Source organism: Hordeum vulgare, chromosome 3H (assembly GCF_904849725.1).
Source record: "Hordeum vulgare subsp. vulgare chromosome 3H, MorexV3_pseudomolecules_assembly, whole genome shotgun sequence".
Classification (NCBI taxonomy): domain Eukaryota; kingdom Viridiplantae; phylum Streptophyta; class Magnoliopsida; order Poales; family Poaceae; genus Hordeum; species Hordeum vulgare.
In genome coordinates this window covers 534,134,329-534,278,507 of record NC_058520.1, presented here as the reverse complement: position 1 = coordinate 534,278,507, position 144,179 = coordinate 534,134,329, and the positions used below count along the sequence as shown (strand labels likewise).

The following is a 144,179-nucleotide window of genomic DNA, read 5'->3' as shown; positions in this document are numbered from 1 at the left end:
CAAGCCCCCACCCCGCGGACAGGGGGTAGGCCGCGGCCCACAGGCTTGTGGGCCCCTTGAGCGCCCCCTGACCTAGGGGTTGCGCCTATAAATTCCCTAAAAATCCCAAAAAAATCTAGAGATCATTGAAATCACTTTTCCGCCGCCACAAGCTTCTGTCTCCGCAAGATCCATCTGCGGCACGTTCTGGTGCCCTACCGGAGGGGGGATTCGGACACGGAGGGCTTCTTGATCAACACCATGACCTCTACGATGATGTGTGAGTAGTTCACCATAGACCTACGGGTCCATAGCTAGTAGCTAGATGGCTTCTTCTCTCTCTCTTGGATCTTCAATACAAAGTCTCCATGATCTTCATGGAGATCTATCCGATGTAATCTTCTTTTGCGGTGTGTTTGTTGAGATCCGATGAATTGTGGATTTATGATCAGATTATCTATGAATCTTATCTGAGTTTCTTCTGATCTCTCTTATGCATGATTTCATATCCTTGTAATTCTCTTCGAGTTGTGGGTTTTGTCTGGCCAACTAGATATATGATTCTTGCAATGGGAGAAGTGCTTGGTTTTGGGTTCATACGGTGCGGTGACCTCACCCAATGACAGAAGGGGTAGCGAGGCAAGCATCGTGTTGTTCCCATCAAGGGTAAGAAGATGGGGTTTTCATCATTGGTTTGAGATTATCCCTCTACATCATGTCATCTTGCTTAAGGCGTTACTCTGTTCGTCATGAACTCAATACACTAGATGCACGCTGGATAGCGGTCGATGTGTGGAGTAATAGTAGTAGATGCAGAAAGTGTCGGTCTACTTGTCTCGGACGTGATGCCTATATGTATGATCATTGACTTAGATATCGTCATGACTTTGCGTGGTTCTATCAATTGCTCGACAGTAATTTGTTCACCCACCGTGATATTTGCTATTATGAGAGAAGCCTCTAGTGAACACTATGGCCCCCACGGTCTACTCCACACCATATTTTCAGCCTTAGACTTTTTACTTCGTTGCACTTTCCACCTTCAGATCTCACTTTGCAAACAATCTTGAAGGGATTGACAACCCCTTTGAACCGTTGGGTGCAAGCTTGTTTGTGTTTGCGCAGGTACTCTGGACTTGACGAGGCCCTCCTTCTGGATCTATACCTTGGTTCTCAAACTAAGGGAAATACTTACTGCTCCTGTGCTGCATCACCCTTTCCTCTTCAAGGGAAAACCGACGCAAACCAGAGAAGTAACAAGAAGAATTCCTAGCGCCAAGGAAGGATATTTGTTGCCGTAGCTGAAGAATTATTGGCGCCGTTGCCGGGGACGAAGATCAAGTCAAGGACTCATCCAAGTAGGTGTCGCAAACTCATCTCTTGCATTTACTTTGTTTGCCAGTTGCCTCTCATTTTCCTCTCCCCCACTTCACCAATTTGCCTTTTCCGTTTGCCTTTTTCAATCGCCCTTTCTTTCGCCCTATTTCTCGCCTGCTATTTGTTTGCTTGTGTGCTTGCTTGCGTGCTAAAACCCTAATGGCCCCACCAAGGGATTTTGATGCTCACTATGCAAAGTTAGAAGAAATTGAAACTAGTGTTAAAGGCGTCATGTCTACACAGTTTGAATACAACAGTTACTTTCGTAGAGAGCTGAAGGAGCAAAATTCTTTTCTGGCTTTTATGAGTAGATAAGTTGATGATATGGCCAAAGAATTCCTTGCGCTAAATTCTCAGTTTGCTCGTCTTGAAAAGTTGGTAGGCCAGATTTCTCATAAACAAGCTACTTTAGTCAATAAAATGGCTGCTAAACCTGAAACTCGTGATGAGAATCACGAAGATCTTAAAGTTCTTGGTGTGACTCCCATTGAATCTTTGTTTTCTTGTGTTAAACCTAATGATTATGGGGCTGGATATGAATCCACTTTGGTTGAAAAGTGCCCCAACGATTCAGAGTCCATCTATCTTGATGCTAAAAGCATTGAAAGTGGAGTAGAAGATGTTAAAACTTTGAGTAGTAATGAAATTACTACCGTGGATTTCAAGGAATTCAATTATGATAGTTTCTCCTTGATTGAATGCATTTCTTTGATGCAATCCATGTTAAACTCTCCACACGCTTATAGCCAAAACAAGGCATTTACCGATCATATCGTCGAAGCTATGATAAAATCTCTTGAAGAGAAACTTGAATTGGAAGTTTCTATACCTTGAAAGCTTCATGATGAGTGGGAACCTACCATCAAAATCAAAATCAAAAACTATGAGTGCAATGCTTTGTGTGATTTGGGTTCTAGTGTTTCTGCGATTCCAAAGTCTTTATGTGATGTTCTGGGTTTTAATGAGATTGAAGAGTGTTCTCTTAATTTGCATCTTGCTGATTCTACTGTCAAGAAACCCATGGGAAGGATCAATGATGTTCTTATTGTTGCAAATAGGAACTATGTACCCGTGGATTTCATTGTGCTTGACATTGATTGCAATCCTACTTGCCCTATTATTCTTGGTAGACCTTTCCTAAGGACTATCGGTGCTATCATCGATATGAAGGAAGGAAATATTAGATTTCAATTTCCTTTAAGGAAGGGCATGTAACACTTTCCTAGAAAGAAAATAAGATTGCCTTATGAATCCATGATGAGGGCCACTTAAGGTTTGAGCACCAAAGACGACGATATGTGATTCTATCGCTTCTATGCCTAGCTAAGGGCCTTAAACAATAGCGCTTGTTGGGAGGTAACCCAATGAATTTATCTTTTTTCTTTCTATTTTGTTGCGTCCACACCATCACAATTCTGTTGTGATTGTGCTTTTTTTTCCTTTTTGTGTTTGAGACAAGCAAAACCTTTATGACTAGTCTTGGTAATGGTTGTTTGATCTTGCTGGAAAAAGACAGAAATTTTTAGCTCACGAGATGATTTTTCATTTTTATTCACAAAGAGCTTTTGAGTTGATTCTTTTTTCTGCTGGTTGATATGATTTTTTCCCAGTCCTTCATAATTTTTCAGATTTGTTAAGGTACCAGAAATATACGAAGTATACAGATTGCTATAGACTGGTCTGTTTTTGACAGATTCTGTTTTTGTTGAGTTGGTTGCTTGTTTTGATGAAACAATGTTTAGTATCGGGGGGTACTAGCCATGGAAAAGTGAGAATACAGTAGCCCAACACTAATATAGATGGAATTCAAGTTTTCTACAGTACCAAAAGAAGTGGTAGTTTGTTTTCTTGTACTAACATTATCACGGGTTTTTGTTTAAGTTTTGTGTTGTGAAGTTTTCAAGTTTTGGGTGATGTTCTCATGGACAATGAGATAAGGAGCGGAAAGAGCTCAAACTTGGGGATGCCCAAGGCATCCCAAGCCAAATTCAAGGACACCAAAAAGCCTAAGCTTGGGGATGCCCCGGGAAGGCATTGATACGTCTCCATCGTATCTACTTTTCCAAACTCTTTTGCCCTTGTTTTGGACTCTAATTTGCAGGAGTTGAATGGAACTAACCTGGACTGGCGCTGTTTTTAGCAGAATTGCCTTGGTGTTGTTTTTGTGCAGAAATGAAAGTTCTCAGAACGTCCTGAAAATTTACGAAGAATATTTCTGGAAAATATGAAAAATACATGCGCAAAGATCCACCGGAGGGGATGGGCCAGTGGGCCACAAGCCCTGTAGCCGTCACCCCCTGGTGGCAGCTAGCAAGCTTGTGGGGCCGATGTGGCTATGCCGCCCCCAAACTCAGCTCTATGAATTCACTTTCGTCCCAGAAAAAAAAATCAAGAGAGAAGATTTCGTTGCGTTTACGATACGGAGGCGCCTCCACATCCTGTTCTTCATCTCGAGGGCAGATCTGGAGTCCGTTTTGGGCTCCGGAGAGGGGAAATCGTCGCCATTGTCATCATCAACCTTCTTCACTCTCCAATTCTATGAAGCTCTTCATCGTTCGTGACTAATCTATTCGTAGGCTCGCTGGGCGGTGATGAGTAGGATGAGATCTATCATGTAATCGAGTTAGTTTTGATGGGGATTGATCCCTAGTATCCACTATGTTCTGAGATTGATGTTGCTACTACTTTGCCATGCTTAATGCATGTCACTAGGGCCCGAGTGCCATGATTTCAGATCTGAAATTATTATGTTGTCACCAATATATGTGTGTTTTAGATCCGATCTTGCAAGTTGTAGTTACCTACTATGTGTTATGACCCGACAACCCCGGAGTGACAATAATCGGAACCACTCCCGGTGATGACCATAGTTTGAGGAGTTCATGTGTTCACCAAGTGCTAATGCGTTGGTCCGGTTCTTTATTAAAAGGAGAACCTTAATATCCCGTAGTTTCCTTTTGGACCCCGCTGCCACGGGTGGGATGGACAATAGATGTCATGCAATTTATTTTCCCTAAGCACGTATGACGACACACGGAATGCATGCCTACATCACATTGACGAACGGGAGCTAGTCACATATCTCTCCGTGTTATAACTGTTGCATGATGAATATCATCCAAACAAATCACCGACCCATTGCCTACGAGTTTGTCCCACTGCTGTTGTTACTTGTTTTGCTCTGCTGTTGTTACAACTGTTGCTGCTGTTACTTGCTCTGATGTTACTTGCTATTGTTGCTACTTGCTACTGTTTCTACTTGCTATTGATGTCACTACTGATGTTCCTTGCCACTGCTGCTACTAGTTACACTGCTGCTACCTGCTACAATTTTGATTCGCTCGGCGTTGACGGGAAAAGACAATTTCCGTCAACGGGCAACTTCTAGCGCCATTGATACGACAGTTAGGAATAGTCTGCCTTCAACAGATTGTTTCTGACACCATTGCTATCATACTACTTTGCTATTGATACTTTGCTTGCAGATATTAATCTTTCAGGTGTGGTTGAATCTGACACATTCAGCTACTAATACTTGGGAGTATCCTCTCACTTCCTATTGGCGAATTAACAAATTTGGGTTGAATACTCTACCCTCGAAAACTGCCACGATCCCACGCGCTGGTGGGTTATTGCAAGACAATTTCTAATTGTTGAGCAATCCAGAATAGCAGTCGTCTAGCCATTGCCAGAGATTTCCATCAAGCATCCCCTCTTTCGTCTTCAATCCATCGGTAACATTACTTGGAGCTATATTTTTATTCACCACATGATATGTGTTTTGCTTGGAGCGTCTTGTATCGTAGGAGTCTTTTCTTTTTGTTGTGTCACAATCATCCTTGCTGCACACCTTTTTGAGAGAGAGAGACATGCACTCATCGTGATTTTGCTAGAATGCTCATAGTGCTTCACTTATATCTTTCGAGCTAGATACTTTTGCTCTAGTGCTTCACTTATATCTTTTAGAGCACGGCGGTGCGTGATTTGGTAGTTGGCTTATGCTATGAAAGTAGTCCCAAATGTGATAGGTACCCAAAGAGGATGCAAAAACCTCCATCTTCATCTGCACTGAGTAGAAAGAGAAGTTTTGATTCCTCTCAAATAGTTTTGAGACATGGATTTGGTAATATTAAGAGTTATGTTAGTAGGGTGTTGTGAATCTAGAAATAATTGTGTTGAAGTTAGTGATTCCCGTAGCATGCACGTATGGTGAACCGCTATGTTAGGAAGTCAGAGCATAATTGATCTATTGATTGTCATCCTTTGTGTTGAGGTCGGAATCGCGCGATGGTTTACACCTACCAACCCTTCCCCTCGAAGTATGCGTTTACCACTTTGTTTCAATTACTAATAAAAACTTCCGCAACAAGTATGTGAGTTCTTCGTGACTAATGTGAGTCCATGGTATAGATGCACTTCCACCTTCCACCATTGCTAGCCTCTTTAGTGCCGCGCAATTCTCGCCGGTACACAAACCCACCATATGCCTTCCTCAAAACAGCCACCATACCTACCTACTATGGCATTTCCATAGCCATTCCGAGATATATTGCCATGCAACTCCCACCGTTTCGTCTCATGACTTGTGCCGTCACTCTCATATTGCCATTGCATGATCGTAAGATAGCTAGCGAGATGTTTCAACATCATATGCCATGCTAGATCGTTGCACATCCCGGTACACTGCCAGAGGCATTTCCTATGGAGTTATCATCATTGTGATCTTTGAGCTCTGAGTAAATAAAAGTGTGATGATCATCATTATTAGAGCATTGTCCCATGTGAGGAAATAAAAAAAAGAGGCCAAAGGGCCCAAAAAAAAGAGAGGCCCAAGAGCCCAAATGAAAAAAAGAGAGAAAAGAGAGAAGGGACAATGCTACTATCTTTTTTCCACACTTGTGCTTCATGATAACACCATGTTCTTCATGATTGAGAGCTTCTTGCTTCGTCACCACCATATGCTACTGGGAATCTTCATTATATAACTTGGCTTGTATATTCCAATGATGGGCTTCCTCAAAATCGCCCTAGGTCTTCGTGAGCAAGCAAGTTGGATGCACACCCACTAGTTTTCCTTCTGAGCTTTCACATACTTATAGCTCTAGTGCATCTCTTGTATGGAAATCCCAACTCATTCACAATGATATCTATTAATAGGCATCTCCATAGCCCTTTGATATGCCGAGTCAATGTGACCATCTCCTCTTTTTTGTCTCACAACCACCACCACACTCTATTCCATTTATAGTGCTATATCCATGGCTTGCGCTCATGTATTGCGTGATAGTTATAAAAAGTTTGAGAAAGTAAGGGTGCGAAAACAATTACTTGGCCAATACCAGGGTTGTGCATGATTTACATTAGCTGTGTGAGGATGATGGAGCATAGCTAGACTATATGATTTTGTAGGGATAACTTTCTTTGGCCTTGTTATTTTGACAGTTCATCGTTACCTTGCTAGTTTGCTTGAAGTATTATTGTTTTCACGTTAATAGCAAACTATTGTTTTGAATCTTATAGATCTGGACATTCATGTCACGTGAAAGAAGTTGCAAAGGACAACTATGCTAGGTAGCATTCCACATCAAAAATTCATTCTTTATCACTTCCCTACTCGAGGACGAGCACGAGTTAAGCTTGGGGATGCTTGATACGTCTCCAATGCATCTATAATTTTTGATGGTTTCATGCTATTATGTTGTCAAACTTTGGATGTTTTGCATGCCTTTTATATATTTTTTGGGACTAACTTATTAACTCAGTGCCAAGTGCCAGTTCCTGTTTTTTCCATGTTTTTGACCCCTTTCAGAGGAGATTTTGAAACGGAGTCCAAACGGAAGAAAATCCCCGAAAAGATTTTTTCCGGAACGGAAGAAGATCAGGAAGCTTGGGAGCCAAGGCAGGGGAGCCTCAGAGGCCCCACAACCCCCACCCCGTGTCCATGGGGTAGGCCACGGCCCACAGGCTTGTGGGCCCCTTGAGCGCCCCCTAACCTAGGGGTTGCGCCTATAAATTCCCTAAAAATCCCAAAAAAATCAGGAGATCATCGAAATCACTTTTCCGCCGCCGCAAGCTTCTGTCTCCGCAAGATCCATCTGGGGCACGTTCTGGTGCCCTGCCGGAGGGGGGATTCGGACACGGAGGGCTTCTTCATCAACACCATGACCTCTCCGATGATGCGTGAGTAGTTCACCATAGACCTACGGGTCCATAGCTAGTAGCTAGATGGCTTCTTCTCTCTCTTGGATCTTCAATACAAAGTTCTCCATGATCTTCATGGAGATCTATCCGATGTAATCTTCTTTCGCGGTGTGTTTGTCGAGATCCGATGAATTGTGGTTTCATGATCAGATTATCTATGAATCTTATTTGAGTTTCTTCTGATCTCTCTTATGCATGATTTCATATCGTTGTAATTCTCTTCGAGTTGTGGGTTTTGTCTGGTCAACTAGATCTATGATTCTTGCAATGGGAGAAGTGCTTGGTTTTGGGTTCATACCGTGCGGTGACCTCACCCAGTGACAGAAGGGGTAGCGAGGCACGCATCGTGTTGTTTCCATCAAGGGTAAAAAGATGGGGTTTTCATCATTGGTTTGAGATTATCCCTCTACTGTTGGGTAACGTAGCATAAATTCAAAAAAATTCCTACGCATATTCAGATCTTCCTATGGAGAGACCAGCAACAAGAGAGGGGTGAGTGCATCTTCATACCTTTGAAGATCGCTAAGCGGAAGCGTTACTAGAACGCGGTTGATGGAGTTCGTACTCGCGGCGGTTCAGATCGCGGTGTGATTCCGATCTAGTGCCGAACTACGGCACCTCCGCGTTCAATACACGTGCAGCCCGGTGACGTCTCCCGCACATTGATCCAGTAAGGAGGAGGGAGAGGTTGGGGAAGGACTCCAGCAGCATGACGGCATGGTGTCGATGGAGAGACGAGGTCTCCCGACAGGGCTTCGCCAAGCACCGACACAGAGGAGGAGAAAGAAGGGCAGGGCTGTGCCGAGGGAGAGGAAAAAGTGTGTCCCCCAATGGCCAAAAGTGCCCACTATATATAGGGGGAGGGGAGAGGGGGTGCCACCCCTAGGGTTCCCACCCTAGGTGGTGCGGAGCCCCCCTGATGGGAGGTGCGGCGGCTAGGGCAGGGAGGAGGGGTGGCGCACCCCTCTGGTGGGCCTTAGGCCCACCTGCGCTAGGGTTCCCCCCCTCTCCCCTCTTCCTGCGCCATGGGCTGAGTGGGGGCGCACAAGCCCACCTAGGGGCTGGCTCCCACCCCCCACTTGGCCCATCTAGCCTACCGGGGTCGTTGCCCCCTTTCGGTGGACCCCCGGGTCCACCTCCGGTGGTCCCGGTGGTCCCGGTACGTTACCTCTAATGCCCAAAACACTTCCGGTGTCCGAAACCATCCGTCCTATATATCAATCTTTACCTCCGGACCATTCCGGAGCTCCTCATGATGTCCGTGATCTCATCCGGGACTCTGAACAACTTTCAATAACCTCGTATAATAATTCCCTATAACCCTAGCGTCATCGAACCTTAAGTGTATAGACCCTATGGGTTCGGGAGACATGTAGACATGACCGAGACACCTCTCTGGCCAATAACCATCAGCGGGCTCTGGATACCCATGGTGGCTCCCACATTCTACACGATGATCTCATCGGATGAACCACGATGTCAAGGATTAAATCAATCCCCTATACATTTCCCTTTGTCTGTCGGTATAGAACTGGCCCGAGATTCGATCGTCGGTATACCTATACCTTGTTCAATCTCGTTACCGGTAAGTCTCTTTACTCGTTCCGTAGCACGTCATCGTGTGACTAACTCCTTAGTCACATTGAGCTCATGATGATGTTCTACCGAGTGGGCCGAGAGATACCTCTCCGTCACACGGAGTGACAAATCCCGATCTCGATTCGTACCAAACCAACAGACACTTTCGGAGGTACCCGTAGTGCACCTTTATAGTCACCCAATTATGTTGTGACATTTGATACACCCAAAGCACTCCTACGGTATCCGGGAGTTGCATAATCTCACGGTCGAAGGAAAAGATACTTGACATTGGAAAATCTTTAGCATACGAACAATACGATCTAGTGCTACGCTTAGGATTGGGTCTTGTCCATCACATCAGTCTCCCAATGATGTGATCCCGTTATTAATGGCATCTAATGCCCATGATCAGGAAACCATGATCATCTATTGACTAATGTGCTAGCCAACTAGTGGCTTGCTAGGGACACATTGTGATCTATTTATTCACACATGTATTACTGTTTCCTGTTAATACAATAATAGCATGAACAATAGACGATTATCATGAACAAGGAAATATGATAATAACCATTTTATTATTGCCTCTAGGGCATATTTCCAACAGTCTCCCACTTGCACTAGAGTCAATAATTTAGTTGCATTGTGATGTATCGAACACCGATAGCATTATGGTGTTGATCATGTTTTCCTCGTGGAAGAGGTTTAGTCAACGGGTCTGCAATATTCAGATCCGTGTGGACTTTACAAATATCTATCACTCCACTCTAGACATGGTCCTGGATGGAGTTGTAGCGGCATTTGATGTGCTTCGTCTTCCGGTGAAACCTGGGCTCCTTGGCTATGGCAATGGCTCAGTGTTATCACAGAAGAGTGTCATTGGACCTGACGCGCTTGGAACCACTCCAAGGTCGGTGATGAGCTCTTTCATCCAAATTCCTTCATGAGCCTCTTTTGAAGTAGCTATGTACTCCGCTTCACATGTAGATGCTGCCACGACTTCTTGCTTGCTGCTACACTAGCTCACTGCCCCACCATTCAAAACATATACGTATCTGGTCTGTGACTTAGAGTCATCCGGATCTGTGTCGAAGCTGGCGTCGGCGTAACCCTTTACGACGAGCTCTTCGTCACCTCCATAAATGAGAAACATTTCCTTAGTACTTTTCAGGTACTTAAGGATATTCTTGACCGCTGTCCAGTGCTCCATACCGGGATCACTTTGGTACCTCCCTACCAAATTTATGGCAAGGTTTATTTCAGGTCTGGTACACAGCATGTCATACATTAGAGAGCCTACGGCTGAAGCGTAGGGGACATAACTCATATTCTCTCTATCTGCTGCAGTGGTCGGCGACTGAGTCTTACTCAATCTCATACCTTGCAAAACTGGCAAGAACCCTTTCTTTGAGTTTTCCATATTGAACTTCTTCAATATCTTGTCAAGGTATGTACTTTGCGAAAGACCTATGAGGCGTCTCGATCTATCTCTATAGATCCTGATGCCTAATACGTATGCAGCTTCTCCAAGGTCCTTCATTGAAAAACTCTTGTTCAAATAGGCCTTTATGCTCTCCAACATTTCTGTATTGTTCCCCATCAATAATATGTCATCCACATACAGTATGAGGAAAGTTACAGAGCTACCACTCACTTTCTTGTACAGACAGGCTTCTCCGTAAACCTGTATGAACCCAAACGCTTTAATCACCTCATTAAAGCAAATGTTCCAACTCCGAGATGCTTGCACCAACCAATAGATGGAGCATTGGAGCTTGCACACTTTATTAGCACCCTTAGGGTCAACAAAACCTTCGGGTTGCATCATATACAACTCTTCCTTAAGGTTCCCGTTAAGGAACGTTGTTTTGACGTCCATTTGCCAAATTTCATAATCATAAAAGGCGGCAATCGCTAACATGATTCGGACTGATTTCAGCTTCGCTACGGGAGAGAAAGTCTCTTCGTAGTCAACTCCTTGAATTTGTCGAAAACCCTTTGCGACAAGTCGAGCTTTATAAACGGTTACATTACCGTCTGCATCGGTCTTCTTCTTGAAGATCCATTTATTTTCTATTGCTCGCCGGTCATCGGGCAAGTCCACCAAAGTCCATACTTTGTTCTCATACATGGATCCTATCTCGGATTTCATAGCTTCAAGCCATTTGTTGGAAACCGGGCCCGCCATCGCTTCTTCATAGTTCAAAGGTTCACCGTTGTCTAACAACATGATTTCCATCACAGGGTTGCCGTACCACTCTGGTGCGGAGCGTGCCCTCGTGGACCTTCGCGGTTCAGTAGTAACTTGATCCGAAGCTTCATGATCATTATCATTAACTTCCTCTTCAGTTGGTGCAGGCGCCACAGGAACAACTTCCCGCGCTGCGCTACTATCATGTTCGAGAGGGGGTGTAATTACCTCCTCAAGTTCTACCTTCCTCCCACTTACTTCTTTCGAGAGAAACTCTTTCTCTAGAAAGGATCCGTTCTTGGCAACAAAGGTTTTACCTTCGGATCTAAGGGAGAAGGCATACCCAATAGTTTCCTTAGGGTATCCTATGAATATGCATTTCTCCGCTTTGGATTCGAGCTTTTCTGGTTGAAGTTTCTTCACATAATCATCGCAGCCCCAAACTTTAAGAAACGACAACTTAGGTTTCTTGCGAAACCATAGTTCATACGGTGTCATCTCAACAGATTTAGATGGTGCCCTATTTAAAGTGAATGCTGCAGTTTCTAATGCGTATCCCCAAAATGATAGCGGTAAGTCGGTGAGAGACATCATAGATCGTACCATATCTAATAAAGTGCGATTACGGCGTTCAGACACTCCATTGCGTTGCGGTGTGCCAGGCGGCGTCAGTTGTGAAACCATTCCACACTTCCTTAGGTGTGTGCCAAACTCGTGACTCAAATATTCTCCTCCACGATCAGATCGTAGACACTTAATTTTTAGGTCACGTTGATTCTCGACCTCACTCTGAAATTCCTTGAACTTTTCAAATGTCTCATATTTGTGCTTCATCAAGTAGATATACCCATACCTACTCAAATCATCGGTGAGAGTGAGAACATAACAATAGCCACCGCGAGCTTCAACGTTCATTGGACCACACACATCAGTATGTATTATTTCCAATAAGTCAGTTTCTCTCTTCATTATTCCTGAGAATGGAGTCTTAGTCATCTTGCCCATGAGGCACGGTTCGCATGTCTCAAATGATTCAAAGTCAAGAGACTCTAATAGTCCATCGGTATGGAGCTTCTTCATGCGCTTAACGCCGATATGACCAAGGCGGCAGTGCCACAAGTATGTGGGACTATCATTATCAACTTTACATCTTTTGGTACTCACACTATGAATATGCGTAACATCACAATCGAGATTCATCAAGAATAAACCATTCACCAGCGGAGCATGACCATAAAACACATCACTCATATAAATAGAACAACCATTATTCTCTGATCTTAAATGAGTAGCCGTCTCGCATTAAGCAAGACCCTGATACAATGTTCATGCTTAAAGCTGGTACTAAAAAACAATTATTAAGGTTTAAAACTAATCCCGACGGTGCATGTAGAGGTAACGTCTCGACGGCGATCACATCGACCTTGGGGCCATTCCCGACGCGCATCGTCACCTCGTCCTTTGCGAGTCTCCGCTTATTCCGCAGTTCCTGCTTTGAGTTGCAAATGTGAGCAACAACACCAGTATCAAATACCCATGAGCTACTACGAGCGTTGGTAAGGTACACATCAATAACATGTATATCACATATACCTTTAACGTTGCCGGCCTTGTTGTCCGCTAAGTATTTGGGGCAGTTCCGCTTCCAGTGAACCTTTCCCTTGCAATAGAAGCACTCAGTCTCAGGCTTGGGTCCATTCTTTTTCTTATTCCCGGTATGTGGCTTACCGGGCGCGGCAACGGTTTTGCCGTCTTTCTTGAAGTTCTTCTTACCCTTGCCCTTCTTGAAACTAGTGGTCTTGTTGACCATCAACACTTGATGTTGTTTCTTGATTTCTACTTCTGCAGACTTGAGCATCGAGTACAACTCGGGAATGGTCTTCTCCATCCCTTGCATGTTGTAGTTAAGCACAAAGCCTTTGTAGCTTGGTGGGAGAGACTGGAGGATTCTGTCAATTATAGCATCATCCGGAAGTTCGACTCCAAGTGAAGTCAGACGAGCGTGTAACCCAGACATTTTGAGTATGTGCTCGCTGACAAAACTGTTCTCCTCCATCTTACAGCTAAAGGACTTGTCAAATACTTCATATCTCTCGACACGGGCATGAGCTTGAAAAACTAGCTTCAGCTCTTGGAACATCTCATATGCACCGTGTTGCTCAAAACGCCTTTGGAGCCCCGTTTCTAAACTGTATAACATGCCACACCTAACCAGAGAGTAGTCATCACTCCGCGTTTGCCAGACGTTCAGAATGTCCTGGGCTGCTGCGGGAGCGGGAGGGTCACCTAGCGGCGCATCAAGGACATAAGCCTTTTTGGCTGCTTCAAGGATGAGCTTCAAGTTGCGAACCCAGTCCGCATAGTTGCTACCATCATCTTCCAGCTTGTTTTTCTCTAGGAATGCGTTGAAATTGAGGTTGACGTTGTCCATTTACAATATTTACAAAGACAACTTTTATACTAAGTTCATGACAACTAAGTTCATTTAATCAAATTAAGTATGAACTCCCATTTAAATCAACATCCCTCTATTCATCTAAGTGATACATGATCCATGTTGACTAACCCGTGTCCGATCATCACGTGAGACAGACTAGTCACCATGGTGAGCAACTTCATGCTGATCGTATTCAACCATACGACTCATGTTCAACCTTTCGGTCTCTTGTTTTCGAGGTCATGTCTGTACATGCTAAGCTCGTCGAGTCAACCTAGGTGTTTCGCGTGTGTAAATCTGGCTTACACCAGTTGTATGCGAACGTTAGAATCTATCACACCCGATCATCACGTGGTGCTTCGAGACAACGATCCTTCGCAACGGTGCACACTTAGGGGAATAAGTTCTCGAAATTTTAAGAGGGATCATCTTATTATGCTACCGTCGTTCTAAGCAATAAGATGAAAAACATGATAAACATCACAATGCAATCATATAGTGACATGATATGGCCATTATCATCTTTGCTCTTTCGATCTCCATCTTCAGGCATCGCATGATCATCATCGTCACCGGCATGACACCATGATCTCCATCATCGTGTCTCCGTGAAGTCGTCACGCCAACTACTACTATCACTACTACTATAGCTAACCGTTAGCAATGAAGTAAAAGTAGTAAGCATATTGCGTTGCATCTCATACAATAAATTAAGACAACTCATATGGCTCATGTCGGTTGTCATACTCATCGACATGCAAGTCGTGAAACCTATTACAATAACATGATCATCTCATACATCATAGATGCAACATCACAACTTTGGCCATATCACATCACATGTCAAACCCTGCAAAAACAAGTTAGACGTCCTCTAATTGTTGTTGCAAGTTTTACGTGGCTGATTTGGGTTTCTAGCAAGAACGCCTTCTTACCTACGTGACAGCCACAACGATGATATTCCAAAGCTATTTACCCTTCATAAGGACCCTTTTCATCAAATCCAATCCGACTAGAGTAGGAGAGACAGACACCCGCTAGCCACCTTTATGCACGGTGTGCATGTCTGTCGGTGGAACCAGTCTCACGTAAGCGTATGTGTAATGTCGGTCCGGGCCGCTTCATCCCACAATACCGCCGGAAAAGAATAAGACTAGTAGCGGCAAGAAATTGACAAATCATCGCCCACAACCTTTTGTGTTCCACTCGTGCATAGAATCTACGCATAGAAAACCTGGCTCGGATGCCACTGTTGGGTAACGTAGCATAAATTCAAAAACTTTCCTACGCATATTCAGATCTTCCTATGAAGAGAACAGCAACGAGATATGGGTGAGGGCATCTTCATACCTTTGAAGATCGCTGAGCGGAAGCATTACTAGAACGCGGTTGATGGAGTCGTACTCATGGCGATTCAAATCGCGGTGTGATTCCGACCTAGTGCCGAACTACGGCACCTCCGCGTTCAACACACGTGCAGCCCGGTGACGTCTCCCGCACCTTGATCCAGCAAGGAGGAGGGAGAGGTTGGGGAAGAACTCCAGCAGCACGACGGCGTGGTGTCGATGGAGAGACGAGGTCTCCCGGCAGGGCTTCGCCAAGCACCGGCAGAGAGGAGGAGAAAGAAGGGCAAGGCTGCGCCAAGGGAGAGGGAAAAGTGTGTCCCCGAATGGCCAAATGTGCCCACTATATATAGGGGGACGGGAGAGGGGGTGCCACCCCTAGGGTTCCCACCCTAGGTGGTGCGGCATCCCCCCAGATGGGAGGTGCAGTGGCCAGGGCAGGGAGGAGGGGTGGCGCACCCCTCTAGTGGGCCTTAGGCCCACCTGCGCTTGGGTCCCCCCCCCTCTCCCCTCTTCCTGCGCCATGGGCTGAGTGGGGGGCGCACCAGCCCACCTAGGGGCTGGTTCCCACCCCCACTTGGCCCATCTAGCCTCCCGGGGTCGTTGCCCCCTTTCGGTGGACCCCCGGGGCCACCTCCGGTGGTCCCGGTGGTCCCGGTACGTTACCGGTGATGCCTGAAACACTTCCAGTGTCCGAAACCATCCGTCCTATATATCAATCTTTACCTTCAGACCATTCCGGAGCTCCTCGTGACGTCCAGGATCTCATCCGGGACTCCGAAAAACTTTTGATAACCTCGTATAACAATTCCCTATAACCCTAGCGTCATCGAACCTTAAGTGTATAGACCCTATGGGTTCGGGAGACAGGTAGACATGACCCAGACACCTCTCTGGCCAATAACCATCAGCAGGGTCTGGATACCCATGGTGGCTCCCACTTGCTCCACGATGATCTCATCGGAAGAACCACGATGTCAAGGATTCAATAAATCCCGTATACAATTCCCTTTGTCTGTCGGTTTAGAACTTGCCCGAGATTCGATCGTCGGTATACCTATACCTTGTTCAACCTCGTTACCGGTAAGTCTCTTTACTCGTTCCGTAGCACGTCATCGTGTGACTAACTCCTTAGTCACATTGAGCTCATGATGATGTTCTACCGAGTGGGCCTAGAGATACCTCTCCGTCACATGGAGTGACAAATCCCGATCTCGATTCGTACCAACCCAACAGACACTTTTGGAGGTACCCGTAGTGCACCTTTATAGTCACCCAGTTACGTTGTGACGTTTGATACACCCAAAGCACTCCTGCGGTATCCGGGAGTTGCACAATCACACGGTCGAAGGAAAAGATACTTGACAATGGAAAAGCTTTAGCATACGAACAATACGATCTAGTGCTACGCTTAGGATTGGGTCTTGTCCATCACATCATTCTCCCAATGATGTGATCCCGTTATCAATGACATCTAATGCCCATGATCAGGAAACCATGGTCATCTATTGACTAATGAGCTAGCCAAGTAGAGGCTTGCTAGGGACACATTGTTATCTATTTATTCACACGTGTATTACTGTTTCCTGTTAATACAATTATAGCATGAACAATAGATGATTATCATGAACAAGGAAAATATGATAATAACCATTTTATTATTGCCTCTAGGGCATATTTCCAACATCTACATTATGTCATCTTGCTTAAGGCATTACTCCGTTCGTCATGAACTCAATACACTGGATGCATGCCGGATAGCGGTCGATGTGTGGAGTAATAGGAGTAGATGCAGAAAGTATATGTCTACTTTTCTCGGACGTGATGCCTATAAGTATGATCATTGCCTTAGATATCGTCATGATTTTGCGCGGTTCTATCAATTGCTCGACAGTAATTTGTTCACCCACCGTGATATTTGCTATTATGAGAGAAGCCTCTAGTGAACACTATGGCCCCCAGGGTCTACTCCACACCATATTTTCAGCCTTAGACTTTTTACTTTGTTGCACTTTCTGCCTTCAGATCTCAGTTTGCAAACAATCTTGAAGGGATTTACAACCCCTTTCAAGCGTTGGGTGCAAGCTTGTTTGTGTTTGCGCAGGTACTCTGGACTTGACGAGGCCCTCCTTCTGGATCGATACCTTGGTTCTCAAACTGAGGAAAATACTTACTGCTCCTGTGCTGCATCACCCTTTCCTCTTCAAGGGAAAAACCGACGCAAACCAGAGAAGTAACAAGAAGAATTCCTAGCGCCAAGGAAGGACTTTTGTTGCCACAGCAATCACCAGATTGCGTTTCAGCATCAGAAACAGAGGCATCATTTGGAGTCTCAGGTGTAGCAGCAACAAGGTTGCTAGCGTGCAAATTCCTATCATCTTTCTTCATCTTTCCAGGATGACTAGGTGCATCAGTGCTAATTTCTTGAGAATCTTGTTCAATTCTCTTCGAATGACCCTCACGATACAAAGGTTCCTGGGTCATTCTACCGCCTCTAGTAACGACTCTTATAGAATTGTCATTCAACTCATTGAGCAAGTCATTTTGAGCTTTAAGTACTTGTTCTACCTGGGTAGTAACCATAGAGGCATGTTTACTCAAGAGCTTAAGATCATTGACATTTCTGTCCACACAAGCACTAAAATGACTAAGCATACGAGCATTCTGTTCCAATTGTCTGCTAACATAATCATTGAAACTTTGTTGTTTGACAACAAAGTTATCAAATTCATCCAGGCATAAGCTAGCAGGTTTATCAAAAGGAATATCACTCTCATCAAACCTACGCGGAGAATTTACTTCTACTACCTGTATCGGGTTATCAAGACCATGGATCTCTTCGATAGGTGGTAGATTTTTGACATCTTCAGATTTAATGCCTTTCGTTTTCATAGATTTCTTAGCTTCTTGCATATCTTCAGGACTGAGGAATAGAATACCTCTTTTCTTCGGAGTTGGCTTAGGAGGTGGTTCGGGAATAGTCCAAGCATTCTCATTGCACAAGATATTATTCAATAGGATCTCAGCTTGTTCTACAGTTTGTTCCCTAAAAACACAACCAGCACAACTATCTAGGTGGTCTTTAGAAGCATCGGTAAGTCCATTATAGTAGATATCAAGTATTTCATTCTTCTCAAGAGGGTGATCAGGCAAAGCATTCAACAGCTTGACGAGCCTCCCCCAAGCTTGTGGGAGACTCTCTTCTCCAGCTTGAGCAAAGTTGTATATTTCCTACAAGGCAGCTTGCTTCTTATGGGCAGGGAAATATTTTTCAGAGAACTAGTAGACCATATCCTGGGGGCTACGCACACAACCAAGAGCAAGGGAAGTGAACCAGGTCTTAGCATCATCCTTTAGCGAGAAAGGAAACAGCTTAAGGATATAGTAGTGGCAGATCTTTTCCTCACTCATGAATAGGGTGGCTATATCGTGCAGTTTGGTAAGATGGGCTACAACCGTTTCAGACTCATAACCATGAAAAGGATTTGATTCGACCAGAGTGATTAACTCAGGGTCGACAGAGAATTCATAATCCTTATCGGTCACAAAGATAGGCGAAGTAGCAAACTTCCGGTCGTATTTCATCCTAGCGTTCAAAGATTTTTCTTTCCACTTGAGCAGTAATTTCTCAACATCATAGCTATCCTTACACACAAGAAAATCCTCAGCTATATCTCCCTCCATAACATAATCTCAGTCTTATCAGGCAATTCATGTCTAAGAGAGATAGTTCTAACAGGCAAAATAGCAGGTTCTACTTCACTAGTATCAACAGTTTCAGAAGTATCATCACATCTAGCAGCAACTCTAGCAATTTCTGCATCAAGGAATGCACCTAGTGGCAAAGCACTATCAAGCATAGCATCATCAGGCAAAGCAGTATCAAGCATAGCATCATCATAAGCATCATGGGCAGCAGAAGTAGCATCATCAAGCACAGGCGACATATCAAGATTTCTAGCAGGAGGTGGTGTCGCAAACTTACTCATAACTGAAGATGAATCAAGTGCAGAGCTAGATGGTAGTTCCTTACCTGTCCTCGTAGTTGAGGGCAAGACTTTAGTTCTTTGATCTATCGGATTCCTCATAGTGACCAGTAGACATAAATCCCAAGTGACTCAGAGAATATAATTGTGCCTCCCCGGCAATGGCGCCAGAAAAATGTCTTGATAACCCACAAGTATAGGGGATCGCAACAGTTTTTGAGGGTAGAGTATTCAACCCAAATTTATTGATTCGACTCAAGGGGAAGCCAAAGAATATTCTCAAGTATTAGCAGTTGAGTTGTCAATTCAACCAGACCTGAAAGATTTAGTATCTGCAGCAAAGTATCAGTAGCAAGGTAGTATGATAGCAGCAGTAGCAATAGTAACCAGTAGCAGCAAAGTGACAGCAATAGCAGCAAAGTAACAGTAGCAGGAGTGACAGCAGTAGCGGCAAAGTAACATAGCAAGGACCAGTAGGGAAGACTCGTAGGCATTGGATCGGTGATGGATGATTATGCCGGATGCTATTCATCATGTAACAGTTATAACACAGAGAGATAAGTAACTAGCTCCAGTTCTTCAATCTAATGTAGGCATGTATTCCGTATGTAGTCATACGTGCTTAGGGAAAAGAACTTGCATGACATCTATTGTCCATCCCTCCCATGGCAGCGGGGTCCTAATGGAAACTACGGGATATTAAGCTTCTCCTTTTAATAAAAAACCGGATCAACGCATTAACACTTGGTGAATACATGAACTCCTCATACTATGGTCATCTCCGGGAGTGGTTCCGGCTATTGTCACTCCGGGGTTGCCGGGTCATAACACATAGTAGGTGACTACAACTTGCAAGATAGGATCTAAAACACACATATATTGGCGACAACATAATAGGTTCAGATCTGAAATCATGGCACTCGGGCCCTAGTGACAAGCGCATGGCAAAGTAGTAGCAACATCAATCTCAGAACATAGTGGATACTAGGGATCAATCCCCGTCAAAACTAACTCGATTACATGATAGATCTCATCCCCTAGTGACAAGCATTAAGCGAGCCTATGAATAGGATGAGTAGGATAATCTATTCATCCTACTCACGGTGATCTATTCACGGTGATGAGTAGGATGAGATCTATCATGTAATCGAGTTAGTTTTGATGGGGATTGATCCCTAGTATCCATTATGTTATGAGATTTGATGTTGCTACTACTTTGCCATGCTTAATGCTTGTCACTAGGGCCCGAGTGCCATGATTTCAGATCTGAAATTATTATGTTGTCACCAATATATGTGTGTTTTAGATCCGATCTTGCAAGTTGTAGTTACCTACTATGTGTTATGATCCGGCAACCCCGGAGTGACAATAACCGGAACCACTCCCGGTGATGACCATAGTTTGAGGAGTTCATGTGTTCACCAAGTGCTAATGCGTTGGTCCCGTTCTTTATTAAAAGGAGAACCTTAATATCCCGTAGTTTCCTTTTGGATCCCGCTGCCACGGGAGGGATGGACAATAGGTGTCATGCAAGTTCTTTTCCCTAAGCACGTATGACAACACACGGAATGCATGCCTACATCACATTGACGAACGGGAGCTAGCCCCATATCTCTCCGTGTTATAGCTGTTGCATGATGAATATCATCCAAACAAATCACCGACCCAATGCCTACGAGTTTGTCCTACTGTTGCTACTGCTGTTACTTGTCTTGCTCTGCTGCTACTACTGTTGCTACTGCCGTTACTTGTCTTGCTCTGCTGCTACTACTGTTGCTACTGCCGTTACTTGTCTTGCTCTGCTGCTGCTACAACTATTGCTACTGTTGCTACTTGCTTTGCTCTGCTGCTACTATTGGTACTACTGTCGCTTGCTACTGTTGCTACTTGCTACTGTTGTCACTACTGTTGTTCCTTGCCACTGCTATTGCTCGTTACACTGCCGATACCCGCTACTTCGCTGTTACTACTTCGTTCTTGCTATTGTGCTTGCAAATACTAATCTTTCAGGTGTGGTTGAATCTGACAAATTTAGCTGCTAATACTTGAGAGTATACTCTCACCTCCGTACTGGCGTACCTACAAATTGGGTCGAATACTCTACCCTCGAAAACTGCTGCGAACCCACGCGATGGTGGGCCATCAACAACATTCTTCCAGTTTCATTGCCGGGGAGTGCTATCAGCATTCTTCTGGTGTCGTTGCAGGAGAAGGATAGTTGTTATAAGGATTCGTCTAGCTAACACTAGAGATTGCAGGTTTAGCACTTTTCTGGAGCCATTGCCACAGAAGCACAGCTGACGTGAGCATTTTTCTGGCGCCGTTGCCGGTGAGGTATTGCTATATTCTCTGAGTTACTTGGGATTTATATCTGCTGATCACTATGAAGAATCTAAAGGATCCGAAGACCAAAGTCTTGCCCTCAACTACGAGGGGAGGTAAGGAATTGCCATCTAGCTGCGCACTTGATTCGCCTTCAGTTATGAGTAAGTTTGCAACATCACCTCCTGCTAGAAATCTTGATATGTCGCCTGTGCTTGATGATGCTTGTGATACTACTGCTAGAGATGCTATGCTTGATACTATGCCTGATGTTCCTATGCTTGATACTATGCCTGATGATGCTATGCTCGATACTATGGTTGATACTGCTAGAGATGCTATGCTTGATACTGCTAGAGATGCTATGCCTGATACTGCTAGAGATTCTATGCTTGATACTGCTTTGCCTGATGATGCTAGAGATGCTATGCTTGATACTACTAGAGATACTCCTTTGCCTGATGTTCCACTAGGAGTGTTCCTTGATGCTCATATTGCTAGAGTTACTGCCAATGCTCGTGATGCTCCTGATATTGCCGATGCTATTGAGATAGAACCTGCTTTTGCTCATGTTAGATCTAGCTCTCCTAGATATGAATTGCGTGATATAACTGAGGGTTACGTTATGGAGGGAGATATAGCTGAGGATTTTCTTGCGTGTAAGGTTGCCTATGATGTTGAGAAATTAATTCTCAAGCGGAAGGAAAAATCTCGGGAAGTTAGGATGAAAAATGATCCGAAGTTTGCCACTTCGCCTACCTTTGTCACCGATAAGGATTATGAATTCTCTGTCGACCCTGAGATAATCTCTCTAGTCGAATTTGATCCTTTTCACGGTTATGAGTCTGAGATGGTCATAACCCATCTTGCCAAACTATCCGAAATAGCCAACCTTTTCACTAATGAGGAGAAGATCCGCCACTACTATATCCTTAAGTTGTTTCCTTTCTCTCTAAAGGATGATGCTAAAGCCTGGTTCACCTCTCTTGCTCCTGGATGTGTGCATAGTCCCCAGGAGATGGTCTATTACTTCTGTGAGAAATATTTCCCTGCCCATAAGAAGCAAGCTGCCATGCAGGAAATATACAACTTTGCCCAACTCCAAGAAGAGAGTCTTCCACAAGCTTGGGGAGGCTCGTCGAGCTACAGAATGCTTTGCCTGATCACCCTCTCAAGAAGAACGAGATACTTGATATCCTCTATAACGGACTTACCGATGCCTCTAGAGACTACCTAGATAGTTGTGCCGGTTTTGTTTTTAGGGAACGAACTGTAGAACAAGCTGAGACCCTACTGAATAACCTCTTGATCAACGATAATGCTTGGACTATTCCCGAACCACCTCCTAAGCCAACCCTAAGAAAAGAGGTATTCTATTCCTCAGTCCCGAAGGTATGCAAGAAGCCAAGAAATATATGCAAGAGAAAGGCATTAGATCTGAAGATGTCAAAAATCTACCACCTATCGAAGAGATCCACGGTCTCGACAACCCGATACAGGTAGTAGAAGTGAATTCTCTGTGTAGGTTTGATGAGAGTGATATTCCTTTTGATAAACCTGCTAGCCTATGCTTTGATGAATTTGACAACTTCGTTGCCAAACAACAGAGTTTCAATGATTATGTTAGCAGACATTTGGAACAAAGTGCTCGTATGCTTAGCCATTTAAGTGCTTGTGTAGATAGAAATGTCAATGCTCTGAAGCTTCTGAGTAAACATGCCTCTAGGATTACTACTCAGGTAGAACAAGTACTTAAAGTTCAGAATGACCTGCTCAATGAATTAAATGACAATTCTGTCAGAGTCATTACTAGAGGAGGCAAAATGACTCAGGAACCTTTGTATCCTGAAGGTCATCCTAAGAGAATTGATCAAGATTCTCAAGGAATCAATGCTGATACACCTAGTCATCCTAAGGAGAAGAAGAAGGATGATAGAAACCTGCACGCCAATTCACCAAATACTGTCACACCTGAAGAACCTAATGATATTTCTACGTCTGATGCGGAAACACAATCAGGTAATGAACATGAACCTGGTGACAATATGGATAGTGATGTTCATAATAATGCTCAACCTAGCCATGATGAGGATGTGGAGATTGAACCTACGATTAATCCTGATAACCCACAACCTAAGAAGTACGACAAGAATGACTTCATTGCTAGGAAGCATGGTAAAGAAAGAGAGCCATGGGTTCAGAGACCTATGCCCTTTCCTCCTAAGCCATCCAAAAAAGGATGATGAGGATTTGGAGCGCTTCGTTGAGATGATAAGACCCGTCTTTCTGCAGATGCGGTTAACTGATATGCTCAAGATGTCTCTGTATGCCAAGTACATGAAAGATATCGTGACTAATAAACGGAAGAAACCAGATTTTGAGATCTCCACCATGCTTGCCAACTACACTTTTAAAGGTGGAACTCCTAAGAAACTTAGTGATCCCGGAGTGCCCACTATACCTTGTTTCATTAAAGGAAACTACGTAAGAACTGCCTTATGTGATCTTGGAGCCGGTGTTAGTGTTATGCCGCTCTCTCTTGATCGTAGACTTGAATTGGATAAGTTCACACCCACTGAAATTTCTCTGCAAATGGCCGACAAATCAACTGCTTTTCCTATCGGCGTTTGCAAGGATGTGCCTGTTGTGGTTGCTAATACCACGATCATAACAGACTTTGTTATCTTGGATATCCCCGAGGACGATGCCATGGCTATCATCCTCGGAAGACCCTTTTTAAACACTGCAGGGGTTGTTATAGATTGCAACAAAGGCAATGTCACTTTCCACGTCAACGGTAATGAACACACCGTGCACTTTCCGAAGAAACGATATCCAGTACATTGCATCAATGCTATTGAAAAGACTTCATCGATTCTTATCGGGAGCTTTGAATGCCCTATTCCTCGTGTCAAGATGAAGTATGATTTGCTTGTTGGGGAGATACATATCCCCATTGAGCTGACTTAGTGGCTATTCGAAAATTCTCCGTTCTCTCTTGCGATTCGATAAGGTTTTGTCATAAGGACTTGATCAACCCCATTGACGGATTTCTTTCGATGACCATGAAATGGATGAATCAGAGAGTTACATACCACTGTTTTGAGTTTTCCTTTTCTGTTGCTTAGAAGAAAAATGATAGAATTAGTTTAGTTTTTCCTGTTTTCTGTTTTAGCATCCCGGAGATTAATACCTCGAAAATAAAAGTTCTCCGATGCTCCTGAAAATTTAGTATGATTTTTTCTGGAATTTTTGAAAATTTCTGGGCCTGAGAGCTGGTCAGGGGGCCTGACCAGTGGGCCACAAGCCCCCCCCCACCGCGACCTACCCCCTGGTGGCAGGGTGCAAGCTTGTGGGGCCCACAGGCACCCGCTCCACTCATTCCAGCTCCCAGCCTCTTCTTCCACCTCCAGAAAAATTGTTTCGCAGCTCAAACCCGTGTTCTTGCTCATTTGCCTGTGATTTTCGATCTCCTTGCTCAAAGCACCATTCTCCGAACTGTTTTGGGGAAATTGCTCCTTGGTAAGTGACTCCTCCATTGGTCCAATTAGTTTTTGCTCTAGTGATTTATCCTTCGCGAATTCTTGCTACCGTGGTGACCCTGTTCTTGAGCTAGAAAAGTTGATTTTAGCTGGTCCCAAGTAGTTTTAGCGCGTGATACGGTCTCTAGGCACTAGTAGGAGTAGATGCTACAAGGTGTGGTGAGTCTTTATTCACTTTTCTCTTGAACTTCAAAAATTTCGGCATAAGGAAATTATGTTCAGGAGGAAGTATCTGTTGGAATTATGCCCTAGAGGCAATAATAAATATAGTAATTATTATAATTCCTGTATCAAGATAATCGTTTATTATCCATGCTATAATTGTATTGAATGAAGACTCATTTACATGTGTGGATACATAGACAAAACACTGTCCCTAGCAAGCCTCTAGTTGGCTAGCCAGTTGATCAAAGATAGTCAGTGTCTTCTGATTATAAACAAGGTGTTGTTGCTTGATAACTGGATCACGTCATTAGGAGAATCACGTGATGGACTAGACCCAAACTAATAGACGTAGCATGTTGATCGTGTCATTTTGTTGCAACTGTTTTCTGCGTGTCAAGTATTTGTTCCTATGACCATGAGACCATATAACTCACTGACACCAGAGGAATACTTTGTGTGTATCAAACGTCGCAACGTAACTGGGTGACTATAAATATGCTCTACAGGTATCTCCGAAGGTGTTAGTTGAGTTAGTATGGATCAAGATTGGGATTTGTCACTCCGTGTGACGGAGAGGTATCTCGGGGCCCACTCGGTAATACAACATCACACACAAGCCTTGCAAGCAATGTGACTTAGTGTAAGTTGCGGGATCTTGTATTACGGAACGAGTAAAGAGACTTGCCGGTAAACGAGATTGAAATAGGTATGCGGATACTGACGATCGAATCTCGAGCAAGTAACATACCGAAGGACAAAGGGAATGACATACGGGATTATATGAATCCTTCGCACTGAGGTTCAAACGATAAGATCTTCGTAGAATATGTAGGATCCAATATGGGCATCCAGGTCCCGCTGTTGGATATTGACCAAGGAGTCTCTCGGGTCATGTCTACATAGTTCTCGAACCCGCAGGGTCTGCACACTTAAGGTTCGACGTTGTTTTATGCGTATTTGAGTTATATGGTTGGTTACCGAATGTTGTTCGGAGTCCCGGATGAAATCACGGACGTCACGAGGGTTTCCAGAATGGTCCGGAATCGAAGATTGATATATAGGATGACCTCATTTGATTACCGGAAGGTTTTCGGAGTTACCGGGAATGTACCGGGAATGACGAATGGGTTCCGGGAGTTCACCGGGGGGGCAACCCACCCCGGGGAAGCCCATAGGCCTTGAGGGTGGCACACCAGCCCTTAGTGGGCTGGTGGGACAGCCCAAAAGGGCCCTATGCGCCTAGAAAAGAAAATCAAAGAGAAAAGAAAAAAAAGGAGGTGGGAAGGGAAGGAAGGACTCCCACCCACCAAACCAAGTCCAACTCGGTTTGGGGGGAGCCTTCCCCCTTGGACTCGGCCGACCCCCTTGGGGCTCCTTGAGCCCCAAGGCAAGGTCCCCTCCCTCACACCTATATATACGGAGGTTTTAGGGCTGATTTGAGACGACTTTTCCACGACAGCCCGACCACATACCTCCACGGTTTTTCCTCTAGATCGCGTTTCTACGGAGCTCGGGCGGAGCCCTGCTGAGACAAGGTCATCACCAACCTCCGGAGCACCGTCACGCTGCCGGAGAACTCTTCTACCTCTCCGTCTCTCTTGCTGGATCAAGAAGGCCGAGATCATCGTCGAGCTGTACGTGTGCTGAACGCGGAGGTGCCGTCCGTTCGGTACTAGATCGTGGGACTGATCGCGGGATTGTTCGCGGGGCGAATCGAGGGACGTGAGGACGTTCCACTACATCAACCGCGTTCACTAACGCTTCTGCTGTATGATCTACAAGGGTACGTAGATCACTCATCCCCTCTCGTAGATGGACATCACCATGATAGGTCTTTGTGCGCGTAGGAAAATCTTTGTTTCCCATGCGACGTTCCCCAACAGTGGCATCATCAGCTAGGTTCATGCGTAGATATCTTCTCGAGTAGAACACAAAAGTTTTTGTGGGCGGTGATGTGCGTTTTGCTGCCCTCCTTAGTCTTTTCTTGATTCCGCCGTATTGTTGGATTGAAGCGGCTTGGACCGACATTACTCGTACGCTTACGAGAGACTGGTTTCATCGCTACGAGTAACCCCGTTGCTCAAAGATTACTGGCAAGTGTCGGTTTCTCCAACTCTAGTTGAATCGGATTTGACCGAGTAGGTCCTTGGATGAGGTTAAATAGCAACTCATATATCTCCGTTGTGGTGTTTGCGTAAATAAGATGCGATCCTACTAGATATCCATGGTCACCACGTAAAACATGCAACAACAAAATTAGAGGACGTCTAACTTGTTTTTGCAGGGTATGCTTGTGATGTGATATGGCCAACGATGTGATGTGATATATTGGATGTATGAGATGATCATGTTGTAATAGAAAATATCGACTTGCACGTCGATGGTACGGCAACCGGCAGGAGCCATAGGGTTGTCTTTATACTAACGTTTGTGCTTGCAGATGCGTTTACTATTTTGCTAGGATGTAGCTTTAGTAGTAATAGCATGAGTAGCATGACAACCCCGATGGCAACACGTTGATGGAGATCATGGTGTGGCGCCGGTGACAAGAAGATCGTGCCGGTGCTTTGGTGATGGAGATCAAGAAGCACGTGATGATGGCCATATCATGTCACTTATGAATTGCATGTGATGTTAATCCTTTTATGCACCTTATTTTGCTTAGAACGACGGTAGCATTATGAGCTGATCTCTCACTAAAGTTTCAAGACGAAATTGTGTTCTCCCCGACTGTGCACCGTTGCTACAGTTTGTCGTTTCGAGACACCACGTGATGATCGGGTGTGATAGACTCAACGTTCACATACAACGGGTGCAAAACAGTTGCGCACGCGGAACACTCGGGTTAAGCTTGACGAGCCTAGCATGTGCAGACATGGCCTCGGAACACATGAGACCGAAAGGTCGATCATGAATCATATAGATGATATGATTAGCATAGGGATGCTTACCACTGAAACTACACTCAACTCACGTGATGATCGGACTTGAGCTAGTATAAGTGGATCATGAACCAATCAAATGACTAGAGAGATGTACTTTTTGAGTGGGAGTTTAGCGAATAATTTGATTAAGTTAAACTCTAATTATCTTGAACATAGTCTAAGTCCACTTTGAATATATTTGTGTTGTAGATCATGGCTCACGCTACAGTCATCCTGAATTTTAATACGTTCCTAGAGAAAGCTAAGTTGAAAGATGATGGAAGCAACTTTGTAGACTAGGCTCGTAATCTTAAGCTAATCTTACAAGCTGGGAAGAAGGATTACGTCCTTAATGCTGCGCTAGGAGATGAACCACCCGCTACGGCTGATTAGGATGTTAAGAACGCTTGGTTAGCACGTAAGGAGGACTAATCAATAGTTCAATGTGCAGTCTTGTATGGCTTAGAACCGGGACTTCAACGTCGCTTTGAGCGTCATGGAGCATTTGAGATGTTCCAGGAGTTGAAGTTTATCTTTCAGAAGTATGCCCGGATCGAGAGGTATGAGACCTCCGATAAATTCTATGCTTGCAAGATGGAGGAAAACTCGTCTGTCAGTGAACATGTGCTCAAAATGTCTGGGTACTCAAACCGTATAGCTGAGCTCGGGATTGAACTCCCGCAAGAGGCTATCACTGACAGAATCCTTCAATCACTGCCGCCAAGCTATAAAGGCTTTGTGTTGAACTACAACATGCAAGGGATGAACAAGTCTCCCGGCGAGTTGTTTGCGATGCTGAAAGTCGCAGAGTCTGAACTCCGTAAAGAGCATCAAGTGTTGATGGTGAATAAGACCACTAGTTTCAAGAGAAACGGCAAAGGCAAGAAGGGTAATTCGAAGAAGAGCGGCAAGCCTGTTTCCAATCCGACGAAGAAACCAAAAGCTGGACCTAAGCCTGAAACGGAGTGTTACTATTGCAAGGGTATGGGTCACTGGAAGCGCAATTGCCCCAAGTATCTGGCAGATAAGAAGGCGGCCAAAGAAAAATCAGGTATATTCTATATACATGTTATTGATGTGTACTTAACCGGCTCTCGTAGTAGTGCATGGGTATTCGATACCGGTTCTGTTGCTCATATTTGCAACTCGAAACAGGAACTGCGGAATAGACGAAGGCTGGCGAAAGATGAAGTGACGATGCGCGTAGGAAATGGTTCCAAGGTTGATGCAATCGCCGTCAGCACAGTTTCACTTCAGTTACCATCAGGATTAGTGATGACCTTAAATCATTGTTATTTAGCGCCTGCGTTGAGCATGAACATTATATCTGGATGTTGTTTATTGCGAGACGGTTACTCTTTTAAGTCAGAGAATAATGGTTGTTCTATTTCTATGAGTAACATCTTTTATGGTCATGCACCTAATGTGAGAGGATTGTTCATATTGAATCTTGATAGCGATACGCATATACATAACATTGAGACCAAAAGAGTTAGAGTTAACAATGATAGCGCCATATTTTTGTGGCACTGCCGCTTAGGTCATATTGGTGCAAAGCGCAGGAAGAAACTCCATGCTGATGGACTTTTGGAGTCACTTGACTTTGATTCACTTGACATGTGCGAACCATGCCTCATGGGCAAGATGACTAAGACTCCGTTCTCCGGAACAATGGAGCGTGCAAGTGACTTGTTGGAAATCATACATACCGATGTGTGTGGTCCGATGAGCGTGGAGGCACGCGGCGGATATCGTTATTTTCTCACCTTCACTGAGGATTTGAGTAGATATGGTTATGTCTACTTGATGAAGCACAAGTCTGAAATATTTGAAAAGTTCAAGCAATTTCAGAGTGAAGTGGAAAATCATCGTAACAAGAAGATCACGTTCCTACGGTCTGATCGTGGGGGTGAATATGTGAGTTTCGAGTTTGGTACTCACTTAAGACAATGTGGAATTGTTTCACAGTTAACACCGCCTAGAACACCACAGCGTAATGGTGTGTCCGAACGTCGTAATCGTACTCTATTAGAGATGGTGCGATCTATGATGTCTCTTACTGATTTTCCGTTATCGTTTTGGGGTTATGCATTAGAAACAGCTGCATTCACTTTAAATAGGGCACCATCAAAATCCGTTGAGACGACACCATACGAACTGTGGTATGGCAAAAGGCCAAAGTTGTCGTTTCTTAAAGTTTGGGGATGTGATGCTTATGTCAAAAAGCTTCAGCCTGAAAAGCTGGAACCCAAAGCGGAAAAGTGCGTCTTCATAGGTTACCCAAAAGAGACAGTTGGGTACACCTTCTATCTCAAATCCGAGGGCAAAGTGTTTGTTCCTAAAAAAACGGAGCTTTTCTCGAGAAGGAGTTTCTCTTGAGAGAATTGAGTGGGAGGAAGATAGAACTTGACGAGGTTGTCGAACCTCTCATCCCTCTGGATGGTGGCGCAGGGCAAGGGGAAACCTCTGTCGTTGCGACGCCGGTTGAGGAGGAAGTTAATGATGATGATCATGAAACTCCAGTTCAAGTTTCTGTCGAACCACGCAGGTCGACGAGACCACGTGCTGCTCCAGAGTGGTACGGTAATCCCGTCTTATCAATCATGTTGTTAGACAACAATGAACCTGCAAATTATGAAGAAGCAATGGTGGGTCCAGATTCCAACAAATGGCTAGAAGCCATGAAATCCGAGATAGGATCCATGTATGAGAACAAAGTGTGGACTTTGGAGGTACTACCTGAGGGCCGCAAGGCTATTCAGAACAAATGGATCTTTAAGAGGAAGACGGACGCTGACGGCAATGTGACCGTTTATAAAGCTCGACTTGTGGCAAAGGGTTTTTCACAAGTTCAAGGAGTTGACTACGATGAGACTTTCTCACCCGTAGCGATGCTTAAGTCCATCAGAATCATGTTAGCAATAGCTGCATTTTTCTATTATGAAATCTGGCAGATGGATGTCAAAACGGCGTTCCTTAACGGTTTCCTTAAGGAAGAGTTGTATATGATACAACCCGAAGGTTTTGTCGATCCTAAAAATGCTAACAAGGTGTGCAAGCTCCAGCGATCCATTTATGGACTGGTGCAAGCATCTCGGAGTTGGAACAAACGCTTTGATGAGGTGATCAAGGCATTTGGGTTTATACAAGTGGTTGGAGAATCTTGTATTTACAAGAAAGTGAGTGGGAGCTCTGTGGCGTTTCTAATATTATATGTGGATGACATATTGTTGATTGGAAACAACGTGGAGTTTTTAGAGAGCATAAAGGATTACTTGAATAAGAGTTTCTCTATGAAGGACCTAGGAGAAGCTGCTTACATTCTAGGCATTAAGATTTATAGGGATAGATCAAAACGCCTGATAGGACTTTCACAAAGCACATACCTTGATAAAGTTTTGAAGAGGTTCAAAATGGAACAGTCCAAGAAAGGGTTCTTGCCGGTTTTACAAGGTACGAGATTGAGTAAGACTCAGTGCCCAGCAACTGATGAAGATAGAGAGCATATGCGCTCCGTCCCCTATGCTTCAGCCATAGGTTCTATCATGTATGCAATGCTGTGCACTAGACCGGATGTTAGCCTGGCCATAAGTATGGCAGGTAGGTTCCAGAGTAATCCAGGAGTGGATCACTGGACAGCGGTCAAGAATATCCTAAAGTACCTGAAAAGGACTAAGGAGATGTTTCTCGTGTATGGAGGTGACGAAGAGCTCGCCGTAAAAGGTTACGTCGATGCAAGCTTTGACACAGATCCGGACGACTCTAAGTCGCAAACCGGATACGTATTTATTCTTAATGGGGGTGCGGTAAGCTGGTGCAGTTCCAAGCAAAGCGTCGTAGCAGATTCTACATGTGAAGCGGAGTACATGGCTGCCTCGGAGGCGGCTAAGGAGGGTGTCTGGATGAAGCAGTTCATGACGGATCTTGGAGTAGTGCCAAGCGCACTGAATCCAATAACCTTGTTCTGTGACAAGACGGGTGCCATTGCCTTAGCAAAGGAACCACAGTTTCACAAGAAGACCAGACACATCAAACGACGCTTCAACCTCATCCGCGACTACGTAGAGGGAGAGGACGTAAATATATGCAAAGTGCACACGGATCTGAATGTAGCAGACCCGCTGACTAAACCTCTTCCACGGCCAAAGCATGATCAACACCAGAACTGTATGGGTGTTAGATTTATTACAATGTAATTCACATGATGATGTGAGGGCTAGATTATTGACTCTAGTGCAAGTGGGAGACTGTTGGAATTATGCCCTAGAGGCAATAATAAATATAGTTATTATTATAATTCCTGTATTAAGATAATCGTTTATTATCCATGCTATAATTGTATTGAATGAAGACTCATTTACATGTGTGGATACATAGACAAAATACTGTCCCTAGCAAGCCTCTAGTTGGCTAGCCAGTTGATCAAAGATAGTCAGTGTCTTCTGATTATAAACAAGGTGTTGTTGCTTGATAACTGGATCACGTCATTAGGGGAATCACGTGATGGACTAGACCCAAACTAATAGACATAGCATGTTGATCGTGTCATTTTGTTGCTACTGTTTTCTGCGTGTCAAGTATTTGTTCCTATGACCATGAGACCATATAACTCACTGACACTGGAGGAATACATTGTGTGTATCAAACATCGCAACGTAAATGGGTGACTATAAAGATACTCTACAGGTATCTCCGAAGGTGTTAGTTGAGATAGTATGGATCAAGATTGGGATTTGTCACTCCGTGTGACGGAGAGGTATCTCGGGGCCCACTCGGTAATACAACATCACACACAAGCCTTGCAAGCAATGTGACTTAGTGTAAGTTGCGGGATCTTGTATTACGGAACGAGTAAAGAGACTTGCCGGTAAACGAGATTGAAATAGGTATGCGGATTCTGACGATCGAATCTCGGGCAAGTAACATACCGAAGGACAAAGGGAATGACATACGGGATTATATGAATCCTTGGCACTGAGGTTCAAACGATAAGATCTTCGTGGAATATGTACGATCCAATATGGGCATCCAGGTCCCGCTGTTGGATATTGACCGAGGAGTCTCTCGGGTCATGTCTACATAGTTCTCGAACCCGCAGGGTCTGCACACTTAAGGTTCGACGTTGTTGTTGGTGAACGTCGCATGGGAAACAAAAATTTTCCTACGCGCACGAAGACCTATCATGGTGATGTCCATCTACGAGAGGGGATGAGTGATCTACGTACCCTTGTAGATCGTACAGCAGAAGCGTTAGTGAACGCGGTTGATGTAGTGGAACGTCCTCACGTCCCTCGATCCGCCCCGCGAACAATCCCGCGATCAGTCCCACGATCTAGTACCGAACGGACGGCACCTCCGCGTTCAGCACACGTACAGCTCGACGATGATCTCGGCCTTCTTGATCCAGCAAGAGAGACGGAGAGGTAGAAGAGTTCTCCGGCAGCGTGACGGCACTCCGGAGGTTGGTGATGACCTTGTCTCAGCAGGGCTCCGCCCGAGATCTGCAGAAACGCGATCTAGAGGAAAAACCGTGGAGGTATGTGGTCGGGCTGCCGTGGGAAAGTCATCTCAAATCAGCCCCAATACCTCCGTACATATAGGTGGGAGGGAGGGGACCTTGCCTTGGGGCTCAAGGAGCCCCAAGGGGGTCGGCCGAGTCCAAGGGGGGAAGGCTCCCCCCCCAAACCGAGTTGGACTTGGTTTGGTGGGTGGGAGTCCTTCCCTTCCTTCCCACCTCCCTTTTTTTTTCTTTCTCTTTGATTTTTATCTCTATGGCGCATAGGGCCCTTTTGGGCTGTCCCACCAGCCCACTAAGGGCTGGTGCGCCACCCTTATGGCCTATGGCCTTCCCCGGGGTGGGTTGCCCCCCCCCCCCCGGTGAACTCCCGGAACCCATTCGTCATTCCCGGTACATTCCCGGTAACGCCGAAAACCTTCCGGTAATCAAATGAGGTCATCCTATATATCAATCTTCGTTTCCGGACTATTCCGAAAACCCTCGTGACGTCCGTGATCTCATCCGGGACTCCGAACAACATTTGGTAACCAACCATATAACTCAAATACGCATAAAACAACGTCGAACCTTAAGTGTGCAGACCCTGCGGGTTCGAGAACTATGTAGACATGACCCGAGAGACTCCTCGGTCAATATCCAATAGCGGGACCTGGATGCCCATATTGGATCCTACATATTCTACGAAGATCTTATCGTTTGAACCTCAATGCCAAGGATTCATATAATCCCGTATGTCATTCCCTTTGTCCTTCGGTATGTTACTTGCCCGAGATTCGATCGTCAGTATCCGTATACCTATTTCAATCTCGTTTACCGGCAAGTCTCTTTACTCGTTCCGTAATACAAGATCCCGCAACTTACACTAAGTTACATTGCTTGCAAGGCTTGTGTGTGATGTTGTATTACCGAGTGGGCCCCGAGATACCTCTCCGTCACACGGAGTGACAAATCCCAGTCTTGATCCATACTAACTCAACTAACACCTTCGGAGATACCTGTAGAGCATCTTTATAGTCACCCAGTTACGTTGCAACGTTTGATACACACAAAGCATTCCTTCGGTGTCAGTGAGTTATATGATCTCATGGTCATAGGAATAAATACTTGACATGCAGAAAACAGTAGCAACAAAATGACACGATCAACATGCTACGTCTATTAGTTTGGGTCTAGTCCATCACGTGATTCTCCTAATGACGTGATCCAGTTATCAAGCAACAACACCTTGTTCATAATCAGAAGACAATGACTATCTTTGATCAACTAGCTAGCCAACTAGAGGCTTGCTAGGGACGGTGTTTTGTCTATGTATCCACACATGTAAATGAGTCTTCATTCAATACAATTATAGCATGGATAATAAACGATTATCTTGATACAGGAATAATAATAATAACTATATATTTATTATTGCCTCTAGGGCATAATTCCAACAGTCTTCCACTTGCACTAGAGTCAATAATCTAGCCCTCACATCACCATGTGATTTACATTGTAATAAATCTAATACCCATACAGTTCTGGTGTTGATCATGCTTTGGCCGTGGAAGAGGTTTAGTCAGCGGGTCTGCTATATTCAGATCCGTGTGCACTTTGCATATGTTTACGTCCTCTCCCTCGACGTAGTCGCGGATGAGGTTGAAGCGTCGTTTGTTGTGTCTGGTCTTCTTGTGAAACCGTGGTTCCTTTGCTAAGGCAATGGCGCCCGTGTTATCACAAAACAAGGTTATTGGATTCAGTGCGCTTGGCACCACTCCAAGATCCATCATGAACTACTTCATCCAGACACCCTCCTTAGCCACCTCCGAGGCAGCCATGTACTCCGCTTCACATGTAGAATCTGCTACGACGCTTTGCTTGGAACTGCACCAGCTTACCGCACCCCCATTAAGAATAAATACGTATCCGGTTTGCGACTTAGAGTCGTCTGGATCTGTGTCAAAGCTTGCATCGACGTAACCTTTTACGGCGAGCTCTTCGTCACCTCCATACACGAGAAACATCTCCTTAGTCCTTTTCAGGTACTTCAGGATATTCTTGACCGCTGTCCAGTGATCCACTCCTGGATTACTCTGGAACCTACCTGCCATACTTATGGCTAGGCTAACATCCGGTCTAGTGCACAGCATCGCATACATGATAGAACCTATGGCTGAAGCATAGGGGACGGAGCGCATATGCTCTCTATCTTCATCAGTTGCTGGGCACTGAGTCTTAATCAATCTCGTACCTTGTAGAACTGGCAAGAACACTTTCTTGGATTGTTCCATTTTGAACCTCTTCAAAACTTTATCAAGGTATGTGCTTTGTGAAAGTCCTATCAGGCGTTTTGATCTATCCCTATATATCTTAATGCCTAGAATGTAAACAGCTTCTCCTAGGTCCTTCATCGAGAAACTTTTATTCAAGTAACCTTTTATGCTTTCCAAAAACTCTACGTTGTTTCCAATCAGTAATATGTCATCCACATATAATATTAGAAACGCCACAGTGCTCCCACTCACTTTCTTGTAAATACAAGATTCTCCAACCACTTGTATAAACCCAAATGCTTTGATCACCTCATCAAAGCGTTTGTTCCAACTCCGAGATGCTTGCACCAGTCCATAAATGGATTGCTGGAGCTTGCACACCTTGTTAGCATTCTTAGGATCGACAAAACCTTCGGGTTGTATCATATACAACTCTTCCTTAAGGAACCCGTTAAGGAATGCCGTTTTGACATCCATTTGCCAGATTTCATAATCGAAAAATGCAGCTATTGCTAACATGATTCTGACGGACTTAAGCATTGCTACGGGTGAGAAATTCTCATCGTAGTCAACTCCTTGAACTTGTGAAAAACCCTTTGCCACAAGTCGAGCTTTATAAACGGTCACATTGCCGTCAGCGTCCGTCTTCCTCTTAAAGATTCATTTGTTCTGAATGGCCTTGCGGCCCTCAGGTAGTACCTCCAAAGTCCACACTTTGTTCTCACACATGGATCCTATCTCGGATTTCATGGCCTCTAGCCATTTGTTGGAATCTGGGCCCACCATTGCTTCTTCATAATTTGCAGGTTCATTGTTGTCCAACAACATGATTGATAAGACGGGATTACCATACCAATCTGGAGCAGCACGTGGTCTCGTCGACCTGCGTGGTTCGACAGAAACTTGAACTGGAGTTTCATGATCATCATCATTAACTTCCTCCTCAACCGGCGTCGCAATGACAGAGGTGCCCTGCGCCACCATCCAGAGGGATGAGAGGTTCGACAACCTCGTCAAGTTCTATCTTCCTCCCACTCAATTCTCTCGAGAGAAACTCCTTCTCGAGAAAAGCTCCGTTTTTAGCAACAAACACTTTGCCCTCGGATTTGAGATAGAAGGTGTACCCAACTGTCTCTTTTGGGTAACCTATGAAGACGCACTTTTCCGCTTTGGGTTCCAGCTTTTCAGGCTGAAGCTTTTTGACATAAGCATCACATCCCCAAACTTTAAGAAACGACAACTTTGGCCTTTTGCCGTACCACAGTTCGTATGGTGTCGTCTCAACGGATTTTGATGGTGCCCTATTTAAAGTGAATGCAGCTGTTTGTAATGCATAATCCCAAAACGATAACGGCAAATCAGTAAGAGACATCATAGATCGCACCATCTCTAATAGAGTACGATTACGACGTTCGGACACACCATTACGCTGTGGTGTTCCAGGCGGTGTTAACTGTGAAACAATTCCACATTGTCTTAAGTGAGTACCAAACTCGAAACTTAGATATTCACCCCCACGATTAGACCGTAGGAACTTGATCTTCTTGTTACGATGATTTTCCACTTCACTCTGAAATTGCTTGAACTTTTCAAATGTTTCAGACTTGTGCTTCATCAAGTAGACATAACCATATCTACTTAAATCGTCAGTGAAGGTGAGAAAATAACGATATCCACCGCGTGCCTCCACGCTCATCGGACCACACACATCGGTATGTATGATTTCCAACAAGTCACTTGCACGCTCCATTGTTCCGGAGAACGGAGTCTTAGTCATCTTGCCCATGAGGCATGGTTCGCACGTGTCAAGTGAATCAAAGTCAAGTGACTCCAAAAGTCCATCAGTATGGAGTTTCTTCATGCGCTTTACACCAATATGACCTAAGCGGCAGTGCCACAAAAATATGGCGCTATCATTGTTAACTCCAACTCTTTTGGTCTCAATTTTATGTATATGTGTATCGCTATCAAGATTCAATATGAACAATCCTTTCACATTCGGTGCATGACCATAAAAGATGTTACTCATAGAAATAGAACAACCATTATTCTCTGACTTAAAAGAGTAACCGTCTCGCAATAAACAAGATCCAGATATAATGTTCATGCTCAACGCAGGCACTAAATAACAATGATTTAAGTTCATCACTAATCCTGACGGTAACTGAAGTAACACTGTGCCGACGGCGATTGCATCAACCTTGGAACCATTTCCTACGCGCATCGTCACTTCATCTTTTGCCAGCCATCGTCTATTCCGCAGTTCCTGTTTCGAGTTGCAAATATGAGCAACAGAACCGGTATCGAATACCCAGGCACTACTACGAGAGCCGGTTAAGTACACATCTATAACATGTATATCAAATATACCTGATTTTTCTTTGGCCGCCTTCTTATCTGCCACATACTTGGGGCAATTACGCTTCCAGTGACCCATACCCTTGCAATAGTAACACTCCGTTTCAGGCTTAGGTCCAGCTTTGGGTTTCTTCGTCGGATTGGCAACAGGCTTGCCGCTCTTCTTCGAATTGCCCTTCTTGCCTTTGCCGTTTCTCTTGAAACTAGTGGTCTTATTCACCATCAACACTTGATGCTCTTTACGGAGTTCAGACTCTGCGACTTTCAGCATCGCAAACAACTCGCCGGGAGACTTGTTCATCCCTTGCATGTTGTAGTTCAACACAAAGCTTTTATAGCTTGGCGGCAGTGATTGAAGGATTCTGTCAGTGATAGCTTCTTGCGGGAGTTCAATCCCCAGCTCAGCTAGACGGTTTGAGTACCCAGACATTTTGAGCACATGTTCACTCACACATGAGTTTTCCTCCATCTTGCAAGCATAGAATTTATCGGAGGTCTCATACCTCTCGATCCGGGCGTTCTTCTGAAAGATAAACTTCAACTCCTGGAACATCTCAAATGCTCCATGATGCTCAAAGCGACGTTGAAGTCCCGGTTCTAAGCCATACAAGACTGCACATTGAACTATTGAGTAGTCCTCCTTACGTGCTAACCAAGCGTTCTTAACATCCTGATTAGCCGTAGCGGGTGGTTCATCTCCTAACGCAGCATTAAGGACATAATCCTTCTTCCCAGCTTGTAAGATTAGCTTAAGATTACGAGCCCAGTCTACAAAGTTGCTTCCATCATCTTTCAACTTAGCTTTCTCTAGGAACGTATTAAAATTCAGGATGACTGTCGCGTGAGCCATGATCTACAACACAAATATATTCAAAGTGGACTTAGACTATGTTCAAGATAATTAGAGTTTAACTTAATCAAATTATTCGCTAAACTCCCACTCAAAAAGTACATCTCTGTAGTCATTTGAGTGGTTCATGATCCACTTACACTAGCTCAAGTCCGATCATCACGTGAGTTGAGTATAGTTTCAGTGGTAAGCATCCCTATGCTAATCATATCATCTATATGATTCATGATCGACCTTTCGGTCTCATGTGTTCCGAGGCCATATCTGCTCATGCTAGGCTCGTCAAGCTTAACCCGAGTGTTCCGCGTGCGCAACTGTTTTGCACCCGTTGTATGTGAACGTTGAGTCTATCACACCCGATCATCACGTGGTGTCTCGAAACGACGAACTGTAGCAACGGTGCACAGTCGGGGAGAACACAATTTCGTCTTGAAATTTTAGTGAGAGATCACCTCATAATGCTACCGTCGTTCTAAGCAAAATAAGGTGCATAAAAGTATTAACATCACATGCAATTCATAAGTGACATGATATGGCCATCATCACGTGCTTCTTGATCTCTATCACCAAAGCACCGGCACGATCTTCTTGTCACCGGCGCCACACCATGATCTCCATCAACGTGTTGCCATCGGGGTTGTCGTGCTACTCATGCTATTACTACTAAAGCTACATCCTAGCAAAATAGTAAACGCATCTGCAAGCACAAACGTTAGTATAAAGACAACCCTATGGCTCCTGCCGGGTGCCGTACCATCGACGTGCAAGTCGATATTTTCTATTACAACATGATCATCTCATACATCCAATATATCACATCACATCGTTGGCCATATCACATCACAAGCATACCCTGCAAAAACAAGTTAGACGTCCTCTAATTTTGTTGTTGCATGTTTTACGTGGTGACCATGGGTATCTAGTAGGATCGCATCTTACTTACGCAAACACCACAACGGAGATATATGAGTTGCTATTTAACCTCATCCAAGGACCTCCTCGGTCAAATCAGATTCAACTAAAGTTGGAGAAACCGACACTTGCCAGTCATCTTTGAGCAACGGGGCTACTCGTAACGATGAAACCAGTCTCTCGTAAGCGTACGAGTAATGTCGGTCCAAGCCGCTTCAATCCAACAATACCGCGGAATCAAGAAAAGACTGGAGGGCAGCAAAACGCACATCACCACCCACAAAAAACTTTTGTGTTCTACTCGAGAAGACATCTACGCATGAACCTAGCTCATGATCCCACTGTTGGTGAACGTCGCATGGGAAACAAAAATTTTCCTACGCGCACGAAGACCTATCATGGTGATGTCCATCTACGAGAGGGGATGAGTGATCTACGTACCCTTGTAGATCGTACAGCAGAAGCGTTAGTGAACGCGGTTGATGTAGTGGAACGTCCTCACGTCCCTCGATCCGCCCCGCGAACAATCCCGCGATCAGTCCCACGATCTAGTACCGAACGGACGGCACCTCCGCGTTCAGCACACGTACAGCTCGACGATGATCTCGGCCTTCTTGATCCAGCAAGAGAGACGGAGAGGTAGAAGAGTTCTCCGGCAGCGTGACGGCTCTCCGGAGGTTGGTGATGACCTTGTCTCAGCAGGGCTCCGCCCGAGCTCCGCAGAAACGCGATCTAGAGGAAAAACCGTGGAGGTATGTGGTCGGGCTGCCGTGGGAAAGTCATCTCAAATCAGCCCCAATACCTCCGTATATATAGGTGGGAGGGAGGGGACCTTGCCTTGGGGCTCAAGGAGCCCCAAGGGGGTCGGCCGAGTCCAAGGGGGGAAGGCTCCCCCCCCAAACCGAGTTGGACTTGGTTTGGTGGGTGGGAGTCCTTCCCTTCCTTCCCACCTCCCTTTTTTTCTTTCTCTTTGATTTTTATCTCTATGTCGCATAGGGCCCTTTTGGGCTGTCCCACCAGCCCACTAAGGTCTGGTGCGCCACCCTTATGGCCTATGGGCTTCCCCGGGGTGGGTTGCCCCCCCCCCCCGGTGAACTCCCGGAACCCATTCGTCATTCCCGGTACATTCCCGGTAACTCCGAAAACCTTCCGGTAATCAAATGAGGTCATCCTATATATCAATCTTCGTTTCCGGACTATTCCGGAAACCCTCGTGACATCCGTGATCTCATCCGGGACTCCGAACAACATTCGGTAACCAACCATATAACTCAAATACGCATAAAACAACGTCGAACCTTAAGTGTGCAGACCATGCGGGTTCGAGAACTATGTAGACATGATCCGAGAGACTCCTCGGTCAATATCCAATAGCAGGACCTGGATGCCCATATTGGATCCTACATATTCTACGAAGATCTTATCATTTGAACCTCAGTGCCAAGGATTCATATAATCCCGTATGTCATTCCCTTTGTCCTTCGGTATGTTACTTGCCCGAGATTCGATCGTCAGTATCCGTATACCTATTTCAATCTCGTTTACCGGCAAGTCTCTTTACTCGTTCCGTAATACAAGATCCCGCAACTTACACTAAGTTAAATTGCTTGCAAGGCTTGTGTGTGATGTTGTATTACCGAGTGGGCCCCGAGATACCTCTCCGTCACACGGAGTGACAAATCCCAGTCTTGATCCATACTAACTCAACTAACACCTTCGGAGATACCTGTAGAGCATCTTTATAGTCACCCAGTTACGTTGCGACGTTTGATACACACAAAGCATTCCTCCGGTGTCAGTGAGTTATATGATCTCATGGTCATAGTAATAAATACTTGACACGCAGAATTACCGGAGGGTTTTCGGAGTTACCGGGAAGGTACCGGGAATGACGAATGGGTTCCGGGAGTTCACCGGGGGGGGCGACCCACCCCGGGGAAGCCCATAGGCCTTGAGGGTGGCACACCAGCCCTTAGTGGGCTGGTGGGACAGCCCAAAAGGGCCCTATGCGCCTAGAAAAGAAAATCAAAGAGAAAAGAAAAAAAAGGAGGTGGGAAGGGAAGGAAGGACTCCCACCCACCAAACCAAGTCCAACTCGGTTTGGGGGGGGAGCCTTCCCCCTTGGGCTCGGCCGACCCCCTTGGGGCTCCTTGAGCCCCAAGGCAAGGTCCCCTCCCTCCCACCTATATATACGGAGGTTTTAGGGCTGATTTGAGACGACTTTTCCACGGCAGCCCGACCACATACCTCCACGGTTTTTCCTCTAGATCGCGTTTCTCCGGAGCTCGGGCGGAGCCCTGCTGAGACAAGGTCATCACCAACCTCCGGAGCGCCGTCACGCTGCCGGAGATCTCTTCTACCTCTGCATCTCTCTTGCTGGATCAAGAAGGCCGAGATCATCGTCGAGTTGTACGTGTGCTGAACGCGAAGGTGCCGTCCGTTCGGTACTAGATCGTGGGACTGATCGCGCGATTGTTCGTGGGGCGGATCGAGGGACGTGAGGACGTTCCACTACATCAACTGCGTTCACTAACGCTTCTGCTGTACGATCTACAAGGGTACCTAGATCACTCATCCCCTCTCGTAGATGGACATCACCATGATAGGTCTTCGTGCGCGTAGGAAAATTTTTGTTTCCCATGCGACGTTCCCCAACAGTGGCATCATGAGCTAGGTTCATGCGTAGATGTCTTCTCGAGTAGAACACAAAAGTTTTTGTGGGCGGTGATGTGCGTTTTTCTGCCCTCCTTAGTCTTTTCTTGATTCCGCGGTATTGTTGGATTGAAGCGGCTTGGACCGACATTACTCGTACGCTTACGAGAGACTGGTTTCATCGCTACGAGTAACCACGTTGCTCAAAGATGACTGGCAAGTGTCGGTTTATCCAACTTTAGTTGAATCGGATTTGACCGAGCAGGTCCTTGGATGAGGTTAAATAGCAACTCATATATCTCCGTTGTGGTGTTTGCGTAAGTAAGATGCGATCCTACTAGATACCCATGGTCACCACGTAAAACATGCAACAGCAAAATTGGAGGACGTCTAACTTGTTTTTGCAGGGTATGCTTGTGATGTGATATGGCCAACGATGTGATGTGATATATTGGATGTATGAGATGATCATGTTGTAATAGAAAATATCGACTTGCACATCGATGGTACGGCAACCGGAAGGAGCCATAGGGTTGTCTTTATACTAACGTTTGTGCTTGCAGATGCGTTTACTATTTTGCTAGGATGTAGCTTTAGTAGTAATAGCATGAGTAGCACGACAACCCCGATGGCAACACGTTGATGGAGATCATGGTGTGGCGCCGGTGACAAGAAGATCGTGCTGGTGCTTTGGTGATGGAGATCAAGAAGCACGTGATGATGGCCATATCATGTCACTTATGAATTGCATGTGATGTTAATCCTTTTATGCACCTTATTTTGCTTAGAACGACGGTAACATTATGAGGTGATCTCTCACTAAAATTTCAAGACGAAATTGTGTTCTCCCCGACTGTGCACCGTTGCTACAGTTCGTCGTTTCGAGACACCACGTGATGATTGGGTGTGATAGACTCAACGTTCACATACAACGGGTGCAAAACAGTTGCGCACGCGGAACACTCGGGTTAAGCTTGACGAGCCTAGCATGTGCAGACATGGCCTCGGAACACATGAGACCGAAAGGTCGATCATGAATCATATAGATGATATGATTAGCATAGGGATGCTTACCACTGAAACTACACTCAACTCACGTGATGATCGGACTTGAGCTAGTCTAAGTGGATCATGAACCAATCAAATGACTAGAGAGATGTACTTTTTGAGTGGGAGTTTAGCGAATAATTTGATTAAGTTAAACTCTAATTATCTTGAACATAGTCTAAGTCCACTTTGAATATATTTGTGTTGTAGATCATGGCTCACGCTACAGTCATCCTGAATTTTAATACGTTCCTAGAGAAAGCTAAGTTGAAAGATGATGGAAGCAACTTTGTAGACTGGGCTCGTAATCTTAAGCTAATCTTACAAGCTGGGAAGAAGGATTACGTCCTTAATGCTGCGCTAGGAGATGAACCACCCGCTACGGTTGATCAGGATGTTAAGAACGCTTGGTTAGCACGTAAGGAGGACTACTCAATAGTTCAATGTGCAGTCTTGTATGGCTTAGAACCGGGACTTCAACGTCGCTTTGAGCGTCATGGAGCATTTGAGATGTTCCAGGAGTTGAAGTTTATCTTTCAGAAGAACGCCCGGATCGAGAGGTATGAGACCTCCGATAAATTCTATGCTTGCAAGATGGAGGAAAACTCGTCTGTCAGTGAACATGTGCTCAAAATGTCTGGGTACTCAAACCGTATAGCTGAGCTGGGGATTGAACTCCCGCAAGAGGCTATCACTGACAGAATCCTTCAATCACTGCCGCCAAGCTATAAAGGCTTTGTGTTGAACTACAACATGCAAGGGATGAACAAGTCTCCCGGCGAGTTGTTTGCGATGCTGAAAGTCGCAGAGTCTGAACTCCGTAAAGAGCATCAAGTGTTGATGGTGAATAAGACCACTAGTTTCAAGAGAAACGGCAAAGGCAAGAAGGGTAATTCGAAGAAGAGCGGCAAGCCTGTTTCCAATCTGACGAAGAAACCAAAAGCTGGACCTAAGCCTGAAACGGAGTGTTACTATTGCAAGGGTATGGGTCACTGGAAGCGCAATTCCCCCAAGTATCTGGCAGATAAGAAGGCGGCCAAAGAAAAATCAGGTATATTTGATATACATGTTATTGATGTGTACTTAACCAGCTCTCGTAGTAGTGCCTGGGTATTCGATACCGGTTTTGTTGCTCATATTTGCAACTCGAAACAGGAACTGCGGAATAGACGAAGGCTGGCGAAAGATGAAGTGACGATGCGCGTAGGAAATGGTTCCAAGGTTGATGCAATCGCCGTCGGCACAGTTTCACTTCAGTTACCATCAGGATTAGTGATGAACTTAAATCATTGTTATTTAGCGCCTGCGTTGAGCATGAACATTATATCTGGATGTTGTTTATTGCGAGACGGTTACTCTTTTAAGTCAGAGAGTAATGGTTGTTCTATTTCTATGAGTAACATCTTTTATGGTCATGCACCTAATGTGAGAGGATTGTTCATATTGAATCTTGATAGCGATACGCATATACATAACATTGAGACCAAAAGAGTTAGAGTTAACAATGATAGCGCCATATTTTTGTGGCACTGCCGCTTAGGTTATATTGGTGCAAAGCGCATGAAGAAACTCCATGCTGATGGACTTTTGGAGTCACTTGACTTTGATTCACTTGACACGTGCGAACCATGCCTCATGGGCAAGATGACTACGACTCCGTTCTCCGGAACAATGGAGCGTGCAAGTGACTTGTTGGAAATCATACATACCGATGTGTGTGGTCCGATGAGCGTGGAGGCACGCGGCGGATATCGTTATTTTCTCACCTTCACTGAGGATTTGAGTAGATATGGTTATGTCTACTTGATGAAGCACAAGTCTGAAACATTTGAAAAGTTCAAGCAATTTCAGAGTGAAGTGGAAAATCATCGTAACAAGAAGATCAAGTTCCTACGGTCTGATCGTGGGGGTGAATATCTGAGTTTCGAGTTTGGTACTCACTTAAGACAATGTGGAATTATTTCACAGTTAACACCGCCTGGAACACCACAGCGTAATGGTGTGTCCGAACGTCGTAATCGTACTCTATTAGAGATGGTGCGATCTATGATGTCTCTTACTGATTTGCCGTTATCGTTTTGGGGTTATGCATTAGAAACAGCTGCGTTCACTTTAAATCGGGCACCATCAAAATCTGTTGAGATGACACCATACGAACTGTGGTATGGCAAAAGGCCAAAGTTGTCGTTTCTTAAAGTTTGGGGATGTGATGCTTATGTCAAAAAGCTTCAGCCTGAAAAGCTGGAACCCAAAGCGGAAAAGTGCGTCTTCATAGGTTACCCAAAAGAGACAGTTGGGTACACCTTCTATCTCAAATCCGAGGGCAAAGTGTTTGTTGCTAAAAAACGGAGCTTTTCTCGAGAAGGAGTTTCTCTCGAGAGAATTGAGTGGGAGGAAGATAGAACTTGACGAGGTTGTCGAACCTCTCATCCCTCTGGATGGTGGCGCAGGGCAAGGGGAAACCTCTGTCGTTGCGACGCCGGTTGAGGAGGAAGTTAATGATGATGATCATGAAACTCCAGTTCAAGTTTCTGTCGAACCACGCAGGTCGACGAGACCACGTGCTGCTCCAGAGTGGTACGGTAATCCCGTCTTATCAATCATGTTGTTAGACAACAATGAACCTGCAAATTATGAAGAAGCAATGGTGGGCCCAGATTCCAACAAATGGCTAGAAGCCATGAAGTCCGAGATAGGATCCATGTATGAGAACAAAGTGTGGACTTTGGAGGTACTACCTGAGGGCCGCAAGGCTATTCAGAACAAATGGATCTTTAAGAGGAAGACGGACGCTGACGGCAATGTGACCGTTTATAAAGCTCGACTTGTGGCAAAGGGTTTTTCACAAGTTCAAGGAGTTGACTACGATGAGACTTTCTCACCCGTAGCGATGCTTAAGTCCATCAGAATCATGTTAGCAATAGCTGCATTTTTCTATTATGAAATCTGGCAGATGGATGTCAAAACGGCGTTCCTTAACGGTTTCCTTAAGGAAGAGTTGTATATGATACAACCCGAAGGTTTTGTCGATCCTAAAAATGCTAACAAGGTGTGCAAGCTCCAGCGATCCATTTATGGACTGGTGCAAGCATCTCGGAGTTGGAACAAACGCTTTGATGAGGTGATCAAGGCATTTGGGTTTATACAAGTGGTTGGAGAATCTTGTATTTACAAGAAAGTGAGTGGGAGCTCTGTGGCGTTTCTAATATTATATGTGGATGACATATTGTTGATTGGAAACAACGTGGAGTTTTTAGAGAGCATAAAGGATTACTTGAATAAGAGTTTCTCTATGAAGGACCTAGGAGAAGCTGCTTACATTCTAGGCATTAAGATTTATAGGGATAGATCAAAACGCCTGATAGGACTTTCACAAAGCACATACCTTGATAAAGTTTTGAAGAGGTTCAAAATGGAACAGTCCAAGAAAGGGTTCTTGCCGGTTTTACAAGGTACGAGATTGAGTAAGACTCAGTGCCCAGCAACTGATGAAGATAGAGAGCATATGCGCTCCGTCCCCTATGCTTCAGCCATAGGTTCTATCATGTATGCAATGCTGTGCACTAGACCGGATGTTAGCCTGGCCATAAGTATGGCAGGTAGGTTCCAGAGTAATCCAGGAGTGGATCACTGGACAGCGGTCAAGAATATCCTAAAGTACCTGAAAAGGACTAAGGAGATGTTTCTCGTGTATGGAGGTGACGAAGAGCTCGCCGTAAAAGGTTACGTCGATGCAAGCTTTGACACAGATCCGGACGACTCTAAGTCGCAAACCGGATACGTATTTATTCTTAATGGGGGTGCGGTAAGCTGGTGCAGTTCCAAGCAAAGCGTCGTAGCAGATTCTACATGTGAAGCGGAGTACATGGCTGCCTCGGAGGCGGCTAAGGAGGGTGTCTGGATGAAGCAGTTCATGACGGATCTTGGAGTAGTGCCAAGCGCACTGAATCCAATAACCTTGTTCTGTGACAAGACGGGTGCCATTGCCTTAGCAAAGGAACCACAGTTTCACAAGAAGACCAGACACATCAAACGACGCTTCAACCTCATCCGCGACTACGTAGAGGGAGAGGACGTAAATATATGCAAAGTGCACACGGATCTGAATGTAGCAGACCCGCTGACTAAACCTCTTCCACGGCCAAAGCATGATCAACACCAGAACTGTATGGGTGTTAGATTTATTACAATGTAATTCACATGATGATGTGAGGGCTAGATTATTGACTCTAGTGCAAGTGGGAGACTGTTGGAATTATGCCCTAGAGGCAATAATAAATATAGTTATTATTATAATTCCTGTATTAAGATAATCGTTTATTATCCATGCTATAATTGTATTGAATGAAGACTCATTTACATGTGTGGATACATAGACAAAATACTGTCCCTAGCAAGCCTCTAGTTGGCTAGCCAGTTGATCAAAGATAGTCAGTGTCTTCTGATTATAAACAAGGTGTTGTTGCTTGATAACTGGATCACGTCATTAGGGGAATCACGTGATGGACTAGACCCAAACTAATAGACGTAGCATGGTTATCGTGTCATTTTGTTGCTACTGTTTTCTGCGTGTCAAGTATTTGTTCCTATGACCATGAGACCATATAACTCACTGACACCGGAGGAATACTTTGTGTGTATCAAACGTCGCAACGTAACTGGGTGACTATAAAGATGCTCTATAGGTATCTCCGAAGGTGTTACTTGAGTTAGTATGGATCAAGATTGGGATTTGTCACTCCATTTGACGGAGAGGTATCTCGGGGCCCACTCGGTAATACAACATCACACACAAGCCTTGCAAGCAATGTGACTTAGTGTAAGTTCCGGGATCTTCTATTACGGAACGAGTAAAGAGACTTGACGGTAAACGAGATAGAAATAGGTATGCGCATACTGACGATCGAATCTCGGGCAAGTAACATACCGAAGGACAAAGGGAATGACATACGGGATTATATGAATCCTTGGCACTGAGGTTCAAACGATAAGATCTTCGTAGAATATGTAGGATCCAATATGGGCATCCAGGTCCCGCTGTTGGATATTGACCGAGGAGTCTCTCGGGTCATGTCTACATAGTTCTCGAACCCGCAGGGTCTGCACACTTAAGGTTCGACGTTGTTTTATGCGTATTTGAGTTATATGGTTGGTTACCGAATGTTGTTCGGAGTCCCGGATGAGATCACGGACGTCATGAGGGTTTCCGGAATGGCCCGGAAACGAAGATTGATATATAGGATGACCTCATTTGATTACCGGAAGGTTTTCGGAGTTACCGGGAATGTACCGGGAATGACGAATGGGTTCCAGGAGTTCACCGGGGGGGCAACCCACCCCGGGGAAGCCCATAGGCCTTGAGGGTGGCACACCAGCCCTTAGTGGGCTGGTGGGACAGCCCAAAAGGGCCCTATGCGCCTAGAAAAGAAAATCAAAGAGAAAAGAAAAAAAAAGGAGGTGGGAAGGGAAGGAAGGACTCCCACCCACCAAACCAAGTCCAACTCGGTTTGGGGGGGAGCCTTCCCCCTTGGACTCGGCCGACCCCCTTGGGGCTCCTTGAGCCCCAAGGCAAGGTCCCCTCCCTCCCACCTATATATACGGAGGTTTTAGGGCTGATATGAGACGACTTTTCCACGGCAGCCCGACCACATACCTCCACGGTTTTTCCTCTAGATCGTGTTTCTACGGAGCTCGGGCGGAGCCCTGATGAGACAAGGTCATCACCAACCTCCGGAGTGCCGTCATGCTGCCGGAGAACTCTTCTACCTCTCTGTCTCTCTTGCTGGATCAAGAAGGCCGAGATCATCGTCGAGCTGTACGTGTGCTGAACGCGGAGGTGCCGTCCGTTCGGTACTAGATCGTGGGACTGATCGCGGGATTGTTCGCGGGGCGGATCGAGGGACGTGAGGACGTTCCACTACATCAACCGCGTTCACTAACGCTTCTGCTGTACGATCTACAGGGGTACGTAGTTCACTCATCCCCTCTCGTAGATGGGCATCACCATGATAGGTATTCGTGCGCGTAGGAAAATTTTTGTTTCCCATGCGACGTTCCCCAACAGTTTCATGGTGGTTCCTCAAGTAAGAAGGGTCCTCGTCTCTCCTTTCGGGAACCCGAACCTTTTCAACTAAGGGACGAACCGGTGCAACCATGTGAATGGCCTTCCGATGAGTTCATGATCGAAGCACGCTTCAAGGATGAGTTTGATGCACTTGTCCGCAATGCCGGGTTAGGAGAATTCCTCTCAGATAAATGTGAACAGTATGCTATGCTCACTGCCTCTTTCGTGCGTAGATTTAAATTTTTAGCTGGCCATGAGTCATCCATACTGTTTGATCTGTATGATAAATCCTATACCGTGGGTCTGGAGGATTTCAATAGGATTTGCAACAAACCCGATGGAGGTAGTGTTATTGATCCTCCTAAGTCTTCGGTCAGAGACTTTGTCTCCAGTATAAATGTTGGAGAAACCAGAGATATCACGCAAGCCACCATAGGAAGCATCCATTTCCCTGCCTTGCACTACCTTGCCCTCTTCATAGGTAGGTGCATTAACGGCAAGGGTGCACATTTTCACCTATGCGCTTCCGACCTTAGTATCCTGAAGAGCGCAGTAACAGGTGACAAGAGCTTCAATATGGGAGCTATTATAGCAAGGAGGCTGAATAAAAATGCCAGTGAGGGGGATTTCTTTGGCGGAGTTTATGCTACACGCTTAGCAAATTTTCTGGGAGTATCCATCCGTCCAGAAGACCCTCCTCTCCGTACAGCCTACCTTGATCGTGTCGCTCTAACATGCTACCAGTTCCTTGAGAGAGATCATGGATCCCTTCTATACCGCTTGATATTTAACCGGCAGCGTGTTTTCCATATTACCCTTCCTGCTCCTGCTTTCTTTGACTTTCAGGTTAAACGAAGATACTACATAACCATAGGAGAGGCAGAGGAGTATGAGAGGGAGGCGACGGCTGCTCGACTTCGCGAGACAGCTATTCAGGCAGTGGCTGCAACACTCCCGTATAACACTCATTATGACTTTGGGTTTCGCCAGGATCATCCATGGGAGTAGACCAAGCTAGGCCAAAAGCCTAAGCTTGGGAGAGTACGTGTTCTCACCGACTTTACATTCATGCTTATGCTTTCACTTTGTTAGCCGGTGTTTACACTTTGCCACTGTATTATCCATGCTAGTTTCTTTTTGTTTTCTTGTTTTCTTGTTTTGTGTCCTTTTGAGAAAACCCAAAAATATTTTTCTTTCTTCTTTTGCTTATTGGGAGCTTTCCCATGTAAATAGTTTTCTTTTTCTTTGTATCAAGGTAGAAGATACTGATTACAATGTTTAGTGGTTCTTGCATGCTTACCTGTTTAGCATTCCAAGAGCCATATTATTTTGTCTTCTCCTTTGTGTTTGCCTGAAGATTCAGCTTAGCCCAACGCGCTTATCATCGTTTTCATCGTTCGATCGTGCAAATGAAAGGCAACAATGATGATATATGATGAAGTGACTGAGACTGAAAAGCTGGTATGAACTCTATCTATTTTGTTTTTGTAAATATGACTAGCTTGTCGACCCAGATTTAGCTTTGTTGTGAGAGAACCATGTTTGCAATGACAACTTAGATATCATAGTTTCTGATGCCATGCTTATTTAGCTGAGAGCTTATAATGGTTTGTCTTGATTGCCAACATAGATTTTGAGATAACTATGATGTAGTATGATAGGATGGTATTCTCCTTTGAATGTTTCAAGTGGCTTGACTTGGCGCATGTTCATGCATGTAGTTGAAACAAAATCAACATAGCCTCTATGATGTTCGTGTTCATGGTGATTTATATCATGTTCATGCTTGCATTCAAAGTTAGTCAAACTCATTGCATCTTGATGACTGTTGTCGCTCTCTAGTTGGTCGCTTCCCAGTCTTTTGCTAGCCTTCACTTGTACTAAGCGGGAATGCTGCTTGTGCATCCACTTCCATAAACCCAAAAGTTTTTCCATGAGAGTCCACCATACCTACCTATTTGCGGTATCTACCTGCCGTTCCAAGTAAATTTGCATGTGTCATTCTCTAAACCTTCAAGAAATTAATCTGTTTTGCATGCCCGAACCGCTCATGTGGTGACAGAGGGCTATTGATATCTTCCATGCTAGGAGTGTTATCCTCGACATGTGTTTATTCACAGTCATTCACGAGAAAGGGGTCGGTATTTGGGATGCCCAGTTCCATGCTTAAATCGAAAACATAACTGTAAAACAAGACTCCCCCGGGATTGATGTTAGTATGGACGGTACCCAAGGATTCGGCTAGCCGTGGAGTGTGATTGATTGGTGGTGGAGGAGTTAAAACTTTACTTTTCTATTTGGGAACCGCCTATAGCATGAGTAGCATGGAAGATATTGAAAACTCTTGGTCATTGCGTTGACAATGAAAGCATGCCATCCAAAACTATTATCTCTGTTTTCAAAGCTTGAGCTCTGACACCTCTGCAAATCAATGCTTCCCTCTGCGAAGGGCCTGTCTATTTATTTTCCTGTCGAGTCATCCTCCTCTTTTATAAGCACCAATTAGAGAGCACCTCTGACATTTTTATGCTTTGCTTTTGATTGATATTGAGTATGACTATGACTCGATCTTCGTTGCTATGAATTACAATGTTTAGTCAGCCCTTGATCTTTGAGACCTTTGTGTCATTTGCTTATGTGGTTAACTTGTGATCTTGCTCAAATTCTCGTTAGGAGTTAGACATAGTTGCAACAACAAGATCAAACAGAGTTTGTCAAAGTTTTTCTTTCTATCTCAGTTTGTCAACTGAGTTGCTCGAGGACAAGCAAGGTTTTAAGCTTGGGGGAGTTGATACGTCTCCAACGTATCTACTTTTCCAAACTCTTTTGCCCTTGTTTTGGACTATAATTTGCATGATTTGAATGGAACTAACCTGGACTGACGCTGTTTTCAGCAGAATTGCCTTGGTGTTATTTTTGTGCAAAAATCAAAGTTCTCCAAGCGTCCTGAAAATTTACAGGCAGCAGTTTTGGAAAATATCAAAAATACCTGTGCCAAGTTCCACCTCAGGGGGTGGGCCAGTGGGCCATAAGCCCCTGCTCCGCCACCACCCCCCTAGTGGCGGTGGGCAGGCTTGTGGGGCCCACAGGCACCTGCCGCCCCCAACTCCAGCTCTATAAGTTGTCTTTCGTCCCAGAAAAAATAAAAAGAGAAGTTTTCATCGCGTTTTCGATACGGAGGCACCGCCACCACCTGTTCTTCATCTGGAGGGCAGATCTGGAGTCCGTCTTGGGCTCCAGAGAGGGGAAATCGTCGCCATCGTCATCATCAACCTTCTTCCCTCTCCAATTCCATGAAGCTCTTCGTCGTTCGTGAGTAATCTATTCGTAGGATCGCTGGACGGTGATGAGTAGGATGAGATCTATCATGTAATCGAGTTAGTTTTGATGGAGATTGATCCCTAGTATCCACTATGTTCTGAGATTTGATGTTGCTACTACTTTGCCATGCTTAATGCTTGTCACTAGGGCCCGAGTGCCATGATTTCAGATCTGAAATTATTATGTTGTCACCAATATATGTGTGTTTTAGATCCAATCTTGCAAGTTGTAGTTACCTACTATGTGTTATGATCCGGCAACCCCGGAGTGACAATAACCGGAACCACTCCCGATGATGACCATAGTTTGAGGAGTTCATGTGTTTACCAAGTGCTAATGCGTTGGTCTGGTTCTTTATTAAAAGGAGAACCTTAATATCCTGTAGTTTCCTTTTGGACCCCGCTGCCACGGGAGGGATGGACAATAGATGTCATGCAAGTTCTTTTCCCTAAGCACGTATGACGACACACGGAATGCATGCCTACATCACATTGACGAACGAGAGCTAGCCACGTATCTCTCCGTGTTATAGCTGTTGCATGATGAATATCATTCAAACAAATCACCGACCCAATGCCTACGAGTTTGTCCTACTGTTGCTACTGCCGTTACTTGTCTTGCTCTGCTGCTACTACTGTTGCTACTGTCGTTACTTGTCTTGCTCTGTTGCTACTAATGTTGCTACTGTTGTTACTTGTCTTGCTCTGCTGCTGCTACTACTGTTGCTACTGTTGTTACTTGCTTTGCTCTGCTCCTACTGTTGGTACTACTGTCGCTTGCTACTGTTGCTACTTGCTACTACTGTCACTACTGTTGTTCCTTGCCACTGTTATTGCTCGTTACACTGCCGATACCCGCTACTTCGTTGTTACTATTGTGCTTGCAGATACTAATCTTTCAGGTGTGGTTGAATCTGAAAAATTCAGCAGCTAATACTTGAGAGTATACTCTCACCTCCTGACTGGCGTACCTACAAATTGGGTCGAATACTCTACCCTCGAAAACTGCTGCGAACCCACGCGCTAGTGGGCCATCAACAACATTCTTCCAGTTTCATTGCCGGGGAGTGCTATCAGCATTCTTTTGGTGCCGTTGCAGGAGAAGGTTAGTTGTTATAAGCATTCGTCTAGCTAACACTAGAGATTGCAGGATCAGCACTTTTCTGGAGCCATTGCCAGAGAAGCACAGCTGACGTCACCCCTCCATGAATGTGTCAACGGGAGGATTGAAACTCTGCGTGTACAAGTTCTACCAGTGATTACCATCACCATGGCCTCCAAATCTCGAAGTTGATGCATGGAACTGATTCCCACTTGGTCGTTAATCGAATTGACGGTTGTCAAAATTTGCGAGTCCTCTACGACCACCTATGTAGCCGCCTCGTCCGGCGTTAGGTCCATCTGACCCCTCGCCGTATCGAGGTAATTCCGGCCTCCCCTAATTCTCCACACTGGTCGAGCTGGGTCGAGCAGGTGGCGGCATGTCGGCTCCTCCCCCAGCCATAGCCACACACCGGGGATGCTCCTGCACCAGCGGCATGGCGATCACACGCTCCTTGCGAACTCTCGAAGGAAAGCCCAGACGAGCGATCGGTGGCCGAACCCAAGCGAGCGAAACAGGCTCGTTGTTCCCTCGCACCGATGTGTGATCGATCAGATTGCTAACAACATGAATATGTCTCTCTCCATATGCACATCGAGTAGCAGTCCAATCAGGAGTGGAACTACCTACTTGGGCCTCCTTCTCGGCCACATACCCAACATGGGTGGAGCCCAACTTCGCGATCGTGGTTTCTGGACCATCATGGCATAACAACTCGTTCAAACGCGCTGAGTGAAACACACAGATCGAGCTCTTCCCTACAGCCGCCAGCAGTGGCAATTGCGCCGCCATGCAAGATTTCTTATTCTTTCGTGAAACCACTTTCATCCATGTAGCCGTCTATACAAAATATGATAGAGTGAGTTGTGGAAAAATTACCTTGGGGATAGGTCCCTTGCACGGCTTGATCCGCGTCATCGTCCACCATGGAGGGATCCCGAGTGATCCCATCTAACAGCTCGCGCATGCCCACCGCTATCTGTTAGCGTCCAACTCAGCCTAGACAACGCTCATGCACGTTTTGGAAGTTTATGCGCACATGGGCTAGAATTCAGCAAAGAGCCCATTCCATCACAAAAGTCCGACTGAAGGGAGGAAGGAATCTCTCCCTTATAAGTTGGTCATGGCCTCCTCCTGTAGGCGAGGTGGGACTAAACGGAGCCAACCTTCACAAGTGGACAACAACCCTAACATCCCATCCCCGTGAGAAGCCCCTCGAGAAGGCATGGCGATGCTGGCTCTAATACCAGATAATACTTTTGGGATGGAGTGGGTTCTCCGCTGAATGTTGGCCCATGTTCTAAACGTCCAGAACATGGGTGAGCGTGGGCTAGGCTGAGTTGGGCGCTACCACTATCCAACTTCGTCGAAGAAATGATGCGAGATGATGTTGCTGGGGACTCCTGCAAGTCCTCGTGCTTCGGTTCATCCTCGTCATCGTCCTTGACGAGGACCCAAAACCTATCTCCCACTCGATGATCAATCTTTGATCTCAAAGTTAAGTCGACGAGCTCGATTGGATCATGTGCCTTCAGTTATGCTTGCAAAATGGGACATCTGATGCAAACTTCATAAATATCGATAATAAAATACGAACATTCGATCACTCGCTCGTCTTCATGTAAGAAACGGCTAGCAAGAATGTTATCCTCCATAACCCTCACTGTCATCCAACTTGATCTTTGTTTAAGGTTGATGATCCCATTCCATTGATCTCCATCTTCCCCGTTGGAGAAAAGAACCAGCCAACGGAGCAGCCCGACCACATCATTTGAAAGTGGTGCCGGTCGTCCCGAGATTGATGACGTCGGCGCATCTCTCAATGTGGTTCCCAGGTCATTGCCGCCTTCCGACGAAGGCTGCAACACGAGTGACTTCCGTGACAGAGGCGTCGAAACCGGATCGCCCGGATCTCCGAAGTCGCCCACCCAAGTCTTGTTGCTCTGTTTTCTCTGTTTTGGCCATGATATTGACGTATCCCACATTTTTTTCACTTTATTTAGAAAGGAATGCATGTCATGTCAGATGTGTGCTTTTGGTGCGATTTGATTTAGTTAACTATCGTCATGATGTTCTCCTCGCATCAAGATAATTTTTTATGAATGGTTCCACCATACAACAAGCTTGATCCTTAGTAAATTTTTAAAAATCATTGTTCATCACCTGTCATTTTTAAAAGTTTAACTTGGGTCATTAGGCTACACAACCGCAATGCCCAATCGTTGAGTCAAGTCTCACTATTTCATTACATATTTGCTTACATTAATTCTTACCGAGACACACTTTCGTGCTATGCATACTTCTCAATTTAATATTTAAACACAAAACACGTCAAGTAACACAATTATTCACCTGTTCTCGTGGTTTTGTCCTCCTTTATTTTTTGCCAACTCAAGGAATTGCCTTTAAGAGTCTCCATATCCATGTAAGCCACTATTCAAATTAACTCTTAATGGAATGAAAGCATTCTTCATAAGATTGAGTTGGCAATCACACCAAGAAACTAACTAAAGGGGCATGTTTGATTCTTCATTGTTATTTACCGGCGCAGCAAACAAACCTACCCATCTATTCCCTCCGTCACATAATATAGCGTTTTGGACACTTTTTTATATTATAAGGCGGAGGGAGTAGTATGTAGTATAAGCAAAGTACCTGATGGACATGACTAGGACACATTTTGTCACACTCAGCTAAGTTCCTGATTTCGTATCAATTGAATCAAATCGTGAACAAAACAGGCCAAGAATTTTTTATCCAATCAGTAAAGCTCGTCGTCGTCACCTTCCTCATAAAAAACAGGATGAGAATTTTACGTCTGGCTTTGGGAGACAATAAATAATATAAAATCTACAAAATAACCATTGAGTTCATATTGTTAATCGACCATGAGCAATTTTCATAAGTGTGCCCATTCATTGAATTGTGGTTCAAATTTAACAAAATTGAGGATATGTTCTGAAATCTGAACCGAACCTAACACTCACTACTAGAATTTTTGACTATGCCTACGATCATAGGCCGTCGGTATAGGGCCTCTTACCGCCGGCATAGGTGTATGCCTACGGCTGCCGTCGGTATATCCCCGTCGGCGTAGAATACGTCGGCCGTCGACATATGTATCTAAGCCTACGGCTTACGTACAACCATCGACGTAGTTTGGCCCTCGACGTATTTTTCCACGAGACGGTCTCAAAGGCGCCGCGGAGTGACACATGGCACATCTATGCCTACGGCTAGGCCATCGGCACAGATGGTAAATCTATGCCGACAGCTTTGTCGTAGGCATAGATGCACCACATGTCAGCTACCCGGGCCATCTGGCCATACTATACGCCGACGGTCTAGCCGTCGGCATAGGACGTGCATCTATGCCGACGGCCAGGTTGTCGGCATAGACGAGCCACGTGGCAGCAGCTTGGTTACCTGGTCCTATCTATGCCGACGGCATAACCACCCTCTGTATTTTTTGTATACCTATTTTCTCCATTTCATTCAAAGTCAACACAATAATATGACAGATATATCACACAAATATGACAGCAAATTAAACACACAAATATGACATATCACACTAAGATCATCATCAAGTCCAACATCATCCTCATCTCACAAATATCACATAAAGTTCAATATCACACAAATATGACAACAGATATCACCATTATCTCAAGAACATCATCTAATGAACACATGTACAAACTTAAAGAACATCATCAAGAACTCGACGAAGCAGGAGTCGAGTCACCAGTCCCCTACATGTTTGAAAAGAGATTGTAAGGATAAATATAATATGATAGTGTTGAATGAACGAGAGCTAGTTTGTCAATAGTTAGACAAATGTACTAATCGGAGCCTGACTGCCTAGTGCCACCCAGTCATCGAACATGGGCACGTGTGGGGGTTCTCCAGTAGGTGGTGGTGGGGCTCCCATTTGTGGTCGCTCCGTGCGGTTAGTCCAAGACGCCATCATAGCCTCGATGTTAGTTAACCAAGCAAACTAGAAGGTGAGAAGGAATGAAAGTGCAAATTTTATCTTGGTTTTAAGAGGGCAAAACTAACCGCCATCATCTCACGATTGTAATTATCGTTTGCCTTCACTAGGCGCAAGTACTCCCGCACCTCGAGATTCCTAAGCTCGACAAAGGCCTTGTATGCCTACAAAATTTAGGTTGTTTGTAAGTGGGAAATGCTGAAAATAAACTGAGAAAAGTGAGAAAGAAAGATGATAAGGAGGAAATACTTACTTCATGCTGGCGGGATAAGGGAGGCTGCGAATGCCCCGTACTAGTGCACGGGCTCGGGTTGGTAGCCCGGAGCCGTGTGTAAGAGACTAAAGGAGCGATCAAGCCGTCGGCATAGCTGTTGGTCGGTGCGCCCTGGATCAGTGACGTGGCGTTGCGTATCTATGCCGACGGCCAAACGTCTAGCCATCGGCATATATTCGACGGCGTCAGCCCTCGTCTCGGGGGCGGCCGCCGGCCCCACATCTATGCCGACGGCCTTTGTATGCCGACGATGGGTGTAGGCGTACTATTCTTTAGGCCGACGACCTTTACTGTGTCGACGGAAGCCGTCGGCGTAGATGCAGATATGCTTACAACTTTTCTGTACCGAGGGCTTTTAGCAAGCCATCGGCATAGCTCCAACTATGCCGACGACCCCGACAAAAAGCCGTCGGCATAGAAAAAGCCGTTGGCATAGTAGGTTATTCTGGTAGTGTTAGTACAATCCATAACTAGGAATCCTTAAAGGGAGCAAACTTGGTAATAATATCTTTGAGAATAGAGGCATCATGCAGTTAAACTGTCCAGAACATCCCATCGCATTCACCTGATCTGCTGCCTGAAAGAGTAAAAAAAAGAGCAAGATGCTTCAAGTCTTGACTAAAAAGGAACAGATCGACATAGGATAGTGCGTCCGAAAATAGGGAAGCAGTCATCTAGAACACACGATGCATGCAAGTAAAATGTCCTACTCAAACAAGATGAAGGTACTACATCAAATTGTTAACAAGAATGGTGGCAAAGAAAGTAAGGCTTCAACTTAGAACATAGGTTTTAGGAACTAACCGTTTTTGTGGCTTTTAGGAAGCAAGCTTGGCAGTGAGCTCCTTTAAAAGATAGGGGCATGTTCTAATTATATCGCCGAAGACGTCAGCCGCCGTTATCTCTTTCAAATTAGACGGTATCTCGAGGAATTCAAGGCATACATCCTTCAATCCGCCACAATTGTGCCACTCAGCTAGAATAAAAATAGTCCTCACGTCTATGAGTTTGCATAACTTTTCTTCACATAATACCTTCAGCTTTTGGAGATCGTAACTATCTGCCGCTGCAATCAAGTGTTGCAGCCACAATGCTTCTTGGGCTTCTCTTCCCTCCGCCATGTCTACCTACATCTCGGGTAGCGAGTCGGTGTAAATAAAACTAAGCAAGGCTCTAAGGCTGTCCGTAATGGTAGTACTATATGTAGTATCATGCATGTTAACTAGTCAATTTTGATGAGGTGACATAAAATTAAATGAAAAAAAAGAGAGTTGAGTATCATATCATGATACTGTATCATATTAAATGATGTGCTACTATGTGTCTTGCATGACAATAAATAAACCATCATATGATACTATGCAATACGGATATGGTATCATACACTAGTATCATATGTATAATACTAGTATATGATATTACCCATTACAACCAGCATAAATACTTTCGCTTCGGTGTCTTCTATTTGTATGACACTAGCTATCGTGCCTTCCTTCGTGGGGCGAAAGAGCTTTGCCTTGAAGACCGAAGACCGAGCCTCAAGCACGCACCGGTGTGCAACGAGCATCTCGCCGCCAACGTTAAATGTCACGTCAGTGCCCTCCTTGGACATGAGGAGGTTGATGATCTGCTGTTTTATGCTAGGAGGCGGTACCACAACAAGGTCACAACTTTGATCTAGGCGTGCGGACTGAACCACGCAGCTCCAGCAGCCTCCCGCTCCTCCCCACTCCCTCCCCCTCCCAACCCTTCCTCCCCTTCCCTTCCTCGCCGCCGCGTGAGGCAGCCGTCGGGCAAGCCCGGGGCGCTAAGGATCATGGCGGTGGGGCCTTGGTTGCCCTGTCTCTGCGTGGGGAACTCTGGATCTGGAGCGGCTGCTTCATGAACGAGGCACGGCAAGCTAGCAGCCGTGCTGGCGGTGGATCTGGCGTCCGGGCCGCGCGGACGGCGGGATCCAGTGGTCATTGTGGGCTGGCGGCGTCTTCTGCGGTGGTCGGTGCGTGCGATCTGGCGCATCCCCTCCTCCCATGTTCGGCGTGCAGGCTAGCCTGGTCGGACCGCGCTTCATTCGGTCATCGGTTCTGTACAGGAGGCGCTGCTTGTGACGGGGATCTAGTTCAGACGAAATCCCTGGCGGACCATGGCCGGCCGCGTCGACAGCGACGCATGAGGGCGTTGTTCCCCTCCTTTAAGGCGTCGGTATGGACTGATCCCCTCACTTCCCCTTCCCCTAGGTCTTCCGGGCAAAAGCCCTAACTTTGTTGGGCGGCGGCGGCGCTCACGGCGTTGTTCCCTTCTTGAAAGCGCTGGTTTGGGAACCTTGCGGCTGGGTGGCGCTTGTCGGTGGTGGGCAACGGCGGTGGTGCGGCCCTATCCTAGCATGGATCTATGTCCGCTGCTTGAGATGGACTTGCGTAGGTGGAGGTCGTCGTTTGGCGTCAGGGTGGCGTCGATGGCGGAGCCACCTGCCAAGGCTGGCACCTCAATCTGCTCTGAAGATGAACCGGTGAAAGATGGTGACGGCGACACATGTGAGTGCGTCAGACCAGCTTGTGCCCCTGACCCGGTATGTGGCTCGGTCAGGGCCTCCGGCTTTAGATGTTGGTCCAGCTTGCACCCTTCATCATATGGATAGGAGTAGCGGCAAATGTTGCGAAGATGGCGGATTCATGCATAGTGTTGTATTATTTTGTAAGGTCACCGGAAATAATCAATAAAATGGTTGCATGCATCTCCCAGATGCAGAGACCGGGGGTCATTCTTCTTCTTTTTTAAAACAAGGTCACAACGGATGGTGAAACAATCATCGTTTAGATGCTTGGATTTCTCAAGGGCGTCCCTTCTCATGAAATTCTTGTCGACCCAACATGGATTGCCGCTAGAGAAGTTGCATGGCTCTTTTGCACGAATATACGCTGAATCCTGTTTCTCATGCTGATCGAGGAAACTAAATCCAACCTGCAACTTCAGATCATTCGTGACATTTTTATCAACAAGGGAAAGGATGAGCGACACAGAGTCCTCGGCGCAGTCCGACTGGGCGCCTCTGGGGCAGTGAAAGATGCGCCAAAGGCCCTGTTTGGATACTCTAACTCGGTTAGAGGTTAGAGTTAGATTCTAACTCTAGACTAACCCTGAACTAACTCTAACCAAAGAGGTGTTTGGATGGAAGGGTTAGATTGTCAATAAATGCACTTTTTCCAATCATTTGGCTCCTTTATCTAGGATTTTGTATGATGGAGGGAGAGAAAAAAGTAACTTTTTCTGGGCCCCACCTAACTCTAACCCAAAAAAGCACCTCTTGGGTGGGTTAGATTTTTTGGGTGGGTTAGATGCATCTAACCCACTCTAATCCACCATGTTTGGATTTTTGAGGGTTAGATGAGTTCAATCTAACCAACTCTAACTCTAACCCTAGGATCCAAACAAGGTCAAAGATGTCCTCCTACCATGAATGGGACAGAGAGGATCACTGTGCCAGCAGGTGCAGTGTCTTTGGTGTGCGAGTAGCCGTTGACCACAAGCAGGTGGTACCCGCTGGCCGTGGCGACGTTGATGGCGTGGCCGGTGGCCTGGCCCTGGCCGACTATAGACACGCCTGTAAATGACATGGCAGATGGCCAAGATTTAATAACTGATCTGATATGGACTATGTGTCGCGCACGCTCGAGGATTGAATTCCACTGAGAGCATGGTTAATAGTATAGCCAACTGTTGGCTATAAGCAGTCTTATAACTCATCTTATAGCTAGCTTGTACAATAGTTAGCTATAAAACAGTACTACTTTTATCATATATGGTTCACCTTTCATTCTCACAAAGCACCTAGGAGCACGTGCAAGAGCTGGCTCTTCACGAAGAGCCCGCTTCCCTTCTCTCTCATCGAACTCAGCAAAAATATAGTATTTTAATCCTTACAGCCTGCTGATTGTACCTTATTGTACTTGCTCTGAGCCTCGCGCCCAATCTTTCACGGAAACCGGTGGTAACAGATGCAATTTCCAAACAAATAGCCCCATTAACTAATCCTTCTGACGATCGGGCAACGAATAGCAGTCTCAGCTCAGCAGAAGTGCAAGCAGGAAACAACCAAAGATCACAGCAATTTCTGAGAGGGTGCTTGGATACGTTTTAGTCCCATGACTAAAAGTAGTGAGACTAAAACTTGCTAGCCTCATCCATGCTTGGATCCAAATATTAAAAAGACTAAAATCAAGTTAATGAGCATTTATTATCCTGCAAACCCTCCAATCCAGAACTAGTCTGAGGAGTTAAATGAGGAGAGAGAGGACTAACACACATTTTAGTAGGGGTACCCCTGACTAAAAGATTTTAGCCTCAAGACTAGTTTTAGCCTCTCTTTAGTCAGGGGTGCTTGGAACTTTAGCCTCTTAAAGAGACTAGTTTTAGTCAGACTAGCTTTAGTCCCTTGGATCCAAGCACCCTCTGATTACGCCGGCAGCAGGAGGAACTTAGGGGCAAGCAATCAGCGGAATTCAGTGCTAAGTTTACCGGATGTATGCAGATTCAACCTAGGAAGTGGGAACAGAGGAACCCTGCTGGATGAACAGCGTTGCTCCAATCGTAGCGGCCAGCGCGTGGAAAACTGGAAACAGACTCCACGAGTTTTTTTTGAAACACGGTCCCTGAGGTACCGATCTCATTAAAAAAGGTCGAAGAGAGTTGCCCGGTTAATAATCGAAAAATCGGGCTAAAACCGTCACAATGCGCCCGTCACATCAGGACACACAAGGCGACCTGGCAACCTTCACAAGAACGCACACACGCCACCTAAGGGAAGAACTCCGTCGAGGTTGTAATCCGGTGTCATCGTCATCACGCCTCCGCGAGGGCGACTCCGACTTCACCATCGACGACCACCGATGTAGCCTCCACCTCAGACAAGCGTAGAGGCCTGCTTCGGACAACGTCAAACAGTCCACCACACGCGCCGGCGACCAGGCAACTTCGACTCAGCCGACGAGCATTGAAGGAAGAAAGCACTGGACCTGCGTCGAGCCAGCGCCAGAACCAACCACCCATCTTCACGTCATCGTCGCCGCAAGGATCCCCCTCAAACAGCTCCGACTTCAGAAGACAAGAGAGGCACGGCGACCCCTCAAACACGCCGGACGAGACCGACTACCAGGACCCAACAACAAATCCTTCTCCGCTTGAAGGGGCCATCGTTGCCACACAAGAAACCGCGCAGATCATCCACATTGTCGGACGATCCCCAGCCGACCGCAATGTCGCGAGCGTCTAGCCCCTGGAGAGTGCAATCGAAATCCAAAGCTCTTCAAGACGACGCCCCCAAGGAGGAAGCGACGATGCCGACGCCGTCGTCCGGCCCAACCGGGCCTAAGGTTTTCACCCGAAGAACTGGATCCGAGGGTGTGTAGGGAGAGAACTCCTCAACGGTGCCTCCAAGAAGGTGAGACGACGTCCACAGACGCCGACACCGTCGGCCGGCAAGCTCTTGCCCGGCAAGCTTTCGCCCGAAGCACCTCCCAACACCACAACCCCACGCACAACACCTCCGCTAGCCCACACGCCTCCCACAAAACCACCGCGCCAGCGGCACTGGAGAGCCACCAAGCACCTCCTCCACGCAGCACCGCAGCAGCCCCCAGCGACACGAGATCTCAGTCCCGCCAAATCCGCCGCACTCTCCAGCCACTGCAATCATCACCCCAGGCTGCCGCTTCCTCCACCGCATCATGCCGCCACGGCAGGCCCCGCATCATCACTGCCTGGAGCAGCGGAGCAACGCCCCCCGCTCTTGAGACGGCAACCGAGGGGTCCCGCCGCCGCCGCACCGCCAGGGCTTTGCCCGGCGACGCCTCCGACGGCGGCGAGCGGAGAGAGAGGCGTGGAGGGACCGGCTCGAGCCCGCAGGGGCGCCCCGGTGCGGCCCGGCGCGGCCGCACGGGAGCGGGGCACGAAGAGGGGAGGCCCCGACTCGAAATCCGCCGCGAGGAGAGAGCCGGTGAAGACGGCGCCGGGCTTCGGGATGGATGGAGAGAGGACGCTGGTGGGGTTCCGGATCTGCGTTTGGCTGGCCGGAAGTGGACGGAGGAGGGAAATCAGCCGCCGGCAGCGGCGGTCCTGCGCTAGCGCGAGCCGCGAGCCGCGCGCTGAGCACTCGCGTACGCGGCTTTCACTCCACGAGTTTTCAACTAGCGACGTGAGAATTGGCGGCCGTAATATCTTGGTCATTCCCCGCATCTGGCAATGGGAGAGCCTCCACGTCTTAGTCGACCAGCACAATAATATTTTTTGATTTTACATATCCGCATGGATCAATTTTAGAACTCTCCATGCGGCTTTCCCTTTCTATTTGTTTTTTCGTTCTTCCTTTTTTTCTTGTTTTTTTCAATACACGTTGTACATATTTTTCGTATATATGTGGTACATTGTTTTGATACAAGTTGAAGATTTTTCCAATACATCTTTTTGAACATTTTCTGAAAAAGAAAAGTTAAATATCTGTGAAATAGATGTTTAACTTTTTTCAATGGTGGGATTTTTTAGATTACATGAACAATTTTAAATTGTATAAATATTTTTAATATGTTTTTTCATTTTTTTTAAATTAACCATTTTCAAATAACTGTTGAATAGTTTTTGATTGGTAGGATGCATTGTTTTAATTTTCTTGATTTTTTTCACTTTGTATGAATATTTTCCAAAAAGGTCTCAAGCATATTTTTTTTAAATGTTAACATTTTTTTTAAATGACGTGAACATTTTTAAATGGTATTATTTGTGTTTACATTGTTTAAGTTTTGTAAAACACATGTACAATTTTTAAAATGTCACAACTTTTTTGAATGAAAAAACCATTTTTTTTATACTTCACGAACATTTTATAAATGTGTGATGAATGCTTTATCCAGTTTATTATGTATTTATTTGGAAATATATTTATTTACACTATTTTGGATATATAAATAATAGTAAAGAAGACAATATAAACAAACGGACAAACATTTTATGTGTAGAATCAAACGGCCACATGAAATCAGTAATAAATGAGGTGAAATGTCGGTCCCACGCAACTGCATGCATCCACGATGCGAATGCAAGTGGCCTTACACGTCGGTCCCACGCGTTAGTACCGGTGATGCGAACGTGTGCGGCCTTATATGTCGGTCACACGCGTCAGCACCGACAATGCAAACACATGCAGACATGCGCTCTTACATGTCAATCCCACGCGTAAGCATCTGTGTAGTGACGGTCAAAGGCTTTGACCCGATAACAAGGCACCGTTTGTCCTCTCGTGAGGCCCTGCACGAATGAGTGGAGGAGGGGGAAAAGGAGCATCGTGAGTTGGATGGGACAAAACTGAGTTGAACTAAGAAAGAAAGGTCACGAAAATAAAAATTCCTATTTTTTTGGTCTAATGTTGCTGCCGTGGAGTGTCCCAACAAGTGGGTGTGAGTTCAAGTGTGGATTGCAGAATGCGGGCAAAGTTTTTACCTTATAAGGCACCAACTCGGAAGTCTACAAAATTCTTTGTTCATATTTGTAGGAAGCAGAATGATGATATTGGAAATCAACTTGGACGCACATCTTTATGCCTAAGTGTAACGTTACACTATCGTGACCCTGCCAAAAGAAAACGTTACACTATCGTGAAATATATCTCTTATTTATCCCAAAAAAGAATCGTGATGTCATTACTTATTCCTGTTTATTACCAACCTAACAAAATAGCCGCTGATGTCCAATATAACTATATAAGCATGAAAGATCCATGTCATAATAACATCAATGAAAGACGAAGGGGAAGCGGAGGTTTGCTTGTAAGAGCATCTTTAATAGCCGCACGATATAAGCTTTACGTTGAAAAATACAATTTTTTGCGCGTATGCAGCCGCTCCGGACGCTTCAACGAAGGCGTAAAAAACACGCGCGCGGCATAAGTGCTTCAGCACGCGGGACGAAACGGCATCGCGCGTCGCTTACTTCGTGTACCCGCTCCCGCATGCTGCATATTCGAGCCCCTGCGTCACTACTTCCACCTACCGCTAATCCAGTCGCTAGCGTCGCCATCCGCGTCACCCAATTTGCTTCGGCGACCCGAGGGCGCTTCCCCGGCCTATCCCCGCGCTGTCGCGGCTTCCTTCGTCTCCCTTTAGTCGCCGCCATCCCTCGCGCGCTCCATTCCTCCGACGAACAGCACTCGGCCGCCCACTTCCGCTCGGCGCCCACAAGGTGTTCGACAAAATGCATGATGATTTGCATGTTTGATGTTGTACGTTTGATCTTGTAGTGTTGAACTATTTGTTGTATTGGAAGATAAACTATTTGTGTGAGTTGTAATAAAATTAAATTATTTATTGTTGATTATTTTTATGTGTTTGATCTTCTTGATTTTGTTTGAAATGTCATATGTTGTTTGTGCTGGGTGTGTGCGTCGTTTTTTTGCAGCGCCTGATGGAGCGGGTCGCGCGCGCTATACTTTACAGCGGCCGCTCGAGCCAGCGCTCAGTTGTGCACAAAAACCGACTATTTCCATGATGTAAAGTTTTTTTACGTGTCGCGTGTTGCGTGCTTGTTGGAGATGCTCTAAGTATAGTATATGCAGCGCACTTGATCAACGATGCTAGGACGCGCACTGTTGAGTAAATAGGCAACTTTCCGAGTAGATTAATCCATGAAATAATTACTAACATGGCATTGACTAGATTCATGACATACTGATCACGGAGTATACTAGCAAGTACTACGCATATAGCAGAAACATCTACGCATATAGACAGTACTACTAGTGCAGACAGAAACAGGAGAGAGATAAACATATCATACCCTCCGATCGGCCAATTGGCCGTAGCAGCAACGGTGGCGGCGGCTGTATCCTCTGCCGCCTTCTTCTCGGCTTCGGCCTTCTCGCGGACGAGACGGTCAGCTTCGCTTGGTGAAGACATGGCGATGACGAGGGCGACGCGGACGTAGACGAAGCAGACGGATGGAGGCGAGCAGTCGCGTGATCGCTCCCCAAAAACCTAATCGCCCCTCTCCCGTACAGGAACCGGAGAGGCGGGGTTTCGGAGGCCTGCTCTCCCGTCGACCGTGTACGCGGTAAACGGGACGGACGGAGGTTTGAGCTCGGCTCGGCTCATTCCCGCAACCCGCGGCGCGTCGCGTCGTGACGAGGCGTGGCGTGGCGGGCGGCGGAGGAGGAGTGCGCGTGGGCACCTTCTCTTCTCACTCTCCAATAGCATGTGGAAGAGAGACCCTTATAAAGGGGTCCAACTTCTCCTCCACTAGCGGGGTGGGACTAAACTTCCCACCACCTTGTCATGCCACCACCTACATGGGCCCTTGGAGATTTTTCTGAAATTCTCTAATGGGCCTAAGGCCCATCTCTAATTTCAACAATCCCCCACCAGATCTCAAGGGCACATCGTGTTCCCTCGTTCCAATCACTGTTTTAATATACCAGCATTTCAGTGAAGACCTGTTAAGGTTGAGCTTCACCTAGAGCAAGTAGCTACACCCCTTTACAACTGAACAATGGACTATGCCTTGAATTGTCAGTTTGGCGTAAAGGAGTTTCACCACAAGTCTTACTAGTACTAGACTGCCGAAGGTGACCCCTCGGGTGGAGCATATTAGTCACACTCCTGGCCTATTCATGAGTTTACTAGAGATCACCCAAATCTCATAGACTATGACCAGCAATCAAGCTCATATAGGTGTGTTCCTCCAAAGATCGCTCTGTAGGACAGCATCTTGCTTACATATAAGCCTTAGAACACACTAAGACAGTAGTCATCCTACCATACAGTATCCGAGAGTATTGCATCTCCAACGGAGTGGGTTAGTAAAGTTACTCTCCTCAGTTCACCACTGGCTTGTTTTCCCAGGTCCTACTTCACGGGATCTCCGATCATATAGGTTGGGTTACTACCATGGCAACTCATGTGGGTCTCATACCCATCTCCCTCGATGCACTATCTATCACAACATGTGATAGCCCTTTAGTAAAGGGATCTGCCAGATTCTTAGCCGTTTGGATGTAATCCAACGCTATCACTCCGGAGTTTCTCAAACGTCTGACAGACTTCAATCTCATTCTTATATGTTTGTTGGACTTCATATTGTCCTTTGAACTCTTCACTTTAACAATAACTATTTGATTATCGCAGTTCATAAGGATAGCCGGAACCGACTTCTCAACCACAGGTAAGTCCATCAAAAGATCTCGAAAAAATTCTGCTTCGACACCAAATGTGTCTAATGCTGTTAGTTCTGCTTCCATTGTCAATCTCGTTAAGATCGTTTGCTTGCAAGACTTCCAGGAAACAGCACCACCCCCAAGAGTAAACATATACCCAGTAGTGGCATTCATCTCATCAGTATCAGAGATCCAATTCGCATCACTATACCCTTCAAGTATCGATGGGTATCCCGTATAGTGAAGCCCGTGGTTGACAGTACCTTTCAAGTAGCGCATAATTCTTTCAACAGCACGCCAATGAACATCGCCCGGGTTTGCAACAAACCGGCTAAGTTTGCTCACAGCAAACGTGATGTCAGGCCTCGTTGCGCTAGCTAGGTACATAAGCGAACCGATAATTTGAGAGAATCTCAATTGATCTATAGCTGCGCCTTTAAACTTTCTAATAAGCACACTAGGATCATATGGTGTTTGAGAAATTTTGCAGTCTGAATATCCAAAGCGACTCAAAATCTTCTCAACATACTGGGATTGCAGAAGTGTAATCCCACCCTCATCATCTCTCAACAGCTTGATGTTCAAGATAACATCAGCCACCCCAACGTCCTTCATCTCAAAGTTTTGAGACAGAAAAGACTTAACCTCCTCAATTACTTTGAGGTTGGTTCCAAATATCAGTATGTCATCAACATACAAGCACAATATAACTCCTTCGCCCCCACCATGGCAATAGTATACACATTTGTCAGCTTCATTAACAACGAAGCCAACAGATGTCAGAGTTTTATTAAACTTCTCATGCCATTGCTTAGGTGCTTGTCTCAGACCATATAAAGATTTCAGCAACTTACACACCTTTCCTTCCTGACCTTCTATCACAAAGCCATCTGGTTGTTGCATATAGATTTCCTCATTTAGCTCTCCATTCAGGAAAGCCGTCTTAACGTCCATTTGATGAACGAGAAGACCATGAGAGGCCGCCAATGAGAGTAGTACTCGAATGGTGGTCAGTCTAGCCACAGGTGAATAAGTATCGAAGAAATCTTCTTCTTCTTTCTAGGCATAGCCCTTGGCCACAAGCCTAGTCTTGTACTTTTCAATCGTACCATCGGGCCTAAGCTTCTTTTTGAACACCCACTTGCATCCCAATGGTTTGCAATCATAGGGACGATTAGTGATTTCCCATGTCCCGTTAGCCATGATGGAATCCATCTCGCTACGGACCGCAACTTTCCAGTAATCAGCATCTGGAGAAGCATACGCTTCTGAAATAGAAGTGGGATTATCATCCACGAGGTATACGAAGAAATCATCACCAAAGGTCTTTGCAGTCCTTTGTCTCTTGCCCCTACCACGGGCTTCCTCGTCATCCTCCTCAGGATTTTCATGATGTGTTTGTTCATAGTATTCCATAGGAATGGCAGGCTCAGGAGTTATCTCAGATTTCTGTCTAGAAGTGCTTTGCATATCTCTCATGGGGAATATATCCTCAAAGAATGTAGCATCCCTCGACTCCATTATTGTACAGACCTTCACGTCAGGTACCTCAGATTTCACTACTAGAAATCTATGGCCTACGCTATTCTTAGCGTATCCCAAATTAACGCAGTCCACAGTCTTTGGTCCAAGCTTACGCTTCTTGGGGATCGGTACATTGACTTTCGCCAAGCAGCCCCAAGTACGTAAGTACGAGAGCATCGTCCTTCTCTTCGACCACTCCTTGTAGGGAGTGACCTCATTATCTTTTGTAGGAAATTTATTCAGGACATGACACGCGGTCAATATAGCCTCCCCCCACCATGCCTTGGATAAACCCGATGTATCTAACATGGCGTTAACCAAATCAGTTAGAGTACGGTTTTTCCGCTCGGCAACCCCGTTTGACTGGGGTGAATAGGGAGGCGTCCTCTCATGAATAATGTCGTGTTCCGCACAAAATGAATCAAATTCGTTTGAGAAGTACTCTCCACTACGATCAGACCGGACTCGTTTAATTTTCTTTTCAAGTTGATTCTCAACTTCTGCATTATAGATTTTAAAGTAGTTTAGAGCCTCATCTTTAGTATTTAACAGATACACATAGCAAAATCTAGTGGAATCATCTATCAATGTCATGAAGTATTTCTTTCCACCTTTAGTCAACACACCATTTATCTCACAAAGATCAGAATGTATGAGTTCTAATGGTGCCAAGTGTCTCTCCTCTGCAGCCTTGTGAGGCTTGCGGGGTTGCTTTGCTTGCACACACGAATGACACTTAGAACCTTTGGCTAAAGTGAAAGTTGGGATTAAATTCAGTTTTGCTAGCCGCGACATAACACCGAAACTTATGTGACAAAGACGTGAATGCCAAACTTCAGATTCATTAACACTCGAATGAATATTGTTCACGACTTTATTACAAAAATCTGCAAGAGAAAGGCGGAACAGACCTCCGCATTCATAACCTTTTCCAACGAAAAGTCCATATTTCGTAACTACTACTTTATTAGACTCGAATACCAACTTAAACCCTTCTCTACATAGAAGGGAGCCACTAACGAGATTCCTCTTGATGGCGGGGACATACTGCACGTTCTTCAGCTGCACGATCCTTCCCGAAGTAAACTTCAAATCGACCGTGCCAACACCAAGAACAGAAGCACTCGCGTCATTCCCCATCAATACGGACCCGCGGCCGGTGGCCTGATAAGAAGAGAACAATGATAAGTCAGCACACACACGAATATTTGCACCCGTGTCCACCCACCAATCGGTGGACTGACAAACTGTAAATACATTAAGTAAATTACCGTACCCAGATGCACCACTTTCATTGTTGCCCACAATTATATTGGCAGACTTGGAGTCCTGCGCCGGCTTCTTGTACTTGTTTGGGCATTTGCTCGCCCAATGTTCCTCTGAACCACAAGTATAGCAGCCATCTCCCTTCTTGTTCTTCTTGAAGGGCTTCTTTCCCTTCTTCTTGAAGTCGGTATTCTGTTGGACAGAATTCTTTCCCTTGGACTTGTGGGAATTGAGGTTCCTCTGATGTACCATATTGGCAGCAGAAGAGCCTTCCACCGATTTTCTGTTGGAGTCCTTTGCTCTCGAGTTCTGCTCAACACTCAGATGGCCGATGATGTCCTCTACTGAGAACTCACGCCTCTGATGTTTCAGAGTAGTAGCAAAGTTCCTCCAGGAATTAGGGAGCTTAGCAATTATACAGCCTGCGACAAACTTGCCCGGCAAATTGCACTTAAGAACCTCAAGTTCTTTAGCTATGCATATTATCTCATGAGCCCGTTCCAATACAGAACGGTTATCAACCATCTTGTAATCGTGGAACTGCTCCATAACATACATCTCACTCCCAGCATCAGTGGCCCCGAATTTAGATTCGAGCGCCTCCCACAAGTCCTTGGCAACATGCATATGTAAATATGCATCAACCAGCTTATCTCCGATCACGCTAATGACTGCTCCAAGGAATAGGACGGTGGCCTCCTTAAACATCTTCTCCTGTTCACGAGTGATAGTTTCCGTAGGAGTGACACCGACTACCCAGAACACGTTCATAGCCGTGAGCCATAAGGTGGTTCTTGTTTGCCAACGCTTGAAAAAAGTACCGGTAAACTTATCCGGTTTCAGTGCAGCAGCAAAACCATTACTCGAAAAATTCCTACGCAAATTAGGTTTTTGGATTGTTGAGTAAATAGGCAATTTTCCGAGTAGATTAATCCATGAAATAATTACTAACATGGCATTGACTAGATTCATGACATACTGATCACGGAGTATACTAGCAAGCACTACGCATATAGCAGAAACATCTACGCATATAGACAGTACTACTATTGCAGACAGAAACAGGAGAGAGATAAACATATCATACCCTCCGATCGGCCAATTGGTCGTAACAGCAGCGGTGGCGGCGGCAGTATCCTCTGCCGCCTTCTTCTCGGCTTCGGCCTTCTCGCGGACGAGACGGTCAGCTTCGCTTGGTGAGGACATGGCGATGACGAGGGCGACGCACACGTAGACGAAACAGACGGATGGAGGCGAGCAGTCGCGTGATCGCTCCCCAAAAACCTAATCGCCCCTCTCCCGTACAGGAATCGGAGAGGCGGGGTTTCGGAGGCCTGCTCTCCCGTCGACCGTGTACGCGGTAAACGGGACGGAGTCGCCGGCGGCAGCAGCAGCAAAAGGAACGAATGCGTGAGGCAGATGCGATCTGATTCTCGTGACGGCTAGGGTAGACGATGGGTATGAGCTCGGCTCATGCACGGCGGGCGGCGGAGGAGGAGTGCGCGTGGGCACCTTCTCTTCTCACTCTCCAATAGCATGTGGAAGAGAGACCCTTATAAAGGGGTCCAACTTCTTCTCCACTAGCGGGGTGGGACTAAACTTCCCACCACCTTGTCATGTCACCACCTACATGGGCCCTTGGAGATTTTTCTGAAATTCTCTAATGGGCCTAAGGCCTATCTCTAATTTCAACACGCACTTGATCAATCGTGGTTAGGACTCTTGTTTATCGGACTAAATTAAGTTCTTTATTTTTATTTAATTTTCATGAGGAGGGTCCCACATGAATTGTATTCGTTTTTTGTCTATAGACTTTGCAGCCTAATACAAGATAGGGTTAAGTGAACTAGAAAAAAGAAGAGGCATATAAAGAGAAGTGAAAAACACATGGGAGGGGGAACAGTTCGCCGAGACTAAGCCATGACACTGTATCGTCGATGCAATTGTAAGGTACCGGTCAACTAGGACTTCATAACGTCGCGACACACAGATGTCATGGGGAACAGACTGCACCACGTGGTGATACCACCTGCCTCATGGGGTACAAACTGCACAACGTTGCGACGACAACACTAATGTTATGGCGTACAGATTGCATAATGCCGCAACACCACCAATCTCACGAGGTAGAATCAAAGGTCATGCTAGGCCGAGACGGCCCACGGCACCTATGTCTCACCGGCGTAGTCAAACGGCATCACCAAGTAGAGAACGCCTCAGAGTACACCCATGCCACCGCGATGACCTGGGGATGAAGACAACGCCATCAACATCGAAACGATGTGAAGCGTCGCCGCTGTCTCGGCCAGCAGCAGTCGGCCGACCATAGATTTCTCTCATCCCCGGCCACATCCTTCACGTTAAGAGCATCACAGAGAAGCCACCAATAGCGCGGGGCAGCGCAGGAGCGGGCGGCTCTAGATCCAGGTGAATCCAACCGGCAGAGCGACGCCGACATGCACTTTGACGCCGAGGGCACCAGCGAGGACCACCGGTGAGGCGCCCCAGCAGGAAATAGGAGGTGGAGGGCTCCATGGCAGGAGCCGTGTTGCCACCTTCGTTGGTGAGCGCATGCAGAAGCACGACGACGACAGAACATGGGGGTGGCAGAGGATGAAGACGCGAAGCACTGCAGTAGACGGTGGCGAGTGGTTGAGGGCGAAAGGCTCAGAGAACGGCGAGAAGACGCCGAGCAGGACGGGGGCACAGTGCCCATCCATGAAGGCAATGGCGGATGGAGCACTTGCCAATGCAGCCACCAGGGCCAGTCGCGAGAGCTGCCCGAGATGCCGCGAGCCCGCAGCAGCGAGAGACGGGAGGCGGGGTGGATCTGTAGGGGAGCGGGGAGGACCTCGTGAGAACTGAACCGGGTCGTCCGGGTCGCGCGCACGTGGAGAGTCACCGGGGTACCGCCGCCGCGGATCAGGCAGGGAGGGGACGCGTGTCGTCGCCGGAGACTAGGGGAGGCGGAGTGGGAGGGGGTGGCGGGGGTAGATGTGCTCTCGTCCAGATCGAGGGTTTGGGAGGATGTAGCTCTGGCGTGAAGAGGGACAGAACCGCCCCGTCGCCACCATCCCTGGGCGCGGCGCGGCTTTGCCGGCCAGTCGCTCCGGCGGTGGCGCAGCAGGGACCGGTGGTGGGGAAGGGGCTTGGGCGGCAGCGCATGGATCGTCTCTGCGCGAGGCGCGGGCGACACGGGGAACATGTCCTCGGTATTAGTGTAATTTCTTCATTTCGCACCAACCAAACCAAAGCGCAAACAAACTAGACAGGGGATTTTACATCTGGCCTTGGGTAACTTTTCTTTAAACAAAAACCTGAAAGAAACATTTAACATTAAGCCCATATTGTTAATCGACCAAAAGCAATAGATTTTTATAAGTGCACCCATTAATAGAGTGGTGGTTCAAATTTGCCAAAACTGAGGACATGTTCTAAAATCTGAACTGAGACTTACACTGATACAATCCCTAACTAGTACTCTAGTATAATCCTTGAGGGGAGCAAGTTTGGCAATAATATCTTTGAGAACGAATCAGGGGCATCATGTAGTTACATTGTACAGCACATCACACCGCCTTCACCTGACCTGCCACCTGAGCAGAGAAAAAATGAACAAGATGGTTCAAGTCATCACTATAAGAAACAGACCAACAAGATGAAATCTGGAAAGTATGCACACGATCCATGCAAAGTAAAAAATGTCATACTCAAACAACATGACATCAAATGGTAGCAAGAAAGTAAGGCTTCAACTTAGAAACATATATAGGTTTTCAGGAACTAACCGCTTTTGTCGATTTTAGGAAGCAAACTTGGCAATGAGCTCCTTTAAAAGATAGGGGCATGTTGTAACTATATCGTCGAACACGTCAGCTTCCGTTATCTCTTTCAAAATAGACGGTGCCTTGAGGAATTCAAGGCATACCTCCTTCAATCCACCACAGCTGTGCCGCTCGGCTAGAATAAAAATACTTGTCACCGAGCTCACGGCTATGTGTTTGCATAACTTTTCTTCACACAGTACCTTCAACCTTTGGAGATCGTATCTATCTGCCGCTGCAAGCAAGTGTTGCAGCCACGACAATTCTTGGGCATCTCTTTCCTCCACTGTGTCCACCTCCATCTCGGGTAGCGAGTCGGCGTAAATAAAGCTAAGCAAGGCCCTAAACACTCTGGCCTCCATGTCTTCAATTTGTATGACGCTCGCTATCGTGCCTTCCATCATGGGGCCAAAGAGCTCCGCCTTGAAGACCGAAGAGCGAGCCGCGAGCACGCACCGGTGTGCGACGATCGTCTCGCCGCCGACGTTGAATGTCACGTCCGTGCCCTCCTTGGACAGGAGGAGGTTGATGATATGCTGTTGTATGCTAGAAGGCGGCACCTTGATGAAGCAATCAACCGTGGTGGCGACGGCGAGGTCACATCGGATGGTGAAGCAGTTGGTCCTGTAATGGCTTGATTTCTCGAGGTCGTCTTTCTTCCAGAAATACTGATAGCCCCGTGTTGTATGGCAGCTGGAGAAATCGTGTGCCTTTTTCGCTGGAATACACGCGGGGCCTTGGTTGTCAAGCTCGTCGACGAAGCTGAAAGAGAATTGCACCTTCACAGCCTCTCTGACATCCTTATCAGCAAGTTGCAGATGGAGAGACATGTATTGGCGGCTCTCCGACGTGTCGCCATTAGGGAAGTAGCGGATGCACCAACGGCGGCCTCCTACCATGAAAGGGAGAGAGGCGATCGCCTTGCCGGTAGGCGCAGAGACTTTCACATACGGGTAATCGGCGACCACAAGCAGGTGGTACCCGCTGGCCGTGGAGACGTCGACGGCGTGGCCGGTGGCGTCACTCCCAGCGTAGCGGATGATAGACACGCCGGCAAACGACATGGCGGATGGGCAGAATATAACCGAAATCTGGACCAGACTATGTGGGTGAACTCGTCGGTACTGCCGCTCGTCTTCCTCGTGCGGCCAAGTTGATCGGCGCTCGTCTGAGAGTAGTCGGAGTTGATCTCGATCGGTGCTCGTGTGAGAGTCGTGGAGTTGACGAACAAAACACGTTGCACCCAGACGATCAGGATTTTTGGTCCTCTGCCAAACTAGCCACAGCCTTTCTCAATGGTTGACTCACATCGTGCCGTGTATAATTTAGACACAAACACACAGCACCATAACGCACCGGGACTCTTTAACTTGAAGCCGAGATGGACATGGAGACTAACCAGCCCGCTATTAACTAAGAGACGGACGAAATTTGGAAGTACCAAGTCACGGAGATTGTATAGGAATAATAGTGTGAGTGATGAAACCGACAGAGTACGGCCTGTTCAGTTGCCAAACTGTTCTAACCGAAATCATATCTCTACCCCCATCCATCGATCGTTAGAACCCCACCGACCCATTTTTTCCTCCCTCCAAAAACCACCACCGGTAACGATGCCCCTCAGACGAAAAAAAACTGGTCGAACCGGGAGTGAAGCCCCCTCGCACGAACAGGGAGCGAGCCCCCTCGCATCCCCACCCGCCCGTGCCCCCTCCACTCCATCTCTTCCTTTGAGTCCCGACCCTGGGCTAGGGTTCCATCCGTCGCCGCCCCCATCTCCTGCTCTGTCGTCGCCCTACTGCTCCACCGGCCCGACCTCTTGTTCGGGCGCGGCGGCACGAGCAACTCCACTCTGACAGCCCGAGACCGACGTTTCACAAGATTCCCCTTCTATTCCGTTTTCGTCGTGTGCTTTATTTTATTTGTCGCATCATCATCGCATCATTCGCATCATCAGCATTGCATCGGCATCCCATTGCCGCCAGTTTTCGAAACTTGCATCCGTTATTAGTTGCCGGTTCTCGTCGTTGTCCGTTCTGAGCCCGACCACACACGCGCGCGCCCGCGGCATCGTCAAATCCTTGTTTTTAAAAGTGTGTATAATACTTTCTTTGATTGGATTCAGATTTGACGCGCGGTCTTATTTTTATTTAGGTAGGCCGCCTGTCGAGTTTCGTCGCATTCGGATTCCGTCTGGTACACCAACGGTCGACCGTAGCAGCACCGTATTCGGTCTATTATCGGTGTTTTCCAATCGTGTTGCCGCGCCGCCCGTTGTCCCTCTCGTCTCCGGATAACTACTCTACACGATCATTTAGCCCGTCCCGCGTTCGGAATTATTCGAATCCGACCGCGCGGTTGAAACCGGGGCGAAATTTCGCTAAACCTAGCCCCCCTTTGTCTATAAATAGGACCCCCCATGCATTTCTTAGGAGTCTCTCTCCCTCTCCTCGAAACCCGTGCGACCCCCCGAAACCCTAGCCGCCACCCCAGTCTCTCTCCTCACTCCCGGCCCGCCCGGGCCCGGATCGGGCCCTCTCGGGCCTATCTGCGCCGCCGCCGATCTGCCGAGCAGCAGCCCCGCGCCCAGCGGCTCCTCCCTGCCTCCCGTCGCGTGTGCAGGAGCCCGCCAGCTGCACCCCTCGCCCTGCCTCGCGCCGGCAGCTCCCCTCGCCGGAGTGCAGTCGCTGTCGCCCCGCCATGGCCCCCGCGGCTCCTTTCGCCGCAGGTCGCCGCAGTTCGCCCCGCCGTCGGGAGCTCGCCGCATCCCTGCGCCGGCCACCTCCGCCGCCAGGCCCTCCGGCCACCGCGCTGGCCATGCCCTGCGCCGGATCCAACTCCCTGCGCCGCCTGTGCCGGTTCCCGCCGGTTCCCCTCGCAGCCCCGCGCCAGTTCCCTCCCGTCGGCAACCGCCGTCGCCAGCAGCTCCTGGTCGGGAGGACGAGGAGACGAGGCGATGACGAGCGCCCTGCGCCTGGGCCTCGCCCGCGTGGGCCAACGCCAGGTGGGCCGCCGCCCAGTTCAAGCACTCCGGCCCAGCACCGCTTCCCTCCAGATCCGGCCCGAAGGCCCTCTGGTGAGACCCCCTCCCCCAAGCCTATTTCCCGCCTAGGCGCTTCTTAGTATGTTGCGCCCTCTCTGTTAGGCCCGTAGTTTTTTTTCTTTTAGGGATTTTTTTTTGGAATTAATAAAACTCCAGAAAAATAGACGATATTAATTTGCCCGTAACTTTTTAACCGTAAGTCGGATCGCGATGAATTAGATATGGATCTTGTGTAGATTCTCGCGTAGAATACGATTTTGCAACTTGCATATTTGTTTGACGTAGTTTAGCGTGTCAAATGCCTAGAAACGCGTGTTGTCCTATTATGTTTTATTCCATAGTTATTTCTCGTGCGTGTCCGGATTGCTCGAATGTCGTAGATAAAATGTTCATGTTTTAGGAACCCCTTGCCATGTATTTTAGAGTAGTCGGTTGTATTTTGCATGTAGGGTTTAGTCGCTAGTTATTATTTCGCGTTTAGGACTTATCCCCGCATATACGTGTGACGTTGATTTTATATTGCAACCCCTCTTGTTATATATGTTTTCGGCGTAGAAAAATTCATAGGATTTAACTGTGTATTTAGTTTTAGCTTTTGAGCAAGTTAGTTCGCGTGATATTTTGCCTGGATGCCCTTTTATTCATTTAGTGGGATTTAATCCGTGCGTGATATGATTAAGTTGTCAACTAGAGAGTTGCCCTTTGATGTTTAGTCTAGCCCCTGGTAATTTTGGTTGCAATAGAAATCCATGTTTAGATGTGGTTTGGTTGTTCTTTACTTGCTAGGAAATAGTGTTGTTCTCTTTGCATGAGTTTATCTTGTGTTATGTAGCTCTTTTGAGGTTGGTGCAATGGAGTTAGTTGTAGACTTTAGGATTCTCTAGTATGTTGTGAATTTTCATGCCATTTGAAGTCTTGTAGCTTATGGTTTTGCTGCTGTCAATATGTCTTCAGATCGAAAACTGCAGCTTCATAAACTGTTATTTTCAGTAAGTCTGAAATAGTGTGTGAGATGCCATTTTGTGACTTCTTTTTCTAGTGTTTCATGCTTCCATGCTAGGTGTTGTTAGTTGTACGTTGTAGTGCTTCTTGCCCTCTTTCGTCTCATGCCTTGGTTGAGTATATAGGATTTGTGTAGCTCGTAGTTGTGGGGTGTAGAAATGTTATGTGGCTGATTTTGGCAGATTGTAGTGTTTTCTTGTTTTGCTCGTATCTTTTGAACCGTAGCTCCGTTTTATTCGTGTCCTATACGAAACTTGCTTAGAATCTCGCGTAGTTTCATTTTATCTTGCTGGTTGTATGTTTTGAGATGTTGTGGTTGCCATTTGCACACATATTGCATTCATGCCATGATATCTTGCGGTGTCTGTATCTTTTGAACTGTAGCTCCGTTGGAGATGTTCTCTATGTGTAAATTGCTTGTAACAACGCGTAGAATCACGTGAACCTATTTGCTTTGCTATTTAACAACTAATTAAACGTGTTAGTTCAGATCTGGACATAATTATAAATTAACATGTGAGATCGTTTCGGAGGTGCTAAATGTCATTTCCGACCTCATTTAAAACGCCTAGATAGGTAGATTAATTGCGCTTCACCTCTTGCCATGTGTAACCACATTTAATATTGTCGTGTACCTATTCGGGATAGAACTAAATAATTCGTATGTGGAGTTTCGTCAATATGCAACTCGTTGCATATTGAACTTCACTTAATGTGTAGTGTCTATTTGTGTGAATTGCCATGCTGTGACTTGCATGTATTCTTTTGTTCATGCATCATATGTGGTGTGGCATCGTCTGGTGAATATCATGTGTTGATGCTTGTTTCCGGTTTCCGTCGTCTGGAAAGAGTTCCGCAAGCGTGTGGGAAAGTGAGGACCCGTTCGACTACATCGGTTCGCCTGCTTCATAGAGTCATTCTTCTTCCAAGCGGGATCTCAGGCAAGATGACCATTTACCCTGATACCATTACTATCATTGCCATGCTAGTTTTATCGCTTCTATCGATTATGTCTCGTTGCCTACCACATGTTAAATATCAGCCTCTCAACAATGTCATGAAAAACCTTCAACCTGTTCAACCTAGCAAACCACTGATTGGCTATGTTACCGCTTGCTTAACCATGTGTTAGCATTGCTAGTTGCGGGTGCAGTTGCTTCCATGTGAAAAACATGGGTTCCTTGATATATCACCCTATTAAATGCTATCTAATTTAATACACCTATATACTTGGTAAAAGGTGGAAGGATCGACCTTTATAGCCTGGTGTTTTGTTCCAACTTTGCCCCCTTAGTTTCGGCTACCGGTGTTATGTTCCATAGTTGAGCGCTCCTAACACGATCGGGGTTGTTATGGGGACCCCCTTGATAATTCGTTTTAGATTAAAGCTGGTCTGGCAAGGCCCAACATTGGTACTACATTTGCCCAACATAATAATTCTGTTAATACTGAAATCCATAGGGAGTTAGCGCTACCCGAGGAGTAATTCTGCATAATACAGGGAGGGCCAGTGGTGATGGTGCTGGTCCAAAATAGAGCACTTTGCGGGGCCAATCCAGGGAAACTTGGGTGATTTCTATCAGACCACCGTATGCGTCGCTCATCCGTCATGTCCTGAGAACGAGATACGCGGCTCCTATCGGGATCGTCGACACATCGGGCGGCCTTGCTGGATTAGTTTTACCTTTGACGAGATATCTTGTACATCGGGATTCCGGTGATGCTTTGGGTAATCTCAGAGTTGAGGTTTTCCACTAAGGAGTCCGACGAGATCGCGAGCTTCGTGGTCGAGGATTTCTATGCGGCTTGTGGTAATTTGTGATGGACTAGATGGAGCACCCCTGCAGGGTTAAATTTTTCGGAAAGCCATGCCCGCGGTTATGTGGCAACACAGAAACTTTGTTTAACACTCGTTCTGGACAACTTGAAGTTAACTTAATTAAAATATGCCAACTGTGTGCGTGACCGTGACTATCTCTTTCGTGAGTTCCTTCTTCGATCGAGGACACGGTGGGGTTATGTCTGACGTAGGTAGGTGTTCAGGATCATTCATTTGATCATCAGTAGTCACGTCCGCTATGCGTAGATCTTCCCCCTCTTATTTCCTATACTCGTAAGTTTAAACACCAGATATATGCTTAGTCGCTTGCTGCAACCTCACCTATTAAGCTTTGCTAGTCTTGATACCTTTGGAAACGAGATTGCTGAGTCCCCTGTGGCTCACAGATTACTACAACACCAGTGGCAGGTACAGGTAAAGGTTACTTGACGCGAGCGCATTGATTGTTCATTTGGAGTTGCTTCTTCTTCTTCTTCTTCATCGATCTAGGATGGGTTCCAGGCCGGCAGCCTGGGATAGCAAGGATGGACGTCGTTCTTTTTTTCTCGTTTGTTTTCGTCCGTAGTCGGACCCTGCTCTTGCTCTTGATGAATATGTATTGTACTGCTGTGACTCTGATGTAGCTTGTGGCGAGTGTAAGCCAATTCTATATATATATCTCTTCTTTTCAATACATATACTTGTAACGATATCCATTCTTGCGAAACGACGAGATGCGCTTCTATCCCTGACGAGACCCTCGTGCCAAATCGAGGATAGGATCGCATCTTGGGCGTGACATCCACCTCTCCATCCCCCAATGTGACAGCAGGCCAAACCCCCACCCTTACGACCGGATGCCGCGGCCGCCACCGTAGAATCCTTCGCCGCCCATCTTCTTTGCTCCTCTGCCGCCTGGCGCTGACACGACCTCCAAGACCGTCGCCTTCATCACGGAATCCCACATTAGGGCAGGACCCATGGGAGGGTGTGGTTGTGGGCCGCCGCCGCTGATACGTCTCAAACGTATCTATAAATTTTGATGGTTTCACGCTGTTATCTTATCATCTTTGGATGTTTTATGTACCTTTTATATCTTTTTGGGACTAACTTATAAATTCAGTGCCAACTGCCAGTTCCTGTTTTTCTGTGTTTTTGACTCTTTTCAGATCTGATTTTGGAACGGAGTCCAAGCGGAATAAAAACCCTGAAATGATTTTTTCCCAAACGGAAGAAGATCAGGGGGCCTCTGGGCCAAGCCAGGTGGGCTCTAGGGAGCCCACAAGCTCCCACTCTGCCACCAAGGGGGGAGGCGGCGGTGTCAGGGCTTGTGGCCTCCCTGGCCGCCCCCTGGCCTAGATCCTTGGCCTATGTATTCCCAAATACTCAGCAAAAAATCAGGAGAGCCTCGAAAATACTTTTCCACCGCCGCAAGCTTCCGTTTCCGCGAGATCTCATCTGGAGACCCTTCCCGTCACCCTGCCGGAGGGGACTTTGGAGTTGGAGGGCTTCTTCATCATCATCGCCGCCCCTCTAATGACTCGTGAGTAGTTCACTTCAGACCTACGGGGCCGTAGTTAGTAGCTAGAAGGCTTCTTCTCTCTCTTGGATCTTCAATACAAAGTTCTCGATGATCTTCATGGAGATCTATCCGATGTAATCTTCTTTGGCGGTGTGTTTGTCGAGATCCGATGAATTGTGGATTTGTGATCAGATTATCTATGATATATATTTGAGTCTTTGCTGATTTCTTATATGCATGATTTGATATCCTTGTAAGTCTCTCCGAGTCTTGGGTTTTGTTTGGCCAACTAGATCTATGATACTTGCAATGGGAGAAGTGCTTGGTTTTTGGTTCTACCATGTGGTGACCTTTCCCATTGACAGTAGGGGCAGCAAGGCACACATCAAGTAGTTGCCATCAAGGGTAAAAAGATGGGGTTTTCATCGTTGGTTTGAGATTATCCCTCTACATCATGTCATCTTGCTTAAGGCGTTACTCTGTTCTTATGGACTTAATACACTAGATGCATGCTGGATAGCGGTCGACGTGTGGAGTAATAGTAGTAGATGCAGAAAGTATCGGTCTACTTGTTTTGGACGTGATGCCTATAGATATAATCATTGCCTTAGATATCGTCACGACTTTGCGCGGTTCTATCAATTGCTCGACAGTAATTTGTTCACCCACCGTCTACTTGCTTTCATGAGAGAAGCCACTAGTAAACACTACGCCCCCCGGGTCTATTCACATCCATCGTTTACACCTCCGCTTTTACTTTGCTTCGTTACTTTGTTGCTTTCAGTTCTCACTTGGCAAACAATCTATAAGGGATTGACAACCCCTTCATAGCGTTGGGAGCAAGCTTTTGTGTTTGTGCATGATCTTGACATACTCCTCCACTGGATTGATACCTTGGTTTTCAAACTGAGGGAAATACTTACCACCGCTACGCTACATCACCCTTTCCGCTTCGAGGGAACACCAACGCAAGGCTCCAAGGCCACGGGGGAAATCCTTTGCATACTTGCCTAGGAAGTCCCTTAAGGCGTAGCCGCAGCAGAAGGATCAAGCCAAGTATTCTCCCATCGACGTGCCTATTTCTGGCGACATTGGAAGGTCTTTTGTTGCAGTAGCAGCAGCCGCCGCCGTTTTTGTGGAAACCTAGGGCAGGGCGATGGGGTCGGTGCCGCCATTCCTGCTCTAGCTAAGAAGAGGCGCTCCTGATCACCCCCCCCTCCCCCGTCACTCCTCGCTCCTTGCTCGAGGTATGGGGCGTCACGGATGCCATCGTCGCCCCGCACCGCCCCGGCGCGACCCGGTGCCCGACAAGGAAGCCCGGGCGGCGGCGGTAGGGGCAGGTGCCACTGTTCCTGCTCCTCTAAGAAGAGGTGCTGCGAGGAGCTACGACCCTTGCCATCGCCGCGGTCGCCGCTGCTACAAAGGCTGGTAATGAAATTGAATCGCTCCTTGGTTTTCGTTGCTGCCAAATCCCCAATCGCTACCTCGATCTCACCATCACCAGACTGGCAGGGGCTTCAATATCCTAAGGTATCCACCATTTTCCCGATAAAACAAGAACAGGCTCTAGCCCATGTGGTTGATGGCGTCTCTTATCTTATTTTCTTAGCATATTTATGTTTCATCGGGATGCAAGTTGCTGCTTGAGGAGTGTTAGAATTTGTGAAATAACGATTTTCTCTTGGCCCCAACTACATTTCTTTGATACACTCAAAACGCCAGTTGCCAGAAATAACATGTTCTTCCTTTTCCCTAAAGAAGATTTACACAATGTGATCATCTATACATTGGACAAATAAACAATAGAAAGAAAACTCAATCTGATATTTTTTCTTCAAGTCCAGATATAGAAACCATACATTGGTAAATGCATCTAAATTATAAACTAAAATTATGCTTAATGTGAGAGGAAAGCAAGATTTTTCGCTACAATACTGATGGTTAATGCTAGAAGCATATCAAGTATCACTAGTAGAAAAGAGGGCTTTGGTCCAGGTCCTGAAATCCTATTAGTCCCGGTTCACATACGAACCGGGGCCTATGGTGACATTGGTCCCGGTTCGTGAGGACAGGGCGCCGGCCGGGCATCATGGGTCATTGGTCCCGATTCGTCTCACCCTTTTTGTTTCGGTTCCAGTCAAGAACCGGGACTAATAGGCCGGCAACCGTTCGTATCCCCTTTAGTCCTGGTTGGTGGATCAAACCGAGACTAAGGTGTGATGGCGGGCGTTCGTACAACCGTTCGTTTCCTCCTTTAGTCCCGGTTGGTGGGTCAAACCGGGGTGACGGCCCTTTGAATCACCCTTTAGTGCTGGTTTGTCGTCCAACCCGGGACTAAAGGTCCAAACGGTTCGCCCTCCCGCGTCGTTTCCAGCGATGAAAACTGCAACCGAAGCAGAGTCTATCGCCATTCTATGTTCTTATCCTCTCCTCTGTTCTTCTTCTTCCTCTCTTCTTCCCCTCTCTTCTTCCATTCTTCTTCCACCATGACATATGATACTGGAGATGTGCACGCACATGGCACGACCATGCTCAGGGTCGGGTACACGAACGAGAGCACGGCGGTGCCAAATTTTCGGTCAGGGTTCCCGGAGTGGGTTGACGCCGCGCCGGAGCATGAGTCATTCTTGGGGCTTGATCTGGAGTTCACGGCCAACCATCAAGGTGTTGCCGTCATCCAGCTGTGTTTCAAACAGCATGTCTTGATCTTTCAATGGGCGAGGTAAGTTTTGTGTCTTTCTTTGATCCAAGGTTATGAAAATTGCATGTATTGATCTTCTCTAGGTTCCATTTGATAGCAATATGGAGTTTCTATATACGTTCCACTGGATAGTTAATTGAGGGTTTATTAATCAATTCATAGGATATGGAAAATGCATAGGATAGCAATATGTGTTACAATATTGGATATATTGATCTCCCTAGGTTCCATTGGATAGCAATATGCAGTTGGGTTTCTTGATCAATTAATAGGATATGAAAATTGCATAGAATAGCAATATGTTACAATATTGGAATCATATAAAGATTAATTTCTCTTTAGTTGTAGTGAAACAATTTTTCATTGATATGTTTTGAGGCTTTCTTTGATCCAAAGGTAATGAAAATTGCATATACTGATCTCTCTAGGTTCCATTGGATTGCAATATGCAGTTTCTTTATATGTTCCATTGGATAGTTAATTGAGGATTTCTTGATCAATTCATAGGATATGAAAATTTCATCGGATAGCAATATGTTACGATATTGGAATCCTATAAAGATCAATTCATATGATATGAAAATTGCATAGAATAGCAATATGTTTCATTTGAATCATTATGATAAATTTCTCTTTTGTTGTATTGAAACATGTTTCCTTGTTGCAGCAGTATGTAACATTTATTCCATTTTAATTTGTTGATGTTGCAGTAGTGACAAGCATTGTCCAGAACTCATGGACTTCCTTCGCAGCGGCATATGTTTCGCTAGACATAACGAACGACAGGCCGAATATGAGGCGCAACTTTGGTATTGAGATACCAGCTGAGTGCCACATTGATCTCCAAGGCCTATTCTAGTTTGAATATCCGAGGACTTCGATGGCTGATATGGCAGTCGTCTTGATCGACGAGGAGTACCATGATATGAAGAAAGCTTTCCCGACGTCTCAGCACAAGAAGTGGGGGAAGACCCCACATGACCATATCAACGTTGAGTATGCAGCAAAAGATGCATACGTTGCATACGAGTTGTACCGCAAGATTAGTATCGTGAGATATGGCCAGCATCACCTCGTAGAACCAGCTTTGGGACATTCTGATTCTGATTCAGATTCAGACGAGTAGTATTCAGAACGGCGATCACTTGTATATATATGTATGCTAGCTATTATTATGTACTGCTTGCATGTATTATTATGTACTGCTTGGACCAATTTATATATATATATAGTTTTTGTTTGTGTCATTATATAGAGTTTCCAAATTTGAATGGTTATTTAGCCCTTTCTTTATTCATCACCACTTTACATACTGTTGTGAACAAATTCTTTATTCATATTGGTGTAATATTTACTGTATTCAAACTTCTCCATGGTTCATACCCCTGATACAACACATAGATACATCAATATAAGCAAACAACACAAAGAAAATAGAATCTGTTAAAAATAGAATAGTCGGAAGTAATCTGTATAATTTGAATACTTATGTAACTCCAACAATTATGAAAAAATAAGACAATCTGGGTAAATTGTATATGAATCTTGTGTAAAAATTTAGACCAAAAGCACGTTCCAGTGAATTTAAAAAATTCCTAGACTGAGGTCAAAAATTTCTGTTTGTTCAATTTCTGGGTCATTTAGCTCAAAACAAAATCAGTAAATGTATGAAAAAACCAAATGAAGTCAAAAATAGTTGAAGATTTATGATGTGGCCTTGAATGGTGCATTTTGAACACACAAAAGGTCTGGAGTTCAAATAATTCCAAAAAATAAAATCCCTTTTGTAAGAGATGAGTTTTCGTATGAAACCCTTATACTTCAAAAGAGAGTGTCCGATTTGTACACGAAGTGCGTCCAGTTTTTACCGTAACCCTCTCAACTTTTTAGCACATGCTATGTAGGTGAAATGATGATACCATGCCAACTTTCAATATTTTCAGAGTACATTTGTACTGCTTTTCAAATTCTGGGTCATTTAACTCAAAAAAATCAATAAATGCATGAAAAATACCAAATGAAGTCAGAAATAGTTGAAAATTGATGATGTGGCTTTGAATGGTGCATTTTGAACACACAAAAGGTCTGGAGTTCAAATAATAACCAAAAAGGAAATGCCTTTTTATAACATATGAGGTTTCGTATGAAACCGTGATACTTCGAAAGAGATTGTCCGATTTGTACACGAAGTGCGTCCAGTTTTTGCCGCAACCCTCTCAACTTTTTAGCACATGCTATGTGGGTGAAATGATGATACCATGCCAACTTTCAACATTTTCTGAGTTCATTTGTAGTGCTTTTGAATTTCTGGGTCATTTAGCTCAAAAAAATCAGTAAATGCATTAAAAATACCAAATGAAGTCAGAAATAGTTGAAAATTGATGACTTGGCCTTGAATGGTGCATTTTGGACACACAAAAGGTCTGGAGTTCAAATAATTTCAAAAAATGAAATCCCTTTTGTAACAGATGAGGTTTCGTATGAAACCGTGATACTTCGAAAGAGATTGTTCGATTTGTACACGAAGTGCGTCCAGTTTTTGCCGCAACCCTCTCAACTTTTTAGCACATGCTATGTGGGTGAAATGATGATACCATGCCAACTTTCAACATTTTCAGAGTTCATTTGTACTGCTTTTCAATTTCTGGGTCATTTAATTAAAAAAAACAATAAATGCATAAAAAATACCAAATGAAGTGAGAAATAGTTGAAAATTGATGATGTGGCTTTGAATGGTGCATTTTGGACACACAAAAGTTCTAGAGTTCAAATAATTCCAAGAAAAATGAAAGAATCACTAAAAACAGTAAGTAGGAACAAAAACTATATTCTTTAAAAAAATGTCAACTAATGGGCCACCACGGCCTGAATACGACTAGAATTCCAACTAGACAATTGCGCGAGGATTCAGGCCCGCACAAGGCCCAACAACTAGTGACAGTTTAGGCCCGGAAGCCTGCATATGAGAGGAGCTTGATATTGTGTGCGCACAAGCACTTATAAACCACCAAACTTCTCGCTCGGCTAGCGAGGTGGGACTAAACATCTAACCGCGCCACAACTGTGCCAGGCACAGGCCTTTCGTGTCGGTTTATGGCACAAACCGGGACGAGAAAAGACTTTAGTGTCGGTTGGGGGAACAAACCGGGACAAATGGCACCATTTCGTCCCGGTTGTTTCTGCAAACCGGGAGTAAAGCTATCTTCTTCCCCGCCATTTGGCAACTGAAAATTGACCTTTAGTCCCGGATTGTTGAGTAAACCAGGACGAAAGGGTGGCATTGGTGCCGGTTCGGGCCACCAACCGGGACAAAAGGTTTTCGCATATAGGCGGGAGTTGTCGAAATTTCCCCCCAAACTCTACCATTGCTCGCCGCCGCCCCCCGAGCCAGTCCTCGTCGTCGTCGCCCCCGATCCAGTCCTCCTCGTCGTCGTCGCCGTCCCCGAGCCCGTCGTCGTCACCGCCGCCCCCGATCCAGTCCTCCTCACCGTCGTCGACGCCCCGAGCACGTCGTCGTGGCCGTCGCCCCGAGCCCGTCGTCATCGCCGCCCCGAGCCGTCGTCGTCGTCGCCCCGAGCCCGTCGTCGTCGTCGCCCCGAGCCCGTCGTCGTCGCCGCCCTGAGCCCGTCGGCCTCGGTGAGCTCCTCCTCTGCGCGTGCTCTGCTTGTCGCCGCTACCGCCCCTGCATATTGATGTTCATACAAATTTTGTTCATATATGGATTATACTAGAGATGTATTCGAGATTAAATTATAAAGCAGGATTCGCCGGTTCGACAAAAGTTTCCAGTGGTGAAGCATCTAGACAGTGTCATCCGACGCCAGGGAGGCACATGCCAAAGTCTAGAAAAAATACATATCAAATGGCATTTTGTAGGTGAAAGACAAAAAGTTATCTATTCTAGTCATGTAGCACTAAACGGATAATATAAGAATGATACAAATTATCCATTTTAATGTAGCTCGCCAGATCGACCGGTGTTGTTTTATATCTGTATGTTGCTAGCTTTGAAATATTTGAGGTACCTCAGATTTAACAAAATCTTAATATATAAAATTTCATTATACTGATCCCTTCGAGTTAAATTGAAAAGACTCAGCTTAAGAGAGCCATGTGATACTATTTCTTTAGGTATAGATAAGGTACATCTATGAACTATTCAACATTTGAAAATGAAATATAAAAAATTCGTTGGGGGAGATAATGCTCGGTGATTATTTGCAGAAACTATATGGATCAAAGAGAACAGTTGTTGGGGGAGATAATGGTCGGTGATTATTTGTCGTATCTCAACGACACATATGGTCTGAAAGGAGAGGATGACGGCTCGGATGATCGAACAATGAAGGAGGAAGGACATGATCATGATGGCTCCGGTGACCGAAGGCCGAAGGAAGAAGGAGACCATGATGACGGCTCCGGGGACCGAACGGAGGAGGGAGATGTTGCAAAGTCCGGCGAGGTATATATATTAATTAAGCCCGAACGTATGTACATATATTAACACTTCATTATTTCTTATTTTATAGCCCTCCGGATCCAGCCAAACTTCGGTAAAGAGACGAGGCCCGAAGAGAAGGTTGCGCATGGATGAAAAGTTCACAATCACAGCAATCGCGGCCGATGACCTACCGATTGAATCCAAGCTGACCAAGGACGCATTTTCTGCTCAGTGCGGAGCTATTGGTAGGGACAACATCCCGATCAGCATCAAGCAATGGAAAAATCCTAAGGGCGACGACGTCCCTGAAGGTGATTATGTCACCGATAGGCAGAAAGATGATCTTTGGACCGTGCTGAAGGCAAATTTTACCCTACCGCCAGAGGAAGATCCGAATAAGCCAGTTATAGAGCCACTTGTCAAGGCATGTGCTCTTAAGAAGATGGTGCATCTATTCGGGAAGTGGAAAAATGATTTGAAATCAATGTTTCTCGACAAAGGGAAGACTCCAGAATTTGTCAGTCGATTTGAGAAGATAAGAGATCACTGGCCCGCATTTTTGGCCTACAAGTCATCGGAGACGAGTAAGAAAATGTGAGAGGCAAACAAGAACAATGTCGCAAAGAAGCAGTATCACCATCACACGGGGTCAGGTGGCTACCTCAAAGCCCGACCGTTGTGGGACAAAGCTGAGAATGACCTGATTGCTAAAGGGGTTCAACCACAGACATTGAACTGGCCAGAGCGTTCAAGGACTTGGTTCTTCGGGGTTGGGGGAACTTTGGACCCTGAAACAGGGAAGTGTCGTTGGACGGACTTTTCTATAACAGTTTCACTAGAAGCATGCAAAGCCCGATCATTTTTTTTCTTTTCCTTCTTAGATGGACCAGGTGCATTACCATTAATTCTCTAAGAATTATGTTCAATTCTTTTAGGATATCCTTCAGGAAAGAGTGGTTCCTAGGTCATTCTTCCTCCTCTAGTTATTACTCTAACGACATGATAATTCATATACCCATTAATTTCAGCAAGCAAATCATTTTGTGACTTAGCAGCTTGGTCTAGTTGGGTATGATACATAAAAACATGTTTACCTAGACCTTTAACATCATTAGCAATTCTGAACACCAAGTCACTCAAGCGATCTATCGTCATAACACGTCTTAATTGATCTTTGACATAGTTATTGAAATGCTCTTGCTTAACAATGTAATTGTCAAATTCATCCATGCATTGACCAGGAATTTTACTATAAGATATATCACTTTCATTAAAGGTACGGAGATAATTTACCTCTACTACCTGTGTTGGGATGTCAAGTCCATATATTTCTTCCATAAGTGGTAAATTCTTGATATCTTCAGTTTTCATACATTTCTCTTTCATAGACCTCTTGGCTTCTTGCATATCTCCAAGACTGAGGAATAAAATACTTGTCTTCTTTTGAATAGGATCCGGCGGTGGTTTAGGAAGTGTCCAATCATTGGCATTTTGCAATATGTTATTCAACAATTCGTCAGCTTGTCCAACAGTTCTTGCCCTGGAAACACAGCCAGCACAACTATCTAGGAAACCCCTAGAAGCATCGGTTAGTCCATTATAAAAGATATCAAGTATTTTATTTTTCTTAAGAGGATGATCAAGCAAAGCTCTAAGTAACTGGATAAGCCTCCCCCAAGCTTGATGGAGATTCTCTTCTTCAATTTGCACAAAGTTGAATATTTCTTGTAAGGCATCTTGTTTCTTATGAGCAGGAAAATATTTTCAAAGAAGTAATAAATCATATCCTCGGGACTACGCGTACAACCAGGAATAAGAGTGAGGAAACATTCCTTAGCCTCACCCTTTAGTGAGAAAGAAAAAATCTTAAGGATATAATAGTAGCGCATTTTTTCCTCATGAGTAAATGAAGCGGCAATATCATTCAATTTAGTGAGATGTGCAACAACTGTTTCAGTTTCATAACCATGGAAAGGATTAGATCCTACTATAAGGATTAACTTGGGTCTACAGGGAACTCATTATCCTTATTAGTAACAAAAAGAGGAGAAGTAGCACGAGCAGTGTAACAATAAGAGTGGTAGCAGCAATTTGTAACAATTGTAAGGGTAGCAGCAGCAATAGTAACTTTAGCAAGATTCAATATATGTTAAGTGTAGGCACATGGATCGGTGATGGATAGATATGAATGACACTCATCATTTAACAGTTACACACTAGAGCGACACAGAACTAGCTCCAATGCATGAGTATAATGTAGGCATGTATTTCGTATATATCATGTGTGCTTGCGATAAGAACTTGCATGACATCTTGTATCCTTCCCTCCCGTGGCAGCGGAGTCCATAAGGAAACTAAGGGATATTAAGGCCTCCTTTTAATAGAGAGACAGAAGAAAGAACACATGGTGAATACGTGAACTCCTCAAACTACGGAAATCACCGGAAAGAATCCCAATTATTGTCACCTTGGGGTATGCGGATCATAACACATAATAGGTGCATACAACTTGCAAGATAGGATATAAACACTTCCATATTCCAAGAAAATATAATAGATTCAGATCCTAAATCATGGCACTTGGGCCCTAGTGACAAGCATTCAGCATGGCAAAGTCATAGAAATATCAATCCCAGAACATAGTGGATAGTAGGGAACAAGCCCCCTATCAAATTGACTCAGTTACATGATCAATCTCATCCAAAACCCATCAATGTCCAAGAAGCCTATAAAGGAATTACTCACTCATGGCTGTGAGAATCATGGAATTGTTGATGGAGAAGGGTTGGTGATGACAACGACAATGAATCCCCCTCTCCGGAGCTCCAAACAGGCTCCGGGTCAGCCCTCCTGAGGAAGAACAGGAGGCAGCAGGGCGGCTCCGTCTTGTAAAACGTGATTAAATCTTCTTCTATTTTTTTCTAAGAAGATGTGAATTTATAGGACTGGAATTAGGGTCGAGGGAGTCCCGTGGTCCCCACAAGCTAACACGGCACGTCCTGTTGGCTTGTGACTCTCACGCAACCCCCCCCCCCTCCGATGGTTCTTCACTCCATAAATTTTCATATATTCATGAAATAATTCACAAAAAGTTTTGTCCGATTCCGAAAACTTTTACTTCTGGACGAAAATAACACCACGATAGTTCTGCTGAAAATTACGCCAGTCCTGGGTTAGTTTCATTCAAATCATGCAAATTAGAGTCCAAAACCAGAGCAAAAGTGTTTAGAAAACTAGATATATTTGAGACGTACCAATCATACTTGCATTTTTTTTTGTTTGTTAGTTGCATGTATGCATTGCTACTCCTCCAGCAAATCCCCCCCCCCTCCCGCATCGCCGCTATCGGAGGGCGTGTCGATGAAGTCGTGACGTGCCCAAGGATGGTGGCGGTCGGGCGGTTTAGTCTATCTCGCGTCGGAAACCACCCACCCGCCCCACAGTCCCAACATGTCGTACCGCGGGCGAATTGTTGTGTCCTCCCTGGCTGCTCCGTCGCGACAGCGCGGCCACGATCATGGGTGCTCTTCCCCCACCCGCCTCTTCCCTCCCCTCATCGACACAACTCTTCCTCTATGAGTGTTGTTCGTAGGGGTGTGTAAGGCCCTTGGGTGGAGGTGATCGGGCTATTCGAGGCTTGTGCCTGTGCCTATGCAGGCTACTCTTCGTCTCTGATAACACCTCCTTCGAGTTGCGGTGGTGACTTCAGCGGGTGTGTGGTCATAGTGATTTTCCACAACAGGAAGTTGAAGCTTCATGGTGGATCCTTGTCGGCATTGTCCCGATCCGAGCGGCCATAGATATGCGTTCTCCTACGTCCATGGCTTTCCGACGTTGTTTTGACCCTGGCGCTCGAGTTGTTGCACCCTGTTCAGCTTCTTCGGCTCACTGGTGCTATGGCGGTGCCATCTTCGGTAGCTCGGAATTGTGTTCCTCTTTGGTTCCTGGGTTGCAGGTGGAACCGGTCATGATCCCCCCTCCGCGTCGACTGTCTACCCCACTATCTCTCTCACCCTGTGCTCGGTTCCAAAGCTCACATTGTTGCGCGATGGCGTGTACACTACACGAATTAAGAATTTTGTCATGAGGCTGCTACGGACGCCGAAGAAAGGTCGACATTAAAGAATATCGGCAAACAGAAAGTCGACAAAGGAGAATTTTGCTGTCAACATTTTCTCGGGTAGACGGCAAAGATTCTGCCATCGATCAAGAGCTTTTGCCGTCGGTGGAAACAACGAGACGGCAAAAAAATATAACTAACAGAGCGCATGACTTCCGAACGGCCTTAGTGGATTTGCCATCGGCGCTAGGAAACCCAGGCGTCAAAACCTGTTGCCTTTGTCGTCTGCCTCGAACCACCATAGATGGCAAAGAATATTAGAAAAAACCATGGTGACCGGAGTTCGTTCTTTCGGTGGTCGGAGTTCGTTCGTTTGTTCGTTCGGTGGCCAGAGTTTGTGGCGTCGTGGCCTCTTGGTGGTCCGTGCGTGGCGGCGTCTCGGGTGGTTGGGGAAGGGTGGGAGCGCGTTGAGGCTGTCCGAGGTGTCGTACGTGGAGGAGTGAAGAAAAATAATATAGTACGAGTATGTTTGTCTACCCTCTAATTCCTCCGCCTATTCCGTGGTGCGGCTCACAATGCGTATTTGAGGCTAGAGGGTAGGGACATATTTATACTCAGTTTCCTGACCATTCAAATCTGTATCCAGATAGAATTCAGTTAGACTCCTAATCGAATTAACCAACCACGATCATAACCGACTAGTTTCCGAGTCAAAATTCCTTCTTATCCCTTTGCACGTATGTGTGAGTCATACGTCATGTTTAAACCGTATTAATACATGCTTAAACATGTAGGCTTTGCAATACATAGAGCTGATCCTACGCATAGCCCAGCTTCCTAGTTTATACTGTACCCGGGTGTATTTCCAACATGTACAACAACATGATGTGTTCCAGTATAACCGTGTCCAGCACCTTGAGTGTAATTCCTCAAGTACAAAGAATATATGCAAACCACATAATTTCCACTATGAGAAATTAATAAAGTTGTAGTGTAATGTTTCAAAGACACATAAATTCCTACATCTCCCACTTGTCTGAAAACATTTAATCAAAAAATACTAAGGCCCATATTCCTGACATGTTTGCAAAACAATTCCTGACTAAGAGGTTTAGTCAGTGGCTCTGCCAACATATCCGTGCTAGGCAAAAACTCAAGCCGTACAGTTTTCAACCGATTGATAACATCTCTAATGTAATGGTATTTTCCTTCAATATGTTTAGCCTTGCTATGAAACTTGGGATCCCTGGAAAGTTTAATCGCAGCTTGATTATCACAATAAACAGTGACTGGACCTGATGCACTTTCAATGATCTTGAGAGAAACCAGAAAATCCCTCAACCAAACGCCATCTTTTACAGCTTCATTTGCAGCAATATACTCTGCTTCCATAGAAGACTGCGCCACTGAAGTTTGTTTCTTGCTCTTCCAAGAGATAGCGCCTCCAGCCAAAGTAAATAGACAACCTGACGTCGACTTCCTTTCATCAAGGTCTCCCTGCCAGTCAGCATCAGTATATTCCTGCAGCTGAAGATTATCACCATTAAAGCAAAGAGAAAAGTCCATTGTTCCTTTTATATATCTCATAGCATATTTTATTTGCTTCCAATGAACTTGCCCAGGATTTTTCTGAAATCTGCTCAACATTCCAACAGTGTGACATAAATCTGGCCTAGTAAACAGCATTGCATACATAAGAGACCCCAGAGCAGAAGCATAAGGTACATTTTTCATTTCCCTTATTTCCTTAAGAGTTTTGGGACATTGTTCCTCACTAAGTTTAGTTCCTCTTAGCATTGGTACATTTGCAGGTTTGCAATATTCCATAGAAAATCGTTTCAAAACAGTCTTGAGATAAGCTTTTTGAGAAAGCCCCAAAACTTTCCTTTTCCGATCCCTATGTATTTCCACCCCCAGAACAAAAGAGGCTTCCCCCAAATCTTTCATATCAAAAGTAGATGATAACCAAGATTTCACTTCCATTAATGTTTCCTTATGGTTTGAAGCAATTAAAATGTCATCGACATACAATGATAATAATGCAAAATTTCCTCCCACTATTCTAAAATAAATACAGTGGTCTCCTTCCATCATAGAAAAACCATATGATGTGATTGCAGCATCAAATAAGATATTCCATTGCCTAGAAGCCTGCCTCAAACCATAGATTGATCTTTTTAACTTACAGACTTTATTCTGATTTCCTTTTTCCACAAAACCATCTGGTTGTGTCATATAGATTTCCTCTTCTAAATGACCATTTAGAAAAGCAGACTTGACATCCATTTGATGGAGATCAAGATCAAAATAGGCAGTTAATGCACTTAGTATGCGAATAGAAGTGAATTTTGCAACAGGAGAAAATGTTTCCACAAAGTCCACTCCTTCCCTTTGTGTATACCCCTTAGCAACTAATCTAGCTTTATATTTTTCCACACCTCCTGAAGCATTCAGTTTCCTTTTGAATATCCATTTAGATCCTATGGCCTGGCGGTTTTGGGGTAAATCTACAAGTTCCCAAACACCATTTCTTTCCATGGAGTTTAGTTCTTCCCGCATAGCTTCCAACCATAGTCCAGATTCCTCACAATCAATGGCTTGTTTGTAAGTTTTAGGTTCTTCCTCTAAAGACACTTTAGAGTGTACTTCCCCTAAAAACACAAAATAATCATCTAGATAAGATGGTGTTTGTGTGTTCCTCCCACTTCTTCTAGGCATACTAGGTGAGGGAGTTTCTTCCATATTTATGTCAGTGATTTGGCTTGAAAGATTACCGGGAGAGTCATTTACCACTTCCTCTGATTCTTCTTCTATCAATTCCACTCTAGCCCTTTTAGCACGACGAGGAGTGTCCTGATCTAGAAACATAGCATCTCAGCTTTCCAATAACTTCTTATTGTTGGGATCATAAAGCCTATAACCATTGGAAGTAGTTGAATATCCAACAAAAATTCCTGGGGTGGTCTTAGGTTGTAATTTGGTTCTATTCTGGCTAGGGATTTTAATTTGCGCATTGCAGCCCCAGACAGCCAAGTGCCTTAGTGTTGGTTTCCTCCCCTTCCACAGCTCATAAGGAGTGACCTTTACTGATTTTGAGGGTGAATGATTTAACAAATAAACTGCAGTATGCAATGCTTCCCCCCAAAAACTTAAAGGTAAATCAGAGTAAGCCATCATGGATCGAACCATGTCCATCAGTGTTCTATTTCTTCTTTCCGCTACACCATTTTGTTGAGGAGTGTAGGGTAATGTGTAGTGGTGTACTATACCATGTTCTTTACAGAATTCATCCAAAATTCCGGATGTGTACTCTCCTCCTCTATCGGTCCTGAGGACTTTAATTTTCCCATTTAGTTGGTTTTCCACTTCAGCCTTGAAAGTTTTGAACATGTCAAAACCCTCATACTTGTGTTTAAGAAGGTAAACATAACCGTACCTGGAGAAGTCGTCAATGAATGTAATAAAATACACCTTCTGTCCTATCGTGGGTGTTGTCATTTCCCCACAAATATCTGAATGGATTATGGCTAAGGGCTCACTAGATCTTTCGGCTTTGGGAAAAGGAGCTCTAGTCATTTTTCCCATGATGCAGGCTTCACATATTCCATAATCTTCCCATTTAAAATTCAGAATTCCAGAACTAATCAATCTTTTAATTCTGTTCTTTGATATATGTCCTAGCCTTAAATGCCATAGATAGGATTCAGAACAATTATTATTTCCGGCTATATTCCTCACAACAGAAATATCTTCAATATAATAGAGGCCTTCTACACGGTTCCCTGATTGTATCATTTTTCCTTTTAGCAATATCTTGACTTTCCCATTGCCAAAGTTAACATCAAAGCCTGCAGATTCTAGTCTAGATACCGATATGAGATTTTTCCTCATGTCTGGAGCAAATACAGTATTCTTAAGGAGTAATATTCCTCCACTTGGGAGTTTCAGATTATAGTCTCCAATTCCTAGTATATCTGCCTTTGATGTTGTTCCTAGATAAATAAATCTAGTTCCCTTTTGGATTGGTTTAAATAAACAGAAAGAATTCCTATCTCTTGCAATATGTGAGGTGGATCCAGAATCAACCACCCAACTGTTTGACAAGGAGGTAGTAAATAAAGATTCTGAACACACAAAAACGTGAGACATACCATCAGGTGAAGAATTTCCCCTTCTATTATCCTGATGCTTGGACTGGTTGTCGTTGTGCCTCTTCTCATCTGGCTTCCTTTTCTTAGTGCACTCCGATCTGAAGTGTCCTCGTTCACCACAATTATGGCAGTTAAAATTCCTCTTGTCAGCCTTCTGATTTGAGTTCCTTCCATTGTAATCATTCCTATCACGCTTTTGATTTATTTTATCCCTCAGATCTGCCCCATGTTTCCTCTTTTGCTAATTTCTCTTGTTTGAAGACTTGTCCTCACCAAGGTGCAGTTCATCATGTTGAGACCTTCTTTCTTTCCCCTGTGTGGACTTCCTATCTTCTTCCATGAGTAGATGACTCCTGAGAGTCCTCATGTTTAGCACACGCTCGGTGTGACAAAAGGATATTTTAAATTGTTCCCAAGAGTTTGGCAAAGAGTTGAGAGCAACCATGACTTGAACTTCTTCAGGGAAAGGGTACCCCGCGTTTTTCAGTTCCTCTACTAACACACACAATTTATTCAGATGTGCACTAACAGCAGTGGTTTCTGTCATCTTCGCAGTCAAAAATTGATTCACCAAGCTAAGAACTTTGATAAGTGAGACTTCCCCAAAGTCCTTTTCCAATCTCCTCATTATTTTGCGAGCTGATTCCTCTGGTTCATACTCTCCGGCTAGAGAATCTGACATCGAACCAAGCATAAATACTCTAGCCTTTTTGTTGTCCTTAGTCCATTGAGTAATTTCCTCAGTGTAGCTTTCCTTTTCCTTATCTTCGGCTTCAACAGATGGTTGGGCTGGCTCAGACTGAGTTATGATATAATCAATGTTCTCAGCAGTGAGGAGAAACATAATCTTTCTCTTCCAGACAATAAAATTTGAACCATCCAATTTACAAGACCTAAGCAACTCAGCAAACACACTGTTGGAGGCCATTGGATAGGGTGATTACCGTATTCCAGAACTCGGTCTGTAGCAGCAGCACCAGTGTATGCGCTTGTGATTTGCAGATTCCCTGTAGCCAGCAGCAATGGTTAATTCCTGCAGTTCGTGAAGACGGCTGCACAAGCAGCTGCAGCGTGCGGCGAAGTCCGGCAAGCAGGCGACGAAGTTCGAGCGAGCGGCGGGGACGGCGACTTCGCGGCTCTGGTTCCGCGCTGGAGCGCGTGGCACCGTCGAGGTCGGGGGCGGCTGATGGATTCCGACGGATCGATCTTTGAGCGGCGGCTCGGGAGGTGTTGGGAACAGATCGATCTGTGAGCGGCGGTTCGCGGCGAAGCTGGGCGTCGCGAGGTTGGGAGATCGGCGAACGACGGAGGCGAGACAGGGGAGTTACTCTGTTCCAGATATTTGGGAGTCGTACGCAGCGAAAGTTGTTTCCTCCCAGGAGAAATAGCAAGAGGATGACGTCCTATTTCCAATATCTAAAACAGAGATTTGTTACGGCCGTCAAATCTCTAAGCAATCTGCTCCGATGCCAATGAAGAAAAATAATATAGTACGAGTATGTTTGTCTACCCTCTAATTCCTCCGCCTATTCCGTGGTGCGGCTCACAATGCGTATTTGAGGCTAGAGGGTAGGGACATATTTATACTCAGTTTCCTGACCATTCAAATCTGTATCCAGATAGAATTTAGTTAGACTCCTAATCGAATTAACCAACCACGATCATAACCGACTAGTTTCCGAGTCAAAATTCCTTCTTATCCCTTTGCACGTATGTGTGAGTCATACGTCATGTTTAAACCGTATTAATACATGCTTAAATATGTAGGCTTTGCAATACATAGAGCTGATCCTACGCATAGCCCAGCTTCCTAGTTTATACTGTACCCGGGTGTATTTCCAACATGTACAACAACATGATGTGTTCCAGTATAACCGTATCCAGCACCTTGAGTGTAATTCCTCAAGTACAAAGAATATATGCAAACCACATAATTTCCACTATGAGAAATTAATAAAGTTGTAGTGTAATGTTTCAAAGACACGTAAATTCCTACAAGGAGCACGACGTTGTCGTTCTTCCGGGGCCCGGGGGTAGCCCACCACATGACGTGGGAGTCCTCCAGTGCGCGCGATGGCAAGGTGGCAGCCGCAGGCGACGTGGAGAAGGACGAAGTAGTTCGTGGCGATCGATGGAGATGCCCCACCCTGTCTCGTTGGCGCAGAGGTAACCGACACGGTCGCGGCCGCGGTTGCGGAGGCACCCGTACCGCTCGTCATGCAAGGGCACCCGACGAACTGGACTTGCCGCAGGCTGTGGCCCTCGCCGAACTGGAGATGCCGGGGGCCGCCGCGCTCGATGGACTGGACCTACCGGGGGCCGTCGTGCTTTGTGTGGAGGGAGGGAAGATGCAACGAGCGAGCCAGCCGAAGTCCATCCAACGCGGATCTGGCACCGGGTGGCCGCGTCGGGCTAGAGGAGGCGGGAGCCCATGGACGGCGGCGGGAGGCAGGGAGGTCGTGGCATGAGGCAGGGAGGGACACTGCTTCAGTGACTTGATGAAGCCAAGTCTTCTATCAGCCATCTAATATAGATCCGTTCAGATTGACTCAAATTTTACATAATTATTTTAAAAGTGTTCAGAAAAATTCGGAAAAAAATCAATAAATCATAAATGGTTTGTTTTGTATTCTGTGAAAATTTCAGCCATTTGAATGTATTATTTATGAATAAATATTATTTATTTTTTACCTCAAAAGGCTATTTAATCAGACACAATACATTCAAATGGACTGAATTTTTTACAAAATACAAAACGAAACATTTGTGATTTATTGAAAAAAAATTCAAATTTTTGTGAATACTTTTTTTTTAAAAAATGTGAAATTTAAACCAATCTGATACGTCGGATCTATATCGGATGGCTGATAGAGGGGGCTAAGTCACTGAAGCTGCGTCCCAGCGGGAGAGATGGGGCGAGGTGGGGACGGGGTGAGGTAGTAGTGGGGGTAGTGGGTTGTGTTAGGGACAAAGTAGGGACGGGGTGATGTAGAGAGAGTGGTGGGGGTGGGCTGGAGTGCGTGGGTTTACGTATGATCCGTGGACGAGATGCCATGTCATCGATCCGTGGGATTGATCTGTGCGGTATGTTTTTTTTTTACCGTCTGCGGTTTTCTATACAAACGGCTAAATATCTTTGTCATCATCGATTTTTGATACACACGGTAAATAAGTACTTTGCATTCAGCAATTATTTGCTGTCAGTCAATCCTAATATTTTTCGTCCATCAATCTTTGCCGCCAGGTCAATGACGGCAAAATGACCTTTGTCGTCTACCTCGACGATTGGCTAACGGCAAAGAATTTTCGTGTCGGCAAAATAGTTGATTCCTGTAGTGGTACAACCCCGCATACCCACTTCGGAGCTGGTGACGCACCCACGGGCTGACTTCCACATCTTTGGTTCCTGATCTGGCGGCTATGGGCTTGCTCGAATCCCATCAGGCGAAATAGTTGCTCGGCTTGCCGAAGCTGGTAGCAATGGCACTCCTGGTTGTCGTTTCCCTTCTTGGAGGCGCTCGCATGGCCTTACTCTGTGCCCACCTTCGAGCTTCCGTGGAAACCCTAGTTCCGGTTCTTTAGATAGGATGGCAGCGACATCACAATGTCGCCCCCCCCCATCTTGAAAGCTCTATCTTACTCACTCGCGGCGTCCTTGGTGTTGGCTTTGAAGATGTTTGACATCATGTTGGTTCGGCATGCTTGTCTGGTTCTAGGCTTGATGGGTTTAAATGTGTATTTTCTCTGTTCGGCCAAAACATCCTTTGTATCTATGCTCTCGGTTCAATGCTCATGCCTTCTTGCGTTTATGCCATGTTTTGTATTCTTTTGTTGTACTCATTGTTTCTTCTTCTATCAATGAAAAGATACATAATCTTTGCATAAAAAGTGATATGAAAACTACGAAAGCTTCGTTCGATCAAGTAGTTAGGTATTGGAAAATTGTATGTTCATGGTTTGAGGAATTCTCTGTACAGAATCCCCTCTCTATAGTGCTTAATCCCATTGTATAAAAGCACAAAACCGATCAAAAAAAACTACGAAGCACCTTGAATTTGAATTAAGATCATACTACATTTTCTTTCGTAAAATGGATTGTATGGGTGATGATTTCATTAATTAAATAAATTAGGTTGTAAGATCGAATCAAGAATTTTAGCATATCCATTTCTTATACTCCCTCTGTAAAGAAATATAAGAGCGTTGAAAAAGTGATATGAAAACTATGGAAGCTTGGTTTGGTCAAGTAGATGAGTATTGGAAATTGTATGTGCTTGGTTTGAGGAATTCTCCGTATGGAATCCCCTCTTTGTAGTGCTTAATCCTATTGTATCAAAGCACAAAACTAGTTAAAAAAACTATGAAACATCTTGAATTTGAATAAGATCATGCCTCTTTTTTTCTTTCATAAAATGGATTGTTTGGTTGATGATTTCATTAATTAAATAACGAGTTTGCTGAAACGTAGCTAGCTAAGTTTGAGCTGTGGTCGTAGTCACGCTGTGAGCCGTCAGATCGAGTTTGCTTTGTGATTCGTGCTTGCGGCCCAGTTGGATTTTTCGCGTGCCCATTTTTTTGAGTTTGAGCCTAGGCCCGTGTTTGGCTAGGTTTTCTGTTTTGCAGCCGCAGCGTTTCCTTTGTCTCGGTGAGGAAAGGAGAGCGGCGGCGGCCAGGGTGCACGGAGGAGGTCGGCAGCTGCGGAGGCCACCGGTGCGCGGAGGAGGCTCACAGCTGCGTCGGCCATCGGCGCGTGTAGGATATCGGCAGCTGCGGCGGCGGCCAGGGAGAGCGGCGGCGGCCAGGGTGCACGGAGGAGGTCGGCAGCTGCGGAGGCCACCGGTGCGCGGAGGAGGCTCACAGCTGCGTCGGCCATCGACGCGCGTAGGAGACCGGCAGCTGCGGCGGCACGGGCCGCGAGTTTGGGCTCAGCTGTGTGTAAGGAGTCTATTTTTCCCCATTTTTTCTTTGTTTTTTTTCGTTTAAGTATGTGTTGTTTAGTAGTACATTTAGCTGTTCTTAGAAGATTTTGTAGGTTTTGCTTAGTTGCTGCTCTAGTACACAAGTATTTGTAGGCTGTCTTCCCCCTTTTCAGGTTTTTTTGTGTGATTATCTGTGTGTGTAGTTGCAGATTTTTTGTTCTTATGCATTTTTTTGTGCTTCTTTTTTGATTTGGTGTTTTGATTCTTCATCAATGGTACAATGTAGTTCTAGTGTTTTTGTTGTTATGCATACTGTTTTCTTATGCAGTAGACATTTGTGTGTGTTTTGTAGTTGCAATTTTTTGTTCTTATGCTTTCTTTTTTAGATTTGATACTGCTTCTACATGAATGGTTCAATGCAGGCCCATAGTTTTTTGTTGTTATGCTTTTTTGTGTTATGCTGTAGATGAAACATATATGTGCATAATTAGTTGCAGTCAATATTCACTGTGATATCTTTTTGTGTCAATAAAAATGAATGAATCTATCTTCTAAAATATGTCTATATTCATCCGTATGTAGTCAATAAAATCACTAAAATGACTTATATTTATATTTACGAACGAAGGAAGCACTTAGCTGCTGCTGCTGTTTTTAGACTATTAGTCCTGTATTTTGTGGCCTTCACAGGCCCTCCTAGTAAGCAATTAATTGCAAGTCCCCAGAAACTTTGCTCTCTCCTATGGAGTTGTTCACTGGAGGAACTTGCTTCTGACAGGTTAGACCACCCTAAAACCACTTTTTCTACTTTGGATGATTGGTGAAGGGCAAAGTGACATGTCACATAAGTAAATAAAATAAAAGAGCTGGTTAAAGCATGGATGGGATGGAGGCTTTTCTTTCCTATTCTCGGGTTGGCCGGCGTATTCTTTGATGGTACCCTGTCCTGGCCGTGATGATCGCTCTCTGTGGCGCAATGCCGTTGGTTGCGTTCATTTCCCTCACGGCTTTGGGGGTGAGAATGCGGCCGTTGGGAGGGCTTTATCACAACATCCCTATGAATGTGATGGTGGTCCTGAACTTCTGATGATTTTTCTTCATCATCACATTCTTTTTTGCTTTGCGTTTGTGCGCCCCCTTCTTTCCACTTTCTTTCATGATTAGTTGTTAATGTTTTTTTATTTTTGATTGTGAGTACTGCAAGGAATACTGTTTTTTTATGTTTTTATCTTTTAAGCGAACAGTCAATTATTATGTACCTAACTTATTTTATTTTATTTTGTATGTTGAAGAGGATGGTTTGCCCAGTTTGTTATGCACACTGTGAGAACAGTACGACAAAGAGATGGGGTGTTTATGTCAAGGATTACCCTGAGGCCTTGATAGTAAAGCTTTATCACTTTTTCTTTCACATGCTTCTTATTGTGTCTTTATGTTTTTTTTCTACAGTTTTTTCTAAAAAAAATTTGTTATTACCATGTTGATTGTACTTCTATTTTTTCTCGTAGAACATACCATGCACTATAAGGGTTAGTTTAAAGCATGTAGCTGGAAGGTCCTTCAATTTCAAAGCAGATGGGAATAGGTATGTTTTGGATGTGTACAGAGGGCACAACACCACAGTGATGGGTGGCAATGATTGGGTGAAGTTCGTGACGGACTTCAATCTTGGTGCTGGTTCATATGTTGTCTTTGACACATCTAAGCGGACGGCAGAGGCGTACGTGGTGCATCTTGGTTTCGGAGATTTTGCAAATGATGTGGAGTCAGATGAGGACGTAGAAGGCGAAGGTGCTGGTGTAGAGGTGTTCAACATTGAATCAGATGAGGATGACCATGAGGAAGGAGATGCACAAGAAGTTGTGTACACACAGGGGTGTGTGCTGAGTGGTGTTGAAGAATCATTGTTGGATGTGGTTCTTGCCAACAATGACGGGTATATTGGCTCTTTCTTTATTCATCGCTTGACAACCACAAACATAACCAAGAAAATCGTGGTAAATGTCATGCACCCTTTCCTATTTTTTTCTTCATTGTGGCTTCTTCTTCTCTAACATGTTATTTTTCTCGTGTCTATATTTGTTATGTAGAAAATCCCAAGAAAAGTGGCTCAACAATTGAACTTGCCACTAGTGGGTGTAGCTGGTATTCGCCTTGAAGCTAGAGAATGCATGAAGGTTGCATACCACACAGATTGTGATGGTCGGATGGTTTTCAACAATCGGTGGGGTGGTTTTGCAACACAAACCAACCTTGAAGAAGGCGATGTCGTTGTTTTTAGCTTCAAACCCAGCAATCGCGGTAGCATGAACATCATATGCGTGGTGCACATTCTGAGGATGCCAGTGGTGTAGGAAATGTCAGTAGTCCGTGGGAAAAAGTAGAATGTGCTAGGTTGCTTTTTATGTCTGTGAACGTGTTTCAAAAACAATTAAATGGAATTCCGTGTGTTTTCATTATCAATGAAACTTTGAAAGGGTACTTTTTGTTGCTACAACCTGTGGTTTTTGTCTCTGATATTATTTTATTAGTTAAGCAATTCCATTTTTCTCTACACAAATTGGTGTTATTTTCTTTCCGAATTTCAAAATGGTTCAGACTTCAGTTTTAGATTTTTAGTAAATCATGGTTGCAGTTATAGGAAGAAAATCAAATTGAAATAAGAAATATTATATATTTTTTCAGTATATATTTGTCCAAATTGTATATTCTTGTTATAATATCAAAAAACATTTTTTGTGGAAACCATAAATAATTTTTGGTCCCGCAAAACATTTTTTTACGATTTCCTGATACTTCTTTTAAAATCCTACACATTTTTACGATTGTTTTATGAATAATTTTTTTTCTAAGTTTTGGATACATGATCATTTTGAAAATCATAATTGCTTTATATATTCTCAATATATCACTGGAAATTCTGAATTCTTTTAAAATACGCAAACATTTTTTTTCAAATCATCAACATTTTTTTTGAATCCGTGGAATTTTTATGATTTTTTTTAACCTTCTTTGAATCTCCCAATTTTTATATGACTTTTCAATGAAAAAAAATTGTGAAACTATAGAACTTTTTAGAGTCACGAACATTTTTTTTGAATCCGTCAACATTTTAATGGACATTTTGACAAATTCCGAATTACATTAAAGAAGGAAAACTTATCCTATCCATTTTTTTAATTATTTTTTTGCGAGGGGGGGAGTGGTACAAATCCGCGCGATTATTTCTGGCTGCACCTTTATCCTTTCCCTGTCATCATTAGGCAAAGCCCGGCGGGATTCAATGCCAACGAGGTCTCCTATTTTTCTCCCTCACAACGGTGTTGATGCGGGCTGGTAGTTCGGGGCGATGACAGTACCGCACAAAGGGTTGCTGCAATTTGCATGCTACTTTTTTACATGGCTTTTGCATGCCTATTTTTTGGATGCAAATGCATGACCGTCATGTGTTTAGTTTGTAATTGCATGTGCCCGATGTTATTTTGGTGCAATTTGCATGCCCATGGTGAAGTGATCGCAATTGCATGTCTTCTATTGTTTTTTCAACCGCAAATGCACGCCCAAGATTTTTGGTGCAACTGCGTGACTACGACGAAGTGACCGCAACTGCATGCATTGTTAGGGATCGCTACAACTGCATGCATACGATGAAGCGGCCGCAACTGCATGCCATCGTTAGGTATCGCCGCAACTGCATGTATTCGATAGGGAGCTGCGCAACTGCATGCCTTTTTGAGGGTTGATGTAATTGCATGTTATTCAAGGGGGTGTTGCAATTGCATGCCACCCCTTTATGATCAAGTGACCGCAAAACCGCAACTGCACGCCATTTGATCGGATCGGTGCAACTGCATGCATACGATGAAGTGACCGCAACTGCATCCCATCGTTAGGGATCGCCGCAACTGCATGCCTTTTTTCAGGGTTGCTGTAATTGCATGTTATTCAAGGGGGTGTTGCAATTGCATGCCACCCTTTTTTTATGATCAAGTGACCGTAAACCGCAATTGCACGCCATTTGATTGGATCGGTGCAACTGCATGCATACGATGAAGTGACCGCAACTGCATGCCATCGTTAGGGATCGCCGCAACTGCATGCCATCGTTAGGGATCGTCGCAACTGCATGCCTTTTTCAGGGGTTGATGTAATTGCTTGTTATTCAATGGGGTGTTGCAATTGCATGCACCCTTTTTTATGATCAAGTGACCGCAAACCGCAACTGCACGCCATTTGATTGGATCGGTGCAACTGCATGCATACGATGAAGTGACTGCAATTGCATGCCATGTTAGGGATCGCCGCAACTGCATGCCATCGTTAGGGATCGTCGCAACTGCATGCCTTTTTAGGGGTTGATGTAATTGCATGTTATTCAAGGGGGTGTTGCAATTGCATGCCACCCTTTTTTACGATCAAGTGACCGCAAACCGCAACTGCACGCCATTTGATTAGATCGGTGCAACTGCATGCATACGATGAAGTGACCACAACGGCATGCCATCATTAGGGATCGCCGCAACTGCATGTCTTCGATAGGGATCGTCGCAACTGCATGCCTTTTTCAGGGGTTGATGTAATTGCATGTTATTCAAGGGGGGTGTTGCAATTGCATGCCACCCCTTTTTATGATCAAGTGACCGCAAACCGCAACTGCACGCCATTTGATTGGATCGGTGCAACTGCATGCATACGATGAAGTGACCGCAACTGCATGCCATCGTTAGGGATCGCCGCAACTGCATGCCTTCGATAGGGAGCTGCGCAACTGCATGCCTTTTTCAGGGGTTGATGTAATTGCTTGTTATTCAATGGGGTGTTGCAATTGCATGTCTTTTTGATGAGGCTGTCGCAACTGTATGCAAGTTATTCAAAAGGGTTGCTGCAATTGCATGCTACCTTTTCCAATGGTTTTTGTATGCCTTTTTTGTTGCAATTGCATGTGCTCCAAGTTTTGGTGCAACTGCATGACTCCCCATATGAAGTGACCGCAATTGCATGGCTTCCATTTGTTTTTTAACCACAACTGCACACTATTGATGTCATCGCCTCAACTGCATTTCCTTTAAGGTTTTGGCGCAACTACGTGCATACGATGAAGCGATCCCAACTGCATCTTTTTTGTCGATAGGTCTGATGCAACTGCATGCCACTATCAGGATCGGCACAACTATATGGCTTCGATGGGGGCTGTTACAACTGTATGCCTTTTTTCATTTCTTGCCACGAGCCTTGCAACTTTGAATATGTCCATGTACATAAAGCGTTAGGGAACTCCTGCCTGCCGCTAGCTCGCTGCGGCAGGGGTTTGCTCCCACACACACGGGGGCATCCGACTTGGCTGAGCCAAGTTATTTTTTCCCAAAAAAATCGGACAACTTTTTTTCCTGTTTTCTTTTTTTACTTTTATGCTTACTAGTATACTGCTTGTGCGTTGCCACGTGCCAACAAATAAATTTCTAACAAATGTTTCATTTTCGTTCCCATGAAATATCACATTGCACGGAATATTCAATCACCAATTCAGTCTTTGATCTTGCTATGTTCTAGGTATATCAATCTAATTTTATGTTTTTTTAGGTATAGTCATTTTTTCCTTATTTTCTTTTCTGGTTTTTTTCATAATAAGCATGTGGTTAAACATCTTTTTTGTTTGTTTTTTCTGCTTTTTCTATTTATATATATATTTTCATGTCATTATTTTTTGTAAGATCATTAAAAAAATACTATTAGTAATACACATCTCAGAGTCTGAGAGAGGAACAAAAAGTGATGTATTTTTTTGTATTTTTTCTTGCCTGAAAGCTAGCAATTAATGCACAATACACCTGGGAGTTATTCGGGTACACCTAGTAGTGGGAGACCTTTTTCCTTCTCATTCGCAGCACACCTGGGACTTTATTGTGTACACGTGAGACTTTATTTCCACTGTTTGAAATTGGGATAAGGAGAGAGCGGCACAGAGGAAGCAAACACCACGGGGGCAGGTCTCTCGAAACTGCAGGCGGCTTCACTCGGCGGCGAGGCCATGGAGGACGGCGACGGCGAGCAGCCGGACCAGTTGCTCCAATCGAAGGTATGTGCTAGCCGCCGGCGAGCTAGCCTCACCTCCGAGTCCGCCTTCATCTCCTCTCTGTACTTGTCCGCATCCGCATCTAGGATTTGCAGCAGGTGATTTTCATTTTTGTGTAGGGTTTCTAAATCCCGTGGCTGAAATGGTATTATAGAACCAGATTTAAGAGGAGATAAATACTGGATCTGTTTGATTTTAGGGGATACTTTTGTACAAGCAGATTTTGGTGTTGAACTAGCCGTTTGGGGAACCGCAAGTATAAGTAGATTTTTTTTGGCCTGTAGGAGTGATTTCTAAGTAGATTTTTTCTGGGAATATGCTTTTGATATGTTGATATATGTGTTTGTTCCCTTTTTGTTCATGTAGGAGTGATTTTTTTTTGCTCATGTAATATATGTAGAACTGAAAACCAAACTGATTAGTTGTTTTTCTGTGTATATGCGGAAAGGCCCTTTGCATCAACTAGCTTGTGTTCGTTAATTGCACTGCATTTAGTTGGAGCATATGCCCTAGTTGTTCAATATTGGAGCAATTTGTGACTCAATATAATTATATAAATGGAGGACAGCAGTACGACAAGTCATTGATGGTATTCACTCTGGACCATCTTGTAATGGTAGTTGGTTTTATATGTAATATATATAAAGATACTATATGGTAGTTGGTTTATATACTGACTGTAATATACTTTCGATGTGTTGTCCCCTCTCCCATGTGTGTTGTTGTTGTTGCAGAACTGAAATCCACATGTAGGTCATGTATGACTGTTTTTTGTTGCTGCAGAACGGAATCCACATATTTCCATCATGCACACCATGGATATTTTTGTTGGAAAATGGTACTTATAGGTACTGTAGGACTATTTTTTTTGGAGTTGTTGTACTTCATGCAGAATCAGTGTAGGACTATTTGTTAAAAATTGGCACTTATAGGTACTGTAGGACTTTTTGTTGACAAATGACACTTATAGGTACTTAATACACTTGTAGGTCATGTTGGACTCATGTATGTTTATACATTTTTTTGTTCGTTGTATTATGGTCAGTATATTTCTGCTGTTGTAGCTGTTTGTACGTCTGAACCAAAAATAAGAATATGTTGAATCCTGCTGGGAAATGTATGCATGCTGTGCACATGAGTCAAGTTCATTTCTAACTACATATGTGAAGTTCAGTTTCAGATTTCTGTATTTTAGGTTCAGTGCCATTTTTTTGTGTCATTATCTCAGTTTCAGTCTTTTATATTTTCCATTTGTTTTTTTTTACAGGGTAACACAGAAAGTAAACATGATAGCAAACTGGACATGGAGGATGCTCTATTGGACAAAGGTTCCGAACCACTGTTCGAGAGCGATAGTGATATTGCTGTTGATAAAAGGACGGACTCTGAAATAAATGCAGACCTAAGTGAAGCTGAAATATCAGATGGTTTGCTGTGTGATGGAGTGATAAATATGGTGAACAATTGCACAATGAATTTTTTTTCTTTTGTTTCTTTTTGCTGTACAGTTCATATGCACAGTTTTTTCAATGCACAAGGAAGCGTACATGAATTTTTGTGTTGCTTCTTTACTTGCAGCTAAGGAAGATACTTGACACAAAAGAAACTAGAGAGATTGTTAGGCAGAAAACATTAAAGGTAAAACTGTTTATGTGTATGTGGGTTTTTTTTTGTTACTTTTTTTATGTTTGTTGTCACTGTTTTTATGTGCTTTTTGAACCTGCAATGCACCTTACAAAAAAATTCAGTTAACTGAACATGTGGGGTTTCTTATATCACTTTTCTTTCTTTTTCTACTATTTTAACTGAACAGAGGCCACGAAGTAGTAACGAACTCGAAGATAAACCAAACAATGGTGTTGTACGAAAGGCATACAACAGATGCAGTGTCCCGTATTTCGTTGATGTTGTCAAGACAACACGCAAGAGCCAAAGTAAAGTGGACCTTGTTAAAGGGGTTGGTTTTGCTTACCTACTGGAATTAGATGATTCTGTCGTCCCAAGACATTTTACACAGTGGGTAGCTAACAAAGTTTGTGTCGAGGATCAGATTATCTCCATCAACAACAGGACCATCACTTTGAACGCAGAATCTGTATTACATGTTTTTGGAATTCCAGCAGGGGAAACTATCATTAGTACAAGTGATGATGGAGGCAAAGAAGAGTTTCTAGCATTGTTTGGTTTGTCAGAAGTGCCAACAATAAAGTTTTTTGGGAACAAGATAATTAAAGAGGAGGATTTATCAGACGACCAGTTTGTCCGTTGTTTCATGGTTGTAGCCCTTGCAACCTTCCTATGCCCAACATCGAATACTAAACCAAGCACGAAGTATATGTCTGCACTTCTGGATGTTGGAAAGATCAAAGACATGAATTGGTGCAAGTTCACGCAAACATGGCTCTTGCAAGCAATCAAAAAGTATCAAAAAGACAAGTTGAAACAAAACAAGTCATCATTAACTCTTGGTGGATGGATCTATTACTTGGATGTATGTTATTCTTAACCGTTATGGCAATGCTCTTTTATTGCATTCATATGTTTTATTTTCTCATGTCTCAAACTTTTTTCATTCTGTCTCAGGTCCGCTGTCTAGACTTTATTGATTTTGGTCTTATACAACTCCAAGCAACAATGCCAAGGATATGTGTTTGGAAAGGAAACCTAATTAAGCTTTTTAGCGAAACACTCATGGACAAAATTGGAGCATATGCAGATTGCAATGCAAGTGTTTTTATGTTTTTGCTAAATTGTAACTAAATTCAACAGGATGCAGCGTCAATCCCCTACACAAATGTATCTAATGTGTTTTTGATTTTGTTTTTTCTGCACATAGGTCAAGAACGAGTCTGAAACTTGTTATGGAAAAGAAAACCACCAATGGGCTAGCACTAAGAGATACTCATATCTCAAGGCTGCAATAGAAAGAACTGTTGGGGATACACTGAATGAGAAGGTTTTTGTTTTCAAACTTATTTTGATTTGATGCATACTAGATTCTTATCCCAACTATACTTCGTGAAGAAAAACTTGTTTCAGAACTAAATTTCTTTCTTCGCTATGTGTTTGTTTCTTGCAACAGGTGAAGGAAGATATATATCTATCATTTCAGCAACACATGAGAGAGGAAGGACCAAACACCTGCTCCAAAGTTAAGAATTTGATACTCGAAGTTATTCAAATTGTGACGAGAGCAACATGTGATTCTGAGAAGACACTGAAAATTGATTCAAGTGCTAATCAACACAATTCAACAAACCATGGACATGATTCAGAAGCAACTGTTAAAGTAAATTCTAATGGAGAATATGAAGAAGAAGATGAGGGTAAACAGCAGACACATTTTTTTTGTTTTTTGTTTGCTTTCAAGTTTGAATGTTTTTACACACAAGGCATCAACAGATTTTAATGATTTTTTTGTCAAACTGTTCCCGTGTGATGTTCAACAGGTTTGCTTTCAAGGAAAAGAAGAAGAATAGCAGCTAAAATAAAAGCATCAACATACCAACAGTCACTGAACAATTTTAGCTAAGGAAAGTACATTCAGCCAAGAATCAAATAGATCGGTTGGATCACACATTAGTCTCAAACAAAAATTTACTAGGGCAGAACCTGCAGTTGTCTGTGACATTGTATGCTGATTTTTTTCCTTAACCTATTTTCTTTCATTATTTCCATTTGAATTCCTTTTTTGTTATTGTGCCTAAATGTAACCCTCCTTTTTCTATTTTTCTTATTGAATTTTTTGTTTAATATTAACAGCAGCAAGGCAAGAGAAATAATGAAGGACAAGGAGCAATGTTGAAAGAGAGGTTGAATCAAGATTGTAAAGAAGAAACAGAAGGAATTTTTAACACGGAAGGTGCAGCAGCAGGGACCCAAAATGAAGTGGAAAAGAAACACAACTCGAAGCATGCAATCACAGGAAGCACAACAAGTTTTGATTACATGCTTGGCCATCAGAATTGCGAGTACAGTTCATTTTTGCAGCAAGATCAAGGTGTCGTAGGAACCACTATATCAACTTTTGATTTTCAAAACAAGGTATTTTTTATAGGGGTTTTTTTTCCAGATCCATGTGTTTTTTGGTATGGTGTTTTTTTTCACTTTGAACTAGTGTGGTCACTCTGTGTTTTTATTTTTTGTTTCATATACCGATTTTTTGTTCTAGTGCAATGAGAGTTGTCAACAAACACTCAAGAGGAAGCACGCCAAATTAAACATAGACATGAATGAAGCATTCCTGCAAGGTATTTTCTTCATCAAACTAGTTTTTGTTATGTTTGTTTTATGCAATGCAATAATTTTATGATTTTGATACATCTTTTATGTGCTTTTAACTTTTTTTGTCTGTATTATGTTAAAGATGAACAACAAGCGCTCACAGACAATGGTTCAAGTGATTGGGCTCGTTATTTGGATGAGGCAAGACAAAAGTATTTTTTCTACAGTGACAACGTACAAACAATACGTTTGTTTGAAAATCAGGACGATTTTGGTACTAAAATAAACGAGCCCGAATTGTGGCGTCCTCTGGGCATGTCATCAAAGGAATACGAAAACAAAATTCAGGTCAATAATTATATGGATTTCTTTTTTGAAGAGACTTTTTTTAAAGTTTTTAATTCCAAATCTTTTTTTTAATCTTTTGTCATCAAGCAGGTAGCAAAGAATAACGATCCTCGTAAGAGAAAACAAACAAGCAAAAAGGAGCAGCAACAAATTGAATGTATGAATCACCATCTTTTTTTCTTCAACATTTTTTCTGTGTTTTTTGTTTTTTCCTCACAGGAATCAATTTCTTTTTTTTCTGAATATAAAGGTTCCATGCGATTGGGCTCGTTATCTGGATGAAGCTAGGGAAAAATATTTCTTCTACACCGATGACATACCTACATTACGCCTATTTGAAAACGAGGATGATAATGGTACTGAGATAAGAGAACAAGAACTGTGGCGCCCTTTGGGCATGTCATCAGAGGAATACGAAAAGAAAATACAGGTGAATAAGTATGACATTCAGTTTTGTGGAAACCTTTATTTCCAGCTTTTCCTTTTTTGCGAGCCATTTTGCTGATTTTTTTTGTACTTTCAAACAGATGGCGAAGAATAATGGCCCTCATCAGAGGACTAAAGAAGCTGATAATATTGACTTCAATGTATGAAACACCAACAACATTTAATTTATTTATGTAATTCCTTTTTTGGGCAAGTTATCACAACCTTTTTTTACCAAAACAGTTACTGAATCCTTTTTTATTTCATGCTTTTTTCGCTTGAAGGAGATGGCAAACAACAAAGAACCTCCTAAGACCTGTGAACAAGGCGACACTGTTGATTCGAAAGAAGAACATAGAAGCAGTAATAATTTCAGTGTATGAATCACAAACATCTTCTTCTTATGCATTTGTTTATTTTTATGTTCAATTATTGTTGTTAGTATGAAAGGTTTTATATATTTTACTTTTCGCAACCATCACGTTTTACAGCATACAAACAGTAGCAAACAAAAGGATTTCTCTGTGCATTGTACGCAACAACCTCGGAACATGACTTGTGAAACACCCCGTCCTCTGACCGCAATAAGACCAGATGGAAGTGTTATAGACCTGGTGAGAATAACAAACATTTTTTGGTCATATATTCTTTTTTCTTCGTGTGAGACCTAATGTTTTTCCACAACAATGGACAGACAACAACTAACGATGACGATCCATTTGAGTGGAATCGGGAGCAGACATGTTACTCACCAAGGAACAAGAGCAACAGATTCTTATCAGGCACTTCATCACATAAAAAAAAGACTGTACAAACTATACGCTCATTTTTTCTGTTCTTTTCTTCACTCTTAAGTTTTTACTTTTTTTGATTCATATACTTATTGATGCTTTTTCGGAAATATTTTTTTTGCATCAGGGTTCTTTTAATCATCAAATAGTAGGCAGAAGATTGTTCCCAGATGAATGCAACGTTGGATATTTACTAGATGGCACCGAACAAGAACCAATAACCTTCAACGACAGCCAACCTGTAGTTATTTTTTATGCATCTTGTTATGTTTTTTTTCAGAGCCTTTTTATTCTTTTCCTGTTTTTTATAAGGTTTTTGACATAATACTATGCAAATTGCAGGCATCCCCGGAGTTGCAAATTCTTGGGGAAAGGTCTCTGCAAGAAAACTGCTTGAATATGCTTGGCAATTCAGATGAGCACTACAACACCCGCCTATTGTTAGGCAGCACAAGTAGTTCAATTGGCAAGGAAAATGTGCCAACAAAAAGAATCGTTCAACCTAGCAGATACCTGTGCTCACCTTATGACAACAAAGACAGGGGATCACTCATGATACATGAAATTGAGCTATATAACAACCTCATGATCTTAAGTAGAAGTGCAGATTTTAAGGGGTAACTATTAGATGACAAAGTTTCTTCTAACTTCTTCTACTTTTTAATTACATCTTCATTTTTTTGTTCAATATGTTTTCATTTCTTCTGCACTTTTTTGGTACAGGAGATGGGTTGTTGAGATTGACAATACCAGAGTATCTATGGAACAGTTAGGAAATTCTTTCAGAGAGAAAGGATGGGTGGAATCATATGTCATAAACGTATTTTGTCGGAAACTTTTTCGTGACAATCATCCTAGAACATCTCAGAGACATTTCTTCTTCCACACAGCTAGTGTAAGTCCAAGGGATTTTCTTTTTTTTGCCAACTTTTGTTGTTCAATGCATTTTTGTTCTTACAACACAACAAATGCTTTTTTTGAGTTTTTGAGTTAATGTTATTTTGACATTTTTCTGTTCTAGGAATACTTTCTGCAAAAGTGGAAGAACGAAGCTTCAAGATTACAGTGGAGAGATAGATTAATAAAAAGTTTCATTGGAGCAGGCAAAGCAAGAGACCTTCAGCTGTGCAACGAAGTATGTTTCTTTTTTGTTTTCACACCTTCTATCATATGATTTTTTTCATCTATGTATAATATGTTTTATCATTCATTTTTTCCTTTTCCTAACACGTGTGTTTACTGTTTTTGAAGCTATTTTTTCCAACGATACACAAATCACACTGGTTTGTCTTCCTAGTAGACCTGAGTGCTAGAAAATTCATTTTCCTAGACTCAAAATATGATGGAGAACACACATTCCATAAGGAAATCAAGCAGATGATGGTTAGTTGTCATGGAGGTGAACATAGAAACAGGACCTGTGACTACCAATGTGTTGTAACCTTTTTTCTTTATTTTATAAAACAGGTTGAAAATTTCAAACAACTTTGGAACGCTGCTGGGCTAAGAAACATGGGGTTCAGACACTATGAAATTGCATATCCAAACCTACCAAAGCAGGATGGAGAGTTAGTTACAACACCTATGCTATATTTCAAACACATGCTTTTTTTCATTTTAATATGTTTGGCATTTTTCTAATACGCGTTCATTCTTGTGTCAGCGATGCATGTGGGATATTTGTGTTGAAGTGGTTAGAGAACTGGCGTTCAAGGAATGCAATGCAAACAGTTTTCAGGCAAGAAGATGTCCAGGATGCGCGCATCAGACTTGCCATCGATATTCTATTCACTCAACACAACATTTTAACAGAAGGAAAAAGGATTGTAAAGGATTTCTAAAATAGAAGCTAAGGTTATAGTTCTTTTTCCCACTCTTGTTGCGACGCCTCATTTTTTTTTGCAAGCCTTCTAACTTGTTGATTTCTTTGCCTGTTTCTTGTTACAATTTTTTTATTTCAGATGAAACTCAATGTAATCTACAGTGGACATAGCATAAGGGAAAGAAGACACGATGATACACATAGCAAAAGGAACTCATTTGTACTCAGATAGCAAAAGCAAAGTAACTCCATGGTTCACATAGCAAAAGGAAGAAGACTCAATGTTTTTTCTAGGGGTGATCTAATGATATAATGAAAACAAATGGATCGTTGTACTTACGAACTACTGGCAGATAATTGTTCAAAATGGAGAACTGTGGAATGTTTTTTTTTGTTATGTGTTTTTTTGGTGGATATGTATGCTGGCAATATATATTTTGGCAACCCATGCAAATAAGCACTACATCCACAAGAGGTAGTGCTCAAGATTTGTTACATGAGCATCAACTTTGAAGATCATATGAAAAATCTAAGAGGAGTCACGTAATTTTACAAGGACCTTTTTTTATATGTTGTTTTATAAATGATTATTCATATTAATTCCATTTTTCAACATGAATAAAAACATTCACATTTTTCTGTCTTTAGTTCTGTGTAGGCATGTTTCTGAAGATGAAAAGAAGGTGGGAAGAAAACTATCAAGACCGTAAAGCAGATGCAACATCAAAATCATTCGAGTAAATTATTCTTCAATCTGTAAGTCCCATATTTTTTTTGTTGCACCCACTAATCATAAAATATTACAACGCATTTCTTTACATAGTCATCCTCACACTCTTTTTTAAAGTAGCTCCATCACTACATGAGTAAAAACAAAAAATAAATTCAAAACATTCCAATCCATGTCATTCTTGTCTTTGTAATGTTGATTTGTTTTGTGATTTGCCTCTCTTCTTTGCTTGCCCCCCTTTTGCTTGATTTGCTTTTGTTGCTGCTGCTCAAACAAAAGAAAAATGTGAACATCAAGGAAACAACGGGAAACTACTTTTCAAACAAAACTAGGGGAAACTACTTTTCTACTTCACCTGATGCCCGTTTTCTTGGGACCTTTTGTCCTTGTGGCTGGACGATACTATCATTGCGCGTTGTGCAAGTAGCAATGTTGTGTGTTTCAGAACCACAATGGCTACAATGAATCTTTTGCTTGGCCAGTAAAGTTTCCATGAATGTCTTGTATCGCCCTGTTTGTGGACGTCCTTTTGAAACAGCAACATCAGGATCTTGCAAGTTGTCCCCGTAACCATCTGGATGTGGGCCTGTACAGCAATCTTCCACATTTGTGTGCCCATCATGTGTTTTCTGACCTTTAGCAGCTTCATCTTCCTTAGTCATCTCATCCAACCTTTTTTGCACTCTCTCACTCTCTCCAACAACATACAAATATTTCCTATTTGTTGAGGCACCATTAGAAGCCATCTCATTTAACCTGCTAGATAGAAGTGTGTACCTTAAGTGTTGACTACCAGCAGTTAGGTCAATAGGCACATTAAAACGCTTGTCTCGAATATCCTTTTCATCTTTTGGCATCCATCTGTCAATGTAATATTTTTGAGGCAACTTTGACATGTTAAGATGAGAAAGAACCCTAAGGACATGACTACACAGAATTCCATCCTTCAAGAATTTAGCACATATGCAACTAAATTCCTGTTGTTGCATGTTGACTTCAACTACAAACCTTCTTTGTCTGAAATCTTTTGCAGCCATCATTTCTGTCTTGTACACTTCATACCTCACATTCCGCTCTATTTCTTCAACATGTAAATTCACAACAAATTTTATCTGCTTTTGGAACCTGTAGAAGATCTTCCTATTGTACATTGTTGTTGCCTAAATCTCAAGTTCACTGTGAGCCCAGAAAGTTGGTTGAGTTGTTCTTGTTATCGAGTCCTGCTGTCGCTCATTGTCTTGAATGTTTTGAGAAATCCTTTGATATTCTTCCAGGAAAGATATGACACTGTGAGTTTAAGTTATGTTATCCTTGAAAACGGCGTTCGTCCCCTCACTACGTGCAGTAGAATGAATGAAGGGAAAAAAATCTTTTTGAAGTAGACTGGAACAAATCTCTTCCTTTTTTTCCACATAAGGTTAAAATATTTCACATGTTGAATTCCATATCTCTCTATCATATCTGGCCACAACCATTCAAACTCAGCCTCTGTCAATGAGTTGTGTATGATATCACTGAAATCAGCATGCAGGTTTTCCTTTGTTGCGAAAGTCCTAGGGCATTTTTCCTCAGCTTTCTTTTTAATATGGAAGAGGCATCGTCTGTGAACGGAATTAGGGAAAACCATAGGAATTGCCGTATTCATGGCTGCATCTTCATCTGTGATGATTGTGACAGGAGCTTTGCCTCCCATGCAATGAAGGAATGTCTCAAACAACCACTTAAATGTATCAGTTGTCTCATTCTCAATTATTGAACAAGCAAACAAACAATTCTGACTGTGACCTGTGATGCCAACAAAAGGAGCGAATGGTAGATTGTATCTGTTTGTCTTGAATGTTGTGTCAAAGCTCAAGCAATCACCATACAAGTCGTACATCTTTCTTGCATATCCATCAGCCCAGAAAATACACAACACCTTGCTTGCCTCATCAGAAACATTAGTTGTCTTGAACGCATAGTAGAATCTTGGATCTTCTGCTTGCTTTTTTCTGAAGTAAGTGAGCACTTGCATCATGTCATTTTGGTTAGTCTCCTTTCCAATTGCTGTCCTCACGTTGCTGATATGTTTTTTAGTGTAAGGAGTGTTGCCCCCTCTCAAGAAACCGAGGATTGTCATTATCTTTCTTGTCGGCAGCTTTACAGCATTGAATGTGCGGATAAGAAGCTTCTCCTCCTCTGTCATATGTTTATGAGAACGCAAATATTTTGTTTCAGATGGAGGGCTCAAATCATGGTTGTGTTCAAGGTTGATGGTTGTGATTACCCATTTCTCATTTTTTCTTGGTGATAATCAGTTGAGCTTTACAACCAGTTATATCAATGGTGTTGGTTTTCTTCTTTATCAAGTTTTCCCGTGGAACCTGTCCTGTTTTCTGCTGTCTCGTTTCCCGACGTTTCCTCAGCCTTGCCTCCTTCTCCTCTTCATCTATCATTTTCCCAGAGCGGTTACATTTGAAGGTAATCCTTGTCGGTGCACTCCCACCTTCCTTCTTTGCACAAAAGTAACCTGCCTTCTTGACTGAGAAGCCACAGATTGATGCATACTCATTGTAGAAACCAAACGCTGCTTCTTGGTTGTCAAATGTCATGTCAACTACTGGCACATGGTGGCTACGGACTTCCTGGCTGCATGTACGAGCCGCAGCAATACTTTCATCTTCAAGGAACATAAGGATGTCATCTTGTGTTAGTTGTTCTTTTTCGATCCCAATTTCAGTGTATTCTTTTTCTCCAACATTATGAACATCCATAGCAGAACTTTTTCCTTTATGCCCAAGGGAAAGCTCATCTCCTGATTCACTGTTTGTATCATCTTCATCAAGACACTGGTCAGAGGTGCATTCTACTGCTTCATCAGGTTATTCATTGTCAAAATTCAAATCTTGCAGGCTTTCAAAATTTGGATATTCAGGGAACTGTTCTTGACATTGATTGTTGTCAACTTCCGATGTACCTGCTATTGTTTGAGCATTTGTTTGCATTGGATCCTCCGATGTTACTGTTCCATATCGCCCAGTTATCATGAACAGTTCATTCTGGAAAAAAATTCATAGCAACAAGAGTTTTATTTTAGCAATTGTACACAAATGTAAATTTATAGAGAAATAAATCATTTCATTTGCAACGTTTTTTATATTGAAGTTGATGAAGACAAACCTCAGTACGAAGCAGCCGATCTTCTTGGGATTGAGATAATGCATACTTTGCACCCTGTCAAGAAACAACAAGCAGACACTCGTTTCATAATGTTTTTTCTTCATTTCTGCGTGTTGTTTTTTTATAGGAAAGTAATGAGTCACGACCAAACCTCTTGATCAGCAGCAAACATCATTTGCAAGTAAGACATAGGTGCGTCACTTGTCATGTTCATGATATGCATTCCCTAATTTTTGAAAATGACAATAATAAGGTTTTTCTGCGTCAACAGGCCATTCTTTCTTTTAGGTCATTATTACCACGGGTGCATCATTGTTCATGTGACACACTTACAGGAGACTGATTCGTTGATGTTTGTGTAAAATGGCTTGTTGAAGCCCCAAGAAACAGATGTGCGCGTTCATCCATCTGCCAAAATAATCATTTAATATGTAATAAGAAAGTTGCTGATGTTTGTAGTCATTTGCTGTTTTTAATTTTATGTACACACTGCCCTGGTCAAAAAGGGTCTTTTTTTACACTGGTGCTTCTTTTTTTGATGCATACCTGTTGTGGATTGTTGTTACTCATGCAGTCCTCATTGATGCCTCTCATGTTATGCATATTAGGAGCAACTTCATCATCCAACAACAGTCTATGCAATGTACCAGGCACTTTGCTCGATTCACCAAACTGGAAACCATAGTTCTGGTTGCTGTATGGTATCGCCTGCAAACAAACAACATTTTCTTTTTCAGTCCCTAGTAAGTGCCTGCAACATCAGTTTTTTTTTCTGGAATTTGTTTTGTTCAAGTTATTGATAATGCAGTGCTTTTTTTAAGTGTACCCAGCTATAACATGTCTCATATCTAACCTGATTGCCAAGCAGATAGCTTCCATAAGTGCTAAGTATAGCTGCATTGTCAGAGAAAAAATCTGGTCACAGAGGTTTCCTTTCTTTTTCAACAGGTCACAGAGTTCTGGTTGCGAGAGTTTGTGAGAACAGTGGATGATCAATTGCAGACAGAAATTGAAAGCACAAAAAACAAAGCAAAGCAAAGCAAAGCAGCTTACTTTGGTGAGTTATCTTACTCCTTTGCTCAGCTTCTCCTGTTTTTGCCTGTCCTGAGTATCCCCCAAACTGTGTTTCTCCTGTATCCATGGCACATAATGTTTTTTTGCCCTGTTTTCTGCCTGTCTTGAATCTCCCCCAAATGTATTTCAGCTGGATCAGTTTTTGTTTGAGCTGAATCTGCCCTGTTTTCTTTGTACTGTTCTTGCATGTCCTAAATCTGCCCCCAAACATTGTTTGAGCTGAATCAGGCCATAGATCTAGGATGTTTTACCTGTCCCAAAAACAACAAGAGGATGGTTGGAGGTAGGGTTGGGGGGGATGGGTAGCAATGTGGCTGGAGGTAGGGTTGGGGGGGATGGGTAGCAATGTGGCTGGAGGTAGGGTTGGGAATGGGGTTAGCAATGTGGCTGGCGGCAGATTCAAAAGAAACAAAACGGGAAAGAAAAAGTAACAGGCCCAAATAGGAAAGAAAAAGGCAAACAACCCACATGCAGGATCAAAAGAGAAAACGGGCTGGGACAAGAAACAAAACGGGATGGGACAGAAAAAGGTGACATCACACCCATGTCAGGTGACTAAGACCATAGGAAAAACGTAGCTAGCTGTGCTCTAGGCGCTCCCATTAAATAAACTAGGTTGTAGGATCGAATCAAGAATTTTAGTATATCCATTTCTTATAGTCCCTTTGTAAAATGTACAAGAGCATTGAAGAAAGACTTATGTTATGTTTTAGGAGAGAGAGAGAGTGAGAGAGAGAGAGAGAGAATGACACGAGAAATGGAGGTGCTCCAAAACAACTACGTGGGGCATGTGCGCGACCTACTAGCCCTTTTGCAATTATATATGTGCATAGAGGGTGGATATAAGAAGTACTTCCATCATCGTCTTCCTTCTGCATCCAAGTTTATATGTCGTTTTTGCTGCACGACAATCACATCGCAAGTGCCTGTGCAGAAACTCAACCATCGCTCGTATTCGAGTTCACGAACAGAACATGACAACGCATGCTAACTGAATTTAGGGCTCTGCCAGTGCAATCCAGCATTTTTTTTCTTTTCTCTGTCAATGATGATAGATACACAACCTCATCTGTGTGTGTGTGTGTGTGTGTGTGTGTGTGTGTGTTTGTGTGTGTGTACAGAAACCCACGGGCAGGCGGCACTACATCACATTGGGACTGAACTTGAACCGACACGACATGAACTGCTACAGTGCTACCAACACATGTACGAAAGCAACCTTAACATGCAAACTAAGGCAGAAGGGCAGGGCATGGCAACTAGGACACAAATAAGATTTCCAACAGCGTGATTTGGATCGATATAAAAGTGCTGTAAATCAAGGGGCTTGGATAGGAATACTGAAACCAACGGAGTACAAGCTCTTCATTTGCCATACTTTTCTAACCAAAATCGAATTATACTACTGGTGCATCTTAAAATTCCTCAATACTCATTACTGGAGTTGGATCTCCCTAGGATTAATTGTAGATTCTTGACGACAAGTTTCAGGTAAGAACTAACAAAAGTAGAAACTGTCACTTATCATCCTACAGAGAAACCTTGGCGGCGATATCCAGGGCACCCATTGCCATGACTATTTGCTACCTGAGTTGCCTCCTGAAAGAAACAAAAGGAGGGTGTCATGTCACAACTTATTAAGAAAAGAACAGTGCAACACATGACAGTGCGTTGCTTCTCTAAATTTGGAAACAAATGTTTTGGAGACACAACATGAGGCCACGGGGAATGGTGCCAAGACAACAAAACTACTACCTAGAAACATACATACGATATTTCAGAAATATACAGAGAAAACTAACCATTATTTCAGATTTTAGGAAGCAAACTTAGCAATGAGCTCCTTTAAAAGAGAGGGGCAGGTTCTAGTGATGTGCTCCAACCCATCAGCCGCAGTTATCTCTTTCAGATTAGCACGAGTCTTGATGAACTCAAAGCAAACCTCCTTCAGTCCACCACAGCTGTGTTGCTCAGCTAATGTAAGAATAGTGGTCACCGAGCTCACGTCTATGTGTTCACACAGCTTATTTTCACACAATGATTTCAGCCTCTGGAGATCGTATCTGTCCGCCGCTACAAGCAGGTGTTGCAGCCACAATGCTTCCTGGGCTTCTCCTTCCTCATCCCCCGTGTCTATCTCCATCTCGGGCAGTGAGTCCGTGTACATAAAGTCAAGCAAGGCCCTAAACACCTTTGCTTCCATATCTTGTACATCTACGACACTTGCTATTGTGTTCTCTTTCATGGAGCCAAACAGCTCCGCCTTGAAGACTGTAGATCGAGCTGCAAGCACGCACCGGTGGGCAGCAAACTTCTCACCACACACCATGAATGTCACGTCTGTGCCCTTCTTGGACCGAAGGAGGTCGCTAATATGCTTTTTTATGCTAGAAGGCGGTACCTTGATGAAGAGATCAACTGTCGAGACAATGTTGAGGTCACACCGGATCGTGAAACAATCATCCTTTAGATGCTTTGATTTCTCAAGAGCGTCTATTTTCATGAAATACGGGAGACCACAAATTCGAGCACTGCTGGAGAAGTTTCTTGGCTTCATTGCACGAATGTATGCTGTATCCTGCTTCTCAACCTCGTCGACGAAACTAAATTCCAACTGCACCTTCAGAGGCTCCGTAACATTGTCATCAAGAAGGCAAACAACGAGACACATGGAGTTGGCACTCACTGAGAGGACGCCATTAGGACAGTAGCTGATTTGCCAACGATGGCCTCCTACCATGAAAGGAAGAGAGAGGATGCCCTTTCCATTAGGTGCAGTGGCTTTGGTGTGCGAGTAGACATTGACCACAAGCAGGTGGTACCCGCTGGCCGTGGAGACGTCGACGGCGTGGCCGACGGCCTTCCCATCACCAACGAGAGAGACGCCGGCAAATGACATGGCAGATGGGCAGAACTTGACAGAAATCTGATATGGTAATGTGCTGGAGAATGAGTTGGCGTAGTACTCCGTTGGTTTCAATCACTCGCTATATATGGAAGAACTGGAGCGTAAAGAGGGTGAATTCGAAAGGACTACCCATCGTCTTCCTGGTGCATGTAAGTTATGGCAGCGTAATTTCAGAGCACGTTCACAGGGCTGCATGCGTGTGCTTTGAAAACGGAGCCGCGTCAGTTTGGTCTCCATCTCTTCGAGAGCCGGAACTGGAGCAGTCAATCGCCTCCACTTCGAAGGGAGATGAACAGATGGCCCCTGTAACATGCAGACGGCCTGGTTGACTGCAGATGGCATTGACATGGAAAATCATCGGCAACGCCATCGGCAAACACGTTATGGGCAACGCCATCGGCAACCACGTTAGAGCATCTCCAACAGCCGCTGTAAACAAGCCCTGCGCAAATCTGGCAGGTTTAGCGCGCGCGCAACGCGGCGGGTGGCTCCAGCGGGCGCGCAAAAACGATGCGCGCGGCATATGCTATTCAGCGCGCTGGCCGAAACGCAATCGCGCGCGGTGTATTTGGGGCGCCCGCTTCCGCGCGCGCGGGACTCGAACGCTCGCGCGAAAGTCTCTCCTTTCCTCTTCCTCCTACGCACCGCGCGCGCCGTCGCCGGCGCCCTGCCACCGCACCCATGGACGCGCACACCGGCACCCCGCTCACCCCGTTGTACAGCCCCCCCCCCCCCCGCCCCCGTCGCCGCCGCCAAAACCCTAGCGCGGGGAGCGTTGGCGTCGCCACCGCCGGAGCTCCGCCGACCGTCGAAGCTCCCCAATGCGGCGCGGCCGAAGAAGGGAAAAACTTCCGGGAAGAAGAACAAGGCGGCGGACGGCTCCGGCGGCTCGAAGGGAAAGAAGCTAAGTTGTTGGAATGGGAGAAGCACTTGTTCTTCTTGGACACATCTCTGTTCAATGATGCGCAAAAGGAATATGTCAACCTTGCCCGTGAAGAAGTCTTGATAAAAAAAGAGCCATGATCCGCGGCATGGGTGGCGGTGGCCTCGGCCTCATCGGAGGCATGGGTGCCTTTGGAGCCATGAGATGCATGGGTGCACCTCCGGTCGCCATGGGAGGCATGGGTGGCTTTGGAGCACCCTCCGACGCTATGGCCGTCATGGGAGGCATGAGTTTTGCTTCTCTCATGGGAGGCATGGGTGCACCTCCGGCCGCCATGGGAGGCATGGGTGCACCTCCGGCCATGGGTGGAAGGTCTTTCGATGTGCCTCCTCACACACATTCCCATGAAGATGCCGTTGAAGATCTTGTCAACACCGTCGGAGCTTCACGTGATGCGGTGCGTGATGAGGTAGGGAGGAAGATTCATCTTCGGAGGCGGAAGAATCGTCTTCGGAAGATGAGGACGAAGACGAGGAAGATGATGATTGATGTGTCTTTCATTTATATGTCTTGAACTTTAGTTTGCATTTTGAACTTGGTTGAATGAACTTGTGGGCATGAACTTTTATGCATCAACTTGTTTGTGTTAAATTCACATGTTCATTGCATTTTTGCGCGATGCTGGAGCGGCGCGCGCTGTGCATTTTAGCGCTGCTGCTGAAACCAGCGTTTATCCCCGCACTAAACCAGTCGAAGCGTGCGCGACAAACATATTTTTTAGACGCGGCGCGAAGCGCGGCTGTTGGAGATGCTCTTATGCTGATCTGCGGCGCATGCATGAACATCAGCTGAACTAAAACCAAGAAACTTTTATCCAAACACGGCACTAGGAAGCAAACTGGCACTCCAAATTTTCCTTTCCAAAATGGTGCCGGACACACAATGTTTGATCTAGGAGATAAATGGCTCGATAAAAAAGCAAACACGCCAGTTGGAGATTGTACAGTAAGATGGTCATATTTTATCTGTGGCGAAGCAAGACTAATCAACGCCTCACCAGCGCCGACGAAACAAAATAAGTCCTGCATCGCTCGCCACCTATATCATGGAGCCACAGCAAACATTTCCAGCAAAATAGTAGCCTACCATCTTGCCAACGGATTCACCCAGACGGATTGATCCACACTCCCGTCATTATTCACTCAACGTGGCAATTACAGGACGCATTCATCCACTAGGATATGTGCACACTGCAATATGTGCACATTGACGGGTCTTGTGTGACCCAATGGTCGATGAGGATAAACGAGTGGTCAACCCAATAGTAGGTGAGGAAACAAACGTGCACATAGACAACGTCTTGACCGGTCGCACACCTATTGACTTCAAGTTGGTACGCGGGAACCGACATGTGTGGGATGCAGCATGGCGAAGCGCGAAGTAGGCTACCACCGTTGGACCTGCCAACTCGGGAGATCTCATCGTGTGATCACCCCGTGTCGTCATGCCCGCTATCACTTACGTTGTTTGTTGATGCAGTTATTGTCCGTCACCAACAACCCATATCGACCTCATTTTCACTCCGAGAGGAGGTGGGATTACGAACAATATACATCACATGATGTTGTCGCCCCCCTCAGGTTCGTCTACATCATACACACCATTACATATTTGCTATCTCGCTCATACCACTAGTTAAATTGTATGCGAGTAGATCATTGCAGAAAAAGTAGATGAGAAGACAATATGTCTCATGAGGTTTAGCGGTCAACAGGGACGATTTTAAGGGGAGGCCGGGGGCTAGACCCCCCCCCCCCCCAAACAATCTCGTTATCCCTTGACAGCGATTAGTTAGAAGCGATTTTTTTCGTACGCATACAATTTCCAGTTGCGTCGCCCCATGCTCCCATAGGCAGAAGCTCAGAGTCATGTACACAACAGGCCCAAATATATCAGCAAAAGCCAAAAGGGAAAAAGAAACACAACCCTCGTACGCACGTAATACGCACGAGGCCAGTCACGCCACGACCTAGCGCTCGTTCTTGCGATCCGAAAAACTTGCTCGCTGCCGCCGGCCACCTGTCTTCATCCGTTCCGTCGAGAAGGGAAGGCCTCCGCCGAGGCGCCGACCGTCCCTGAGAGGCTGAGACGGTGAGACCCCGACGACCACACTCCCACGCAGGCAGGTTTGGTCGTGCCTCGTGAGCAAATCAGTTTGGTTTGGTCGTGGGCTCGTGGCTCAATCAGTCTTCGGTCCTGCACATCTCAATCTCTTCATCTGGTTTCAATTCCAGGTATCTTATGAGCTCTATAATTCCATCCGCTTTCAATCCTGCACAACTGCGGCCCGGCGTATTCCGGCCGGCCGGCCACACTGATGAGCGACCAAACAAGGAAGAAAGGTCTCTTTTTTTGCAGCACCAACATTACATTAATCTCTGTCTTGGAATCAGGCCTGCTTGAAATGTAATTGTAAGAATATAGACACTAAAATCTAATTAAGATTTTTTTTATTGTCCAATTGTGTTCTGTAGACATGAATAGGAAGAGAGCTCAATCAATCCATACTTTTTTCAAGTCAATTGGTTCAAGCTCTCAGCCATGTGAACATGGTGATGGTGCTAATACAAATGATGTGTAACCTAGCGAAGAGAACAACCCTAGTCATGCTGAAGGTGATGCTCAAGATGTTCCAGTGCCAGAAGTTACAGAAGAAGCTACATTTATAACCACAAAATAAGATCGAGACCCAGGGAGGCGCCCTCAAATTTGGCAACTCCCTCTAGAAAAGCAAGATGATGCTAGGCGTTTTTATATATGTGAGGGGGCCTATCAGCCCGAATTGGAAAATTATGAATATAATGAAGGAAGTGTTGTTCGTCAGCGATTTCAAAAAGATTGGTACACAAATTTTTGGTTGTTGGAATATTCGACTGATACAAAATGTGCCTATTGCTTGCCTTGTTTTCTCTTTTCGAAGAAGCCGGCTGGGAAGTGTGGTTCGGACACATTCACTGTCAAAGGATTTGATAAGTGGAAGAAGGTTAACAATGGAAAATAATGTGTTTTTCTCAAACATATGGGCACTACTCCCCGCTCGGCTCATAACTTTGCAGTTCGGTGTTATGAAAATCTGAAAAATAATCCAACTCATATTAACAAGGTGATGAAAAAGCAAACTAAGCAAATGGTTCTTGATGCAAGACTGACGCTTAAGACTTCTATTGATGCCATGAGGTAAGCAACAAATATTTAATGTAAGACAATTTTCTTAATGCATTATATCTAATAATTATTCTCTGTTGATTGCATTAGGTGGTTAATGTTCCAAGCATGTCCATTTAGAGGAAACGATGAATCTGAGGATTCCAAGAATCAAGGTAATTTCAAGGAAATGATTAAGCTTTTGGCTTCTTATAATAAGGATGTACAAGAAGTTGTGAAGAATGCTCCTAAAAATGCAAAGTACGCCTCCTCTACTATTCAGAAGGAAATTGCTAGCATAATTTCACGAAAAGTGCAAACCTCAATTAAAGAAAAAAATGGGTAATAGCAAGTTTGCAATACTGTTGATGAATGTCGGGATGAGTCTAAAAAAGAGCAGATGGCAGTAGTTCTTCGGTTTTGTGAACATAGAAGGGTTGATAAGGGAGCGTTTCCTTGATGACACTTGTGTTTTGACTCTCCAGAATAAAACCATTGACGTCCTAGTTGATAATGGGTTGAATGTGCAAGATATTAGAGGCCAAGGGTACTATGGAGCAAGAAATATGAGAGGGGAGTGGAATAGGCTAAAGGCTCTAATTCTCCAAGAGTGTCCTTATGCTTATTATATCCATTGTCTACCTCATCAACTCCAATTGGCTTTGGTTGCCGCTTCAAGGGAGGTAAATGAGGTTCACAATTTTTTCCAACATGCAAATTTTGTTGTGAATACAGTTAGTGCATCTTCCAAACGTAATGATGAGTTACTAGAAAACCAGGCAGCTAAAATTGCTAGAGAGATTGAATTGGGAGAGCTTGACACTGGAAGAGGGGCTAATCAAATAGGATCTTTACAAAGGGTCGGGGACACGAGATGGAGTTCACACTATAAGTCAATCAAAAGTTTGTTGAAGATGTTTGCTACAAATGTTTCAGTTCTAAGAAGTGTAGCAACTGATCGCTCAGCTACAAGGAATTCAAGAGGAGACGCTGTAGGTGCCCTGAAGATATTAAACACATTTGATTTTGTCTTCATTCTGCACCTAATGGAAAGAATTATGAAAATCACAGATATCTTGTGTGTTAAACTTCAAAATAAAAGTTTGGATATTGCTAATGCATTGGATTGTGTTTGTAACACAAAGTCGTTGCTTGCTGAGCTGAGAGAAGATGGATAGGAAAGCCTTTTTAAAGATGTGAAATCATTTTGTGTGAAACATAAGATTGATATCTTGGACATGGATCAAAGGTATGTCTCTTTCCCTATCTCTATGTTCATTAAATTTCAATGTAGAGATTTAGTCACTTACAAACTTACTCATTATTGTCTAAATCGTGCAACTAATTCATGTTTTTCATATATATTACAATTATAGGTATGTTGATGTAACAAAATCAGGAAATAAGCATGACAACACCACCGTTATCCATCATTACAAAGTAGACGTGTTTAATGTTGCAATAGATCAACAAGTGATAGAGTTGAATGATCGATTCAGTTCTCAAGTTACGGAGCTTCTAGATCTTTGTTCATCATTGGACCCTAGACATGATGCCTTCGACAAGTCAAAGATATGCACTCTAGTGGAAAAAATATATCCTGCTGATTTTTCTAGTCAAGAAAGAGATCGGTTGGAGTGTGAATTACCGCATTTCCAGCTTGATGCATTTAACCATCCAGAGATCAAAAATTGCTAATCACTTGCTGATATGACAAAAGGAATAATTAAAACTAGCAAGTCTTCTGATTATCCTATGGTTGAGAGGTTGTTACGATTAGTAATAACTCTTCCGGTTTCAACTGCAACAGCAGAGCGAGCCTTTTTCGCAATGAAACTTGTCAAGACATGTCTTCAAAGTAAATTGGGAGATGATTTTCTTCGTCATTGCACTATAGTCTACATTGAGAAGGAAATAGCAGCCAAGTTTAGCTCCGATGATATTATTGAGATATTCGATACTGGTGCTCGTAAATCCAGCTTCAAATTAATAGATGTGTATTTTTTATTCTTATTGTGGAGCAACAAACATACGTTGACTATTTATATCTTCCAATATTTACTAAGTTATGTGACTATGTATCCAAAGATTTTGATGCTTTTAGTTCTTGCCCCCCTATCTCTATTTTCCGGCTTCCTCCCTGGTGGTCAATGCCAGCATCTCTCGGCATGATTACAAGTGCTCCTCCTCATTTACTAAATTGACATAGTATGACTTATGCAAGGTCGCCTTCACATATTTGGGGGACCGGGATGAAAATCAAAATAGCTTCTACTGGATCATCATCATGTGCATCATCGATATTAGCATTTGGATTTTGGCTTTTAGAATTGGTTTGAAATTTTTTCCACAACAAATTTATCGAGAGCAGCCTTTTTGGGATCGAGCGTCTGCTTCTAGTTTTTGTTTCTTCGTTTACTTTGAAGCACTGGAATCATACTTCCTTCCAAGATGCAAGCTTGTTTTTGTTTACTAAAATAGAAAGTGATGATCAATTTAAACTCTGAATTATGGCCTTTTGTAACTAAGAAAATAACAAAAAGAATTCACCTAGATCTAAGATCTGAAAAATTCCGTTTAACAGATATAGGGCTTTATCTACAAAGGACTTATGCCGAAAAGGGATGATGTGTCGTGGGGTTTGGCCGACCGGCGGCCGTGTACGCACGTCCGAGTCTGACCTAGCATCTTCCTTCTACCGCCGTTACTGTTGCCTAGACACCCGGTCGTCGTCGCGCCCTGCTGCCTTTTGGGGGTTGTGTGATCGAAAGTCATATGCTAATTGTAATCGGGAGCTAAGGGAAACGAACATACGAGTTGTAAGGGTTGCGTGCGTGCTTGTATTTGGATGATGCTTAACCAAAAGTGCTGGACCGGGCTGCATGTAGTGTGTTTTCTAACCGGACATTCTTTTTTCATACATATGTACACACAGTAGTTGCTGGACTGGGGCCTCCAAATTTTGGATCCTTGTGCGGTCGGCCAATTTGGCCTCCCTAATCAACGGGCATGGGCTTATGACAAGCATCTTCGACCACTGTACCACAACCGGTTCGGCGTTCCTTCCATGAACGTCTGAACTTCGCTTTCATGATCATATATTTTGTCGTGTAGTATATTTTGGATACCTCGTGATGCTCATGTTATGCGTAATGGATCAAATCGATAACCATTTGGATATGACAAATCAAATTCTACCAATACGCTTATTCAACATTGACTCCAATAAGTTATACCGAAGATTATATGCAACTTAGGTGTTAAATTATGCATGTGCCACTGCACATTTCTAAGCTGAAACCAAGCATAATAATAATAAAAATGATCAACCATTCGGGTTTAAAAAACAATCTACATCTTCGGTTCAGGCACAATTATTTTCGTCTGGCCTGAATTTCGATCCACCGAACTTGGAACGGCCGCTGGTATGCATCTTGTAATAATCAAACAAGAGGAAGGAAACCAAGGCCAGGACACAGCAGACACTTTGCAGATTCGCCATGCCGAAATGCGGCAGGCGGCCCAGCGATCTCCACACATCGTTATCGACCGGTCTGTCCAGCGGCACGACTACTTGTTCCCACACTCGCTGGCTGGCTCCATGCTTGCATGATGCACAGTTGTACAGGAACGTTGTAGCCGTCAGAAACAAGGTGAGAAAAGAAGAGGAGAACCGAAAAAACAACCCAAGGAACCCGGATGGCCCGATGGGACACCGGACAGTGATCATGTGCCAGCCGTCCAATCTCCGGTCTTCACGACGATCACAACACATAGCCGTTGGAACTTGGGACGAGCCTCCCCCACGTTCCTGAGACCTGAGGATTCTATCAGAATCAGGTCTTGTTTAGTGGAGCTCACGTACACGGTCACGTCACAGTTTTCCAGGTCCTCCAACGGCGGGGTACTCTTCGGCCGGTTAAGGTAGGCCTGCTGCTCAATTAGGGGCTGTTTGGATTGTGACTATCTTTGTCATATATTATCACATTATTTTTGCCACACTTGACTTACTTGAGTTGCTTAGGGGCTGTTTGGTTTTCGGTCTAAGATTGCCACGCCTAACCTTAGTCATGCCACAATATCTTATGCATGTGTTTGGTTCATTGTCATACTTGTGGCTTGTCATACTTTTCTAGTTATATGGTTCACATGTCATACACTCAATTTTTTGCCAAATCTTGCCACACTTGTGGTGTCCATTTTGTTAGCCACACTTTTTGTGGCAGCCACACTTTGTCTAAGATTAGTTGTGGCAAAGTTAGTCATGAACCAAACAGGCCCTTAAATTGTGAGCCACACATTGGCTTGCCTAAAGGAATCTTGCCACACTTTTTGTGTCTATGACATGTGGGGTTTAGTACTCATTAAAAAATGCTTGCTTTAGGTGTGGCTAGAACCAAACACCCACCTAACTTGATCAAACTTGTCTAAAGTAAGTTGTGCCAAAGTGTGGCAAAGTGTGGCTAGGAACCAAACAGCCCTTAGTCCATGACAAATCGCTAATCTATTTTAGTACCATACTATTCTTTTTTTTAAATATAAGTCTTTTTAGATGTTTCATTAGGAGACTATATACGAATGTATATAGACATATTTTAGAGTATAGATTTACTTATTTTATTCTGTATACAGTCTTTTAATAAAATCTTAAACAAATATTAAAAATAAAGGAAGTATCCACTACTGCATGCAAGCTGGGGCCATTCTTTGGCCAAGGCAATGCAGGAATGATGAGAGGGGGATAGAGTAATGGAATGACGCTGTCAGGTACAATCAGGCTGGTTGTCTCGTCGCTACCAGCCTTGCACAAGCTGTACATTACGCATGCACGGCCTAATAAATCCATCCAAACACACTTGGCTTTGTTCCCCGATCGTCGTCACTGTCACAATCAGACGTCCTAACGTCTTGATTCCAGCATTGTTTTATATGCCTTAGAGCAACTTTAGCAGAGCCCGCATCCCATCGGTCCGTAAAACGCGTTTGTAGTTGGATCAAAACCTCTTTTGCAGGCCGGCACGGGCTGCCATGGATGCATACCCTCCAAACGGATTCGTAAAAAAAATCACGGAATATGTTTTTTTACGAGTCGGGTTCTGCTTTCATCTTCTCCAATTCGTCCGCACAACCATGATCATCCACGCTGTCGTCCGTTTCATTGTAGTCGAATGGTTTGAAAGAGGCTTGATCAATGTCAACCGCGTTCGTGTTCAACATGTTCACGAACTCGGTTGTTGTATTGTTCGAACCACCGCTATAACGAACGATAACAAGTTACGAACTATCGAGACTAATGGCGAAAAATGAAAAGGAATCGCCAAGACCGAAGAGGCATACCTTCCGGCCATTTCGTCGAACACCTTGCTCGCGGGGGGAGCGACATCGTTGAACGGCATCGCCGGAGCACCTCCTTGCGGGGGGATGAAGCCACAGGTTGAATAAGGTGGCTTCCTTGAAGCCGAAACCTTCCTCCGCTTTACGCCCTCGCCCTTGCCGGCCTTCTTCCCCGCCGGCCGGGATCGCACTGCGGCGTTGGCGCCCGGAGCGCGGGCCGTCGCGGCGGGGGCAGCCGGATTCCCGTCCTGCACGACCACGTTGCCCTGCCGCTTGCGGAAAGGCGCGGCGTGTTCTTGGGCAACGGCGGCGGGGGCAACATGGTCGGCGACGAGATCCGCCCGAGGGGAAGGAGCATGCGCGACCTCGACGGTGACGGGGGACAGCATGGGGTCCTCCATGGCGGCGAGGAACGGCCAGGGAGGAGGAACCGGAGTTTGCGGAGGTGGGGCAATGGTGGCGGAGGGTGCGGGGAGCGGGAAAGGACGCACGAAAATGTCCCTCCCGTCAAATCTCGCGCCGAGGGGTTCAGCTCGGGTCGGCCTCCCAGCCCGTGAAGATAGAGATTTGGGGAGAAGATTTGCCGCGTCCCGTAAAAAAAATTACGGATCGGGACGGGATACGGGGTGTGCTAGAGTTGTTCTTAAGGGCACCTTCGACCATAACCCGTAAATTTCCTCCTGCCTGCATATGTCCGCAGAAGGAGGTCTGCGCACACATATGTAGGATGATGTCATCCAACGCGTCATCAACATACAATTCGAACATTTTATTAACCAACTGAACAAATTCGTGCAAACATTGTCGCATTTTATACAAATTGTATAAAAATATTTATATTTCGAATATATTTTTAACTAAAAAGTAAAACTATGTGCATGTACCATGTATGGTCGCCGGAGCTCCACTCTCATGACACGAATACACTACACTAGTGTACGATTAGCCACAGTGGATCCCTTTATCTTTCCATATCTGGCAACCTGCTCATCGGATTGTGGGGATCCCCGTAAGTATATTCTTTCCCCGTATCTTTCCTATGTTTGATTGTGCCGCTCATCCGTGCTGCAAAGAGGGTGTTTCAGCCGGAGGTGAAGGGGGGCTCCTCCTCTTTCGTGGAGCCCAGAAGGGGGCTGCTGATGGTCTAAGATAAAGAACCAGATAGGTCATCGTCTGTACAAGTCGCCGACGCGTCGGCGATGGCCGTCGTGGGACCCAAGCAACGATGACCTCCCCTGTTCTACTTTCCCTCAATGTTGGTGTGGATCTGGACATGCTGGCCACCGACTTGTCGATCTCCGCACAGTCGGCTTCTTTCTTTGACGCGTTTTTCTCCTATAACGGCGGATGGCGCAGTCCCGGTCATGGGAGGCACGGTAGGACGCGGAGCTGTCCACAGCAACTGCGATACTCGTGTCAATTGTGCTCCCTTCCCGTCGGCCTAGATCAACTCGCCACTCCTTTATGAGCTGGCTTGGAGTGGTGAGTTGCTGCGTTCCTCCTGATTTGTCTTCAATGTGGAGCAGTTGTTCTACAACGACATGAATGCGGACAACAGATGCCTTATGGAAACGCGTACGGGTGAGAAAGGAGAGGTTTTGGTGGGCGAAGACGGTCAGACGCGGGCCTGAGTGTTGTTCGGACGTCCACAAAGCTCATATTTTAGTCTTTGATTTGTGGGGAAGTACGTCCGAAATGTCGTGTGAACAAATACAGACCCGCATTGAATGCCAGAACCGTAGAGACCAGACCGTACGTTTCATAGGAATGCGGACGATTTAAGTGTCGTGGTTGGAGATGCCCTATCGCCAATAATTGTCCCTGTAACCTCTTTAGGGGGTCGATCGCTAGCTAATCAGCCTCACCAATCACTCTTCGGAATCATGGGGTGATGGATTAGTGTACATGACCAGCAAAAAGGAAAAGGATTGTACCATAAGCCGAGCCATCCGGGTGCAAGCGGAGTACGTACTTTGCTGGGCACCAATGGGGTTACATGTGTGTGCATTGCAGGCAGCGACCCCCCACAAAATGATGATGGATTAGCACCCTAATCAGTTGGGCGTTGCTTTTGGTGGCAGGTCGCTTGGCCATGAATGGACTCATGCATCACCATTTTCGGGGTGGTGCCTATGAGTTAGTGGAACGCATGCTTGCACAATAGTGGTGTTTGGGACATGATTGTGTGTCAAGCTGTCAGCCAACCGGCTGATGATGGCTGCATAAAGCAGTAGGGTGCATGCATGGTGCCCCTCGACTTCAATCACACGTCGGAGGGCAGCTCCCGTTTTTCGGTTGGATGGGCTGTCACCGAGATTCCTCTACTCTTGTTAGTGTTGGGGCTTTATTTGGGAGAGCAGAGGATTGACAGGTGATGTCCAAACACATCTGTCTGAATCCTCCTGCTTGCTTCAGACATGCGATGCAGTTTTTGTGGAGTTTGATAGACAAGAGAGCACAATCAGTAGGGATGCAAAAAAGAAAAAGAAACAAGAAACTAGACGGCGTGCCCTAGAAAAGTTAGTAAGTAGATGGTTAAGAATACAGCACTGCAGGATCTAGTGCAGCATTTTTATTCACCTGATGCATGAAGAATGGCCACGTGAAACTCAGCGAAACACTCGGGCCATCCTCCCCCCAACGTCTAGATGCTTTAGATCACTGGCATTTAGCGGTGGCTTTGCATTGGATACTCATGCCAACGTCCTCCTTTTTTCAAAAGGAAGACAGTACACTACGGCATAGGATCCATGCCCGTTCGAGCCACGCATCGACATGTCAGTACATCGGTTCTTCTACATCATGCACGCGTTGCCGGTGTCTGTATCTGAAAATTTTCGTTTTCACTGGCAGGACTAGCTGCCAATCGGCCTGATCGGCGCCTGGTCGGCGCCTGGTCGGGCGCACGGGCCTCATGTTATTTTAGTGCCCCTAATTAACACCGGAGTACTTACGTGGAGACCGTCACATGTATGTCACCTGGACCTGCGCAACACCTGGTTTGCCGTGTCAACGCATGGCCAGCAACGTGGACGCTAGAGCCTGCATGCCAGTGCCGGTTTGGCATCACTGTCTTCCAGGCCAGGGCCATAGGATGCCTTGCTGCAAGGCGTACCACACAAGCGTGGTTGTGCATTGGGAGAAGCGTTTACGGAATGTGGCGTTTTGAATTGATAAACCTGCACGAGGAAACGAACGTACCGAGGGCGTGGCCTCCAGGAATGGTCAATGGAACCTTGGCACTAACGACTAACGAGGTGAAGAGGCTGCAGCAAGTTAACTGTATTGAAATGCCTGGTTTCCACGTTGAGCTTGCGCGTATCCTCGCATCGCAAGCACCGGTTGGTTTCGATGGGATTGATGCCGATGCTTCCGGCATTTCGAGTGGCAAACTCCGGTGAGACGGACGGGATCTACCTGATGGCTACGGACTTGCTCACACGTCCAAGGCCACGTTCCTGTCCTTTGTCTTCGCCCGGCTCAGCAGTGCGCCGCGAAAGTCTGCGTGCACGGCGACTAACGACTGATGATGACGCCTTCGTGTTAATATATCTTCTCATCGGGACACCTGTTCGTGAGGAGAAAGGAACTTGCGAAGAATCCAAGCAGTTTTGTAAAAGCGCTAAAATAAGCATGAGATAGAAAAACACGGCCGTGTTTTTGTTACTGGAATCCATCCATACTGTCATCGCGTGCCGTGGGTGGACAGAGCACTCTAAATCAACATATGTGACATGTTGGTTGTCCGCATTTAGTTTTTTTTTTACATTAGGGATAACTTAGTGCACGGTGTTTGGTTTACTTCATTGTCTCAACTCACACATAAACACGTTATTTGGTTGCGCATGTGTGCTAATCTTGTACCGTAGGTGATGATGCTACCTTACACATGATCACGTCTATCACACCAAACCACAACACTGGAATGGCGACGAATTGCATGATGATGATGAAGTTTTTCACTCCTAGGTGTGGTGCCGCCTTGTCAACTTCAACTTTGCATGTCTACTTTCACACAAACTTGACGTAAGCATCTTCTCCAAGTTGCCTAGTCTTAAACCATCTATGCTTGTTTTTGTTGTACGCTGCAACTTGTTCATTACGAGCTTTCCATGAAGTGTAAATCCCTGATGATCTTCCGACAAACACCGCATACCATTTGTCCTAACGGTGCACAAGATCAGTAGTTGAAGCAGCAAGCAAAGGAATAATCAAGAAGCAAGCAACGAAGCAATCAAGCAGCAAGCAATGGAGCAGAAGTAGTAAACATGCATGATAATATGGCATAGCAAGTTTGACCTAGCACTACTATGGTGTCGACCTACCACCATATCCAAAAGAAGGTGTTATCATACCACCGCAAGTTCATGATCATCATGAGGGGTTAATATATACCACCTTAACAAAATATACTGACCATCAAACATTTTTCAAGCCCTAACTAAACAAAATGTATGTCGTCGTCATCATTGTCGTCCAGGATCATGCACACGGTAACCATAAGCAAGCTCTAGTAGTAGTGTTTGCCCAACCAGCTTGTGAGCGAGAGCACCCTGTGGGCGTCTTATACTTGTGATATGCGTTGGGTTTTTCTCTCGAGAGGAGGGAATGATGCAACACATTATAGATAGGTATTTCCCTTAGTGAGAACCAAGGTTATCGAACCGATAGGAGGATCATGCAATTTCCCGTCTTCAGCACCTACACACAAAAGAGCACACATTTGCACCCAACACGGACAAGAGGGTTGTGAAACCCCTTGAACTCGTTACTTACAAGCGATAAGTAGTAGTTGGATAGATGGATAAATATAAATAGAAAATAAATAAGAACAACAAGGTATTTTGTATTTTTTGTATTTATATCTGTGAATAGACCCGAGGGCAACAATTCAATACGTGTCATGTCTCTTTCGGTTACTGGGATTGAGCACCGCAAGATTGAACCTGCTACAGTGTACTTCTCCCACTGAAGATAAATCAGTCTAGTTGGCCAAACCAAAGCAATAGATGAGAGATAATTACGAAACTATCATAAGCATATATATATATATACATACTCTATTAGACACGCAGGGTGAGGAATAAGTTATTCTTCACCCTGGTTAGGACATAAATTTCTTACATGCATGAGGTAATTTTACGGCTGTACTTTCCTTCACAGAAGAGAGTATTTCTTTTTTTGTGAGGTCGTAATCTTACCTTTTCTTTTTATCAGGCCGTAATCTTACCTTTTCTTTTTGTCAGGCCGTAATCTTACATCGCGTGCTTTCTTTTTCTTACCTTTCACAACCTTGCAGTGAGAGATGGGGTGAGGAATAACTATTCCTCACCCAGGTGACGAATAGCGCAACCCTATATATATATAGGGTTGAATAGCGCAACCCTATATATATATATATAGGGTTGCGCTATTCGTCACCTAGGTGAGGAATATTTATTATTCACACCCTCTATTTTAACATCAATGCATCGTAATTTTACGTTACGTAATTTTTTTCTTATTCTATACGTAAAAAGAGATCGTAAGAAAATATGTAATCACCTAAAAAATATTTTTTTACGTAAAATTACAAATGTAAAAACATAGTGTAAAATGTACATAAAATGCATAATTTTTTGTCTTACAGCCTATATTTTAAATTTTTTATACCAAATTTTACATAGTGGTCAATATAAATGTAACTATTTCTATTTGAAATGTAATTTATTTATGAAAAGCTCGTAAGATTACCTCGGGTGAAGAATAACCTATTCTGCACCCTCGGTGATGAATAGAGTTTCTATATATATATATATATATATATGAAAAATACATCCTACCACCCAGGGATAGTTACCCCACTTGTTCAATATACTACCATGCGGGAGTATATATACTAATTTATCATTTTAATTATGTTCATATACTATATACAAGATTTTTCAAAGTGAGTTACATGAAAAAATTACAAGTTGACCCATAGTTTTTATTATATTTGTGAAATAAATATATATTTGTATGTAAAAAAGAGCATACATAAAATATAATCTTATGAATAATCTGAACATATACCCACAATTCATCGGATCCTCACAAAAGCATCACACAAGAGAGGTCACATAAGATAGATCATCGCGGGAATCACGGTAATCATGGCAACGAAAAACATAGAGAGAGATAGCCATCTAGGTACTAACAACGAGCTCGTAGGTTTATGGTGAATTACTCCCACATCACCATGGGAGAAGCAAGGATGATGTAGAGGGCCTACGTGATTGATCCCCCTCCGGCACGACACCACAACAAGGCTCCAAATGGGCACACGACTATACAGAAGCTTGCGGTGGTGAAAAAAGTATTTTGGGAGGCTCCTTAGGGTTTTTGGAGAATATGTTAATTTATAGAACACATAGGAGGGCTAGAGGCCAAGGGAGGTATCCCCAAGCAATGAGGGCGCGACCACCCGCTGGGCGCGCCCAGTTGTATTGGCGCCACCCCGTGGGGGACCCAGTCTCCCTTCAAAGCTTTGAGGTCTTTTTTTGGTCCAGAAAAGATCGTTAAAATGTTTCGGGGTATTTGGACTTCGTTTGATACAATGTTCCTAAAAAGCCAAAAACATATAAAAACAACAACTCGCACTTGGTAGTGGGTTAAAAGCATCCTAGAATGATAATATAATAGTATGGAACAATAAAAAAATTATAGATACCTTGGAGACGGACTGGGATCACGTGACTTGCCTTCAGGCAGTCACCCCGTAACATGCGGTCACTTATCCAGTGTTGCTTTTTCATCCAACGGACATCAGACATCAAAGTGAGAAAAACAAACACATAGTTGTTTCGCATGAGACGCACGGGCGGACAACGACCTATAATTGAAAATACTACTCCATCTGTTTCTAAACAGTCCAGAACGGAGTATTTTCTTTTAGAGATTTCGCTATCATTTACTTTCTCCGTTCCTGAATATAAGTCTTACACTCTGTGTCCCGCGCGTGTTCTGCGTCCGCATGTGTGTCCATGCGGAGGAGGCTTCATCGTTAGCAGACGCCGATGGCGGCTCACCTCCTCCGCATGCACCCGCGCCAACCGCGGCACAGCCGGCAACGGAATCCTCTCCGGATCCAGATGCCAGCCGTGCGGCAGCGTGACATCGGGGTAAGGGAGCGGCACGCGGTGCTCCCAGTGCCACCACGCTTGGTGCACCGGGACGCTCACACGCTGGCGAGGCCGGTGGGCATACGGCGGTGGGGAGATGGCACGGGGTAGAGCGGGGCCTTCCCCTTGTTTGGGAAGCCACCGGCCATGGTGCTAGGGTTTTGGTCGCCGAGGAGGTGGCTGGATGTGGACTGGCAGGGTTCTGAAAGCAGATGACGGAACCCACCGCACACTCGGATTAAAAAAGCCGGCCACGATCGCTGATGCATGGGCCCGAGGATGGTGGCCGTCATAAATAATATTGACCGCGGTGGTTGTGACGGACAACGAGAGGGCGCGCGCGTGTCCGCTTCGCGTCCGCGCCGACGCATTTCAGTCCCAAATTTGGGCCGGAAATGGGTCGGTCCATTGGAGTTGCTCTTACTTCATCCGTTCCTGAATATAAGTCTTATGTTTTTATTATGAACTATATACAAATGCATATAAATATATTTTACAATGTAGATTCAGAAATTTTGCTCTGTATGTAGTCCGTATAGATTTATTTATTTTGCTTCATATGTAGTTCATAATGAAATCTCTATTGTTTGTTTTGATGACACGAATACACACAAATCATGGTCTAGCGATGCAAACTATTTACGTCGATGCGGACACAGAACACGCGCGGGACATAGAGTGTAAGACTTATATTTAGGAACGCAGAAAGTAATTTATAACGAAATCTCTAAAAAAAATACTGAAAGTAATTTATAGCGAAATCTCTAAAAAAATACTCCGTTCTGGATTGTTTAGAAACAGATGGAGTAGTATTTTCAGATGTAGGCCGTTGTCCGCCCGTGCGTCTCATGCGAAACAGCTATGTGTTTGTTTTTCTCACTTTGATGTCTGATGTCCGTTGGATGAAAAAGCAACGCTGGATAAGTGACCGCATGTTACGGGGTGACTGCCTGAAGGCAAGTCACCTGATCCCAGTCCCTTGGAGACATATCAACATCCCTAAGCTTAATTTCTGCTCGTCCTCGAGTAGATAAATGATAAAGGCGAAATTTTTGATGTGACATGCTATCCAACATGAGATTTCTTGCACGTATGATCATTGAGAGACGATGAATTAACAAACATAAGCATAAGTAATAATCATCAATTTTCAAAATATACTATCCATAAAGAATGTTTACTGATACATCCATTTTGCTTCATGCTTTCATGTTGATATTTATTGCTTTATGGGCTAGTTTATTACTTTGTGGTACCATATTTATGCCTTTTCTCTCTTATTTTGCAAGGTTTATTTGAAGAGGGAGAATTCAGGCAGCTAGAATTCTGGACTGGAAAAGGAGAAAAATCTTAGTCCACTATTGTGCACATCTCCAAATGCCCTGAAAAGTTACGTGGAATTTTTTGGGATTATCTAAAAAATATTGGGCGAAAGAAGTACTAGAGGGGGGCTGCCAGGGCGCCACAAGCCCTGCCACCGCCACCCCCCTAGTGGCGGAGGGCAAGCTTGTGGGCTCCCTGACGGCCCACTAGCCCCCTCTTTTGCTATATGAAGGGTTTCGGTCCAGAAAAAAATCATTTGGGAGCTTTTTCGTGGTTTCGCCGCCGCCACAAGGCGGAACTTGAGCAGATCCAATCTAGAGCTCCGGCAGGATGGTCCTGCCGGGGAAACTTCCCTCCCGGAGGGGGAAATCGTCGCCATCGTCATCACCAACACTCCTCTCGTCGGAGGGGAGGCATCTTCATCAACATCTTCATCAGCACCATTTCCTCTCCAATCCCTAGTTCATCTCTTGTAACCAATCTCCGTCTCGCGACTCCGATTGGTACTTGTAAGGTTGCTAATAGTGTTGATTACTCTTTGTAGTTGATGCTAGTTAGATTACTTGGTGGAAGAGTTTATGTTCAGATCCTTGATACTATTCATTACACCTCTGATCGTGATTATGATTATGCTTTGTGAGTAGTTACTTTTGTTCCTGAGGACATGGGATAAGTCATGCTGATAATAGTCATGTGAATTTGATATTCTTTCGGTATTTTGATATGTTGTATGTTGTCTTTTCCTCTAGTGGTGTTATGTGAACGTCGACTACATAACACTTCACAATGTTTGGGCCTGGAGGAAGGCATTGGGGAGTAGTAAGTAGATGATGGGTTGCTGGAGTGACAGAAGCTTAAACCCCAGTCTATGTGTTGCTTCGTGAGGGGCTGATTTGGATCCACTAGTTTAATGCTATGGTTAGACGTTGTCTTAATTCTTCTTTTGTAGTTGCGGATGCTTGCGAGAGAGGTTAATCATAAGTGGGATGCTTGTCCAAGTAAGGGTAGTACCCAAGCACCGGTCCACCCACATATCAAATTATCAAAGTAACGAACGCGAATCATATGAACATGATGAAACTAGCATGACAGAAATTCCCGTGTGTCCTCGGGAGCGTTTTTCCTCCTATAAGACTTTGTTCAGGCTTGTACCTTGCTACAAAAGGGATTGGGCCACTTGCTGCACCGTTGCTACTAATTGTTACTTGTTAATTTTCGCTTGCTACGTTTCACCTCACTACACCATCACTTGTTACCGCTACTTTCAGTGCTTGCAGTTATTACCTTGCTGAAAACCGTTTATCAGAGCCTTCTGATCCTCGTTGGGTTTGACACTCTTACTTATCGAAAGGACTAAGATTGATCCCCTATACTTTTGGGTCATCAAGACTCTTTTCTGGCGCCGCTGCCGGGGAGTGAAGCGCCTTTGGTAAGTGGAAATTGGTAATGAAACATTTTTATACTCTGCTGAAATTTATTGTCACTTGTCACTACGGAAACTGTTCCTTTGAGGAGTTTGTTCGGGGTATCTTCACCACGAACGGAAGCACGAGGAGTTGTTCCTCAACCTGAGGTACCTACTGAAAATATATTTTATGAAATTCCTTCGGGTATGCTTGAGAAACTGCTGGCTAATCCTTTCAGAGGAGATGGATCTTCACATCCAGACTTGCATCTGATCTATGTAAATGAAGTTTGTGGTTTATTTAAGCTTGCAGGTTTGCCCGAGGATGAGGTAAAGAAGAAAGTCTTTCCTTTATCTTTGAAGGATAAGGCGTTGACATGGTATAGGCTATGTGATGATACTGGATCATGGGGCTACAATCGAATGAAATTGGAATTTCATCAAAAGTTCTATCCTATGCATTTAGTAAATCGTGATCGGA

The 144,179-nt window shown here is 44.6% G+C and overlaps 2 pseudogenes; both read right to left on the bottom strand.

The window, feature by feature from the left end:
• Nucleotides 1-59,209: 59,209 nt before the first annotated feature.
• LOC123440448 lies at nt 59,210-62,002 on the bottom strand (annotated as a pseudogene).
• Nucleotides 62,003-75,172: 13,170 nt separating this feature from the next.
• LOC123440447 lies at nt 75,173-124,398 on the bottom strand (annotated as a pseudogene).
• Between the last annotated feature and the right edge of the window lie 19,781 nt (nt 124,399-144,179).